At 43.6% G+C, this 144,179-nt stretch overlaps 2 long non-coding RNA genes across 4 annotated transcripts; both read left to right on the forward strand.

Annotated features, from left to right (window-relative positions):
• Positions 1-5,730: 5,730 nt before the first annotated feature.
• LOC112987316 (uncharacterized) lies at positions 5,731-30,160 on the forward strand. 3 transcript variants are annotated; one of them, XR_003260241.2, is made up of 6 exons: positions 5,731-5,912; positions 9,786-9,947; positions 10,052-10,293; positions 12,567-12,644; positions 18,141-18,274; positions 21,073-22,222. It is a non-coding gene; the product is annotated as an uncharacterized LOC112987316 (long non-coding RNA). The 3 variants fall into 3 exon arrangements; XR_003260240.2 differs by lacking the exon at positions 21,073-22,222 and adding an exon at positions 29,738-30,160 and having other exon boundaries at positions 9,786-10,293; XR_003260239.2 differs by having other exon boundaries at positions 9,786-10,293.
• A 626-nt stretch (positions 30,161-30,786) lies between these two features.
• Positions 30,787-50,738, forward strand: LOC135330337 (uncharacterized). Its single transcript, XR_010392308.1, has 3 exons — positions 30,787-31,140; positions 42,639-42,784; positions 45,838-50,738. It is a non-coding gene; the product is annotated as an uncharacterized LOC135330337 (long non-coding RNA).
• The last annotated feature ends 93,441 nt before the right edge of the window (positions 50,739-144,179 follow it).

A 144,179-nucleotide genomic window follows, 5' to 3' on the forward strand; every position in this document is an offset into this window, starting at 1 on the left:
TTAAATCTTGGAGAGCTTGTGATATCTTATAGGATCTCATCGATAGTGCTAATGAACTAACATTAACTCATTTTATCATACAGACAGCAATATGTATAAGTATATAATGGAATAGATCCACACCAGAAACTTACTGTACCTAAAGTTCGTTCTTTATTTCTCTTCCCAGCACAGAAAGAGTAGGAGCAAATTTTACAAATTGCTAATAACTTTAGCAAGGCTTTTAACAGATTCCCATTTCTAGAAAGAGAAAGAAGCAAGTTTCCTAGCCTTCAGCTTCCTTAACTCTCCCCAAGGAGAGCTGTCCATAAACTAGACTGCTTGTGTTGTTGCTACTTACTTTATGATGGACCCCTCTGATGTCCAGTTATGACAGAGATCTGAATTTGAAAGACCTGAATGCTCTTTGCTGTGAAAATGCTGAGCCAACCTTTTCTAGCAGCCTTTGACATATAAGAAGGGCTGGTAATTGCCACTTTCATTCCTAAACCTTGCAAATGATATAGCAAATGATTACTTGATAGGATCTACTTTTGGATCTCACTGTAAGAGTCGGACAATTTTAGAGAACCAATTTTCTCCTCTATTTGTGGCTTACACACCCCCAGATGTCTAATTACATAAGATAGATGTGTGTAAACATGAGCCTTATCCTCCATAATCCAACTTCTACCTTACTTGTTTATACAGAGGTTAATAAGCTCAGTGTATTTACCATACTGCTTAAAGTAATGATTTTAATGCTCTATGCAACTTCATGGTCTTTTACCAGGAGTAAGAAGGAATGGAATCAAGAAATGATCATCTTTGGTCTGGGTTCAATAACAGAGACTTTTAACTTATGAGTCTATGAGCAGAAATGGCAGTAAACAGATTTGCAGAAATATTTGATTTGTTTTCTAGGAGCATTAATTTTCATTTTTATTCTGTTTATCCTTCTGTGTAATAATTCCTCATTCCTGATTTGGAGAGTAGACTCATGCATTATCATTCTGAATGCCATAAAATTCAATTAAGGGCTGGCGGCAGCATCCCTTCTTGGTTTGTGAATGATTGACCTCCGTCGAAAAAACAGGAAGACTTCTTCCATCACAAGGCACAGTTGCTAATTTTAACAGAGCAGATAGCCTTAAGATATGCAACCCATCATTAAACAATACAGGAACATTTATAAAATGACTCAAGGGGTGCTATCCTTTAGCTTGGGGGAATTACTATGCCTTGAACTTTGTAGGGAGTAAGGTTGTAAAATAATGTAGCACCTCAGGTACTGCCCTGCTGAAATTAGTTCTCTGTCCTCCAGCAATCCTTTTACGTTATCAGTGTCCTTATCAGCACCAGCCCACAAGAAATATGGATACAACTGTTGTAGCACTGCCCCTAAAAAAGGAAGTGATTCTTGCAGTGAGCTTTAATCAATCAGCAACACAGGATTTGCTTCCCCATATTTTTAGGCTTCTTCCTAAGAGACTGCACAGCTTACAGCCTAGGTCCCCTGGGTCCCTGCAAGCCCTCCCCAGTCTCCTTGTATCTGCCAGGGTCCAGCCTGCGCAAGCTCCGCTCACGCTTCCAGCAGAGCCAGGCTGCCTACCAACTTGATCATCTTTTAGTCTGCTGTCAAGGTTTTAGCCATCCTTATCTCTGAGGTCCACAGGCACCTGTCAGTATGATGGAAGCAGTCTACATAGGAGGAACTGTTAATTCTGATCTTCTGTCTTTATTACTTTTCAAATATTTTCATTTATTTTTCAAGATGAGCAAAAGTTTCCAAGACAAGCATTCTTTTTTTTTTTTATTTAGAAAACTTAAGAGGTCTTTGAGCTTGCTAGAAAACACCCCACTCTTCCTGTCACCCAGAAAGTGTTTTATCAAGATTTTCAGACTTTTACCAGTGTAGCATATAGTCACGTTTTTCTTTGTTATGAGAGTGAGGCATGGATTAAGTGTTCTCTTTAAAAGCAGGCTAGGCTTTGACATGTTTTGTTGAAGCCAAGACAATTCTGCTGAAGTATTATCATGATTTACTTGAGGTAAATCAGCAAATAACTCATGTTGCCCCATAGGGCCACTCAGCCTAAGTGTGTGTGTTATATATACAGAGCCCTATAGTTTCTGCAGTTGGCGCATTTCTTTCAACTCGATGTAGAGATTAGACAATAAGGCAGAGATATTTAGAGAGATGCTGCTGGTGGTGTCTGAGCCCCCAGGCTTTGTTCAGGCAGCTCCAATCTGAACAGATCACTTCCATACCAAAAGGAAAAAGAAAAAAAATCATCTCTGGAGTGCAATGCAAACTGTTTTCTATTAATGGCAACATGAATGTTATTGCCGAGCTGTGTTATGCCAGATGATTGTATGCAGCAGAAGGTAATTTAACTCACCAGAATTCTGCTTTGCTTCTCTCCCCCAGGTTAAAAATCTGATCAGATGCCGGCTCTATACACAAAATCATCAAGTGACTGCAGAGAACGCCTCGCAGAACACAAAGCAATATCCTGGCAGACGACAGCTAAAACAAACCCTGCCGCCAGGGGAAGCAAGCAGCGGGGCTGTGGGTTCCCACTGATTTCCCCAGCCCTTAGTTGGCGGGGGGAGGGTTATTAAACCTTTCCACTTTGCTCAAGTGCTGCAAATAGTAACGGTAAGTCTAAATAATGAGGTGCACGCTGTTCCCTTCAATATGTGCTGCAGATGACAAGCAGGGACTAAAACCAAAAGGAAACTAAGTATAGCTAGAGGCTATTTGCACCCACCATGGAGCTGACTCCTGAAGCGCGTTGAGGTGTATACCATGTAGTTGTGTTGTACATCCTGCGGTTGTGACTGCCTCATGCTGTAAGTGAGGCTGTCCCAGGATACTTGTAGTGCCAGTGACCCCTCTTACAACACCCACTCAGAGAGAGCTGCAGAAGAGCGAAACTGTATCTTGAGATCAGACCAGCAGTGCTCAGACCTCTTCTTGTATCCACATGCTGACTTTCCCCCTCTGCTGCCTTCTGTTCCCCCAAGGAAGGTGGCAGGTACAATTGCACCAGGACCACTTTCCTGATAACAGCCCGTGTGGGTTTGTCAAGCCCAGCTTGTGCTGACCCTTGGCAACAGAGCCTGATGTGGAAGGTCTTCTGCAGGGGCCTGCTTCTCGTGCCTGCCCCAGATAAATCCTCCCTGCTCTGGTTTGAGAATGCCCATGTTAGAACGAGCCTGGTCTGAAAGCTCAGAGACCTGCCTGTGATCAGCGGCAAAGCTGACAGCAGCCAGCTTTCAACCGCCAGCAAGCGGAGAGGGTGCAGGGGTTACACCAAGACTGACGTTACTTTTCATTTCTCAGACTGCATCTGAGACAAGCTACTGCTTTGCTCATCTACTACAAACAGTTAAACCCCTAAAGTTGGGCTTCTAGGATCAGAAACCTCAAAAACAGGGTGTCTGCCTACAGAAACATGTTGAGAGAAGAAATCTAGGTACCAGCTCTATGACTGATCATAGTCATGTATAAGACAGCTGATGCCTCATCCAAATTTCTGTTTACATATTACGTGGTTAGTATGTTGGACAAGGTCATTCACCCGGATCTGGAATTAACCTTTTTAAGAGCAGATACAACTATTCATAAATAAAGGATATGTCTCCTATATGTTCTGATATTTTAGGCATTTGCAGCATGTCAAAGCCATTTACCAGTTGTGTTAGTTACTGGATCAGAATTAGAAGGTGAGGACTCTTTTCCTGCACCAACCAGGCATTGAAGTAGGAATTCATGGTTCAAAGTTGGTCCATTCACTAATTCACCATTCCACCATTCAAAAGCGGTCCAAGTCCTTCACCTTCCAGGTAGAACTAGATGAGGAAAAAGTATTTTCACCTATGAAAACTTTAGGGTTAAGATGCATCCCAATTCAACCTCAGGCTGAGATGGAGACCTTTAGCAATTTATACACACGCACATGCAAATCAGAGAGGCACTAAAGTAATCAGGATCCTCAGCTGAGAGTTCAAAGACAGCTTTCAAGGCTTCACTCTCCTGTTTGAGTGCCTAAAGCACCAGTCTGGGGTTTTGGGACGGTTAATCTCCCTCTTTTGAAGCTGACAAAACTTTTGTGATACAAAGCCAGTTTCAGATTTAGACTCAGCTCCCCTCTGCATTATTAAAAAAAAGAAATCCTGAGTGTCCTTCCACACTCCTGAAGTCTGTCATTTTTCAGTGAGATTCAGTGAATCTCATCAGTTATTAGCAGTTGGTGATCCTGTTAACAGTTAGCGCTACCCAGGGTACCACCGATGCTGATGGTCACAGGTCGTGATCTCAGCATGCCTGAGTCACTTCTGAGGGGGACCTGACATTTTCAGAAGGGTCACCAGCCACTTGCCATTTCTCTGGGCTAATTCCTAAATATGACCCGGCATGTCCAGGCTGAGGATATCTAATCTGGCTAATGCTTCCTAAAATGACAGATTTCAGAATGATGCTGTATTATATATTCAGAGAAGCATTTTACAAAATGTTTGTCTTCAAGAAGTGGTAGTGATAGGTAAAGAAGTTAATACTAGAGCAAAATGGGAACACTTGTCTAAATGAAGATTTCACTGCTCCGGGGCTCTGGTTTGGGAGCAGAGCTGATTGCCAAAGCTACTAAATAACAGAAATTCTCTTTCAATTCCTTTGCAATTTTGAAGCTAATAGAAACTCCAGTGAAAGTTCCTAATGCTATTTTTCTCTCAACCTAATTAACAAACTGAAAATTTATGTAGTCCTAAATGGAATTAATTTCTCCTGAGCACTGCAGAGGGAGTTATTTCTCATATACCTCTTAAAGGATGAGTATTGATGTTAATGCTTTGCTCCAGCTATGATACCTGAATTGTCTTTACAGGAATAGTACGTTTAAATTGCCCTGTCTGAGACCGCGCACCCTTCTGACACACGCTGCTGACGTTAACTCAGGACAGCATCACCCTGCTTCTGTTGTTAGTATATGAAATGGTGACCTGGAATTGTTAATTTTAGCAGATTTACTTGCTGAAAGTTAAGAAAACCCAGGGCATGGCTCAGGAAAGCTGTTGTTTTTAAGGATCATTCTTTTGTGGAAAACTTGGTTTTCATTTAAAAAAAAGCTTCAAAAACTCTTGATTAAATTTAGAAAATAAATTGCTTAAAGTCTCAGAGAGGAATCTTAGTATATTTCTTTTTCTTGAACATCATTTTTCAAAGATGACTTTTTCAATAGAGTTATGTTAAAAATTGATTATTGGTTAACAAGAGCTTGCCATCACTTTCAGAGTGATATTCTAAGGTATTACCAATACCCTGTTAATAGTTTCACATGTAGTTAGTTTCTCAAAAACAGATTTCACACTCTTCCAAACAGAAAGTGTGTATTATTTTGTGGCTTAACTCTGTTTTATCATGATACCACTTCCAAAATACTGAAGGCATAAAATGCTTTATGGTGCAAAGATAAACTAGCACAAGACACTATGTAGGAATATAGAGAAGGATCTGAGAAAGTGCTAAAAGCATTATTGCAGCTACAGAATGGACTCTTAAATCTTTTATGCAACTTGATCAGTTCCCACTGGAACCACACTGTACTGTTTTCATAAATAAACACTAAAAGTTGCTGTGCACAGTGTTTCTGGACTATAACAGATTGCTCTTGTGCCTTAACAGGTTTTGTGTTAAATTGTAAACTACAAATGATGCCATGAAAAATTCTGTTTTCCAGCAGGTTGCTTGTGAGTGGCAAGTCGTCATTCTTGATGCTCCACAAAGCAATCGTGTTTGTGTAGCGCTATACCACAGCCAGTCGCTTCAGCCTCCGTGGAAGGACTGCTGCTCGTGGAAAGGCTGGAAGGAGCAGCCCAGCACTCTGAGGCATGAGATGAGTTTCCTGAACTGGAATTTGCCCACGACAGTGAGTTTAAGGAGATGATTCTTCTCCCCACCTTGATTTTTTGAGAGGAGAAAAAGTGGTAGAGACTAACCCTCCATTTTTATCTGCTCCACAATTACAGCACTAAAAGCTTCCATACGTTGAACTGTCTTTTCCATGCAGAATAGATGTTCAAACCCCTGGCTCATTGCTCAGTATTGCCAACCAAATTTGGCAACTGAGTTTTGGTTTGTCCATTTTCAATAATACAGTTTAACCTTCCACTAGACCGTACCTGTCCCAGCTCATTTTTTAAATGGAGTCGTTTCCAGAGAGATCAGACTCTGGTAAAGATCTCCTGTCCTGCACTCGCTACAGCTCAGTGATTTGCAAGGCACTAAATTCTATGTCCTGCGGGCTCTAGTCCCCGAACTGCGCGCTCCACCCAAACTCTGCATGCTTGCAGGCAGTCAGCCTCCTCCCTTCTCCAGGAGTTTGCAAAAATATCTGTCAAAGAAAAGGCAGTTTGTCCAAACTACTGCAGCAATTTGGTTGAGGATCTGTGAGGGTGGTTTTGGATTTCTTGTTATTCTGTATGAGAAGCAGTGATACAATTAAGGGAGGAGAATGCACATTAAAAAAACCTTGTCTGTTAGGCAGCTGACTACAAAAAGAGGTCAAGAGGTACTTCCTTAACAGAAAGGTACAAGTAGAGGTGATAAAGAGCAGAAATGTTTTATTCAAATAGACCTTCATAAAGTACATCAAAGAATATTTTCTATATTCAGTGCTTAGCATCCAAGAAATGTGGGATAAGGAGGTTATTAAAAACCTCCTGAAAAATTTTCCTGGAATGCTTCCATGAGGAATTAAGTGATGTTGGAGAGTGGAAGCAACACATGCTGTGTGCTCCCAAGCAAAATATAAGTCATTATGGTCAAACTCTAAGCACCACTATTGATTAAAGAAGCGCAGGTGACTGTGTGAAGATGTACTCTGGAGAACAGAATGAAGGAGAAAAAATCCATAAATGTGCTTTCAGAAATAAGACTTTTGAAAGGAGGTTTGGGAGAATCTATAGTATTCCAAGACCCATTAAAGAGTCCGGACCATAAATACTGAATCAAAGCATTTGGTAAGTGAAAAAAATATTTTAAGTACTATATAAGAGAAGTTTAAGATCAAGTGCTGTATAATTCTGAATTAGTGACAGAAATGTGGAAGGGGAAAACTAGTGCAGTCATCATTTATGGGCACTGGTGTGATTTCACCTAGCCCTTAACGTAGACACACAAATAGGGCTTCTGTTAACGTTGTTCTAGGAGTCAGTATACTATCTCAAATTCCTCTACAGATAAGGCAAAAGCCTGCATTGTTCACCAGAAGAGGATTATGTAGAAAGTATTTTAGCCTAAACGATAGGACAATTGAGTCCATCAGTTTTTTCCTAAAGAGAATAAAATATGGCTGTATACTGTATTCCACTTAGTATGCAAATGCAGTTCCTTCAGAGAGCAGGAGGTGATAGGTGTAAAAGTCAGCAATTAAAAAAAAATAATTAAAAAGTAAAACAGCTGCATAAGCTATGAAGGAGTACACCCTTCCCACCATGTCTTGGCAATGATCTCAGTACGTTTGGTATAGCTATAATCACCACTGCTTGTGGAGACTGTCCAGCAGCAGAGTGGGATCCTCCTGCTTGAGACCACAGACTTTCTCATTGAGCTGAATTGGTAAGTACTTTGGGGGCAAGAAAACAGAGATGGATGAAGCACTTGCATGTGTGGAGGCACAAATTTGCTATTAACTGTAAGTGTTAGCAAAGGGTATTTACACAAAAGGGAACAACCCTCTCTAGGTTTGCTTGGGAAAACTTTCAAAATGCAAACTAACACTTGCCCATTCACATTCAAGATTAAAGACCAAGCTTGAAAGCGGACGAAGCATGTAAGCAAATCATTTGTCCCAGAGTGGGAAAGTTTCTTAGCCCGAAGCAAAAGTAACACTTTGAAGTATCCATTTCCGACCCTGAAATACCCCTGGGCTATCTTCTCTTGGCTGGAGTATGCAGACAGCTTGGAGGGAGAGAGACATGAAACAGAAATATCAACAGTCCAGTGCATGAGGATCAGTTAAGATTGAGGTCCCGTTGTGTTAGGATTTATATACACACACATAGTAACTGCTGTTCTTCTCTTGAGCATCCTGCTCTTTAAATAAAAAGGATTATTATCCCTATCTTGCAAAGGTATCAAGAGATTTGCATAAAAAAGTCTCGGATGAACCTGTGGCAGAGCCAGAAATTGAACCTGAAGGCAGGATTCAGTTGCTTAAAAGCAGGAGAGGTCCAGAACAGGTCAGTGGATGTAGCACAGGACTTGCAGAAGAGCTGCACTGATCTGAAGTGGCAGCTAGATGCTAGGGGAGATACCCTGCAGCATCTAGAGTGACATTTGGGTGGCTGAGTCCTAGACTTGCACCTCAGCCTGTCATTTTTTCCAAAACAGATGTACAGCAACAGGGAGTCGTTTTCAAAGCTAAGTTTCTGTGTATGTGGCACAGGTTACAGATACAACATCTATTCCTGCATGACTGAGCCAATTGTTCTGCACCTTCACTGAGTACAGCACAAGTCAGCAGGAATTTAGACACAAAACAGAACTGAGTCCTATCACACCTTTCTTTAAGCTGTTTCTGAGCACAAAGGAGGTAAGACAGAAAAAATGAGTGGTCATTTAAGGCATGCACTTCTGCTAATGCTTACTAGTTCCACTTCTCATATATCAATGTCACTTACGTGTCAGCTAACAAGCATAAACCATAAAGTGGACTTGAACAATACTTTCTTCCCCCTTTGCCCCCCCCCCCCCAAAAAAAAGTGAAGTTCATAAAGAGTTTTTAATTAAATGCCTCCAAAAAATGTATTGCTGCTGTCTCCTCACATACTTAGGAAGGATATCTTCATACAGAGATTAAAAAGAACTAAAACTTTTTGCCCTAAGGCCAAGAGGAATAACTGTACGGTTTTCTATATGAGTGGAAAGCAACCACTGAGGGAATAAGAGGGGATATTTCAGAGCTTTCATTGCATGCGTCTGTGCACACAGACAAGAGCGTGATCTAAAGTGCTATGGTACTGTTGACATCTTGAGAATCACTGTTATGTAACTTATACAGCACAGAAACATGTCCAAGATTTGTTGTTAGAGATGGTCCAACATCCTGTTCCCTCCTGCAGCAATCTCTAGGATGTATATGTAAGAAATGCTGTCTTTGATGCTGTAGAACTAGCAAACATCCCAAAATCATTTCTTAGTATAAAGTCAGCAGATACAAAACTGATGACTGAGCCTTCAGTCAGCATGACTTTCGCTCAGGACCAAATCAGACCTGAAACCGGAGTCTGCCTACACAAGAGGTGTCAGATCTACCACTTCTTAGTCAACATCACAGACAACAAACAAAAAGCTAAATGAGTGGGTATTTTGGTCAGCATACACTGGGGGCAGCTGACAATTTTTTATGCACACAGGTGTGCTGATTTAGGTTAGGTTTCAACTCCCTTCAGTTTGTGGTCTCAAAACCCAAAATGCTTCTAAGAAATTTCTCCTATATCTGTCCTGTTCCCCTCTTCTCTCTGCTGCAGAGACTTTTGGTATCACACATGGTCCAGCTTTCCTTATCTACAAACCTTTCTCTGGGCTATTACACACAACTGGCAGTTTCTCTGCTTCAGTTAAGTCCAACTCCTAATCTATTCACTCACTGTTTTACTCTGACTCATTCTCTTGTCCTGCCTGAAAAATTCAATCTGATTATGAATACGCACAGAACGCTGCCAGCCTTTTCAGAGAAATGCTTCTCCCTGAATACTCACTTTTTGGTGAATATTTACACATTCTCCATTCATTTTAGGAACTAATCTACCCTTCATATGCACAGCATGAGGTATCTTGAAAGACACCTGGGACTCTGACTTCTGGCTGTACCTTCTTGGAATATGGACCTGCATGGCAGCTATGGAAAATGTCATCTGGTCCCAAAGCCAAAGGAATTAAGGGGCTTTTCTTGGACACGGTACGTATTGAAAAAGTACTTTGCAAAGTCTTTGCTTCCCTTCAGGACCTTGCTTTCATTCAACTTTCCTCATGAACCTTTCATTGCTCCCCTACTACCTCCAGGATGTATCTTTACCTCCTCTTCACTGACTCCATCTACAAAGGTATAAGGGTGCCCTCACTCAGCGTCTCTCATCTTCCTTGACTGACAGTATTTTCACAGTGATGCCTTAAGTTTCCATCAGCAATCTACCTGTCAGAAGAAGTTTTGTCCGCAGCTGCGTGAATGTAACAGCTCCACTGGCTTTGAATCAGGCCTGAGAAGAGGAAGAGAAGTTACTAGCACCTTTTCATTAGCTTGTAAGGTAAGAAAGCTATTAAAAAAAATCCCCTTGCCTCCTGTTTGCATAGCTTCTATTGAGGAGGGGATGGGGGTGAGAGAAAGTTAGAGCTGATGGAAAGAAGCATGTTGCCTACAAAACCAGGAGGCTGTGCTGCATAGGAAATAGAGCATGAAAGGATTTGTGCTGTGATGTTAAGATTAGAGAGAACAAGCAACATGAATTAGCAAGTGGGAATGCAAATATTGTACATTCAAGTGTAACTTCAGCATAATTCTGGAGATGCGGGTGTATGAGGAATTGTACAGTCTCAGAAGTAATATTAAAACTGCTTCTCTCCAGTGACTGGAGCCCCTGTACAGTGTGTTAGGTGGCCCCAGCCTCTGTTGATCTGTGTCTAGAGCTGATGCTTTCCTCCCACTCTTTTTTAGTGGTTTTCATTGCATGAAATTGCAGATTTTATTCATGTGGTTACTTTGCATTTGGGATATGGAGCTGAGAAACACCTTCAGTCACCTGGCAGAGCCCGACTATTTAGCTGGTTCTAGGCCAGTCTGATTTAGTAGAGACTCTTGACTGCTTCCAGAGCAGTCTGGTGGCCAGCATGAAGGAAATGGTTTAATGACAACTGTGCTGTCATTAGACCCTTCTGCCTCACTGGCTTCTTTTTCAGTGCCCACTCATAAAGGTCTAAAACAAGAGGAGGAACCTCTAGAGCAAAAGAAAATTAAGAGGAGGCTGCTCAAAAACCTGCCCTGCTGCTGTGACTGTACCTATTGTACAGCTATACTGTTCTTTTCATCTGACTCTTCATAATAGCTGAAAATGAGCTACAGTTTGGAATGGCTGCACAACTACTTATTTTCATTAAAAAAAAAAAAAAAGCTTTTTTAGTATTAGAGGTTCTCTAGACAGTATGAGATTAGATATTTTCTCTACTAGCAATCAAATACCAAACCTGCTGAAATCAAAGTAATCATATATGAAGGGAGCTTAATAATAGAGAAAATGTATTAAATACTTCATTGTGCTCAATTTCACAAGAATTACTCTTCCAGTCCATAACACCATGAATTATACTGAGATCAGGTCTACCCCCAGAATGCCCCTCCCCCCTTCTACAACATGACTTTCCGCTTCCTTCAGCTTTTGCCCAGAATTAGCTAGCAAATATCGACACCAAAGAAATCAGGATTTTGTGGTTCCTAAGTGGCAAACTCATGTCCAATTGCATGACCGTTCTGCCTCTTCCTGGCCTGTTCTATATCTGGCGGCAGGATGGGCACTGCTCTTCCTCTAGAGAAGAGCCAGCATGCCAAAACTTGCTTCAGCCTCAGTGAATTAGACTGATATATTCATCATAAACCCATGCATAGAGGAGGGAAATGCAGATCATTTATGGGACCCACCAGTGCTAGGCCATGCAAATACTGATGATAACCATGCAATAGTAACTGCAGTGACCACTGCCGGCAGGAGCTGGTGTGAGGTAGCTGGGTGAAAGCCATGACAACAGGCAGCCACACTCAAGAGGCCACATCAGAAAGCTACAGATTATCCAAAAGCATCTATGAATATGCTTAGCTTTGAAATGAAATACTGGAAAATAGATGACACAGTCCTGAAGGAGGCATCAGTTAGGCACGCACCACTAGTGACTTGCTCTCAAGGGAGATTGTCACTCTTTGACTTTGAACAGAGACAAACTGTAGTAACTAACCAAAGATGACCCTCGGGTCCTTTAGAGAGGGGTGGAGGAAAGAAAAGCAGATTTGCAAGAAAGGGGAAGTACTAGTAAGCAAAACCTTGGTTGCTTTTTTGGTCAGGTGGGTCAGTAACCTACAGAGCAGTCTCAGCCTTCTGTTTCTCCCTTTGCACCTGCCTGGAAGGTGAGGGAACAGGGACAGAAGTTAAGAGATGAATTTTCTTCATGCACCTTTCTTCAGTTTCAAGGTCCTCTTCCCCCTGAACTTGAGGCTCAGAGTTGTTTGTGTTCACTATAATTCTTTAAAGCACCAAAACCAGAGCTTGATTTTTAAGTATGTAGAGTTTGTCACATTAGTGGGGCTCTGCTGCACTTACAGTAAAGTGACTAAATGCTTTGCTGAATCAGGGCTGTGGTGTACCAAAAGTCTTCTGCAGTTAGAAGGGTTGAACTAGGCACCTACTGAATATGCAGACTGGAAAAATTAACTTTTTTGCATAAAAAAAAATTTTTAAAGGCTTGCCTACTTTATGGGGTTGGACGTATTTCAAAATAAGAGCAATTGCTAAACCATTTTCCTTTAATTCTGCAGGAATGAAGCCTATGTTTTAAACGGAAAGAGTAGATCTAAGATTGTCTGTGCCTCTACAAGTCTACTGATATATTTAAGGTCAGTTGGATCATCATCATCATCACATTCATGTTTCCACAGTTCTCCACCTGTCTTGATCTGTGAGTACCACACTTGGATACAGAAATGACAGGTTTAGGGCTTCCTTTATATTCTCCCTTCGTTTACAGGTTCTAATGGCATAGAAACAGTCTTTTCTCACCTTAATTACCTGCCCTTCCCCCCTGAAACTGGTGTACTTGCATTGCAGTTACTATACTTGGCTTATAACAGAATTTTTATACTTCCTTAGGACAGCTTTTCTGTGTGTTGCTCTTCCCTACTTGCCCCCAAATTCATCTCACTACTTCATTTTTGGAGTATTTCATTGCTTTTCCTTAAGGAAATCAACTCCTTCATTGTACAAGAAAGCTGGGTTCTGTTTTCCACTTGAATACATTTTTAGGCAACAGAGAGGGGAGGAGGAATGAAGTGGGATGATTTGAGTTTTTAAAGGAATAAATTCAAACTCCCAAAATACCCTGCTAGTTCAATTGCAAAGGGGCAAGTATGTAATTTTCTCAGCAGCAAATATAGCTACATGTATCTAAATCCAAGACATTCATCAGCTCTTTTATAGGATAAGACAGGGCTCAGAAATGATTTTCTGTTTAAGTACATAAGATCAAACATGTTTGTCATTTTAGCCTTCTCTTTATTCTATCTGATTTCAAGATCTTCAGACAGACTCTCTTTAGATGTCATTGCTTCAAGCTTCTGCTTTTATCACATTAACCACTCTTCATGAGCTTTTACACATCAAAATGTCTTTAGATACATTGTTGAAGAGAGAGTACTTATGAAGACTTTTCAATAAGAAGTTAGAGAATCTGTGCCTGAAACTTTATACAAACACACTTAGAGGGGAAGAAAAAAACAACAAAACCAAAAACAAAATCAAACTCCAAACAAAAATCCACAATGCTGCATTCTCATTATATTCTTTCAAGAGGGAGAAAAAAAGACATTTTTGTTATGCTTGAATTCAGCTTTGTTAGTGTGCAAAAACCCATAAGAAATGATAAGCCATCTCCTGCCTATCGGATTCTTAAGAATGTTTATTCGAACATAAAAACTTAAGAATGTCTTTTTGAACTATTCCCTCCCTGCTGCATTTAGCGCGTGGCTATACCAAGGTGTGTTATTAGAAAGACTTTCATTTTCCAATGGATGACCTAGACTTTTGCTGAGCCACGTCTCCAGGTATTTGTAGGTCCTGCTTCTTTCTCAGTCTCTGCATACTGAAAATTAATTTTTCCTAGTTAGTCTAAGGGCCAGGCTTTGTTCTGAATTGTTTTAGCTGAGGGCAAAACTAGCCTTTGTAAGATTGGTTAGTGATTTCCCCAGCTGTTGCCATCCCTCTTGTCACTTGTGCTTCACCAGTACCTTGCAATTAAGACTAATGAACATCAGATGACAATAACAACATGTGCGTGCATTAAAGCGCTCTCATCCCTCATGCCAGTTTGGCAAGGCAAGTTCAGACTCCCCTCTGTCTGAAGGGGTGCATTTATACAGGGAAGGCAACCATTCACAGTGCACAGCTGCAGCGTGGGATCACAAGGAGCCTAGAGCAGTGGCAGGGTATTTCCACGCTAAGTCCTTCAAACTGGCTATTTTCTTATAAATTACAGATTTGCTTCTCTTTGGAATGAGTGTGCTAGTTTTGACACAATGGCTTGTAGTGGGACCACAGTGCAAGCAACGTGAGAAAGACTCTTCAAAAATGTTTTCAGTGTATTTTTGTGCATATGGACACAGGTACACTGATTTTGATGATAAACTAAAAGGCTGGGCTGTGTAGATGTCTGGAAGAGACGTGTAGTCCTAGGATTTGCTAGAAGATAAAAGGTAGCTACATTTTTTTCCATCAAAATAGATGGGGTGTTTGAATCACACTGAAGCATACGTCATAATACTGTGATGTATCATCGTGTTAAGTAAAAAAAGAAATAAATAAAAATAAAAAAAATATGCAGACGCCGCCTTTGCAATACCAGGTATAACAGTAGCTGCCCCAAAACCCATCCAGCCTTCTGAATGCAGTCTTCTGCATTTTCTCCTGAAATATTAAACATTGGGCCACATTTGAAAATAATCTGATTTAGATACTTGCGTTAACAAAAACAAACAAACAAAAAATCCCACACACAACACAGAGAAGCTTGCCATGGTCACCTCCATGTTCTAGCATGGAGGTGCTCACCTATGGGAGACCACTTGCAAGTCACTGACTCTGGAATTTCCTAGTGCATGAGTGAGCACTACAGTCACATACAAGAAGTAAAACCACAGCCTTATTGGGCTGGTGTGTGTTGTGGTGTGGGGATTTTTTTTTTTTTTTAATTTAGGCAAAAAGCTACACCTCGAGGAGCTTACACTGTGAGCAGATAACCAGAGTGGTAGCATTAAGTCCAGTTCGTAGAATAAACTGGTACATAGATGGTCAGTCACACAGGAAGCCTTCAAAGTTAGAAAAGAAGCATGCATCTCCTGTGTCTTCAGCACAGATTTTCTTCCCTATTTTATAGGTGCTTGGAGAGCACACAAGACTCCTTGCTTTCAGCTGAGCCTCTTGCACGCTGTTTTCAGAGTGTGTTGCCTGGAAGAAGTGTTGAGCAAAGGTGTTATTAATCACTACGAGCAGTTTTTGCCTAGCCATTCCAAATCTTCCAGTGCAGACTGTCTCGTAATGCCTGAGCCTGCCAGCAATGAAGTCCTGAAGTCATCAATTCACAATCATAATCAATTCTGAAATTGACCTAGGACTAATGATAAATAATTTTACTGTCTGAGACTGCATAAACATAGGATAGGGATAGGACTGTAGCTAGAGCCAAGCAGAAGGGCCATTCCTTGGCCTCACAGATAACAACACCTAGGCATGTACTTGAAAGACACAGAATTATTTTCTAGTAAGTTTTAAACCTTGATTTATCAAAACCAAGAATGTTCACACCAGAATGCTGTTAACTGTTAAAAAGGGGTTCTGTTTCTGATAGTTTGGTTCCTTACTGTTCAAATTGAGAAGGGATGTGTTCAGGGTGAAGGCTGCGAGGCAGAGGGGAGGAGTGCGAGATAACTAAATTAGAAGTGCAGGAAGATCATTGTATTGCTTTTTGTTCTATGTGTTTTGGTTTGCAAAGAGGTACTTTGAAAGTGTTTCTCTGGCTGCTGTGGTTGTGGCTTTTAGGGCTAAAGCATCAGAGATGTGGGCCCTGCTGAGATGTCTTTTGATAGTTGAAACTGTAGAAGTGTGGGAGCAGGACAGTTGTCACTGGAGAAAGTGAGCAGGACAGCAGCTATTACAATACACCCATTTTTACTTACATTACACCAATATTACTTGTGCAGCCATTGTTCAGTACCATTTCTCCTGTTTGTTTATTGCTGCAAACAAATAAAACGCCAAATTGCATCTGATAAAAAGCTTAGAACTGATCCCTGGGAGTTTAGCTAAAAAAGCTGAAGGAAAGACATGCATAAGCAAAGAAGGAGCAGCATTATTGTGAATGTGCTATGTTAATGCACGATGCTCAGTCCTCTCAGTAGGACAGCCCACCTCAAACAAGCCTGTGTCCTCTGCTCCTCCATTAGAGGCTTCTTGTTGGCTATCAGGTCTTTTCCCATGTCTTGATTTTCAAATTTAAATGTTCTTTAACTCTAAACTATCTGCCTCTGTGATCTGTCCTCCTAGTTAGGTTTCAAAGCAAGAGAGATTTGCTGTATGTATATATCGACCGATGGCTTTGTGCTGGTCCAGCAATTAGGTAACTTGTTTTTGGAGACATCAGAGCACACTGCAATACTTCTGTCTTCAGCTTGCCTCGCATGCTGTGCACGTGCACAGTGCTTCGAGCTGAAGGGCTGTGGAACAGAATGAAAAGCAATTAGTAGAAAGCCCGCTTAGCTACACCTATCTGACTTGGGTGCATATGCATGTCTTGCCAAGCCAGCTGGTCACCCACCTGCGTAATCTTTAACTAGCAGATCTGGACTGATTAGCACGAAGACCTGTCTGACAGATGACTCCAAAAACACAGCAATGTATAGCACGAGGCCCATCCAGATTTCAGTTTGAACAGTTGGTCTCTGGGAATCATTTCAGAAAATTGTTCATGGAGTAAGGAAAGGCCAGGGGATGGGTGGGTATCCAGTAGTTCTGGAAGCAGCCACTAGATAACCTGGAGGTATAAATTTCTTTTTTGGAAGCAGGTGAATTGTGCACTTCTGAGTTAAATCCCATAGTGCTTGCTAGTGGGGCATTTGTCATATGTAGATCTAATCCTACCTCAATTTCCATTCTGCATTTCCATTTATATCTTCTTATGAGATATCATATACCAGTTAAAAAAGGGGAGGAGGAAAATGAAAATGGAGAACAAATAACTTGCAATAATGTAAGATAAAATTGTTACCTTACGAAGGAAGCCTGTGACACCAACACATCAAAAGGCATTACTTCCTTAAATAAGGCTGGGCTCGAATATCATACCCTGAATGTTGTAGAAGATTAAATGCTAATAATCAGATCAAAAGTGGATATATGAGATGGGAGATGAGGCTGGGAAATTGCTTGCGAGACTGAACAAAGAGGAGGACAGGAGTAAAGTTATTAGCTCAATTAAGGAGAAAGATGGTTTGATGAAAAACTACACCTGCAGAAATAAATCAAGTATTCTGAACATTAAAAAAAAATAAGAGACTTAAATCCATGGACGGTTTTTATTTGACCCCCCCTATGCCAATGTAATCTAAAGGCTTCTCTGATTATGAAAGGGTATTAGAGCAAGTTATCTGAGAGAAATATAACAACATTTAGCAGCCATTCAGTATTTTACAAGGAGTTCCTCCCATGGATGTCACAGATGGGAAATGACTGTTATCCCTACGTTTTATGGACAGCAGGGGAGAGCTCTGGGGGTCACAGCTTGCTCTGTGCTAAGCCTCATGTCCGCGGCTCTGGGCAGCTCATTGCTCTCCTGGCGCGTGTCCCCTCGTGGGCCGGCCGTGAGCTCTGCTTTCAATAATGAAACATTAGAGAAGCATTTTAGGTTCCAGTGATCCCCAGTGTAAGATATCTGTGGATGCTTATGAAGCGTTTTCTTATATCCCAGCCTGTTAACTTTTCATTAATTCAGGGATAGTTCTAGAAACATAAACATATAACAGTGGATTGTCTTCACTATAACTAAAAATAAAAATAACTACCCTAAACCCCAAAGGCCCTTACTAATTGACCTGACATGCTAATTAAGCACTTTTGATCAGAAATAATTAACATAATCCAGCTAGACCAATTATAGCGCAGGAAAAAAAAAGAAATTACAACTTTTTAGGAGCTTTAATTTTAAGAGTATAATTTGCAATAGGAAAGAGCAGCTGATTCAGCAAAGCAAGCAGGAGTTCTGAGTCTCAGAAACAAGTTATAACCCACTGCACAATGAAAGAATAGATAAAGTGAAAAGCCATGACAAGACACTTTCTTTGCGGCAGGGAGAGGACGGGCAGAACCTTCAGAACAACTTCTCACCTCTAGAAGAGGCCGAAGCTGACCGTAGTCCAGCTGTCGCAGCAGCAGCGAGGGAATGATCCACGTGCTAGTCCCACATCACAGCCGCTGTGGCTAGGTGAGAAAAGCCTGTTTTTGAAATTTACCCTTGAAAGACATGCACTGATAATTATTTGTCACTCTCAGTGAAAAAGAATAAAAATCTCAAGTCCCGCTGTCCTAAATGCAAAGTAAGAGAGAAGAAAACCCTACTAATGACCTGACCAGTGAGTGATGGGATTACAAATACAGTGAGATGGCTGTGCACACTGTAAGATGTAAAGATGGCAGAAACAGTTGCTTAATTTTTTTGACTTAAAAAAAATAAAAAAGACTTCCCTGCTACTGAGAACTGAACCAACAGAGGATCAGTGAGATCCTCAGAGGATCTCAGTAGCTCTGCTGACCCTTTTTTGTCCCTGTTTCAGCTGCGAGATGGGTTGTCCATCCTAGATGGACCATTCTCAGGGTCTCGTTCCAGCGAGTCCCCAGTGACATAGCACTGCTGGACAGTGCGACAGCACACTCCTGTCCTAGGCGCACACCTTGACATGGGGTGGGCTACTTGGGAGGGCTAGACAGCACTTGGATATATTAACAGGAGGAGTATCAAGCTGCTACGATGATGCATTGTATAGTGGGTTGTTTTGTTTTCTTTTCTTTTTTCTTCTGGCAGAAAGTTATCTTGAGACTTTGGGCAGGTGCAAATATAGACAGGATTTTCCAGAATATACATTTTCGTCTTTAGATCTTAGCTAATGATTTGACCCCAGGGAGAATTTTTAGCAAAACACTAAACTGTTGTGATTGGAAGTTCCCTACCAGGGAATATTACATTTGTTAAATACCTAAATAGGCAGATAGTAGGTTGTTTGTTTGTTTGTTTGTTTGTTTTTTTCTCCTACTCATAGCTGTTTTCGCAAAGTACACTGTGCGTCTAATACAGGAAGATGTTCCATAGGGAACTAGCTGCAACTCTCAGCATCTCAAGATGCTCTCCTGGAACTTCACTTTCTCTCATTTTCTCATTCCTTGTAAATAAAATTAATAGCCTAAAATGCCCCAAGCTGATCTAAGATTTGGACCCCTTACATGAAAATCTTCAGGGCAGTGTTTCCCCTCTGAACCTTGACACACACTTTGCTTTCTTGCCCACCCCCAAAATTTCTGTCATCTCAGGGAATGTGGGTTTCAAGGCTCAGATTCAGTTGGACTAACTAATTACTTGTGTTGTAATGATCAACCTGCCTAATTTATCACTTCTTTGAACATTTAATTAGCCAACAGTGCAAGACAATTAGGTTCTGAATTAGGATAAATTAAAATGCTAGCTTTGCAGCTTTAAGGGTATGTAAGCCATCACCAATTGCTGCTGCAAAAATATTCCACAAAGCAGATAAGGATACAAAGAACTCAGTCAGGTTAATGATTCTGATGAAGTAACTCAGCCTTTGAAAAACTAACTGTGAAATGTGGATGTTTCATCACATGTCAATCTGTCTGTGCCGAAAGATAAAAACATGAAGCTGAAAATGGCAATTTGCTCCTCCATGTTCAGCTCCAGCTCCCTCTGGTGAGTGGGGCTCATCAAGCCGCCTACAAATCTCATCCTGCCCCGGATAACTGAGGTGCCAGTTCAATCCCAGTAGACATCCGTTCAGGGGTGTGCTTGCATTTCGTTTTCCTCTAGACAAAGCACTAATTCATATTTCTATGTATCCTAAAACTGCTTTGGAAGAGCCCTAGTATCAGGCAGTCAAAGGTTCTTGAACAGATACAGAATAATAAACCTGAATATAGACTTCTAATGGGAAAAAAAGAGCAGTGGAGATGGTTTAAGATTAGTAGTCAACGGTGACACTTTAATACAACTAGCAGAAGTGCTTTCATTATTATGTTCGCTGTCATTTGGTTTCCATGGCTAAGCCATTGTACTGAACTGAAAAGGACCTTGATAATACTTTCAAAGGTGCTAAAGAATCACAGGCCTAAATCTTACCGGCTTTCCAAGAAACTCATATTCTTAGTCCTGCATCTGCGGCACATATTTAGGTCCCTGATTTGTATTTTTTCCAGGATTACTGTGGAAGTGATGAGACTCTCACTTTTTGTTGCTGGGTCAAAGCCATGATGCAAAAAACCTGAAATCTGAGCGTCTGAATCCTTAGGCTGTTTTGTACTCTCTCAAAGTCTCTGTTTTTGAGGTATTTATTCAAATAGCGACCACATCGAAGGCATATGTTTGTAGTATAGGAATGAGGACCAGTAGATGCATTTCTTTTGTAATGCATACACTTCTACAAATGCAGCGTCCCAAGAGGCGCAAACGCATTCAGCATCTCTAGAAAGAGCCCTGAGATGTGCCCACACACACTCAGGATCAGGCACCTACTAATATAAAAAACAGCAGTTCCAAGCAGCAATGCTAGTTTACTTCCAAATAATTCTAACTACACTTTTCAGTGGTATATTTAGTGCTAATTAGTGCATTTTGAATTGTTTGCCTAAACTACACAATAATATCACTTCATTAAAAAGGCTTCAATTAAAGAAGAGAGAAAAAAAGTTCCCCATCAGAAAGCTATCTGCACACATTATACAAGCATTCTCAAATTAGAGATGAAATTACAGCTTTCCTGTTACCATGAGAACAGCAACATTTCTCACAGGCTGTTAAAATTATTAACTCAAGGAGCATATATCTTTTTAAACTTCACTATTATTTATCTAAGGTTGGACAAGCTTTGGCTGTGCCTGCAGTAACCACCATTAATCACATGCCTGGTGAACTACTGCCAGCATGGAGAGAGTCTCCACCATTTTTTGTCAACAGCTATAATTAGCTTTTATCTTTCTGTTGCCTTTTTCTTATACTAGCAATGCGTGGACATGATGACAGAGACTGTCAGCTTATGTCTGCAGGAATCTTACACTCTGTGCCCCACAACAGCTGGCAAGTTCGGTGGTGGTCCAGGTTCAGCGGTGTGGGCACAAGGAAGAGCAAGGAGGGCTTCAAAACACTTTACGCACAGCCCGTGCTACCTACAGGGTTCACTGATGGCATCAAGTCACCCAAGAGCTTGAGGTTGCCATAGCAATGCGTGCCGAGGCCGGCCTCGCTCCAGCAGGACAAGAGCTATGTGTTCTCCCTGCCAACAGCGATTTGATCCTCTGACGCACAGGCTGCCCCGTCCTCTGCCCTGTCCTCTCTTTCGCACCTCGGCAGTGATTGTAACTGTTTGCCTTCGACAGAGAGAGGGTGAAGAAAAGCCACCGTGGGCGCTTGGCTCGGTGCGAGACAGATTAACTGCAGGAGCGAGGACGTGAACCAGGGAGCCTGCTGTCGGCGTGTGCCGTCAGCAAAGCTGGCCTGAGCTGTGCTGTATTTCATGTGCTTTGCATGTCCTGATGGCTCAAAGGAGATGGAGGTGACATTTTGGAAATGAAGGATCCCGGCTGCCTAATCACCTGCCGACACTGGAGTCGCTGTGGCTACCGGGACAATCCATCACGGCGCCGGCTCCCACGCGGCTGCCAGCTTCCAGCATTACTGCAGCAGAGGGCAACTCATTTGCCCGGTCGTCAGTAGGAAATGCGAGGTGAATTCAGGTTTGGCAGGTGCGTGTCTTCCAGGCATTTCAATCTTTCCTCTTGACATGCTTACTACTAACCCCCCTGCTCCCACCCCAGGAGAGGACAAATAAACTCTCAGGATTTCACAAGTCATCATCAAATTCACAGTATGTCTTGACAATTCCAATTCTCTCCTTTTATTAAATTACTACCTAGGCACAGTTATAAAGACTTTGATGCCTTAAGATTAACTGCATTACTTCCTTCTCTTACCAGCCTGATCTATGAGGCCAATTCATCTCAAGCTGGTGGCAGAGCCCTGTGAATGAAAGTGTGAGTGCTGGCACACCTGGTGACAATGTTAACAGCTTCTGTGTACACATGGGCTCTCAGGTGGTCAGTGGGACACACTACGTGATCTGCTGTACTTCCCCGTCCTTCTGCAGGCAGGAAATGTTTGTCTGGGGTGTGCAAGTGCAATACAAGAAGAGGTAAAAATCATTCTTCATGTTTGAAGAAAACTTTCTGGGGATGAAAATCATCACTTTAAAAAGGCCCTTCTCTCCCATTATCATTCTTGTGTGCTGAAATGCCCTTTTCTAGGAAGTGAGTTGTAGTTCATGCTCATGTTTTCTTACTCTCAGAGCATTTCTCATGCTTGTAATTCACAGATATTAGTGGGAACCAGACAATACAGAGCAGCTCCGAGGTGTTTTCCCAACAAATCTTTTGCAATTGCATCATTTTAGTTTTGCTCATGTCTGTATAAAGTTCTGATCATTTTCAGAAAGAAAAGCAGCTTATGAATGGCAAGCATCCTTTAACCCTCAGTCAACCCCACTTTTAAACAGGCTCAGGCACGGGATAGTTTAGAGTCAGACTGACAGCACTGCAGTCAGATTACATTTCACCTGTCCCCTAACCATACAACATGGGATGCACACACTTGAGCTGCATTTTACCTCAGCTCATCATCTGCAGCATATGGAATATAGTAAATGAGGCTGACACTTATCAATACTACTGGAAATGCCCACTTAAGCTAATGCAAAGCATTTTATATCTAGCATATTTTAGGTTGCTTGTAGTTCCAGAGTTTCTCCTTTAGACTCATACCCTGTACTTTCATAGTCTTACATAGTCTTGCTGCCTGATCTTCTCAAAGACCCTAAAGCCTTTGTGATCAATAGCCACTTACTGTTTACAAAAATAGAAGTAGGATAATAAAGATATGTTGCTAGTAACTATGAGGATGGAGATAAGAAAAAGGAGTATCTCCACAGATGAAAATAGTTCTGAAGATAAGGAATGCCCATCCGTTCTGGGGAAAATAATAAGATTCCAGAGACAAAGTAAACCATAACAATCTTTATGATAATGGGCGAGGAGCACATTAAGAATTTTATTAGCAAGAACTACAAAAATTAGCTTTCTCCATTTTCATTTTAGAATCAGTGAACATTTTGTTTCCATAATAAAAACAGCAATGAAAAGAAAATTGGACACAGGGCATTACACTTTTTCCTCTGCAGGCAAAGATGATGTCTTTGCTCTTTGAGGACTAATATGGACAATCAAGGCTTCAGCTCAGGAGGGCATGGTGCATGTCACCAACGTGCCATGTAACCCACTGCTCCCTCCACTTCAGAGCGCAGCCTGAACTTGCTGACTACCACATTAGGAAAGAGTCCAGCCTTCTCAGCTAGTGACATTAGCTGAGGAACAGAAATAGAAATTATCTGTATACCGATCAATGGAGGGAGAAAGTTTTTCCTTTCTGCACCATGGCTACAAATGAACCCAGAGCAGGAGCCCGTATCCACGCGATGCTACAACACGGGACCTCCCGGCAGATGCTGACACCAGCCAACCTGAGCAGGCTAGGCAGCACCATATAATAATAGAGCTAGGGCACTGAGCTGAGGAAGAAAAGTATCTGAGTCATCATGAAACTGCAGTTAGAGGCCTTTTACGGCCTCTCCCCTGCCTGGCTTAATAAACAGATAAGGCCCTTTGGGGGTGCAGAGGGCCTGCTAGTGGCAGAAAGGCTTCCTGGATGGGGCTCAGGAGAGTGGAAATATCTACAGATGGAGCCAAAGGGAGACTGGCAGGGCACAGAAATCGGCTAGGAACAGCTTTATGTGACTATCGGATACACTCTTGAAGCAGACCAAAGATGCTCTATTCGACTTGCCTGAAGATAGATACAGTCTAAAGAACCAGCGTCTCCTGCTCTGTGGGTTGCCAGAGCCATTTTATTAACATCACCGGCAGCACAGTGTAAATTGTATGTAGCATTCGATGCAAGAACAGCTCCCTCAGTCAGCGGGTACTGAGCGAGAAGTTAGAAAATGACTGTCAGATCAACATTAACTTGAATTCAGACTCCTGAGATTCTGCAATGTTACAGCTATCTAAACCACCACTAACTGGAAGGCTGTGGCTGTGAAGTGCTTCAGGATTGGAGGAAAGCTGGTACTTCTGCACCTTCAACTTTTATAAAACGCTTTTCACCAATTTATCTCAGCTACATCATCCTTTCTTAGCAACATTCCTAGAAATAGGGGACTTCAAGTTCATGCAATGCCTCATTGCCAAAGCCCAAATTGGATTCGTGTCGGCTACCGAAGGGGATCCTTACTCCCGTCTCAATAAAATGTGCGTAGCAGTTCAAGAACAAAATACAACCCCATCCTGTAATGATCGTTATGCTGCAGTTGGAAGGCCATTTGTCATTTCTCAGGAACCATTTCTGATATCATAACTTTGCATGCTCACTAACTGTTTAAAAAAAAAAAAAAGAAATGTTCCCAACATCCAATCCTGATGAGTAGACTATGTTCAGTGATTGCTCCAATTGCATTGCCAATGAGTCGAAACACTTTTTGCTAGGGCCATTAAGCAGACTAGGGGAACATTCATGTATGTTTAATGCTCAGGAAATCAGTACAATTGAATTCCAAGGATCAGAGAGAAAACAAGTAAAATCAAAAAGGTTGATGAGCTGGGAGGGGAAATGCACACACGTTGCTAGAGAACATCAGTTTCAAAAACCTGGCTTTGGGATTTCTTGCAAGCTAGTGCTGTAGGAGTGTCACCCTGAATCACTTTGGCCACTTTAGTACTAGTGCTAAAACAGAAAACTGAAGCCCAGAGCCATTACAACCCCTGCAAGGACAGAAGCAACCATCCCACAGGTTTAAGACTTCACCCTAACTCCAGTCTCAGATTCACAACACTGAAAAGTTAACTGGACACTGTTACATCTTCACAGTGCAGAAGCCCTGTCTGAGACTATTCCATTTTTATCTTGCACTGTAAGACTAAACTTAAGGTTATAGCCTTCAGCAGATAATCCCTCTCTGGGCAGCTGAAAAATTAAGGGTTGCAAGCTTCAGTGTCCCAATTCAATTAGAATTTAGATGATTAGTTTAGATGTGGAAGCCACTTGGTGGTGTTAAAAATAGTCTCTGGGTCAGTACTGGGCTGACTAAACTCTGTTGATAAAGTCTGACTTAATGTTCATTAAGACCAAGTGCAAAGGTGGACATTGAATTGTGGGATCCTGCACAGTGTGGAATGAGACAAGCTGGGTGATTTCTAAGCCGCTACAGGGACCATCCTGCCAGAACTCCTTCCCTTTCATTGCTCTCCTTCCTCTCCAGGCAGAGGGGAAGACCTGACATCCATTTCTCTACTAACAGCAGCTGAGGTAACATATCCCAGGAGGGAGGTCTTCCCGCAAGTATTGCTGCCAATGTTGCATGCTGCTTCAGCACTTCGCATTGGGTAGAAGCCTGCGACTTTCTTTTCAGGCCAGTCTCTAAGCAGCAGAGTACACTTACCCCACTTCTGTGTCTCTGGACGCAACCCCCAGCACTGAATGCCAGCTCATGGAAACCAGGAAGCCTTATACCCGCTCTTCTCTTCGTTTTTGGAGCCTTCTCCATTTTCAAGAAGTGACAGGACTGACATAAAGAGCTCCCATCCCTCTGAACCATTAAACTGCTATGGATCTAGTTTATTGCCCTTGATTATGAGTCCTCTCTCTTCACTGAGCTGTAAATAAAGGCTTTTGACTTTAAACACAGCTCAGATATGTCATGATTGAAAACAGCCTGCTGCTCTCTCAACATGTTTATCTAATGTCTGCAGGAGTAAGAACAGGGAGCAGGAGAGCAGATGGTGCAGCTATCTCAGTGCAGGCAGTACAGTCTACGTATGCAATATGTAGACATCCACTGTTTTCTAATGCAACGCTATAATTATGGTGGAGAGGGGATTTTATTTTTAAACTGCAGCTTAAATAAAATGATTGCTTCAGACCACACAGGCCCAAGTACAGCTGAAACGATAGCAAGCCTTTTCCCGAGACAGGAGAGAGAAACACAAACATACAGGCCGAGGCAAGCAGGAACGTGGGACAAAGAAGCAGAGCAATAAGCTACTGAAGGGACAAGGGCTTTCCAGTCCAACCTGTGACCGAGGAGTCCTCTGAGGCAACATTTTCCTTCTCCTCTTTAGACACATATTGGGGCGTGGGTGAGGGCTCATGTGTTTTGAGAAAAATATCAGCCAAGACTGCCCAAGAAGGGGAAGGAAAGTATCATGGGAAACTGAAAAACTAATGAGGAGAACATCTAAAAATAAGAAGTAGGATCTGTCCTTGGGGAAGGGACCTGGTGCAAGTCAAGGTCGACATTTATTCTGCCCAGATGGAGAGCAACTAGTAACCAGATATTCTTCCGTCATCCAAATAATTGCCTCTTTCCCTCACATCACGTGCGCTATTCAGTAGGAGCAGAGTTACGAAGACCTAATTAATGCTTTCAATTAAGTTACCATTTTCAGTACTTAATTCTAAGTAAAGTGCAGTATTTTGGACTGGTTCGATAAATAGCCTGTGTCACTTATCCCCCCTCCCAATCTCTGAAAAACTAAATAGAGCATGCTGAAATTGGTTTAATGAAAAGGTTTCCTTCAGAAGTAGCACAAGGCAGCTTACATCCCTACAAAATGGGACGGTTATTAGCTATCTGGGTACAGAAGGGAGAGGGATGGGGAATAAGGGTAAAAGTTGTTTGGGCCACTCTTTAGTCAGGCCTTCTGGCGTAGAGCAGAGTCGAGGTGGCGGTGAGGGCCGGGCCGTGCAGGGCCCTGTAGAGGGGAAGAGGCAGCCCTTGGCTAAATGCCTCTGCTCTGAAAGCCATCGCTTGCCATCAGGAGGCCCATGGGCAGACGGTGCCCCACAGCACCCCATGCATTAGCAATCTGCCAAAGGGAATCGAGGGCCAGAGTCTGCATTTAGGCAAGAAGTGACCAAAATAGCAGCGTGAGTGATGGAATTTAAGAGCAGTGGCACACCAAAGGAGTCGCAGCGATGCCCTCCAGTAGTCGTTCCTGCCAGGCAATCAGAAAGCATTTTCCTTCTTTGGTGATCTGAAGCTTTTGAAATGAATATACACTTTCCATCTCCTCGTCCTCCCTGAGATAACAGCAACAGGATACTTAGTGATACGAGTACCATTGCTAATTTTGCACAGTTCTCCAGTAATTTACTTTCCCTGTGTCCTCATTTTCCCCATTTGTAAAGCACAGCTTGTACCTACATCATAAGAGCTTTAAAAAGGAAAAAGGGATTTATATTAAGCATGATTCTAATCTCTTTTACAGTGTATATAAATAACTTCTGTGCTGAAAATTCAGCCCTGTGTTCTGGCATATTTAGATGAAAAGATTTTTTCTAAATAAAAAAGTATTAAAAAATTACAGAACACTTGGAAATAAGTGACTGGCTAAAGCATTCTGTTTGCTAACAGAAAATATTTGTAAGTGCAAAATGACTTTACAATCACAGGCTGTACATAACACAGCAGAGATCTGTTGAAAAACAATCCTGAGGAGCTGCCAAGATTTTATTATTCTTTTATTCCTTGCATGTTCTTGTAAGGCTGGAAAGCCAACGCTTGAGGACAGGGAGCAGAAGGGCAGCTCTCCACAATGTCTGCCAGCAGACAGGGAGGGGAACAGCCCCATGGCTGACACCCAGCAGGGAAGGGAGGACGAGTGAGGAAGGGTGCTTGGCTGGATCAGTCAGGTCTCATCTGCATGAAAGAAGCTGTGATGTTTTTATTAAAATTATATGTTCTCTGCAACTTTAAAATAGTGTTTGCAACGGTGTTTGGGAATGTCTGGAAGGGACAACTAAGCTTACAGGACCTGGGTAGCGTGGCCACTCTGTCGGAGACTGCAAACTGCAGCAACACAACAACAACAGACCCCAAATGGACTAGTTTCCTTTGGTTATAAGGACTCACAGAGTAACTTGTAGGCTGCTGCTTCCTCTCCAAAAGAGCTAGGAGATCAGCAAAAGCTGCTGCAAGGAACATCCCCTCAGTCAGTGCAAGCTTGATGCTACTGTAGCTTCTGCAGCAGTAACGACTCCCAGCGAGCTGGGGCGGAGAGCGATGCCGCGGAACTCCCTACCCAGCACAAAGCCACAGCTACTTCTGGGGGAGGCAGTAGAGTAGTCAAGACTTCAAATCCCTTTAGAAGTAGTGGCTGACCTGCCCCCTTGTTTAACTTGCACAGTACAGTGAGTACTAGCTACCTCAGCAGCCCTTCACAGCTGTGGAGACTTGGACCAGGCACATTGTCCTCTAATCCTAAACTGCAAAAATCTTGTGTACACTTGATCGTTCAGTTATTCCAGACTACAACCTCCTGCAGTGCAGTACTCTTCTTTAAACCCCACACATTGTCATTGTATGACAGTGAGGAAGATTTATTCATCCTTGAACATCCCCAAAATATAATTTAAGTTCCCAAGATAATGAGTGGAGACTCGAGCCACCTAAATCCTGTGGCTCGATCTCCTGAAAAATCAGGAGAGTCACATTATGAATTCACATTGTGAATCTGTATCTACTATCTTTAAAAAAAAAACCACACACACTGAACTTGCTGGAACTTATGAACATGCTGGCCCATTTTTACAAAATTTTACAAAGGAACAGACGATTCAAAGATAATTACATTCCTATGAATTTTACAGAAATTAGTATCTAGCTAGAGTAGAGACCCAGTTGAGCATCTCTGCTGAGGAAAAGGCAAGCAGACCTCAGCCGGGAGGTGTTCTGCCTGGGGTCCCGGGTGGCTCTCACAAAGGACACCCAAGGAGGCTGCGGTTACCGTGTATGGAAAGAGAAGCGAACAAGGGAACAAAAAGCTCAACTTCATAGGAAGCTCAACTCCTATAGCTCTGTTGTTCAGGGAACAACTTGAGGTTTTTAGCTGAGACCACTGGAAATCAAAGTGTGCCTTTTTACTGTCGGAACAAATGGCTGAAGCAGTTGGAAATTTCTGAAAATATTAACGGTGGTAGTAACACAGCACAGACGGCTCACTCTGTGCGGCTGGTTCTCGTTCTAATGAATTTTGAGGAGCAAAGTATATTTTAATCGTGAAATATTTTTGAAGTAGTTCCTAGTGCTGTATTTTTTGTTATTATTATTTAAACCAATGATTCCTCTTCTCTAAACTCCTGAATCATTCAGGCAATAAAATTCCACCCAGTATTTCCTCCACTGACTCCAACAACCCAAGGCTGAACTAGCACATATTTTAGAACAACACTCAATCTATTTATTAAAAGCCTTTGTACGCAGTCAGCTGGCTAACCCCATCCGTCAGCGGAAAGCAGGCTCCTGCAGCCAGAGCTCCTCGTGACACCGAAGGAAGAAGTCCAAGTCACGTGTGGGTGATCTCGGTCACCCCAATTAACAGCAACGTGCTCGTTAAAGTTCATAGGTTTGACTGAGCTAAAACTAATGATACTTTGCTCCGAGAAATACTGAAGATTCCAGTCGTTTCGAGTTTTCTACACACTTGTAAAAATGAAATGACCTTTTCCTGACTCTTTACGGCAAAAATAGAAATTAATCAAGTGTTTTTGCTGTCCTTGACACAGACAGAAGTACGCGTCCCCTCCACGTCACAGAAGAGTCTCGAGCTCCCTCCATCCCCCCGGACCGCGGAGCGACCCGCCTCAGCAGGGCTGGAAGCCGCGCACAAAACCGCCCTCCTCCAAGTACGTCTACACGGCGCCAGCCGGGCCAGGCACGTGCGGCCTGCTCCGACACCACTGACCCCTGAACCTCCTGGCCAGCTCGTTTTCGGCGATTTTTTTGTCACTTCCATAGCGAGCAGTAGAAGGGGCACAGTTGTGAGCCTGGAGAGCAGCTCTCTGTGTATTACTGCTACAGCAAACAAGCGGTTTCATTTCTCACACTAAAGAGAAGGAAAAAAGTAATCTAGACAAGGTGATGGATGATTGCGCTCACCGTTTGTAACAAGTTTTAATAAAATTGTAGGAGGATTTTTTTGCTCCCTACCACATTCCAACAGCAGGTAATTTTTTCTTAAAACCTCTTCCAGAGTCACAGATGTTACACCCTTCTCTTCAGGTTAGAGATACTCCTTTTTTAAGACTTAAAAGGCACAGAGGTTATTTCCGTACCCCTTTCGGGTGATGAGGCTGATGCACCATGCACACATCGCTGCGAACTGACTTGTTATGAAATACAAGAAACCTTGTTTTTCCCCAGACCGCGTCACCACGCGCTGCGTGGGCACATCTCAGCAGCTCGCCCCGTGCTTGGGGGATTTGGGGCTCGCGGCTGCCGGCTTGCAGGCGTTTTTGTGACTTGCGCTGGGATGACCCTCCGCGCTGGAGCAGCGAGGCCTGTGGGACACGTCTGCTTCCCCGGGCGCTACCAGGGCACCCGCACGCGGGCGCTGGGACAGCTGCAGGGCAGGCCTAACCACAGGGCCCGCAGTTACATAGCGTGAGTGCAAATCAGTGTATGGGCTGCACTCGCCGACGCCGGGGCCGCGCTGGCACATATCGCCCCCCCGCACCCGCACCCGCAGCTCGGTTCCCGTTATTAAACTGCGTCAGCAGGAGGAAGCGAGGCCTCGCGGCCGCCCCGGGCCGCTCGCGCGCCGCCGCCTCCCTGAGGGCGCGGCCGCCCCCCCCGCGGCTCGTCCGTCGCCTCCAAGCGCGCGCTGCGGGCGGAGGCCGCGGCATGTGGGGGCGGGCTGCCATGAGCGACCCACAGACAGAGGGTTTGGAAACAGCCGGCAGCTGCGCCTCACCTCGGCGCGGCTTTAAAAAGCTGCGAGAAGCTGCTGCCGGGGGGTTGCGCCCCCCGCGCCGGCGCCGCGGGGCTTTCCGCTTTCCTCAGGAGCCGGCGGAGCCGGGCAGCGCGACCCGGCCTCGGTGGCCGCCGGGCGGGCAGAGCCAGGGCGAAGTGAGGTCCTTCGGGCCCCGAGGGGTGGCTTTTCCGCCCAGGCAGCCGCGCCCCGCTTCAGGTAACGGCCCCCCGGGAGGCGGCCTCCTCGGCGGCGGGTGGGCGCCCCCGCCGCGTGTCCTTGGGTAAAGCAAAGTGGCTGTTGGAGGCTGCTTTGCTTTGGTTTCCTCTCTTTTAGTGCTCTTCTATGTCCCGCGGCTGTTTCTGAGGTGAAACACAGGGGAATTGGGGAGCGCTTGGTTGCTGTGGTGTTAGCTGTTTATGATAGAAAAAGAGTAAGCATGGGCAGAGGGAGGACACTTATAAAACCTATAAATGTATTTGTAACCCCCCCCCTCCTCTAAATTCAAGAAACACTGTGATATAATGTGTCAGAAATTTAACTGAGGCCGGGGCTTCGTGCGAGCCGCCCTCTCGGCGCTGCAGTGCGGAGGGGCCTGCGAAGCGCGGTGCAGCGGCCGGCTGCCTCTCCTCAGCGTGCGGTGTTAAAACTCCCCTCTGGTAAGACGTATTTTTATTGCGTGTTAGTCACGATTGGGTTCAAACAGAGCCCCGAGAGCCAAAAGTGCCGGGCCAGTCCGTTGCGCCGCGAGCGCCAGGCTGGCGGGAGGCGAGCCCGCGTGTGGGCCCCGCGCCGGCGGTGCGCGCCGTCTCGAGTGCAGCGCCAGGTGTAGGAGGTGCCGTCAGCCAAGAGTAAAACACTAACGAGACCATGCCAAGGTATTTCCTAGAGAAAAGACAGCGATTCTAATTATGTGAAACAACCTTCTCAAACTTCCCGGTAAGGATAAGAGAATAAATTAGGCAGTTCGTACAGGAGAGGGAGAGAAGGGCGGGGGGGGAAAGGAGCTTTACAAATTCTGTAGCACCGCTGACTAAGTGCTGATTTACAGTAATTCCTTTCATTTCTTTTCTAATTAAACATCTCCTGAAGGATCAGTCCTGTCAATGTGATCTGAGGCCTATAGCCTGAAGTGTAAAGTGAGGCAAATTGCCTGACTTACTTGCAATGATAGAGTCATTTTGGAAGGAGATTGAAAATCAATACTTGTCATCCCTGCACAGTGCTCTTTATTCAGAGGGGCAATTTGTAAGTGTAATCTGTGTGAGTGTAGTGGGAGCATACAAAGTTACAGTACTAGTCATGTAGAGTGAAATGACAGAATATAAAATACAGGCTTATTGCCATTTTATTCATATTAATGTCAGGGAAGCTTATGAATAAGCACAACATTTTAATTCAGTGCTGCGCAGCCAGGCCACTTGCTGCAGTTTTTGGCTTAAGCTGCAATCAGCATTAAGGGTACCGATGTTTGACATAATTTCCCTATTGACAATGTCAGGCAGTATCTCCGTGCATCTGCGTTCAGCCGTGGCAAGGCAAACAAGGGCTAAAAAAAGAAGAGGATCAACCCCACATACGCTGCGAAAATAGCAAACAAGCTCTCAGTGATCATGGGGCTTAGTCAAACTCGAAGAGGATGGCAGCACTAGAGTGCAGATGCAATCACGGAGGACAAGAGGCACTCAAGAGCTTGTGCTTTTCTCAAATGAGAGTACTCAGGAGTGGAAGACTGACAGCTCCGGCTTACTCCAAGCATAATACAGTCAGGTGCCGTGTTAGCTTCTCTTTGTAAGTCTGGCAGTTCGCTTTAATCTGCACTGGTAGCTATGAACAGTTTCCCTCCTGAGCCTCCCCTGAACTGAATTTGCCAGTAATGACAATTACCGGGACAAATTAGTTAGGACAAAATGCAGAAGGACAAATGTGCCTCCGTTACTGCAGGGAGACTGTCTGGTTCACTTTGCCTATTCACCTAATTAGAGCTAGAGAAGGGAGTTGTAGTGCTGGTCAGCACTGCGATCTCTATGCCATTATTCAACTAAGGTATTTTCTCATGCTAGAGCGTATGCTGAGAGAAAGTGTGAAGTCAGAAAGGAAAATATGACATTTCCTTCTCTGGAAAAAAAGAATATGACATCCAAATTATTCAGAAAAAGCAGTGTTACTTTGAAGAGAGCACACCTCAAAGCACTACTTCCCTCCCAAGATAAAGAGGGGAAATTGTAAAATTGGCCTAAATCCTTCCTGCGGGCCTGTGTCCAAAAATTCTCCTCTGCAGAGTATGGCTCTCCTGTGGGTGAGCCACACAGGGAAAAATAGAGTCTATTTTTCTATTCAGCTCATCTCTTACTGGGTTTTAATATTACTTGTTTTTTGTCTTAGAGTGAATTTTAAATAGCTTTGTCTGAACTTTTTTCCTGAGTTTGGTGCCAGTTACCCTGGCTTAAGAGGTAGAGTAGGCAGGTGGAAAACAGAAATATGCCCCACAACAACTCCTGCTGGAATGCCTTAATGCTTTTGTAATTTCCTTAAATAATGAAAAGGTTTTATTGACACTCTCTGGTCCTGAGGCACCCATGGCTCTTTTCCATTATTTTGGGGAAACAGACTTAAGTTATGCAGAAAAGATTTTACATTAAAATTAGAAGGGAAGGCTAATTTCAGACATCTTTTCCCATGTAGAGAATGCTACTTTGGTACCCAGACCTGTTGACAAAAGCAGGTTTTGGAAACACATTTATTGCCAAAGTTATTCTAAAGCATGGTTGTCCAGGACTCCCAAACCTTAGCCCCTTGGGTGGGAGGAACAGGAAAGCGCAATGACGTGCTTCTTTCCAGTGCTGCTCCCCCCTCCCAGCCCACCCGAGAGCAGTTGGCATGCCATGTTTCCTGCAGATGGAGCACAAATGGCACATGTACAGCTGATGCGCTCTGGCACTCGGGCAACGAGATTGCATTTGCCAGCTAGCTCACCAGCCAGCCAGAAGCCAGATTTAATTTGGAAAAGAATGGTCCACAGTTGTTGCAGAAATAGCAGAGAGCAGATTTTTAATCATCCTCTGTTCCTCCCTGTTCAGTCTCATCCTGTAATTGGTAAATGAGAGGGCCAATCAGCTCAAATCAGGGGAAAAATGTTTCAGAAGCAGCCAGTGGGACATAAAACAGAGTTACCCACTCCTTGATAGCATGGTCTTGCAGCTGTTTACAAGTCAGATTTGGCTAATTGGAGGGTCCCAGGGAGTGATTATTTCTCTTTCTCAATTCCATGTATAAATTCTAGTAGAAAAGAGCTTTCACTTGCCGCCTTCAATTTTTTTTTGTGCTGTTAGCCATTTGCCATTTTATCGACCAGCAGGAACCTATGTCATTGTATATATTTGTAGATAAACATAGACTGATCAGAAATTAAAACATTTTTAACTGAGTGTAGTAAAGGGCTTGAAGAATTAAATTTCATATATTATTTTCTGTGTTTATCACAGTGATTTACCCTCCCTGTATGTCTTCATTGGTAGCGTGCTTTACTTCAATCTGAATTATTTTCTTAAGTCTTCAAGCCATGACCTGTAAAAATGAATGAGGACTACCTCTGTCTCTGGACTGCTAGACACTTCAGGCAGGGCCTGTTTTCAGCTGACAGCAGCACAGCAATTGGCCTTTCAAGATACCTCAATCTAGGAATCTTGAAGTTACTTTTCACTTTAGGAATGATTGGCTTGATTGTGCGTCATTGCCCTTCTTAAGGAGAACATCTTCTTTAGATCTTGCCCTTCCTTTCATGGGACAGGATATAGCTGTTCTGGGAGAGGATGGATGGCAGAATATAGCCCTGCATTTGAAACAGAATTTTCACCTTCTTGAGAATGAGCGTTGAGCCATTTCTTGTAGACTGATCTGCAGAATGTCTTGCTTTCCATCCCATAATTCAGTCCCAGGAGGGCTGCATATGTTGAACCATGATGCCCTGCTGCCTGTGCCTTATTTAAAAGACTTGGTTCTTTTCAAGTTTAGTCTCTAATGCATCGTCTTCCGCATCTCTGCTGCACAGAGCTCTATCCCATGGACCTGAAGAGCCTCCTTGGCCATTCCCATTAGTACAGCATTATCCGTGGGTCTGGGTAGTGGAAAAATGTGTGTTAGATCTGTAATCTCAGCTGGTCCGAGCTATTGTTGTCTGTACCTATTATGCTATTATCTGCCAGTTTTATTTACAAAACTCCTATTTGTTGCTCACGTTTCTTTTTGCTTCTTGTTAAGTGGGTTTTTGTTGGCTGTAATCCATCAAGCTCTCTATAGCTTTAGCAAAAGTACAGTTATGCCCCCCAATGGCTTTTGAGCCTGTAGAATCCAGCACTAGAAAGCCACCAAGCTGGTCCTGTGACCAGCCTAATGTTTTCAATTTGGAAAATGCTACATTTACGAAGGCCATCAGTAAATACGTCCCATTTGAAAGCTGATTCAGCCACCGACTACGTCTCATTGACTCCAGCCTGGCCAGGTTTAGGCTTGAGCTCCTGACCTAAAATCTGCAAAAACCCGTGTAAGTCCTGTTGAATTGAACAGCAAGAGCTATCACGACCCACACCTCAGAAGGGGGCAGCTGAACACCTCACCGAAAGGCACACTTGGGACATCCTCTAGCCCCTCCGGGATGCTGCCCAGGAGGGTTATACCTGCCATCCCTGGAATACACCTACAAATCTGCAGGGGGAAGATTCCTCAATGACAGCTACCTGGAGCAAATTTTGACAGAGGTTACTTCAATCGCACTTTGGGGATGCAGTAACCATGGAAACCTGAGAGAGAAACTGCTTCTCAACTTTCTGTCAATGCCAACATGACAGTTTAAAAAAAATCTTCATTAATACGTCCATATATTAGAGGTTGAACACTCTACACAAGCTCTTTTGGAGGTAAACAAAGGCCTAGAGTTTTAATAATAGAGGAAAGGTAGACGAGTGGATTTTACATCAGCAGAGCTGGGCCCATTGATTCCAGTGGAGCAGTGCCAATTTACTCATGCTGCTTTTCCAAGCCAGCATTTCTTAGACAGTAAAACACATATATATATATTTTTCTGGGCTGGTCTCTGTATTGGCTTGTGCCTTGCTACATATTTCAGTTTAAAACCCGTATGCTAGTATGCAGTTTAGCTAGTGTAGCCCTCAAGTACAGATGCAGTTGCACTGGGCATAAAAATGCTTGGTCTTTTTAAAGCTACAATGGTGTGCTAGTAACCATATTAAGAAGTCAGACTGTGTATTTCTGAATTGTTATAGCTATACAAAAAATGTGTTCCACAGGAGGTTAGGGCGTACTGAAATTCCATGAAAATATTGCCTTAATACTCTAAAGCTACCAGAAAAGCAAATAAAAGAAAGAGTTATTAGGAAAGGAATAGACAAAGTAAAACTAAGCCATTTTGTAAAAGCATGGTTGACCCACATCCTGATACCCTGAGCAGTTTTGCTCCCTTTATCCATTGTATTAGAGCTGGAGAAGATTCAGAGAAGGGTAACGAGGGTGGTCAGAAGTGAGGCATGGCTTCTTTGAGAGAGGTGACCGAATAGGTCAGGACTTCACAGACTCACAACACAACAGAGCTCTACAAAACTATGAATGGTCCAGAGGGAGTGGATGGGGATAGTGTGTTCACCATCACTTCCAGTACAAAAATCGGGAGGTATGAACAGGACTAGCAGCTGTGTTCAGGACAGACAGAAGAAGAGTTAGTAGATCTGTGAAGGGTGTTGTATTTGCAGAAAATGCGTGTGGGTTCCAGAGAGTCTGCACAGTATTTGGAAAGGACATCTATTGAGTGTTCCTAGATGGCAAATAGTGCTAGGTTCAGGAAATCCCTTGAGCTGAAAATCGACAGAGATTGGGAGAGCGCTCAGGGAAAGCGCCATGTACATTTGCTGTGTTCTTGCTCTCCTCTGCCTGTCAACTTACTGCCCTTGTTGAAGATGGGGTACGCAGCTAGATGAATCCAGGTAGAGCTGCTCTTATGTTCTTAGCTGGCTAAATCAGAATATTAATGCATAAGCAAACATGCCAGATAAAAGTGGTGGTTAATACTTGCCAATGTATACCTTATGCACTTATCTTACAAGTGGAGTTCAGTTTTAAATGCTTATAATAATGCTCACTCTAGAACGTGGTGTCAACTCTTTACTGAGAATTAGAAAGACACTAGCTTTTTGTTTGCACAAATAATACAATGTTTGAAAAGTGCAGGGTTGTGTAGTAGTTATTTTTTCATAAAATAGCTTGACTTTTCAAAGAGATTGAGAAGAAGATAAATATAATGACTCCACAGACTGTGAATATATTTTAGTATTAATTCTTTGCTGTAAACTGCAACTAATTTCTTTCTGCTTAATTTTTCCTAAATTCCTGGCTGCTAGTTCCTGCTATTAGTACTATCATGATTATTTCTTAGACAGTTAATTCAGTGTAAGGGTGGTCAGAAATTGCCACCTGTGATCTGATTCAGGGTTTCTTGCACCATGGCACGATATCTCTAATGCAGCCACAGTTAGCAGCCCGGAGTGGGTGAACCGTGGGCTTGGCGGCGGTCTCACGGGAGCGCGGAGGAGCGCTCTGAGCATCGCGTGTCTGCTGGGACGGCAGCAGTGCAGAGGAAGAGCACGGGAAGGTGGATGGTCCTTCCAGGGTCCCAGTGGAGTTGCAGTGCATCCGAGTGTGGGTGTAGCTAGGCTTGATGTGCCGGGGGATATCGTTCGTCACTGGCCATGCCAGATCGGGGTTTTACTTCTACCATGAAAGTTTCGTATATGGCTGTTTAAGGAACAAAGCCAGCAGCTGGTTCAAGCTCTCTGGGCCTGAAGCAGCAAAAGCAAAGACCAAGGTGTCTGCAGTGGCCCACACATGCAGTCCAGCTAGCACAGACAGCAGCAGCAGGGTTGTCCCAGAAGCAGGGGCTTCAGCACCGACTAGCAGTAAGGGGGGAAATGCCAGGGCCGCGCTTTCCCATTTGACTTCTGCTGTTACACTGTGGTTGTAGAGATATGCCACCCCCCCCCCCCCCATTCAGCCACACCGTCTTTTTGGGGTGTGGATCTCTCCACAAGCACAGGCCAATGCTAATTAAATAGGATGCTTAGTTTCATAACAAATTTATTGTTAAAGGTGAATTATCCCAAATGCAGTACAGCACCTAATGTGTTTGATATTTTAGAGTCAGTTTAAATAAACAAACACTGAAGCTAATGCTCCCAGCAATCTGGAGGGAATTAACATCACACTGCAAAGGGTGTTTAAATTACTTTTAAAATTCTAATTAGCCCGTGAACAGCAGTGAGTGTGGGACAAATTGCCTGGCTTCAAAACAAGACAATCAAAAAACGACCACAAAGGAAAACAAAGGGTGGAGGATGGCTGCCATGAAATAAATGAAAACGACCCCATCCGTTTATTTAAGTAATAGCCCATTTTGTGGCTTATGTTACATTGTCCCAGGTTTACAATACTCTGGGAGACCAGGAGGCAAAGGAGAAGCTTCAGTGGGATGGAAAGAGAGTGTTTGACTGCTAAAAATGATGGCAATAAAATCCCAGATGCTTAGCTGCAATGAAATTAACTGGAAACTAGTTTGGGGTGGTTTTAATTGCAATAATCACAACAATTGTTCTGCCTTAGACTCCACCTTTCCCGCCATTTCTCCGCTTCCCCATTCATAAATAAACCAATAGGAATTTGACTGAAAGCATTCATGGCTTTATAAAACAGACTGTCCAGAAAAAAAATTGGGACTCCAAAGGCATTTTGCACTCCTGATGTTTTTCTTTATTGTAGATATACCAGCATGCAGCAGAATATAACGCTCCACCCTGCAACATGGTCCAGCACTTTGGAGTTGTGCCTGGTGCTGAGATCTGGTTAGGAAAAAGTTTCAATGGGCAGATTTTGTCTGTCAAAATTTATTTCTCTTGCCCTTTTAGAGATTGGCTGCTTCTATTATAGATAATTGAACCGAAATAATGTCAGACTCGTGCCATAAAACTGAATAGGATGTTGTTTTTTCAGCCTTTGCAATGCTATGCATTTTTCCCTGGTATGAGATCAGTTTGGCTTATTTCAGCTTCACACTGTTTTGTAACTCTGAGTCTCCCGTGATGAGCAATGGACAAGCAACAGGATTGCTTTGAGTTTTGTGGGTTCGTTTTCCTATGCTAATCTGAGTCCTTCTCATAAATCGGGAGAACTAGAAGTACTACGTTCTCCGTTTTTTCTAATCGGAAGTTTTTACAGTTGCCTCTCAATCCTCTGATCATAAGGAAGCATCAGAAAATGCTAAAGATATAAAGAACTGTAATTTACTTTTTACACAGCAAACTCTATTTACTGAATAGAAGCCATCACTTTATTGGATCTGGCTCATGGAATCACTTTGCTAAGTTGAGTTCAGAAGTTCTGCCCCTTGAAGTGGAAAAAGGCAAATTAAGTGGGAATGGCTGTGATTCCTGTCCCCTTCCCATTTGCTCCTCAAATCTGTGAGCATTTTATTCCACTTTGGAGTCTGCTTCTTCTGGAAGTGCAGCTTATTTTTCTTGCAGACTGTTCAAATCTAAGAAGGCAGAAAAATGTCACAAACAGAATGACGATGTTTCTCTGGCTCCTGCGAGACCACATAGTGCATAGAGATAATACCTTTGTGATAAAACACTGAATTATGATCTAAGTTAGAGAAGGACTCACTCTTTTTCCAAAAGTTGTCTTTGTTTCAGCCTATTAGATTTGAGCCCCACAAATCTCAGGCTGGGAAACATGTGAGTCCCCTGGCTGTGATTCCCAGGTGTTGGCATTCAGGTCCTCACTGATGGAAGTACTCACAGGACCTGAGTCCAGACTGAAAATTGCCATTCCTGTCTCAGGGCACCTGAGAGCCTCCCTTTACGTGGCTCTACGGAGAGATATTAAATGTCCCTTTCCTTCCTCTGCCAAAACCGTATGTTTACATTTTTTGATTCAGATGTTTCAAAACTCTTCCAATATTTTTTAAACAAATGCTGAAGAAGCAAGTGGTCCTTTAGCTGTTCCACTGCATGAGGCAGCATTTTTCTTCTTAAAGAAGCGATTAAAATGTTCAGCATATTGAGTGATTGGATTGGCTGAACATTTCTAGGTGTCCTGTAATAGTCATTAATGTGAATTAGTTATGTATTTCATTAGCTGAGCCAAAACTTATACTCTGGCTGAATGCTGAAAATGGGAAAACCTCTCTGGATTAGATCAAAGAAATTAAAATAAGAACCATTCAATGGTAGCAGTTAATGTACTGTAACTAACTGAAGAAAAAAGTCTCCTTCCAGTAGCAAAACAGTAAGTGTAAGAGAGGATCAGTTTGTTTTGTAAATGTTCTGAACACAGCATTTGCATTACCTGTCACCAGTGAATTGTATAAACATCCCTAAGGGGGTTGCTGGTATGTTGTGACAGGCTACACAGCCAGACTGCGTTTCAGCTGTGTCCTTGACTCTCTGATTTCCAGGGTCCTTGAGACATTATAAGGAAAGCCACAAGGGGGAAGACCTCATATATGGCTGTATAGACCCCTGTGCTCTATTTTAGTTATGTGAATGTCTATAGTTTTATTGCATTCGTGCTACCAGGCCTTGCCATTTCCTCCGTTCCTCTGCATGTCACCAAAAGGCATCACTCTACGGATTCTTCCCTTTGAGTCCTCTGATTTGATTGAGCCATTGCAGGAGCACCTCAGGCTGTAGCTAAGGACGAACAACACACTCTGTAGGCAAAACCACAGAGGTCGACACACTGGTTGGCCTTCAAACTGTGTTCAAAGTTTATAGATCCCACATTCAATTTGCAGTATTACCAGTCAGGCTTATCCGCACATCTAACCAGAGTACACCTTCTTATGCTGAGTGCCGTATGTTCCCCAGAAACAAAGAATGTCAAGCTAAGGATCTTAAAATTTTAATATAGAAGACAAGGTAGAGATAGATGCATTATTATCTCTCCTTCACAGATGGAGAAAGGAGGTAGGAAGTGATATATCAAAAATGATTTAGGATATCTGAAGTCCAGCTAGGAACTACACCCAGCTGAACTGGGCCCTGATTGAGTGCCTTGACCAGAAAAGGCTCTCCAGCTTCAGCTGAGGAGTCCAGATCAAATCCAGGCTGAACATTCAACCCATCACTTGAGAGAATGCTCAAAGCTTTGCTTATCCCCTTGCAAATCATAGAACATTTTTTCACGTTAAGAACAAAATGTTCTTAAATTTCCAATTTGTTTTGTCATGTGCCATTATTTCTAAAGGATAAACTTCCTTCTAAAATTCTTTTTTCACCATTTATTATCCTGAAAAGGTGTTTATTTTTTGGTAGTTGCAAGAATGCATTAATTTATAAGCAAATAGACAGTAACTCGTCACCAGTAGGTCTGGCAAGTAATTTTTTATGAACTGTTTTCATTTCCTGAAAATACCACTATGAAACTATTCTGAAGAGAATTTAAGTCCCATAACTCTCTAAAACAGTGACTGAAAAACTTTTTTCAAAATCTTCAATATATTTATTAACTCAAACTGCAACTTGGTTGAGTACATGTAAGAAAAACTACATATATATATATATATATAATGTATAAATACTGCTTTTCTGTGGTTTGGGATAAGATTAAAAAAAAACGCAGAAAATTCTTACAAGCTGGAAAAACAAATTCCTTCTCAGCCCTGGTAATAATAATACTTCTATAGTATTTGTTGTCTTCAAAATAAGCCACTTAGCAAAGCCAAGGCAGAGTATCCTATTCTGAATTAAATCTATCACATTGGTGTGGGAATAAAAGTGAAAAGACTCACCAAAGATTGCGATGAGTCTTTCGAAGCACTGGAACTAGAGTTCCGGTCCTTTCTTCCTACCTGCCTTGTGCTCAGTCGTCAGCATCCACTGTCTCAAACTGACAAGAGGCAATTTAGAAAATATTATTTGGCAAGCAGTATAAATTTCTAATTTCTGGTATGGAAAATGCAAAGGGTTTCTATAGTTAACAGGCTGACTATTCAGTTTGAGTTAACTCAGTCCAGTATAGTTAATCTTCAATAGAGACTAGTTTTAAAAACTTGTGGGGGAAGAGGAAATAAGGAAATTATCTTCAGAAAACATACTTTACTATGCCTTTCATTCTTCTAGTTCCTACATACTGACTGGATTTCTCTTCAAACTGATATGCATTAAAAGCATGTATTTAGCATTTCTGTGATTTGATACTATCAAAATCATTAGGTTTTTCTCTGCTTAGGACAAAGTGTTAAACACACTCAAAGACGCACTTAAAAACGAGCTATAAGCAGAAAGTTTCATGATGTGGCCATAATGTCATAGCTAGCCGAACCCTCTTTGAACTATATCAGAATTCAGGATCGTATCAAATTCTTCCCTTTTCCTCCCCACAAATGTTGATTTCATCCTATTTTCTGACTTAGCTTATTTCCGTCGCTTTCTTGTGGTATCTTTCCTCTTTCAACACAACATCAATGGTAAAACAATTGAAACTGTATTTCTCATACAAGAACAGACTCCCAAAATCTTGGGGAGTTCAGAGCCGTGTAGAGATTGAGTCTGAAAGCCTTTGAATGTGGATTTCCCAAGAGGCTGTTGGGTTTTATTTACATTTCCTATTTCCTGGCAGAGATGTCAGTTGGTATTTTCTGATTTTCTCTTCAGGAACAAAACAGGGATGTAAGATGTGAACAAAAAGGTACAAGAAATTGTCAGCTGCTGCCAGGAGGCACCCTTTCTCTGATCCGCTGTACCCGTACTCCAGGTTTCTCCTGCTGTTGTGTTATACCTGAAAACACTCAGCTACCCAAGTAAGTGGAGTTTCTTTAAAATTAGATCATTGCCCAACATGCGCCATTCCTAGAACTCTTTTACAAATCCCTCTTCTCTACTTGCAAACATAAGAACAAGGCCTTTGAGACGGATGGGTCGTCAACATGCCACAATATTATCTAATTCAAAATAAAACACACCGCAAGTTGTGCAGACCACAGGAGTACAGGCCAGTGGGGATCTGTGAAAGCTGTCCTTGCAAAAAGCTTACTCACTCCCACTGTCTCCTTCTCTAGAACTGTGCACCAGCTTGCAGAAAAAAGCATGGAGAGGCACTTTCATCCTGCTTTATCCTTTTAATGTCAATATCCAGAATCATTTCCATCTTTAGATCTTTCCTCTCCCCCTACAGAAGAGTAGAGAAGAGGGAGAAGCCCTAAGCAAACCCAAAGCCTAGCAATTTGACTTTGCATCATTACAGCAATCTCAGTGGGAGCCATCTGATAAAAAATTTAACAGCCTCATGTTCCTATTTCCAACACAGGTACTGGAAAGACATTGTTAAATAATGGGCCTGCATTTCATATGGTTTCTTCTGCAGCCTTTAATCAATAAAATGTTCTTTAGATCAATACAGATGTTATTTCGCTGCTTGGAACCATTTATAAGTATATGATGGAGGTAGTCACAGCATAGTAAGTGCATAGTACGGATTGCTCTTGGGCACAGCACAGTTACAGCTCCACGCATACACAGCAGGTATCAATATAAAATTGGATACACCAGCATAAAATCACAACATCCTCTCTACCAAGCGGCTGCAGATAAGCTGCACTGAGGGAATGAGGGCTGAGTGTGTTTAACACTGTGGTTTGTTCCCTATCAGAAATGTCAGCAAAAGAGTTTTGCAGATTTATGTTGATTATTGTATCAGTAAACCGACGTATTCCCTTGCTGAAAGGATGTTTGTAAAATGTGTGTCTGGTGCCTTGGTAGTGGAAAATATAGAGGATAATTCTAATTTCTGCCAGCTCAGTTCAAGTAGATGAGTTTTATGCTGCATGTTGTGGGTGGAAAGTTTGGACTTTGCTGATGATCTAGCGTGAGAGGCTATTGTCACAATAATGTTGGTGCAGATAACATCAAAAGTGCTGCTGAGTGAGGTCTGTAAAATATCAGAACCCTGTTCGTAGTAATACTTTAACACTGGGATACAGCTTGCATTTTCAAAGCATTATAAAAACCCTGAATAATTAAGCATCTGGATTGGCAAGGTAGATACTCTATGAATTGAGCTGCAGAGAAATCAAACCCCAAGGTTACAGACAGATTTACAGCTTTGTCTTTCCTCCTGTATCAGGTGCAGGACTTTGACAGTCTGTTGGAAGAAACCTGACTTTTCAAAGAGGCCTGTGTTAGTATTGAGCAATGTAGGTATTTTTGATCTCTGCAATGCAAGCCATACTGTAAAATCTCTTCATTCATCAGCAGAGAACAGCAAGAAGGGGGACTACCCCGGCACAACCTCTCCAAAGTTCTCAAATTTGCCTGCTGCACAGTGAGCACGTAGCGGGGAGTGGGGAGCACTGTCTCCAGACACAAGCGCCAGACTGGGGACTGCAGCAGGGAAGAAGGGTCTGGGGCTGGGTCAGGCCAAGCTGTCCATGTCTGCAATGCACACGTTGTTGCCCAGGTTTTGTTACGACAATAATTAAGCATGCCGGAGTTACGTAGAAACAGTGACTCTCCTCCGAGTACTTAATTTTGCTATCAATTTTAATTTTCATATAAACTGCCATTAGTTAAATTGATGTAATGAGCCGAGAGTGATAGATAAAAAATGACAGTAGGGTGAGCATGGCTTCTGATTCCAACCAGTAAAAGTAACCAGCTTGTTAGTGGAGGTCTATAGGGGATATCTGGGAACTCACAGGTAAGCCTCAGTTTCAGCCTCTTCCTGTCATGTTTCGAAACCACCAAATCCCTCAGACAAGTAATTGTTCATTTTGGTGCAAACTCTGTGCGTTCAGATTCAAATCTCCTGTTTTCAAACCCAATTAGGAGATGGTAATTACCTGTGGGACATGGGGATTTTGTTTGTCTGCAGGGGCAATGCAGATATTCTGCTTGTATCTCCCCTTCCAGTCATCACTAAAACACTAGAGCAAAACAATGTTTTCCTCTTGCTGTTCTCAGGCAGTGCTATGCCAAATGAAGGCAATATTATGAGACTGCCTGTGTTTGGGAATAATCATGCAAGCTATTAATAATCATGTCTCACTGTTCTACAGCAGTGCTTACCCCCAGCTTTTGTGCGTTTGACACACAAGTAGCTATTCGATTATTCTCATCACCACCCTATGGACAGTGAGGCTGAGGTCATCTGGTAAGTCAGTCAGAAGATGAACCCAAATCTCTTGAGTCCCAGCGCAGTCATGTACTTCTTTTAGGATCTCAGCATTTCTGAAAATCGTGTCTATAATGTATTCTCTATCCCACTGTAAAACAATCCCTCCACACTCAAGGACAAGCTGAGCAGAGGAAGCATATTGCTAAGCAGCTGTTCAGTAAAGGAGACCTGCTGAACATGGAGAACACTGATTTCTTTTGAAAGGTGCACAAAAGAATGGCTTGGGAACCTTTTATGATACAGATGCCGCTCATTTGCCAGCCACTCTAGTAGGTGAGAAGACATATTCCCAACTTTAAATATAATTCCCAATAGCATAGAAAAGGCAGCCAGCAGCTCTCTCATTTCTGGATGGGGATTTCTTCCTCATCTTCCCCTTCATCCTGGTCCAAGGCCTGGTGAGGCTGAGTGTGTTAAGGCAGAGAATTTCATCAGATGTACCGGTTTCCTTAAAAAATAGGATGCTAGCCATCTGGCTCTGAATCCATCTTAAAATAATCTCTTCCATGTTATGCTGAGACCATTGAGTTCGTCAGAAACTCTGGTGGTCATTTTCCTAGAAAGCAAATTCAGCATAAGTTGGAGCTAGTGCAAACTGTCAAGGAGTTTATAAAATTCCTTACTGATGAACCCCATCCAGACTCTTAAATTCTGTTCTCTTCCTTCTCCTTGACTTGCTAGGAGCCTGGGACCAAAGGAATCACTACTGGGACCAGAATGTGAATTGAGCAAGAAAAATCACACCACCAGCCCCTGAAGCATGCATAAGTGTTTGAATGCCGCTTTGTTGTTGTTGAGACTGGAGTGAAAGAACATAAGGAAAAACAAACAGCAAAAACTAGATTCCCTGAGGAGTTAATTCAGCTGTGAGATTTCCTGTTGCCCCGGCTCTCAAGCGTGCTGGAAATGAGAGCAGCTGTTCTTGTTGAGGTCCTGCTATTAGTCCTGCTAAAAGTCAGATCCTGACCATTATTTCAGAGTTTTGGAACACTTGGCATGATGGCTGAGCAAAGATCCATGATGCAGAAAAGTGCCCTTGCATCCATTTTCTCGGGACCTGTCTTGCCTATATTTACAGGCCGATATAGAAACGGCACCTATGCTTTTGGGACGCTACTGCTCAGAGCTGGTATCAAAAGAAATTGGGATTGGAGGGGTACTGCGCTGGAAAGAATTGGGATCCCTGTGACTCCTCTCCCTCCCTTCACACTTTTTGCAGCATCAGCTACATAGCTCAGAAGTACTGAAGGACGAAGTCATTCTTTGCCCTTTACCTTCTCCCTCCTGCACATAGCTCCAAGAGGAAAGGCAGTCAGATGGCATCTTGTACTTCAGAATAGTGCCCTACTGGTCCAGAAGACAGCTTCTTACCCCATTTTCTCTTCATGCCTAAGGTCAGCCATAACCTGATCTACAGTATACTGAGGTGCCATTGTACTGAAAGACTAATTCTGATTTGGCAGGTGAGATAAGGAGATGCTATGAATAATAAAGAACCCTAGACCTGATCTCATAATAAAGTAGCTGACAAATATACGTAGAGAAAAATCACAAGATTTGCAGCAAAAAATGAAGAAGGAGGATGTCTTGATATTTCTCCTAAATAGAAAAGAGATTTGAGAATCACTGCATCAGATCCCTGAAATCTTAGGTCCTGTGTGCCATGATGGCCGACAACAAGGAGAACAAACTTCACGTATGGTACGCAGCTGCAGAAACATGATACAGATCCACAGAGGTGGTCCTGGGATTGCCTTAGGCACCGCTTAGCAAAATACATACACTCTTGTCCCCTATTTTACAAGAAACATACTGCTCTTGACGTACCGAGCAGAACAACTCAACAGCCAGGTTTGCAAGGGGATCCAGCTGCGTGAAGATGAAGAGTTTTTGTTTTTAATGCATAGAAAATGCTGATGGGGACATTAGCATAGGGTAGGAAGGCCCAAGGATGAAGAATGGTGGGGAAAGAAAAGCAAATTCACAGTAAAAATTAGGCAGTTTAAAAAAAGTTATTAGAAGAAACTGCTAAGGTGGATGGTGGGTTCTCCACTTCTTCAAGTCCTCAAGTCAGCACCAGATGTGTTTGCTGTGGTCAAGTGCAAGTTACTGAGCTCAGGAATGGAGTAAATGGATTAAATGTTGCTGACAGTGCCACAAGGAAACTCGGACTAGAAAATCTCTTTTGGACTGAAATCTACAGAATAAGAATTGCATGGAGATATTATTGATCCAATAACTGTAAACAAAGAATAATATTAGCATATTCTTGAACAACCGCCAACTGAACATAAGATGAATTCATCATGTCTTATTTGCTACTTAGACATTAGAAATAATAAATAACAAAAGGCAGTAATATTTTAGCTTCTGATTATCATTTACTCAAGGACCTAAGAGTACATTCACATACCAGTGGTTCCATGAATACTGTTGGGTGGTTTTGATCCAAAGCCCAGTGAAGTCAATGGGAAGATTCTCCTTTTTTGAAGAATTTCACGTCCAATTTTCATGTCTAATATGAGTAAATACAAAAAGTCACAGAACAAGTAGCAGAGCCAGAAACTGTATGACAGTCCTTGGTGTAGTGGTTGAACCATTAGATATATTGCATTAATCTGGGACGTCTTGTTCCTGGAACAGCCTAACTGAGTGCAGTAAGTAACAAGGCAGGAATCAGTTCATTTTTTGGGTGGCCCTTTATGCTAACTGGAGACAGTGTTCAGAAGAAGCCTAGTCTCAAACAGAAACAATGTCGGATTCATATGCTCAAATGTAAATGCGAAAGATTTTTGCTTTTGCCATGAAGTGACTGCTGAACTGTTCAGTGCTCTGTTAGTCTGCTCCTACTTGTCTCTGGCTTTTCCCTACAGGGAAATTTCCTGACGGTTGGCTTGACTGGCAGCTGCCAAATGCCACAGTACAGTGAGGAGCAAACCAACATGGCACAGATATTTCCGCTGGACCTTACATTGTAAAAAAAAAAAAAAAAAAAAAAAAAAAAAAAAAGTGGAATCCTGAAATCTCGAAGCATGCAAACAGAATGTGATTTCCAGTGCATTTAGAGCTGTCATGCCTTTGGGGCTATGTCTGCTCCTTCTTCCCAGTGGTACATGTTTTGAAGGGTGGGATTCATCCTATGTAACTTCTGACATATGAACCCAAAGTATCTACCTGACTTAGAGATGTCTGAAGTTATATATGTAGGTGTCCGTAGATGAGATGAATTGTCCCTGTATTCCATCAGCTGAGCGGAAGGTGGCCAGCTCGTATGGAGCCATGTACAACATAGGTTTCAACATTTCATCTGATCATGCTCACCCTTCGTGTTGCCAGTGATTAAGGAGCAATGTGATTTCAAGACTATGTTCACACTGAAGCTTTCCTTGTGATGGCTGTTGTTTTCACATGTTCTGTCAGGCCACTAATAGAAATGCTGCCCAGGATTTCATTGCAAACCATCAACTCACAGCTGCATTTCAGCAATACATTTCTGTGCAAGAAGTTCACTTCTGAACACCTGCAAATAAAAAGTGACATTGTTTGTCTCTTGTAAAATTGGGATGATTTTAAAACACTCCAAAGGATTTCTTAGTTGCCAGCTGGAAATGTTAGTTACATATTGAAGCAGGGCAGATCTGAGCATAGATCAGAGGTCAGAGCATTTGTTGTACCTTGACAGCCTTGTAGTCAAGAATCATGTCCACCTTGTATGTCTCAATTTTTCAATTTGTGAAATAGGAATCAGCCTTTTCCTCTCAGTTAAGTGCTTTGACTTTTACAAGTGAGAAATGTTAAACAAACAGATTCAATCGGCTGCAGTCATGGGAATATTTCCTTTAACTTCAGGGAGATTTGGCTTATGGCCTATGTCATATTGTATTGTACTGGTTCAATTAGAAAAAGAATAATGAATTAAAAGGTCATAGCTCTTTAAATTAAAGTGCAGGTAAAGGATGGTAAAATGTGGCGGGCTTTTCCTCCTTCACTGCCCTGAGCATTTACTATTAAGTACCAATGGGAGCTCTTCATCCAGCAAGTTCACTAATCTCCTTTTAATCTCATTGAGTCCTGAACATTTTCTGGAAAACATTTTTCAGAACTAATCTGCCCAGGCAGGGCGGGGGAAATGTTAAAACACACAAAAATCTGCGCAACAGGAAATAATGTTAGAAAGCTGTGAAAATCATTTATCCTTTTGAAGCGTAATGGTTTTTAATTTTCTCATGCCCTGATCTCCCTGGCAACAATTTAAAAGTGCATAAGCATTCATGAATCAAAGCTGTTCACGTCTGCATTTTTAATTATGTGTCATTGGATTGAAACTTTCCCTTTGATCTTTGCATTTAAAGGGATTTACAATTTAATGATTACAATCCCCTTCCCTCTCAAAGTCTATGCTTGTTATTGAGCAGTGTCACAAAGGAGTCCCTGTTGGACAGGGGGAAGATAGTTCTGTGGAGGACGTTATAAGCAGGTCTGAAACCTGCCTTATGCTCTGACTCATGGAGAAGATTCTTACGTAGTGGGGCTTCCCCATGCTGGTGACTCTAGGCCTTCTGCTGCTCTAGGCAAAACATCTAAAAACAAAGGAAGATAAAAATAAAGAACAAAAATAACCTGGTTGCCCATTAAACAGTGCGATGCTCTAGGCAGCTGCCTCTTGTGCCGAAGGTAATGACTTCAGAGCCACATAGCATGGACAGCGTGACAAATGGAGATAAAAATGCTCCTAGGTTGTAGCCATGAGGGTAGCTGGAAGCGGTTGATGGTTTTGAGGTGTATGGAGCAGTTTGTCCTTGCCAGCAGAAATCAAGCAAACAGAAGCACTTGAACACTTCAAAGTGCACACAAGCTATTTCATGGCGCCAGCTGGGAGGATGAGCTCCGGGGAGGCTGGTTTCAGCGAGGCAGAAAGAAGGCCTGGTGGTAAAGTGCAGGTTGAGGGTAGGGCTGTCAGACTGCCTCCGTTTCGTTTTTAGTCCTGAAGAGAGAGCTGAGTGCTGCTGGTTTGAAGCGGGGTACAAGTGAGGAAGCCTGGGTAGGGTGAAAGCTGTGGTAGCTTTTCTGTGTAACACAGAGCTGCAGAGAAACAGGGAATGAAATCCCTAAACAAATACAAGGTACAGAGACACTGTAGCTGTGAATGCCATATACACAGTTACGAAGAGTGCATGACTTTGGCGAAGTCACTTGACCTCTTCGTTTTCTCATGGGGGATCACAAATGCCCAACTACATCCTGTACGTGCACGGCAAGTTAACCCCTTCGCCACAAAAAGCACTGCGATGCTCGCCGCTGGCACTAAAAGTTGTCAGCAGTTTCCCATTAGATGGGTGTATATGTGTGTGATGATGCAACGCATAGCACATGCTAGGTACTCTCTAATGAGTCGCTCTTTTCAAAGCTTTTTGCTAGATATTTAATTTTCTTGCTGAATAACAGTTTAAAGGTCATGCGGATCAGTGACACATGCAAAACAAATGCATGTTACTTTTGATGTGCCTGTGGAAAATTAAGGCCTTGCACGGACTGCTTTATATGCACAATGTTATTGTATTTTCTTACAAAAAAATCAATAAAAAAGTATTAAACTAAAAATCCTGAGCAGAATATTTTATGTCTTATTAAGCTACTTACAGGTTCAGCTAGGATAGTAAGGGTCCTATTAATCAATGCTTTAAGTTGACTCCATGGTGAGTTGATGAATTGAAAAATTTGTTAAAATCTCTTTTTGTCTCTCTTTAGAGGGTCTTAGTGTGGCGGATTTTGTGAAGTGAGCATACGTTTGTGCTATTAGCAATAAGTTAACATTGCATGATTTAACATTAGACACATCTTTTATTGAGCCTATACTTAAAAAAAAGCCTGTATTTTCACTGAAATGTGCTCTATGATGATCCAGTTTTAGAATCATTTTCTCAGATGAAAAAATTCGTGGTTACACTATTGACAGCTGCTGTTAAATTGCTGCAGATGGGATTATTCTTAGAGGTAGACTACTCACATCCAAGTAAAGGCTATGGGAAAAGATCCTAACATTTGTAGCCACATTACTCAGAAAACAGTCATGCTTTTTACAGCACAGGTGCCATCAATAGTCTAAAGAAAGGCTGTAGATCAAGGATAAACGTGAATCAGGCTTTGGGAATCAGCAGTGATAGCAAACAGGTGAGAAGTGGGGAGGCAGAGAACTTGCAGAAGAGGAGAAAGATTGGGGTTGAGCCCTGCCTTCATTTTTTTTTTTTAAAATGATTTAATGAAAATATTCATAAAGGATGTGAGGGTGGCAGGAGCAGCAGTTGAATTTTCAAAGCAGCAAGTAATCTGTAAACTGTTTCTGCCCATAAGATAATTAGTACCACAGTATAATGAGAGGGGAAAGAATAAAAGGATAAGGATTGCTGGGAGCCTCAGTTTAATTTAAAAGAAGATCCAGGTAAGCAGCTAAATGTAATGTACTCCTCTTAAAACATTATCGACTGGTATTAGATTTTAGAGAGCATATATCATGGTTTTGTAAGTGTTGGAACAATGTGGCTGAGAAGAAGTTTCATACCTTTTTAAATCTTTCCTTTAGATTCAATTTCCTTTCATTGAAATGAATTTTACTTAAATACCCCATGATTTTCCTAGTGAACTATAAATTAAGTCAGTATTCTGAATAGGGTGCTGAAAGTCTTAATTAAGTGATAGCTAGGAAGATGAGTCTGTTGCAGCTCAGTCCCTCATCCGAGCTCGGCACCACTGCAGTTGCTGGTGCCTGGTAGGTGGTCTGCAGCAAAGTGGCAGCTTCAGGGTCTTTCATCATGTCTAAACTTGTGTTTTCCAGCACAGTTGCCAGCAACCTTCCAGAATATCCATTATCCCCAGAAGAGATACCCTGTGCAAATTTTGCCTAGTTTGAATAGGTTTGGCTTAAGGGGAAAGTCCTTGATAAATGTTGAGCAAAGTAGGAGTGCCTTTGTAATCAAAAGAATTGTAGAGGTCTCTAGAAGGGTGGAGGAAGCTATTCTGGTCTCACTGTTGTAGAGAGCAGCATCTGTAACTTTTTTCTAAGGCATGATCCTCAGCACAGCGGTGGGTTATTTGCAAACTGCACAGGAACAACTGATAAAGTATGTGAACTTGTAACTGTGCCACAGCAAACGTACATACTTGGAAGGAAAGATAAGGTACCTTTCCCATTTTCTTCTGCCCTTGCAGAACTGTGGTCAAGCCATCTCTTACAACAAGGGTTGAAGGTGAGGTAGGAAGATGTTGCAGGGCTGGGCTGACAATGAAGGCTAGACTGGAGCTGGGGCAGGAGTGAACTTGGTACTAAAAGCAGGACAGTCTTTGGCAGTGTTAGTAGATGGATTAAGAAAGCAATGGACTTGGTGCCCTGATTTTCCTCTTGTCTGCAGAAGTGGTTCTTCTGCGCGTAGCAGTACAACGTGAGGCTGCTCTCAATTTTGTTGAGTACCTGCTGTGTTGGTAAACAGGCAGCTTTGCCTGAGCAACAGGAACCCGGCCCCTTTCTCCAGCCCTGAGCTCACCTATGAGGATTAACAAGCCAACGGCAATCTCAACAGGCAGAAGAGTAGCTGAGAAAATACTTTGCCTGAGTGTTACAGTGCACTGTGGCATGCTCAGAATCGGCATACTCCAAAGCCTGATCATACTGGAGCTTCAATAAGCTTTTGCCAGATTTTCAAATTCTTTGTCAACACGTTTGTGACTCTGTCTGCTCCACATTGCTTTGTCCTTTGATATATTAGTATGACATCGTGTTTTCCAGGCTGAAGATCTGAAACATACCACAAGAAAGCTCAAAACTCGCACACTTGAGGCTTGGTGTATCCAGTGCATGTAACTGTGCTGAACTCCTTACTGCTGTGATTCCTGTAAAACTCCCAAGAACTCCAGGTAAGCCATGATCAAGCAATGGTTACTGGTGTCTCTGTAACAGCTTTCTTTCCCATTTGCACTTGTCAGCTTCCCTGTTTACTGCCCTCTGCTTGCCTCAGTCTTTTGTTGTATTTTTCTATAATCTTATGGGCTACAGCAGCCTGTGGTTTTCTCTCCGCCTAGCACCTGTTGGAATGATGCTGTGTGTTGATAGGAATACAAAGAATGGTTACAACTGGCTTAAACAAGTCACTTCCAACTATTTAAAAAAAAACCAAAAAACAAAAAAACCACATACTGAAAATTAGTCATAAAAGTTATTCAGCAAATGATTTTAAATAGCACATTTGGGGAAAGGTGAAATGGATGTACACTCTTTGGAAAAAGAAAATGCTGTATTAATAGAAAAATGCTCAGCTCAGAGCTGCGTTTTTATCTATTATGATTGGTGTTGTCATGGCTGAAAAGGTGGCATGTCAGAGCACCGGCTGTAACGAAGCATTCCAGGGTTATGCAAACCTAACAACAAGAGTCCGTTACTGTCCCAGAGCCAATAGTCTTCACTTCAGACTGAAAAAAAGAGCAAACAAAGTGGGTTTCAGATGCAGAGAGGGATACGGTCCTGGCCTGACCTGTACAACACTGCAAATGTGTCATGTGCTGGAACAGCAGATGTAGCCTTCAGGTGGTTTTGGAGGAGTAACCCCTGCACCCCCAGGATACTGTACATTGGCGTTTGTTTGGCCGTGTTTTCTTTTTCCACCTAGATTTGAAATATGTAGAACAGTTATTCAGGGTCATGAATGTCAGTGGGCTAGTCTGGAGGAATAGCTTGGTTTGCCAGACGTGGAAATCCCAGATATGTCCCCTGCACAAATCAACTGTACAGAACATGTTCAGTGAGTTCAGTGCTGCCAAAAACATGTTGAACTCATTATGGCTATGCTTTATAATGCCTGCACACACATACCTGTTTGGGAAGTCCTGACCACAGTTATAAAATGTCCCTGCCCCCTTCTCCTCCCTATAAATCCCTGACCACAAAAAAGGTAGCAGTCCCTGCTGCTAGTGACGTTGGGCCTGGATCATGCAGTGTGTTTGGCACAGACACTGTGCTGTGCTCACAGGGGAGGGTCGTCTTAGGCTGCAAACCTCTGAACAAGGGCAGTAGCATCGCCTGAGATCTGAATGCCCTCTACAGAGGTCTCGTCTAAGGTTTCCAGGTAGTTGAAGTCAAACATCGTGCCCCAGCCTTGGGTAGACTTAGATTGATGGAAGAAAATTAAAACTTTCAACTCCCTGCCCTAGAGGGAGAACATGATAATTGAGACCAAGCCCACTTACCTCTTTGAAAATATTGTTATCTTTTTAAAGGAAGTCAATGATGTATGAGATGTTTAGTGGGTAAAAACCTCTGCAGACACTGGGCTGGGTAGGTTATAAATGATCTGTACGCAACTTGGGATTTTTCTGGCAATTCATATACTGTCTGTTCATGACTAGTGCTGCTTTCTGAGTTGCAGAGCCTACAGGAATAAAAATGATTTGCTGTGCCTGGGTTTAGCTTAGGAAATGGTAATTACTGCATGGAAAGGTACCTCACTTAATCAGTGGGCTGATGCACAACTCATCTGAGGTTTCCTCAGTACTCTAGTGTAAAAGAGAGAAAACAGAAACGGAGGAAACAAAACCAGCCACAAGGAAAAACATTCAAACTTGTGACTGAAAACTGTGTACTACAAGCTATACAAATAGAGAAATACAAGGGGGACGGGGGAAGTGGGGGGCATGGAAGGCAGCGGCAGGAAAGGATGGTCCAGAACTTGGATATTCTTTAATACAAAAAAAGGCAGGATGTGCAAAGAAAAAATGCAACACTAAAATCGGTGTAATAATAGGCTTACCTAGTTACAAGCAGGACTGAGGTACAAAACAATGTGCTGTAGAACAAGCAAGGAAGCAACAAAATTTGCAAAGCTAAAGCACTTTCCAGGGGAAGCAGAAGGTGGCTTAATGCCTAGCATGAAATGGGACTTGGATTTTCTTTAGTGCTTCTAGAGGCTATATGCATGATCAGGATTGTACCATGAACTTAGGCTCTTTACCTACTCCTTGTGGAAAGGGCCCTTTCCCAAATCTGGCAAAGGCAGGAGGAAGCACCCATAGAAATGAAGCAATTTGGCCAAAGACTTAGCCCTAAGTTCAGCACTGCTAGGCTCCCCTGCTCTGTCTTTTGCACATTCTTCCAGGCTGCACGTTTCTCAAACAAGTTCTTAACTGCTGATATCATCATCCATGAATTCATGTCTTTGGCTTCAAGCTTTTGAGGTACTTGGTCTGCACCCATCAAATAATCAAGTTCTCTGTATTGCTCCTGACCTGTTTATGTACGCTCTGCTAAGGTTATAGCAGACCTGTCTGTAGGAGCTTATGGAGTTAGGTTTCAAATTCTGCATATGCAGAAATGAATAGAAGTCATACAGCACATGCATTCATTTGTGGGGGGGGGGAAGGAGGGAAAGGAGACACAACGGCTGCTGGATTTTTTTGCTCTTCTGAAAATCAAGCTTCTGGTTAGTAAATCCAGATGTTCAAAATAAGTAGTCAGTGTGGGAAATGTGGCTGTGCTGGAGGTTGATCAAATTTTGAATGGTAGCGCTGTGACATTGAATAGCTTTTTGATGGCATGAATGAAAATGGTGAGCCCTGCTCCCACACACACCATGCGAGTGGATCAATCCAATATATACTTGCAAAATGTTTTGTGTTCTCTAAATGTGTCTGCAGGAGGACCCATGAAATTTTTCACTTAGAAGCTGTATTAATATACCGATATGCATTATATATCCTACCCTTGTAATGCTGAGGGATGAGATTCCACAGATGCTAAATGCATGTTTCCTTTTGTGATTATCCAAATGAAACTGAACACAAATGTATTTGGAAGCTGAAAAGACTTGGGCAGCATCATGACAGTCATGTAGGAATACTGTTGAAGGATATAAAAGAGACTAGGTTGGCAGGGAGAAGTAATATGTTTTATTGGTCTAATATAGCTGGGGAAAAACAGTTTTTTTTTTCAGGCTCTGGGATGGACATTTCTAGCAATAGTTTGGGCATCATACTAACTGAGTCTGGCTGTTGGATGATGTCCTGTGGAGGATGCAACAGGGACGTGCCCTCCTTCCCTCTCCCACTGTGGAATACATGAAATAGCCAAAATGAAGTGTTTTGTGGGTCAGGATTTTGCTTTTCCAGGATCATCAGATAAGGATGTTTGGGTTTAGAATTGACCATATTTAGCAACTTAATGTGCAGCCACATCACATAGAGAATACCCTGATCTGCATCATGTTGAATGAAGGGTCAAACTCAAGCTGACATGGCTTTTCTGGGAGTTTGTTCTTTGTGCAAAAACCCATGACAGCATTAAACCTCATCACGGGGTACCTGAGCTACAGAAATCTGATTGCCTCCTTGTCTGAGCTTACAACTCCATGAACCAGTGCGTGCACAGTACAACCGTGAAAATGAGAGATCCCTCTGAGGCTTTCAGGGACACAGGTACAGCGTTTCAGCAATGTGCTGTGAACCAGGAAGGTTTGGCTTGCAGCAGCCACAGGGGAATTGTGTGGAAATCTAGGAATTTTCTTTGCTCTTTGCTTATCCCCCTGAAAATTTGTTCCTTTGGGGCCTCAACACATGTTGAAGGTATCTAGCCATAGAGGCTCTGAACTGGAATAATTAACCTGCAAGCCATGAGCACTGAAACATGAGATATCTATAACATAACACAACATAAATGAAACTGGTCTTGTAAAAAGCTTGTCTGTCTTGAGAATGTATGTTTTCTTTTTTCTGAATACCCTATTTCTAAAGTCTGTCTACAAGGGGAAGGACAGGACTAGCACCTCATCTGTGATCTGTTCCCTAATGAAATGAGAACTGGCATCAGAAAAGGAGGAAAAAGACCTGGGGAAACAAAAGGCGAGATAAATGGCTTTCTTTCTGAAAAGCGTGCAGTGAAACAATGGGACTAAATGAGATACATTCCTGACAAAGATCTTTTCTGTTCTCTAAAGGCTTTTATTGTACCTGGAGTTATGTTTTATCTTTAAAAAAGTGGTGTTCTTTATTTCATGTTAGCTCTCTCCCCCTCACCCCCTTTCCTACTTGCTGAGATTTAAGTAAGCTCTTGTAGTGCTCTATCTCTGATCCGGCTTAAAGATTTGGAAAGCCCTGAGTTTGCAAGGATAAAAAAGGCCTTAGTATCTAGACACTGACAGATCTGATTCATCACCTCAGGAGGACAGTACCACACAGCCAGTGCCACAGATTGTCTCGATAACAAGCTTTGGATTTTTCTTGGCATACACCTTCATTTAAAGGTCAAAGCTCTTCCAAAGAAAGAGGAATTGCTGCATTAAAGGGGGGGATGGGGTGCTTACATTAGCTTGACAAAGCCATGCTCTTCACTGAGGCCAGGGGATTTAGGTTGAGAAGAGCCAGCCTGATGCTAGCTGAATTTAAAAAAAAGGTGCTTGTGAGATGCCCTGAGCGCCGCGGAGCTGGAGTGTGCCTGCGCTGGGTGGCTGCCCAGCCTGGGCGGGGGCAAGGCCCTGCCTAGCACAGACTGGCCTCCTGCTCCTTTCCCGCTTGGGAACAACCAAAGGGCAAAACTGGGGTGTCCCAACCCCAGTCCCTGCAAGACCCAGTCCTGATGCATGAGGAGAGGAAGACTCCCCAGTACAGTGGATCCCTAGCCCAGCATGAGCTCTGGTTTTTATTTAGCAAAATTGAATGCCCCCCAGCTTTAGACCAGACTGATTCTTATTTCTGCTTTTCCTTTTCTCCCCCTGCCACTCTTTCATATCTAAGCAATAACCCACTGCATAAGATGTGCTAAACTTCCTCTGCTCTTAATCAGGATACCTCCCTGGGTAGCAATTAAGCGATGATGGCTGCCACTTAATGGGGATGGTAATTTTTGCTTAATTGGGGTGTTTTCCAGTGCCTTAGAGTTGTGTGGGTCTCTGTGTGTTGTCTGTCTCTGGCTGTATTTGGCTCTGTAGCACTGAGACACACAACCGGTGTTTTCCCCAGCACCTTATCCTCTCAGCTCACTTGACCTTTCCAGAAGAGGCAAAGGCAATCGGTATCGACTGCTCTTCAAATTCCAGTGGTCAGCTAATGCCTTGCTCTCGTTAGGTGTTTCTCAGCCTAGGCATACGATCTCCCCTCCCCGCCTTTTTGGCATTAAATTCACTATGAGCAATTGTTTATTTTTAGTTCATCCCTCTTAAAACAAAACAAAGCCCCTCTTAGGAATTCAAATCACTGATTGCACTGCGTGCCAGAATTGAATGTTGCCAGCCAGCAGCACCAATGAAGGCCAGCAACAGGACCCCAGCTAGAGGGGAATGGCATTAGGAGTAGATCTAATTCTTTTCTTTGGTCTGCCCTGTAATCTGCTCTCTGACACCAGCCTAATCTCTTTATCACTCTGCACTGCAATTTCATGATCTGGAAAATGATTCCACTGTGAAGCAAGCTGTGAGTGAATAACTGAATTCACCCCCTTTCCTCCCTGGTTGTGAGAGTGGATCAAAAGGAAGCCAGCTTCGCCATCTGACAGAGAATCAAAAAGCTAAAAAGCAGTTTGCCATGTCACAAAGCATTAAAAGTGTTGTAAACACTGCTTTAGAAATAAATAAACCTGAAGATGTAATACACGGTTTGGAGTTGGGGGGGAGGGGGAGGAGGAAAAAATAATCCCAAATGTCACATGTTGATACTTTTAGAATTCTTAAATTTAGATTACTGAAGTGACAATATTCAAAATGCATTGCTTGCCTCAGCATTGCCTACTAGCCTGTCTGATTTAATTTTAAAGAGGAGAAAAGTACCAACAAATGAAAAACAATGATCTTTTCCCATGTGTTGATTGAATGAAAAGCCTAGAAGGCAGCCCCTCAACGGAAAAAGGGGCAAGTGTGTTTCCTTAATTGACATAATCATCTCCTGTTAGAGGTATTATGTGCTCAGTATGTTTGACGACACACAACATAGATTTTAAGTGCTGGAGAGCCTTTTGGAGATGATAGTTTTCATAAGTAGATTCCATCACGGTGTCTAGATATTTTCCATTTTAATCCTATCTGTACAACATTGACTTTTCTAATCAATTGTGAAGGTAAATCCTCGGGATTTGCCAGATTACGTGTGAAATGCAATAGGGAGTACTTAAATATATCAGTAAATAAACAAACACATAAATCGAAAACTAGAGGGAGAGAAGCAGCACTCAGTATCCTGGCTACAATCCATGTTTATTATTTAACTTTAAAATGACAAATCAATGGCAAAATGGAATTAAGTAGCTGTGTAAGCACAGAGGTAATTTTATCAGTATATGAGATGCTCATGTTTTACATTATACAGAACACTGTTTACTGAGCAGATGCAGAGACATCAGTGAGTTGGAAGTGGAGCCAAGGCTGAAGGGAACAGGGATGCCATCTCAGAGATGAGACCCTGGGGATAAGTTTCCGATGGTAACAGCATGGACAATAATGGGAAAGTGATGCATTCAGGTTCTTCAGAGAAGATAAACCTGCTTTATGATTTGAAGGTAGAACTGAGCAGGAGGAGGAAAGACCTTGTTTAGAGGTCAAAGCTGACAGTCTCAACTAGTTGGATGTTTAAGCACAACCGATCTGGTAGTGGATATAGATGTAACCCTAGGACTGACCTTGATTAGCTGATGTATATGTAAAAATGCATTAGTACTTACTCTTGTAAGAGGGAGAGACTGCTCAAGCAGAGAGCTAGAACACAAGCACCATGTAAATCCATACAAGTGGATCTTGTGCTGTCCTCTTGGAAAGGAAGTGTCCTGTTTTGGAATATCTCTTAGTTGATGCCTGTTTCAGCCATTACAGGTTGACTTTGCAGGGGGAAGAAGGGGTGAAATTCCCAACCTTGTTGTGGTCTAACCGCATTATATGCTTCATACAAAATCCACTTTTTCAGGAAAATCTGTGGAACTAAAATGTCATCTGTGTGAATATTCAGGGCAACTGGTATTAGGACCAAAACCAAAGAATTACTCAAGGAAGAAAATAAACATGTTTTGTGATTGGGAAAGAATTCCTTGAGGGTAGAAGGTAACGTAGGCGTATTAAATCACTAGTCACAAGTCCAGACCAATACTCTGTGACTGAAAGGCCAGCATACTGCTTCGGTGAAGGACTAAGAATATGTGAAAATCAAAAGCAAACATCTGCCGACTTTGCCAACCCCAAGCTGTGCATTCTCATCAGTCACTCATTACAGTGGTGTTTTCTGCAGAATAAGGTTTAATTCAGCTTGAGTAATAGTAGGAAAAATCTTGCTGGATGTGAACATTTCCTATGAAACAGTCCAAAGCAGTCAATGGAAGCTATTCATAGTTTGCCCAGTTGTCCCAGTTGGGTTGCCTGAAGCCCAGCTCAGGTTTGTTTAAACTAACTCTCAGCTTGGAGAGGTCTGTGGACTGTTAACATATAACACACATTCAGAGTCTCACTGGGCCTGCCTCTACCAGAAAACGGAATCAAATTTCAGTCACACAGGTAGACTCAGGTGAAAACACAAATACCAGGGGTGTTTTTACTGCTTGTGTCTGCCCCTGTGTCAGGCCGAGCCGAAATTGTGTTCTACCTGTGTGTCAGGAGTCTCAGCAGTTCGCAGTAAGGGGAAAAATACAATGGGAAAAAGTATGTGGAAGCCACTGAAAGCAATGGCAAATCAGGGAATGCATATTCCATCCTGAACAGGGGAATTTCTGGGGTCTGTCTTGTAGAAAGCATTGAGCGTTTTGAATAACCCCGGAAAATGTAACTGGAGATCGGGATGGCAAGACTGCTGAGGGAGTGTTGCCCTCTCCTCACTGTACCGCCTAAGCGCTGCTGCTGATTGCTTTGGCTACCTACTTCCTCTTTCACAGCCCCTACCCCCCCCCCCCCCCCCCAATACCAAAGTCAAACTCTACTTGTGACCGAAATTTTGCCCTCTCCAAATCTGGACAGCCAGTGCATCATGCTTGTGCCCACTTCTACATGGGCTGCTGTGAAGGGAAGAGCGTACTGAGGCAGGAAGGCAGTACAAAATCCCAACAGTAAAGGGCGCAAAGGGCAAATCTGTTTTAAAGGAAGTAGAAAGGGAAAAAGAATAATGAATTATTTCCCTAAATCAGTGAAAGAATCTTAAAACTACAAAATATCCCATGTCATAGATTTTAGGGCTGCTTAGAGCTCTATTGACTTAGTATTGACGTAGACTCTAGAGATTGGCTTTGTATAAGAAAAAAAAAAGCTGGAGAGTAATTCAGCATTGACTACTAAGTCAACATACAGAGACTTTCAAATGTTAGGGGCCGACAAATCACAAGACAAGCGACTGCTTATTCTTGTGTTGTTATGAGCTGTGGTTGTATTTTATACCTTAGTAGCACCTGGAGGCTTCCACTGAGACAAGAACCATTTTGGGCTGTATTTTTAGGTATGAATTTTGGGGGGTTTTCTCTTCACCTTCTGGGGTTTCTTGTTTTACTGCCCTGAGTTTGTGTTTTGGGATCTTGCTCCACAGTCATGAGGACTAGAAAATTTTTTTTTTTTATTTCCTTGGCCACAAATCCAAGTAGCTGGAGCTGTAGAGGAAACATGAAGTATCAAAGAACCTTCCATGGAATCATGAGAGCTGGCAAGGCTGACATCCTTTCCTCTGTGTTTTTACCTCAATTTGGTATTCTTTACTTCCTCTATTCAGCAGTCATTTTGGTTGCTGAAGTTCTTGGGGATGTGGTTCATCAGGTTCTTACCTTGGTTCAAGGGAGCTGAATTTTACTGAGAGAGAACTTGGACATGGAAGTAGTAGCAATGGTATTGTAGTTGCAGTAATTTAAGGATGCGAGTCTCCAGACAGATCAAGTGTCTTTTATTAGCTGGTCTGATACAATTGGAAAAAGCAGCTTTGGGTCCACCAGCCTTTTGTCAACTCGCATTGTTCAGCCTGGAGAAGAAAGGCGGATTTAGGGAGCCGTGTCCCTAGTCCTTGCTGTGTCACTGTCTGCTCTAGGACCTTGGGCAAGTTGCTTCCCCCTCTTCTGGGGCTCAGTTTCCCATCTGTAAGACATATAACACAGCTGAGTGTTTGCAGAGTGGCAGGTGAGCAGTGCTCCGTGTGATCTAAGGCATGTCACCTCGGTAAGTCCTTGGTACAAAAGCTGAAATATTCTTTCTATACTTCATACAGTCCTGCTCCGTGGGACAAATGCTCTGTTAGGAGGTTTCTGTTAGGAGTATCAGTGGTATTATGCTTTCCTAAGTATTTCCCTATGTCTTGTTATGTTCCTGGTGTAACTGATTTCTAAGGGACGAGCTAAAAGCCAGAAGGGTTTGTTCCTTTGCTGTGGACTCTAGTTGCCTTTGGCTCCAATATCAGTGCTTGCACAGTTGTTAAATGCAGCTGGTTGTACCTGCAGGTGAATCTACTGCTGTGCAGATCGGGGCTTGAGCTCGTATCGCACCGAAGTCCATTCCACACAATGGCTGTGCGGCATGTCTGGATGCCCTGTTCATTAATCATCTCTGCTGAAAAGCCCTTTTAATTACATTATGTTCAGAATCCATAAAATATAATTAAAATATGTAAATCTATTATATTATTTAACGAGTACGCTGAGACCTGAAAGTTTAAATTAGATGTAAAACTGATATGAACCTACTGCTATTGATTACTTATATTTATAAATCATTGCAGCCTTGGACAGATATTTTTCCCCTATCAGGTAGCAATATATCTTTTTTTATTTCATCCATCAATTGTTAGATTTATGCAGTCTTTTAAAACTACTATGGAATAGTAATGAAAAACTCTGTACCTTTTCTGCAACTGATATCCATTCTTTACTATGGTATTTTAAGTTCTGTTCGCTTCTTTTGCTCTTTCTTGAAGGCACAGCAGATTGCTACAGTATAATTGAAGTTCCACAAATAAAACGCAACCCAACAATCTCTTCCCCCAGCACCTTTTTAGTTACAGGTATTACATTGGACACATTTTCAGATTAATACCTTTTCCTGGGAGTGGGGGATGCAGCTACTGTGGAGTCAGACCACTGAAACCTGAGGACAGGGGAGTTTTGAAAGTTAATCCAGCTTTGAGTCTCTTAGGCTGTGGGAGGAAAACTTAGAAATATTGGTGCTGTTGGCCCTGGGCTGAGGAACAAAGGCTTCTTTACTAGCTACTTTCATGTAGGTTGCTGGGTGTTATTAAACAGCTATTATGGTGTATAGCCATGCAGAAAATAAGTTTTATTGAAGATATTATCTTATTATTGGCTGCTTCCCCCCCTCCCCTGCCCCGACCTTTCAGCCATCCCAGTTAAATATGTTTTGCATCAAATGTGCATTGTATTTGTTTCATGGTAGAGGCTTTGCTAACTGGGGTTGAAAATAAGGATGCTTCTTTCCCAGGGAGGCCCGGCCTGGGCCCCGGCGGCTGTGCCGGGCAGGCTCTGCGGGGCGGCTGGCTGAGGCGGGCTGACCGTACTCGTGCATCCTCCTCCTCCCGCTCAGCCGCACACCCCGCATCTCCACAGCGCCGCCGGCACTGAAATCCAAAGGATATTTCACAACAGATTATAACTATTTGAAACCAGAGCAAACGTCAGGCTGTTTGACGGCCAAAGATAGCCCTTTAGTGCAATAACCTGTATTGCTTTCCCTTTTCCTGATCTGACGAGGTCACAGGCTTCACCTTCGTTCTGTACCCCTTCTCTGCGTTTCCGTCCTGTAGGATAGACGCGTGGCTGCTCTGCCCGCGCCTGCGCGGCACGGCTCGCCAGCTGCGCTCCGGAGCTTCCAAGGGAAAAATTCCGGAGGCGAGAAGTCGTCAGCAGCAAAGCGCCCGGGCAGTGTGTCAGTCATCTGAGACAGAACAGCCCTTTCACCTGTTTGAAACCTTGACGCCTGCTAGATATTCAGGATCAGCACTTGGGGCAGGTTTTGTGTTTTTGGACGCTAAAGTCATACACTTGGAAGTAGGCATTTAAATGGCATACAAAAATATGCAGGCAAGGGTGCAAAGAGGTAATTGTGCGTATGAAATATGCAGTCGCAACCGCCCCCCGGGTAATCGTGCGCTCACAAGCGTTCGGCTGCACCTGCAATTTCCCACTTTCCTTTTGGAACGGCTCGTCTGTGCCCGGGTGTGCGCGTTTGGCATGTTTCATCTCCGCGTTTGAAACTGTGGCCCAAAGCACCGTGTTGCTGTTTAGCACAGATTTAAGCTTCTGATTTCAAAGCTGCTTTAATTAGTAACTTGCAGTTAGTGTACTCTCCCAACTCTTAGCCCACTGGGATATTAGCAGCCTTTATTGTTTCTCTCTGTCTTTGTGGAACTTCTGTAAATCTTTTCTTTGATAGCAGCTAGGGTTTCAAAGCTGCCCATGTTTGAGCCATAAGAGACTAATAATGATCTAATTAATGGGAGATATTTTTCCCAGCATTGCTGTATTTTATCTCTTCCCCGAAGACTTGTTGGTGCAAGCCAACCTCAGGCACCAGCTAGATCCCTTTTTTTCCTCGTATATTTGAGAAATACACATATATATCTGTATACATCCCATGTTGTTCTCAGTTGAGTGTGTAAATCTTGAAAAATCTTCCCAAGTGTAACTTAGATTTAGGAAGCAGCTTTGTTATTCCCAGCAGGTTTTTCTTCCAGCTAAGATTTGTTTCTCTAGCTCAAACCACAAAGCCACTTTAACTCTCCCTAAAAGACTTCAGTCTGTGTAAGCTGCAGTGTAGGACATACTTATTATCCCCCAGCGGGTATTTGTTGCCCCTCTCCTCCTGCTTTTTCAATTTCATTTTCTTTTTATTAATTAATGAGCTCCCTTAATTATTCATGGCAGCCTTAAAATGCATCATGGTTGGATTCCACAGCCTCTTCCTTGCCACGTTGCGCTGTTCTGCCACAGCAAGGGCACGAACGCCTTCCCAAGGGTGCCGAGAGTGGCAGTGTCTTTAGTTGGGTGTGTCATCACACGGGATTACGCACTGGGTGCAAAGCGAGCTCCCAGTGTACCCCGAAGTCACTGAATCTGGCTTTACAGTTCTGCAGGGCCAAGTAGGACTGGGCAGGGGCTTGACCAGCATATTGCTTATTTTGGGCAGGTGCAGGACAAGTTTTGTGGATTATGGGGCTGTTCTTTGTGCTTTCCAGAAACAGATGAAGTAATAAATGCCTCCAGAGAAAGGTAGGGACCTGTGGAAGCAGGGATGAAATACAAGAGCTGTTGAGTTTAGGAGGCACAAGGAGCATGAGAGAAACAGAGGAGAAGGGAGCGCTTCAGTGGCAGAGATTCAAGCTGGCAGGCAAGTTGTGTCACTTCACGGTGCTTTATGACCTTGAGACGCTGTCTCAATAAATCATGCCAAGTAATTAAAAACATAATTTAGAACTTAACTAGCATATCACAGTACTGGGTATACACCAGCGATGCCTTTCTGTTTTTCCTTCCCTCTCCCCCCCATGATGCTGGGCTCCAGTGGAGTGAAACCACCTACTGAAGGCAAAAACTCCGACACGATTAATGGCTTGCTGCCAGCTGCTTAAATACAGAGAAGTTTCTCCAGCCCAGCTCGCTATCTGCAGGTGCCCTGGAGTCTCCTGCTGTGCATTGAATGGCCTCCTCTGACACTGCGAGCAAAACCACAAGTTCTCTTGCAGCATAAATATTTCCTCACTGGTTTAAATAGAAAGCAGATGTGTCTCATTCGCTTGTGACCCTGAACGCTGAGACAAGTAGCAAGGCAGGAATATGATGGCAAGATGAGGTGCTTTGGAAAAAGTTAAATGACGGAAGTCAGAAATTGCCAGGTCAGGGACATTATTTCCCCCTTTTTTTAGATTTTAAAAAGTAGATTTTTAGTGGTGGTGAGAAGTGTGGAATAGCCAGTTTTCAGCCTGCCATCTGTCCCCATCCTCTGGCCCAGCCCAAGGTGCGACAGAGCTGAGTGAGTTGCCTTGCCAACGTGTGGGAGTCCCAGCTCTCTTGTTGGTCTTTTTATCAGTGCTGTGGTGGTGGTTATTGAGATCAGGGGATGAAAAACAGCAAAATGGGACTTGCTGTCCCCAAGAGAGGTATTCTTAGTAAGAAGAGCAAAAGGAAGAGGAGAAAGCAGGAGTTGCTTCATTTGACATTGAGGTGCAAACAGACTAGAGAGTGACATAATATGGGGCAGCGCTGGAGTATCCTTGTGTTTTTGATGGACTCAGTCCAGAAGATCCTTTTACCACAAAAGACAAAACCAATCCAGGAACCAAATAACCCAGCTGCTAGATCCCTGGTCCGGATTCGAGCTGTTTGGCAAGCGGGCAGTTGGTTAGCACCAGTCTGCCCGATCCCTGGGCAGCAGGACAAAGCAGAGCACGGTCACCAGCGATACCAGAGCTGTGGGAGCAGGCGAAAGACCAAAAAAGCTTTGAGCAGGGCTTTATTGACAGCATGGGACCTGTATGTCTGCACAAGGGAAGGAAGACAAACTAAGCTGTGCTGCTCACTGGGGCAGTGTCTAGTGGAGGATGATGCTCATTGTATTTCTCTTGCACTCATGTAGAAGAGAAAAGGGTACAGAACATAGTACCTCTCTCGCACAGTTCAGTTACTTTGGCAGAAGGTGTCACGTCACCGTTTTTCTTTTGCAAATGAAGCAGATCGAGGAGGATGTTCTCACCTTTCTCCGAGCTGTCCTGGAGAGTCTTGCTGCCAGCTGTTTCGGTGGTGTTGTGCACACCTGCCATTTCATGGGGTTGCGGCATGGCTGGATTCTGCTGGTGGCCACCCTGCTGACAGTTAATCGCCTGAGCACAAAAACAGTCACATAACAAAAAACCCAAAGAGGTAATTAATTTTTAATTTGTGTCATTTAAAGATCTGTTGCATCTTCTTTCGGTGTGAATTCTGAAGCGTGTCATTTCCTCAGGTAGGGGGGCAGCCGTCCCCGTTTTGGGCAGAAGACCCAGCGCTCTTATCAAACCAGTGCCATGCTGGGTAAAACCTGGGGCAGCCCATCTGGATCAGATTAAGTTTGACTTAATTCTTTTTTCCTTTTTTTTGGCAAGAGCTTTGGTACTTCATTTATTAAAACACAAACTTGACTCCATGCTGTAATTGCCCAGCTTGACAATAATAAATCTTATAAGCAGGTTTGCTGTTTGCATGCTTGAAGTAATAATTTATGTTCATTTACACAAAACTTTAGGGCTATAGTTAGTTTTTACAGCAATGGTTTTGGACATCAATGCAACAACTGATGAAGTCTGGTGTTCCCCTCTGATGCCTGTGCCGATGGGAGAAAACAGCCTTTACCGCGTGCCGGTGAACGGGGTTGCCTTTTTGGTTGAGAAGCAGAGGTCTGTGCTGCATTACTGGAGTCGGCTGGAGGCAGGAGGTGTTGCAGGAATGCTCGAGGGAAGGCTGCGGTAGAGTTTTCTTTAGAGCGTTCTATGACCATAAATTTCATGAACATTTACAGTTTGAGCTGATATTTTTCCTGCCTGGTTGATGATCAATGAGTTGTTAGTTGGAAAATTTAGAGCGGTAGCTATTCAGATTACGTTGCAAGCAAATAATTGCCTGCGCTCTCAGAAGCAAAATGGGGTCCTTATTTTGGATGGGACTTACACTGGCAAAGTGCACAGGAATATTAACATACTTTTTTTTAGCTGCCTGTAAAGATTACAATTAGGCTATGGCTACCTTACCTTTGTTACCTGTGTCTGAATGTAGTTTGCTGCACTATGCAATAATTCCTGTAGTATTGAGCTCAAATTCAAGCTTCTTCCCGCAGCTGGGCCCAGGCTTCCCTGCCTGCTGAGACAGCTTGCTGGGCTCCAGGGCTATCCTGGCAGCAGGGAGCCTCAAGCTACCATGCTTATATGGACATTCTCGTAGGGCCTGGCTGTGACACAGAATCAGTAAGAAAATGGACCTCACTGAGCACTAGCTGCTTAGCCTAACTTGGGGAAAAAAATAAATGCCTTTGTGCCGCTAGGAGCAATAAATATTTGCTCCAGGTGGACAGAGGTACCTTCTAAATTTGGAACTCCCTCTTTCATTTTGCCATTTCTGCCTGTTCTGGGACCCTCTTTTCTGCAGGGTCACAAACAAGGGGATTGGGGAGCCCAAATGGGAGAAGATACAGAGCTGTGGGAGCACTGGGAATGCCCTGAATTCATTCCTCTCTGCTCGTACAAGCAAAGGAGCTATAGATCAGTTCCTTGGATTTCCTTCTGCTTGTTACAAAGCTATAATAACCACAGTGAAGATGATAAGGATCCCAAACAGAGGCTCCATTCACAAGTTGCTGGGGCTTCTCAGTGACACAGCGGGGCTGCTAGTCCACCGTCGTGCCTGATAACCAGCCGCAAACTCCGTACTGTCTGCTGCAGCTGGGCGAGATCATTAGGGATGCACTTCGAGCGTTCATGAGCACGGAGCTGCCGCTGTGGGGAAGCCTTGAGCCTGAGAGCTGCAGATCTGCTATTGTGTGTGCCTGACGACTGTCTCACCCGCTCCCTCACTGCTGCATTCTTGATGCTACATGTGAAAAATTAGCAAGGATCCCATCACGCGAGCAGTGGGAGGAAGGCTGCCCCTCCTGATTTATGCAACGCGAGGAGCAAAGGCAGATTGTCAGATTATCAACAGGATAGTTTTTCCTTGTGTTTTGCTGCCTGACTCCATGCGTTTCACTAGTGTCACAGATAAATATCGGAGAGAGTTTGATCTGTTTGGGTTTGCATTATAGGTCAGATGGATCCTCCAGTCATACTTCCAAGGTGAAGTACTGAGTGACATGTCTCTGGGTGTTATTGAACCTACCTCCCTTAGATGATTTTTTTCTATAGTGTTGATTCAGGCTAGTGAAGTCCTAGGGATGGTAGGGGCTCAGGACAAATCAGTATTTGGCTCTTCACTGTCAAAATCCTGGCCAAATGCATGCTGGATTCAGCGTATGGCAGAGGGGGGTTTGCTGGCTGTTCCCCAGCCCTGCCTGGAGGTGGCCAAGCCTGGAGCAGCACTTTACAGCTGACGTCCCTTGTTCAGGAAGACAGGATATTTGTTTAAAGAGGAGCAACCACGATAACACTTCAAACTGAAGTGATTTATTTCAGTGGGGAGCAGGACTCTGATGGCATCAGTGTGAGGTTCCCAAGCAACTACGGCAATATGCCTCAAAATCTGAGCACCTGACATCCATCTCCTATGGGCTGAAAGAAGGAGTTGCCCAAACCCTCCCTCTCCAGCCTTTCTTTCCCCTCTGCCGACTGCAGACCTCAGAGATGCTGGTTACATTTCCTACAGAGCTTTAGTTACCACCCAAATCTTCAAATGAAACTGGAAAAAAAAAATCATACTTCACAGAGCCAAGGGAGAGAGCAAAATATGAGATATTCAGAAATACTGAATACAAATATTGGCTTGTCCCCTTCCCCCACAGCACTGGTTAAAACTTAAAAATCAAGGAAGTTTGAAATGCACTTTGCACACAGACTTGGCATAAATAACACTACTTTGCATTTCATCAGCCTTATTTTCCCCATGGGTTCACTGTCATCTTTCATTTAGGCACCACAGGGATGATCAGCTTCAGAAAAGAGTTGAGATGAAAGGCATCAAAATGTAAGCGGGTATTAAAAAAAAAAAACAAGAAAAACCCCATCCAAACTCCTGGCACTCAGGAGCAATCCAGAAAACTTTCCACTCCACAGGTGCATGAGCAGTAGGTGATTGAGTCTCTTTCTTTCTTTTTTTTTTTTTTAAAAAGGAAAACTTTTTCTGTACCAATAGTATAAACATTTCATGAAGTCGTATTTTGCTTTTCAGGTATGTATCAACAGTAATTGTTATTTTCTGTGACACTAGATGCAGCACTCTTGCAACCACTGTGAAACTAGGAATTCCTTTGCACTGGGGGGGATGCAGGCAGTATAATCAATTGTTATTTCAAAGCATATCTAATGCTATCAAATAATTACATCTGTAATCTACAAGGCAAACAAAAAGGTAGAGATAATGGCATTCAGATTAAAAGAGATGCAGTAAAGCAGAAGGATGTTTCTGTAGCTGCACTGTCTCGGGTTGTATTCAAATCTGGATTCACCTTCCATCTTCCTCTTTGACCTAGTACAAATCCCTCTCTTTGTGCTCGAGTTTCCCACCTGCTAAACATAGGTTGAAATATTTCTTTCTCTCTGGCTTTGCCTGTAGTGACCAACTAGATGCTGAACTCTTCTGCACGGTACGTACCACCCTGTGATGTGCTTTGTAAGTCCTGTCTGAGAGAAAAGGAGGAGATGGAAAGGCACCTAGGTGTAGAACATGGTTCAGTGAAAGGTCACTATACTGGATTCTCTAGAGATCTATATCCCTCAATATATGTGCATTTTTCCTCATATTTGAATATGTCTGTTTATTCTTTGGGAGAACATTGCGCTATTGGTCAGTAGTGGAAATTTAGAAATTTCTAGGTGTAAAGAATTACACTGGCTGCCTCTAGCAGCTTTTGATACAGCATAGCTTGCTTCTGTTTTGCACGTCTGAGAAGCAGCTTCCAGACACCCATCGTGCATGATGCTTTCAAACAGATCATCCAGGCTGTGTTTGGCACCCACTTTTATATATAGATGGTGCTTAGGCAATTTGCACAAGGTCATGAAGTTAAGTGGCTGGGTGATCATCTTCAGACCGGCGTCCTTGTTAGTTCCCAGCCCTGCCTCAAACTCGCAGGGCTGCAAAGGGTCAGGTTTTCCCAGCTGCACCCAGCAGATCCTACTGAGATCTGTGGTAGGTTCCCTTCCCTCCCTTCGTCCGTGTTCTCCGGTTGCAGCAGGGCACTCTGGAGTATCTGCATCCTCCACGGTGCTCGGGAGGGAGCTGCACCCTTTTGCACAGCTTTCAGGGCTTAGCCTTCAGAAGGGCTGAGCTTCCAAAGCAGCATTAGCCAAAGTCAAACAGAAACCCCTGGTTCTCCAGAGCTCTGCAAATCAGGCCTTTAAGATCTCATAAAACCCCCTCTAAAGCATCCTCTATAGGGTTGTCTGTTTAAATGTTTAATTTAGGGACTAGCTAAGAATAATTTAGCAGCTGATTAAGACAGATGCCAGTTCTGCTGTTCCAGGATTGATAATCCATAGTGTACACTTGTTATTGCTCTTGTAGCAGTGTTTCGTGGGTATGAAGTAGCAGCATCATTGTCTGGCAGACTTGGGCTGTCTGTCACCTTGCTTTTGTCAGCCTAATGATAAAAGTAAATAATATTTTAAGGACCTTGCTGGTGAGTGTCTTTCTGTCAGAATGAAACTGCCTTATGCTAAAGATATTCCAGGGACATAGAAGTTGTAGCCCTGATTGTGACTAACCGATATAAATGTGCAGACGTCACAAAGAGAGCATCAGATTAATTTTTTAGCCACGAAAAATAATTGTTGCCCTGCTGTTCACCTGGAGGAGTTTGTTCCATTGCTGAAGCACAAGGGAAATTATGAGACATGCTAGGAACTGTTATCGTAGCGTAAAACAACATTGTGCCTGCTTTTTAGAACAGTTTCCCTTGTGTGTGATCAAGGTGTGATACAGCCTGTGTGTGCTCCAACTGTGAACTTTATTTCCTGATCCTGACATGACTCAGGGTTACAGAAGCAAATACTCCTGTCACCAAATGTGGCCAGCATCCATCGACTCCGGCAGTTTTGTTCCATGGCTTTTCACAAGCATCTCTTTGAATTAGGATGGTGCTATTTACAAGGTAATCCTTTGCTGACGTGAGTTTCTTCCCCTGTATCAGGCAAAATCTTTGTCCTCAAAGCCGCTGAGGTCTGAGCTTTCACATCTTAGAAGATCTTGTTCTTTCTCATCTACTGTCTGAATGACGACTTTTGATCAGCCATTAGAAATCATTGATCTCAAATCTCATTCTGCTTTTCGTGCTCATTACATTACTACTACTACTACTAACCCCTTGATCTCGCAGACAGAGAGATTCTTAAATCAGACACCAGTTTCAGTATCTTTATCCCCATTTTGTATTGGGTAAAGTGAGGTATAAAGAGGCAACTTGTGTAAGGTGTTAATGGGCATCCATGGTATAGAAGCCTTTTGAAAGAGCTGAAATGTCTGGGTGCCTTTCTGGCAGGCTCTCCAGTATGTACCTATTACGGAAATTTTGAGCTGGCGGGGGGCAGGAAGCCCAGATACAAATATACACCAGATCTAAATTGGATCCGTGTTATTTCTACAGTCTAATGAATAAAGGAAAATATTGGGGAAAAAGAATTAATCAGCCCAAAATTATGCTTACAACTTTGGCATCTTCATGTGAATCAACTGTCTAAACTCCCTTTGAAAGAAGCAGAGAGAAACAGATACTTTCATGATATGATTCCTCGCATCCTAAAGTGGGCCTTGAAGAGAAAGGCCAGATCCACTGTGCTGCTCTGGGACTCCATATACTTCCCCTTTGAGTGAAAAACAGTTGAGGGTAAAATATAGACAACTGCGCAGGAGATGTAGTTAGGAGAGGAGAGAGCCACCCTCTCCCCAGCCTGAGGGGAGGTTCGGTGCTCTTCTTCAGGCACAGTTAACGTGGAGCTATGAGTATGGCTCCCTCCGCAGTTCTCCCCCTTCTCTGGTCCCCTTAATCTCCTTCAAATGTACAGCAGCAAACAATTACTGGAACCCAAACAGCCCGAGAGAAAACACATAGCTGGATCTTTTTTGTTTAGCCAAGTATATGATTTGAAAACAAACAAATGCTTGCTTTAAAACAAATCCAGTGCAGCAATTTATTTGCAAAATTCCTGGAGTGGAGCAGAAGCCACATAAAAGCTTTGAGGCTGGGGACCGAATCAAGGGTATGTTGTATTTAGCAGATGTGAACAGATAAGTCACAGAGAGAATGTAAGGGACGGGCAGAATACATTTCCCTGATTGGGAAGCTAGCACGTGTTTATATCCAGGATGTTTCACTGACTCCTCCTTTTCTAAACATATCAGTGATTGAACCCATTAGCAAAGGATGCGTCGCATTTACTGATTATTTCATTAATCAAATGTAGGACTCTATTGAATTCCTTCCATCAGTGGCCCCTTACTCAGAAAAACAAACAACCCTAAGGTATGGAACGGAGGCCACGGGATAGGTGTGCTCGCTTGGTTTTGCTGTGTTGAGATAACTGTTGTCACCAGAATCAAACTGCCGCTGTCTGTACATTTCTTCCTGCTGTTTGTAGAGCTATCGTTATTAAATTATTCTTTCAGGAATATCACCAGAGCCATGGTATGGACCAAGCCTCCACTGTGCTAGACCCTGTACAGAAAAGGTTGTACCAGTCGTTCTGAGGTTGCAGTTTGCACTGCAGTTTGGTTAATAACATACTTGGAGTAAGAAGACGTTTTTTTTAACCACCTCAAAAGCATTTCCTGCCACTGGGAAGCATGGGTTCTGTGAGGAATCCTTGTCTGAAGCAGCTGGAAGGGTAGAGAGCTCGACTTTGGAAAAATCAGTCCTGAGGCCATGATTCTGAAGTTTTATAAACCGATACAGCAATGATCTTTCATGTCAGCTGCAATTTTGGCGCTGAATATTTAACCTTGGAAACCCATGACTGAATGCCATAAATGAAGGAAAATTTTCTTTGTAAAAAGGGGATGAGAAATTAGCAAACTCTTTATGCCAACTCTTCTGCTGAGATTCTTCCCCATGCTTGGATATAATTGCCATCTTCTTTGGATGGACGTCAATTTTTGATAATGTTCCTGGCATGCTCCCAGGGCAGCTAACTAATGCAGTCCAGTCCGGCTGCTAATGGACTGAGCAGATGATCAGGATCTGTCCACTCGCTCACATAAAACCTCTGTCTTCCTTTTCAGGAAAATACCTACCACAGAGGTAGTTAGATTTATTAGTAGAAGATTTATTAGTCTCAGTTTGCTGTCATGTTGTTCGAGGAGGGTGAAGGGTGTGTGAAGATGAATTCAGGTGGTGCATTGTTTTATCTGATAGAGTCTGCTGTTGCAATCAGGGAATGAGATTCTCTCTCTGTCCTCCAAAGTTTGTTTATGGATTTGAGAGATGAGAACAGAGTCTGGTGGAGGAAGTGCGACACGATCTGAGAGCACCTGGGTAAGACCAGCTCTCAGAGGGTGCTTGCTTTCTGGTTTAGTTATTTCTCTTTTGGTTGGTGCCTCATGCATTTTAACTCAATTCTAACTATTCACATCAAGAGAAATGCATACATGAAAAAAACCCTTCCTGAGATCAGTCATCATCATAAGCACTTTATACTTCCCTGGACTCTCAGAGCTCTTTAACAATATAAATGTGATGGGAATCTTTTCCTTGTTGCTGACATGTGGGTTTTTCTATCATGGCACTGAGCAGCTGTTCAGTGATCACAGTCTTTTATGACAATATTTCTCCTTAGAAACAGAAGTGATGATGAATCCCTGGCTCTAAGTAAATAGGGAACATGGAGAGAGGCTGATAATTGCAGTGGGCTATATTCTGTGCCATTTTAGCATGCGTTCATCATGATATTTCTAAACTGATATGCTCAAATCACTGGGGTGGAAGAGGGTCTTGCATCTATATGGTAGATAACACTCATGTTTCAAAAGAAATGTAGGCACCTGAATATCAGCAAGACTCATAGTTTGCTATTAGTCCAGATATGTTTGTTGTTAACAAAAGCCAGTTGACTGAGTGAGAAAGGACGTTCATCAAGAAATGGTACTGACTATAAATTGAAGCTCCTGCTTCATAGGTGTCTGTTTGGTTTCATTTTTTTTAAGAAGGAACAAGTAGGAGTAAGAGAACTTGTATTAAAATTTATTTTAAAAATTATTAGAGCCTACCTCACAGACTTCAGGTATTAATATCTGGACCATGGTAGCAGATAATCTCCCAGAAGGGAGTGGTGTTTGAACCATGAAATGTCAATGTTCAGTTTTAGGAAGAATGAACTTAGGGCTTTATAGATCTGTGTTGGAAAGTTTAAGTTCTTAGTTGCGAACAAATACAAAATATTAATTATTGAAGGGTATTTTTGAAGGGATGTAGTCTGCCAGTGGAAGGTTGTAAAGCAGCTGCCCCATATATTCAGGAGGCAACACAATTATAAAGGAATTGTAGTGGGTAAAAAAAAAAAAAAACTATCTAATATATTTTGAAATAAAACTAAACCCTTAGATATTAGATATGGCTGTCAATACTCTGAGAAAATCTCTAACCAAATTAATGCTATGATAAGTATATTTGTTGTGGGTTTAGTGGATTTTGCTAGGGAGGCATGCCTAAGAATTTGTAAATGCTATTTATTACATCTGATGGAGGGGAAAATTTAACCATATGGTGGTAAAGCTGGGAGTGAACATGCTCTTGCTTGCTAAGTGTTTCATTATCAAAGTTACTACTCTTCAAAACACGCTCACCTCCAGAACTGACCTTAGGGAGAAAGCAATTCCTCTGGTAGATGGCTCGATGAAGTTTGAGAACCAGGGCAGTAACTTGGATGGAGGAGGCGATGGTAAGGAAAGCCCCGCTGCCAGGACGGCGCGCGCTGGGCCTCGGCCCTTGCTGTCCGTGGTGCGGGACGCCTGGCCCCGCTCGGCAGCCCTCGCTCAGCCCAGGCCCCGCCGGTGCCGAGCCCCAGCCATGCACCAAGTGTCGTGGACCAACGCGGGGTAATGTTATGCTGTTGATCAGTAAAGCGCTTCTGTGTGTGCTGTCTCACTGGTGTTGCTCTGAAGAAGGTGGATAGCTTTGAGAGGATAAGTGAAAACGAGCTAAATCCCCCCCTCCTTATGCCCTCGGGAGGATGTCTTGGCTTGAGCCACATCCAGCAGTGTTTATACTCGCGTATCAAACCTTGTAAGGAACCTTCTCAAGACAAGAAACTTCTAAATTTTTTCTCAACGGATTTACACATCTCCTGTAAGCATTTTCTTTCTCCTGCATTTACAAAATGCTGCAAAAACAAAACACTTTTCCAACTATGCCATAGACATATGTAGTGCTAAGAAGTGTGTGAGGCCCTTCTGTGGATATAAAAGGAAGAAAGAATGAATGCGGTGGAGATGGTTCCCTGAAGACATACCTGTGTATACACACTCTGTTACTGCTTAATGCTTCTGTTTCCTCCAGTATTCAGCCTCTGGTTCATCCCCTTTCTAATGTTTTATTTAACCTCTGCTTAACCTTCCTCTTTAACCATCTGTTTGTTTACTGGCTTCTAGCTTTCCCCCCACAGTATTCCTCTCAGCAATCACTGCTGTTTATTAAACCTTTCTTGTTCTTGCACCAGAACCCCATTCCTTTCCGAAAGCAACAAGCAGCTCACGTAGAATACGTTTTGAGATCGCGTAAGGATAGGTTTCTAGAGCTATTGCTGTGATTCGTAAGACCGATGTCCAACTAGTTTCCAGTCTATTCCTAACTGTGGCAGCCTTTATGAACATAAGGTACTCTCTCCAAGACACACTTGAATTGTATTAGCTGAGTTACCTGAGGAAGCTTGCAGCACTATATCTGAATTTTTGCTGCATGTGTGGAGGTAATTGCAGCATTTCTAATGACTGATATTATTAAACTTCTGTTAGTAGTTTAATACACCACAAAATCAAGGTCCTGAATCTTACTTGTAAGAAAGTCTTTGGAGAAGGCCATGGTGACCTAAATGATCTATGAGCAATGACTAAAAAGGAATCTGACTACAGGATATTTTTTTATAGTTATGTTTTCTCCTGAGTTCTCTGGGCCTGTAACTAGATGATAGAACAAAGGTATGTTTCTTTAATTGCACTCTGTAGTTTTGAGTTCACAGTTTAAATGGTGAAGGTAAAAGAGAAAATGGAGAGGAGCACGGCTTTGCCTAAGGCAGGATACTAAGTATGAGAAAGGATTAGGCACTGAATAAGAGAAAATAAAAATTGCAGGTATTAGTAAATTGGCCAGTCAAGAGGTCTTGAATTCCACTTCTGAAAGAAAGCTAAGATCTTTCATTCTTTCCTAGTTTTAGTCCCTGCAGACGAACTCTGTGTATTATAGTATATTATCAAGTTTGAACAGTAATTCTACATGATTGTTCCTTAAAAATTGCTATTGATGCTTTTGGTTAACTCGCCTTTTCACAGCTGTCCTGTTACGTAGTGTCTGGCTGTGAGGAGAATGTAAATCATTCACAGGATGTCTAGTGATTTAAAAACTGTCTCTGCAAATCTGAAGAGATGACCCTTCCTTGAAATATGTTGTAGAGAACCAGGAAATGCATTAAAAGTTGTAATACAATTCCTAAAAAGAGGAATAAGATGTAAGAATCTCAGAGTAGGTTGTTTCTCTTTTTAACACTAGAGAAGAGCTTTTGGGATTTTTCTGACTGCCTAGGACGCTCTGCAGCAGGCACTAATTTAAAATGAGAAGGGAGGCTTCCTTGGTATGCTGGGTAGGATGAATGGGCTCAAAGTTATTGCTGGCATCAGAAGGAGAAGAGAACATCTGGTTGCCTACTGGAAATGAGAATTTGGTTATGAGGAATAGTTTTTCTTCCCCCCAGCAGGTCACAGCCAACCTTTACTTAGGGAAGGGCTATGCTGTTCCTGCCAGTTTCCACACTTCTGAGATTTTTGGGAGCTTATACCTTTAATGTGAAAATGTCCGAGCACAGTCTGGCCATATAAAACATGATTATATCCTTTCAGATTCAGATTGGGGAAGTATGAAGTGCTTAATCTCATACTTTCTTCATTAATTGCAAATTTAATTTATAAACAGCTGCATGAGTTAGAAATTCCATCTCCTGTGATGAATACAGACCAATTAAGGTTATAAGTAGAAATAATTTATGGGATGTGTCAAAAGCAAAAATAGATTTACATAGAGCTGTATTGATTGAAATGCAATCTCATCAATCTGGAGGATGTTCTGGACAGTATTCAAGGAACTTGGAGATGAAAAAGATGGGAAGACAACACAATAAACTGAACATCTTCATTTGTAAGGCAAGTAAAACGTATCACTGAATCCCAGCTGCTATAATAATTCCCTCCCTTCTCACACAGTTCCGCAATACTGACAAATCTAAATATGAAGAAGAAAAACGTCTCTAGAAGGCTGTTATTTTGCTGCCTGAATTGTGTCAAGGAAGTGTAAATATAATCACATTTTATCCTCCGATCTGAAATGGATTTCAGTGGCACAGATCACAATGTAGCGTGCCTTGATTGATAATAACTCCCTTGTTACCGTCGGTAATATGGTGAGGTGGAGAGGAAGGAGGAAGCAGTTCAGTTCATGACAGAATTACTAGGCAATTCAATCAAAATTCTGTATCTTTATTTGTGTCGGGAAGGAAAGGTAAACCCCACAGGTTTCCTATGAGAAACAAACCATCCTTAGGAAGTCCTTTCTACAGTTACTTGGACCAAGAGACCCAAGGGATATCATTTGACAAACTGCCACATTTTCTGTCTTTAAATTACCTGTAAGAAGCTTACAGTTTTCCTGGATTTGTTATGCGTGAAGGAATGCTGGCTGGTACTTCTTGGTATGAAGTGCTTTCACAGGTTGGTAGAGATTCAAAACACAAGCTGCCTTTGTCAGTTCAGGTGGGGATCTGTACTTCTGGTCCTTAGCTGCCTATAAAGAATCCAAGCTCTTCTTCCCTTGTCTACTGCAATCCTCCAGCAACAGCTGGGCTCCTCTAGTGGAAGTGACTCAGATGTCCTCTCTTGAATCTGGTTGTGGCAGTTGGCTATTTTATTGCTCCCAGCTGCTCATCCTGGCTCTCCGGTTGGAGAAGGTCAGCCCTGTTCCTCCCAAACGCACATCTTTGCCAGTAGCCCTTGTGTGTGGGCACTTCCCAGGCTGCCGCAGGCAAAGGCAGCCCAGCCCTGCTGGCTCTCCAGGCTCCCTGGCTCCGCTGGGGCGCAGGCGAGGGAGTGCTGCCGAGGTCTGTTTTGCTAGCTCCGAGGGCAGGACTTCCAGTGGAGGGGAACCAGCAAGCTCCTGAGGGAGCAGTGAAGGCTCCCACCAGCACAGCAGCGTGCCACGCGAAGAGCTGCCTGTGGTCTTGGTGCTCAAGACCTTGGGCAAGTGCCCACTGCAGAAAGGCTGCTGTTCCCTAAGCTAGTCCTCTCTTCTAGCAATCATTGCCCTTGCAGTCCTGACTATGGAGCAGGACGTGTGGACACTTCTGTGGCTGTGCAGAACCAGCCCACTGGTGAGAGGAAACAAGGTTGGCTTTGACCTTCTTTGGTCCCTTAGTTGATTTATTTGGCAGCTGTGAACAATGTGATTGAAAGCTTAGGAAAATGGTGGAGGGAAAATAGGCAGAGAAATGGCTGCTGATGCCTCTACTCTTGTCTCGGAGTATGGCCATATCCCTTCCTTCCTGTGTGCTTGGTTTCCTGTGTAACAGCAGAATTGGCTTTTCCAAAGAAGAGTTGCACATTAGCCGTGCAGGGATGTAGGAGGAAAAAAGAAGGAAAGTGATAATACCATGTCTGTGTCCTCTTAGCTGTTCTGTGTCACCTGGCTGGATAAGGGTTACAAGCTGTACTGGCAAGGCGCGCTTCCCAAGGCACAGGCCATCCATGGTGAGGAAGGATGAGTTGGAGAAACCCCCCGAGGAACGGCAGGAGAGCAGACGAGTAGGTTCCCTTCCCTCCATGATGCAATGCCACACATCAGGAAGGGTCAGCATTTGATGAAAGAAGGGCTGACATTTTGATACATTAGCAGCTTTAGAGACTTATGTGAGTACATATAGTGCTTTTGGGATTATAAATGAAATCCCAAACCTCAGCTTTCTCCCAGTTTTCTCTCATCCCAGTTCTTCAGCAAATAAATTCCTAACCTGTTCACCTGGCCAAGCAAGTTAATTTTGTCTTGAATTTAACGCTCACACAGCTCCATCCGTTTTCTCTCCTCTCCCCAAGCGTGACCATGCAGTAGCTGGCAGAGCTGTACGAGGGAGCACAGTGTGTCTGAGGCTCTGCTAGCTTGGTAGCCAGCCAAAAATGACGCATGTGGAGACCCCCCTCCACAGCTGTATCCTTTTCAAAGTGATGTTTGTAGCAGAGAGCTACAAAAGTGCTATTATGTTGTCTTGAGTGGCTGTGCCGGTTGCATTCTAAGCAGAGCAGGGATTAAATTTTGCCATCACTGCCCATGAGCAATTTGCCATTGTGCAGCAAGCAGCTTTCAGAGCAGGCTATTATTGCTGTCTGTGCTGTACCATTCTTATTATATGAAACCTGAAACAGGACTCCCAACCTTGGAAGAAAAAAGATAATCCCTTTCCTTCTATTGTTGGCAATACTGTCTTAGAAGCCAGAGAAATGCAGCCCCCCTTCTCTTCCCTTAATGATTCTGTGCTTTTCTACTCAGTGTTATTTCTATGTTTCCTTCTGCTGCATTTGAAATAACGCTGGGACTAATATGGCTGTTTCCGTTGAACAGTTCCAGCTGATGTAAGGCCGTGTCTTTCCCAAAGATCTCTCTCTGTGCACAAATCAGCAGTGACAGCCCACTTCTGGGGACAAGAAGGTAACTGTCAGGTTACACTGAACAAAGGAAGTGGCAAAAAACTGTTGAGGTATATTTATTTTTATTATATTGTAGGTCATACTTATTAGTGATGAAGAATGGCTTTTTGGAATGGAGATTTCTAAAGAAAAGAGATACTTGTAGCTAAGGGGTGTTTCTGCCATTATCATTACTAAGGCAGAGCTAAAATCTAACAGCTTAAGATGCTTTGAATTAAAGCAAAACCCCTCTCCTTTCCTTTTCTCATCCTGCTCCATTTGTCCCCCTAAAGAAGAATCCACATCACAGAAATGCCCACTACTGCCTATCAGACTAGTTTTCTTTCTCTAGTTAAGCAGAAAAGTGTCACAGTTGAATGCATACTATGTTGAAGAGATACAACCATCCATATGCTTTTTTCTATTTTTCCATTTTTCTCTAACTGTAGTTAATACTCCTAATTTGCCCCGAAATTTCAATCCTTTTACATATTATACAAAGAATCCATTTTGTATTCAATTGATTCCCACAGAATAACTCCATATCTATCCTAAAGACCAGCTTGTTACCGAAAATAAATGTAGCTTTTGCCAAAAGTAAATTTGTCTGGAGTCCCGGATATTTCTTCTTTGCCTCAGCTCCATAGTGAAGGAGGACCTGACTCTTTGCAAAACAACTGCTGATGTAAGTCAGGAGTGGCTGCTGTAAATCTCCTATATTATCTCAGATGAAGCCTGTCCTTTCTGGTTTCCAGTATGAAGATCAAGACCCAGAAAACCAGAGAAGTTCCTGTGAAGATCTGGAGAAGGCCACCTGTGTGAATTAAATTGCCCTGGGAATCACAGTGGCTTTTCTTTACTTTTCCTCAGGATCTGTATTCATTCTACCTTGCTAAAGTCCTCTATGAGAGAAACACTAATATCCCTTTTTACCCTATGGGCCCATACCAATCTCCTTTTCAAAGGAAAAGACTAAAAAAATTGAAGCCCAGGATCAAAATCATCTCCTTAAAAGAAAATGCCCAGACTCAGAATGAAGCCCAGTGAAGACCTTTCTAACACTCTTGATTTTATGTGCATTGAATCCTATGGTGCCAGGAGCAATACAAAAACCAACATAGTGATCGTATCTGTGAGCATCGCAGGTGTTGGGATTCAAGGCGTAACTCTGACAGAGGAAAAGCCGAAGTTTCTGGATCGGGGTCCTGCGTCTGGACTTGGCTTGCCTCAGATGGTGGAAGGCCCTTTGCTAACTTATTCTATGTTCCACTGGTCTTTAAATGATCTGTTTGATGAGCACCAGAATGTCCCAAGCCCAGTCGCTTCCAGATACATCTCTCTGTCGACTGTCCAAGAAAGTGTGAGCTTTGGCTGAAGCCTTTCAGTGGCTGAGGTGTTTCTTGCCTGTATTGCCCGATGAACTTGCACAGCAGCCTTTCCCTTTTGTACCCTGAAGTGATGTTGGTTCTCTGCTCAGCATCAAAAAAAAGATTGAGGAGGTTCATTTTCCCTTGGGATTCTGCCTCTCTTTCAAATCTGCTTTAAATAGGCCAGTGGTTCTGGTGCATTTTAGCGGGCGAGCATGCAGATGCACACCCGGACAGCCAGCACGGTCACCTCTGCTTCATTTCTATAGAAAACAAAGCTACAGCAATGTCAGATTGGAGTGACCTAGTGTTTGAGGAGGTTGTGAAATTTAATTAGCACTCAAAGAAGCGCTTGCTGATCTCGGGACAAAAAAGTGCGATTGAAGTATCTTTGTTTCTGTGCTAGTAAAACCTGCCAGAAAATGAAATAACCACATGGCTTTTCAAGTCAACATTTGTTGGAGCAGAATGATAACGGGTGGAGGAGGGAAATGCATTTGCGCTGTTCCCTTTCTGCTCGGGCTCTGGGCTGTCAGTCCGGTGCTGTGCCCTGTCAGCTTCACAGTGGGGAAGCGGTACCAACCCGACAGCCGGGGTCATTCGCATCAGGCACGGCGTTCACACTGCACGTGCTTAGGAAGGAGCTTTGTGTTGCAGTTTCGCATGTAGGAACAGAGGAACCAGCCTCCCCTCGCTCCCTCGTGCCCCCTCATTTCCGACAGGCTTGGAGACTCTAATTGCAGCATTGCTCAGCTCCTGGCAATTGCGAGGGCTTTTAATGCTACTGCCTGCTTTGGAGGAGAGAGGCTGGAATAATCTGCTTTGTGTAGTGTCCCTTGCTGGAGATAAGAGACAGAAGTGAGTTGCAGGGAATATAAATTGAATGAACATATTGCAGTTGCTGGACACAGCTCTGGTAGGTCTGCTCTGGCTCCGCTTCTGATTGACCCAGCCCGTCCTGGCCAGTGCCACCGCGCCACGTCTCCCTGCAGCCTGGTGCAGAGCACAGCCGAGGAGCGGGCTGTGGCTCCACGGTATGGCACAGGGGCTTTGTGTTATTTTTTTTCATTGTAATTTTTCCTTTCTTTACCTTTTTCCCCTCTTTCCTTCCTGTGAGCAGATGAAACATGCACTTAATTTTCAGGAAAGTGACTGCTGTGGTAGCAGCTGTGGGAAATCAAATGCACAGCAGGCCCCCATAATTCACAATAATTTTGTGTAGCAGTTTCTGATGATGTGATATCAGGTGAAAATTATCCCTGCTACTTTCTCATGTGCCACATCTTTTGAACTCCAGCCTGCTTTTCCATTGGCATGTGTGCCTAGGGCTACCAGATTATTGGCAGGGGAGAAGAAGTAATATCGTAGATTTAGTTTTAAAATCTTCCTTGTAAATGTATTGCTGAGGATGTACGCAGGGTGCTGCTGAAGCCTCAGCAGCAAGGACCATTGTTTTTAGCCCCTTCATCTCCTCTGTTTGTATTTATACAGATTCCTTTGCTAAGGAGCATCCATTTTGATCTATTATATTTACCCACACATGCGATATTTACTTCTGATAAGATAAAAATGATAATGATATCTCTGTGTCACAGGCTTTTATTTCAAATGAAATATCTAACAGAGCATATCGTGTTTTATTATTGCTGAAAGTTCAGTTACCAGTATCTGCGGAGAGGCATCCTTCTCTTTGCTGTCTCCGTCTGAGCTGCAGGACTGGTGCTGGGCTCTGGTTGAATGTGCCATCCAGCACAGGTGGTGTGGCCCCCGCTTTGGAAGATTAGGGAAAGCCTGCTTGGAAAAGTGGCTCCAGGATGCCCATTCCCTGTCAGCTAATGTACAGCTTGGAAGACACCGGACCCAAGGCTTCACGTCTCCTCCAGCAGGGAGGAGAGGGTCTCTGGGATGCACGTAGCTCAGGAGGGGCTTTTGATAGAAGCAGCTTGTTGTCACCAGCACAAGATAAAAACGGAGAAGCCCTAAGGCAAGGGGCCAAAAGCGAGTGTAGTTCCTTGACATCAGGTCAAAGGGTCACTTGTCTTCTACTAGTGGCGTGGCCACTCTCTAGGATTAGAGTAGCTATGTGGACTACACTGCTGGATTACTTACTGAGGTGGGCTCAAGAAGAGAAAGAAAATAGAGAGGTAGTCACAGAAGATGTTGGCAAAAGGGTAAAGCCTATTGCAACCTGATAATCATTGCTATTTCTACATCAAATAGTGCTGTTAGCAGCTTGATATGAAAGAACCTTTAAATATTGATGATGAGAGTCTGCTCAGTGGAGCGTTGCATATAGTGAGAGGACCCAGTGAATCTGGAATATTTAATGTAATCAGCTGGAATGTAAAGCACAATATGTACAGACTTGTTCAATCTGTACATTTAATCACTGCTCTTGAAAGGCTATTACCTGCAATAATGCAATGCAAAGTCAAAAGCAGGGAACAAAAACACCTTTCCGCAAGTGAATGGTATAGAAGCTCCTCTGACGATTTTGGTTCCCTGTTCTCAGAGAACACCTTAAGAGGTATCATCAGAAGTGAAGCTAGCCTAATAGTACAGACTAATTTGCAAATAAAAGTACTGAATATTGTTCTCTAGGTTTTGTGGGGTCATCACATGTATTAACATAGGAATTAACCAAAAAGGTCACCAATCTGGAGAAATTTGGGAATTTTTGCTGAAATTACAATTCATTCAAGAAATCTATCAGTCAAAAATTAATATACTAATCATCACTTGCTGTTTTCCTGTTAAGAAAACTTCTTTCCTACCAGGAAGCTCAGACAACCTCACATGATCACATAATATTGTCATGAGTAGAGTTAATAGCAAAAAATAGGCCAGATAAGAGAAAATAGTTCATTTGAAGTTTTCAGCTCGAGATCAATGATTAATGGATTCAAGAAGAAAGCCAGCATCAGTGTACTAATGATCCGTTACTCAAAAAGAGAGGTATGTTTCTGACATATGTTGGATGTGTCAATAGACTCTACAGTGATGGGTTTATAGCTGTTGATGTGCCTTCCTAGTAAAGGCAGTGATAAAATAGTATTAATGCATAATTAGTGCAACCTGCACGAGTAAAATTAGCACAGTCTGAATACATAAAAATCTTGGAAGTTGTGAAATGTCTGTCTGCAGATGACAACAGAAATAATTCCAATGTTCAGGCCAGTCTGTTTTGAATATCCCATGGGCCTTGTCACGTTCATCCTGGGATAGTCGCACTCAGTCAGTGCAAGGCAGAGGAATAAGCCCCAGGAGCAGGCAGAAGCTGAAGTGAGCTTATAGTCCGTTTATAGAGTAGAGATAGACACATTAGAGGTCATCTCTGTTCCAGCAGTGGCATTTGAGTTGGTATATGAATAAAAGTGACTTCTGGCACTGTCTTTCCCAAGGGTGGGTTCTTGACAGTAGGATTTTTTTTCCTTTTGCCACAACGAGGCCTTGAGCGTTTTCGAGGCACGCTTCACCCCTCTTTTCTCCCAGGCTTTTTGAGGGAAGTTAGACTGAGTGTTGAAGGGTCGTGGTGAATATTACTGGATTTAAACAAAGATGATTTAAGGTTTGCTATGTGTTTTACCTGAACTTACTGTCTGGCACTTCATTCGCCAACACCTGAGTTGCCTTATGAGAAATGGACTAGCTGAGCTCTCAGAGAGGTTTTTAGGCATTTTCAGTATTGTTACCCCTGAATCCCATATTTGAGGAAGACTCCTTAAGTTTAGATTACACCTACCAGAGCAGATAAGTGAACAACACAGACACAGCAGCCATGTGGGCTGCTGCTTCATGGGAAGGGAGGGGAGAGATGCAAAGGAGACCGGCAGTAATATTTTGTTCTTCTATTAAAAAAACAGCCTGTATCAGCTGACAAAGAAGATGTAATGGCTAAGTAGCCCCCACCAGCCCTCTGTCACATATCTTCTGGCCTCCTTCATCAGAGGGCGTGACCCAGAGCCTGCTTTTTTGTACTTACTACGTTTATGGTTAATAGAGACAAGAATGAGGAGGGAAGTGGCCATACTCTTATAATGAAAACTCAGAGATCCCCACAGAGCTGCACCAATTGCATTTTTATTTCCAGTGGTGCTGCTAAACACCCCATAGTGGAAGAAACACAGACATCCACAAAACTGCAGCACCGTCCTTTTGAAAAGGAGGCCTGTCACATAATGCAGAGCACGCCTGCAGTTAGCTGCCGCGGCCCTAGTTACTCAGATGTGGGCAGACACCATAAAGCATGGCTCAGCACTGACTCATTACTTCAGACTCCTCATACCCGGCAAGGACTTTAAATGAAAGTGAAAATCCATTCATTTTTTATTTCTGTTAGGAGCATGGTAATGGGCGCACACAGGTTTATAACCAGCCCCTGGACTGGAACTGCTCTCTAAAGAAAGGAGTTTTGAAGAGCTGAGCCAATATCTTCATTCAGAACAAAATGCAAATAATACCTCTACTGCACAAAGAAGTGAGTTCACAGGGAGGTAAGGCTGCTCCCCCACAAACTGCTGATCACCAATCCCTCTTTCCAGGTTAGCCAGAATTAGTATCTCTCACTCGTAGGGAGAAAACCAACAATAGCAAGAAAGGATGTTCTGAAAGCAACTCATTTTTACGTGTATTTTAGGCCTCGTGATTTCTGAGTGCTTGAACCTGGCTCTGTTATAGAAATGCTTGTGCTGGTAACTGTGCTGTTCAGCTCCTGCTAGACAGTTGTTTTGTTTTCAATCCTGTTAACTCCCACCTGTAGACCTTTAGCTAAGAAAACTTGCCTCGAACACTATGCAGAAGTATAAGCCCTTGTAGAAAGCTATTTTACTCCCTCAGATAACTCCCCCCTTTCTCCAGCGAAAGGAAGGAAGCCCTCCTTCCCGTAAGAAAGCCTAAAAATCCCCAAACCACAAAGACCCATCACAGAACCATCCCTTGGGCTGTCAAAGCCCCTACTGATAGGGGTGGTGCTGGGGCAGTGGGAGGGAAGTCACCCTGCCCACACCTGGGGACATGCTATAAGGGTAGGAGTGAAAGAAGCTTTTGTTTCTTCCTGGCAAAATTAAGCAGCTAGATCCAGGGAGAAGAGGCTATAGGGTAGAAAAGCAAACAGTCCAGAAATTGAGGAAGGGATAACCATACTATACTCTGTTTTTAATCAAGAAAAGCAATTTAGTTGTAGTTTTCTGCATAATTCTGTTGAAGAAATAAATTATGTGGAAGAATGTGCTTTTCTCCTGAGGCTAAAAATGAACAAGTGAGGCTCAGGGAAATGCGTAGGACTTGCATGTGTTTGCTGTTTAGCTGCATTAGACAGCTCCTCATAGGTCGAATGGTTTATTCCATAAGCTTCAGCTCTGGGCCCTTAACACGAGTGTGCAGCAGGAGTGTCCTTGCATGGGGGAGAAGTTAGTTTTCTCTTCTGTGGCCTGAGACTATCTCAGAAAGGGCTTTCCATGTCTTCCTGGGCCTGTCAGAGCCCCTCATGTCCTGGGCTGGACATGGGGCCCCGCTTGTGTGCCCCACCGAGGCCGGACGCTGGGCCAGCCATGTCTCAATGGACCTGCTTGCTTTGACTGTTCCTTGGGACTGGCTTGCAGGCTGTTTTTCCATTGCTACACCAAAGAGAAATGCAGTTTCTATTCCTTTAATGTTTTGCGCAGCAGTTCCCAAACCCGTGAACTGAAGCAGTGCTGTTCTCAGAAAAAGAAAAAATCCAGACTTGGGAGACTGAAATTCTGGACTCCTTAATGGGAAGAACCTCATTTTTAAATTATTTCTTTTCCACTGAAATGCTTAGGTTTGGGACTTGGGAGCTCAAAGCACTTAGATATATTGGAAAGCTTTTATTCTAAGCTTTAAAATATTAATTTTAAAAAAACCTTGAGTGCAAGAGAATTGGCATGAGCCATCCTAGCAAACTTTCATCAATTTTTGTTTTAGATGATTGAACACAGGTACAAAGCTCGTCTTGTGCATATGATGGGCTTTACAGGAAATAAAAACATATTGAAAGGCACAACGCGGTCTTTATCCTCCAAACTTTGGCTTTCGTCAGTATAGATCCAGCTTCAGGCAATTACCGAGTCTCTCCTGCTTAGGCTCAAGTGGTCTTTAGGAATCTGAAACAGCATCTGCTAATTTTTAGCAATGGACTCTTAAGTGGCTTGGCTGGGGCTTCTCAGGCAGCTCCAGCACAGCATAAACTGTGGCTTTAGAGGAGAGGAGGATTGGTGACTTGGGGACAAGAGGTATTGAGGAGGACAGGAGGACACAAACAGAGATGAGTCCTGAGGCTCTGGTGTGCAAAGGTGGCTACCTGAGAAAAAAAACAGTGTTCCTGTAAAGCATTTCTTCCCCTCTGTCATTCCTGCCCTGGAGCTTGTCTGGGAGTCTGAAAACCTCTCTGGGACTCTGTTCAGTCTCCCCGCAGAGGATGTGTGCTCCCGCCCTGTTCATTCCCCTCCTCATCCTTTTTGTTACCGTCACGCTGGTAGCTCTTTGCGCTGGAATTGCTTTGGCGTTTGGTGAGGAAAGGGATAGGCGTCACCTTCAGCACACCAAAGAGGAGAAACGCACGTGAGTCTGGAAACTTAAACCCTAGCCAAAGTCTTCAGAAATAAGTAGGAATTTCCCCGTGAGAGGTTTCCGGCTGACGTTTCATGCAGTGAGCGAGGGAGAGTGAAGGTGAGGGAGGGATGTCTGCCTTCATGGCTAGCAGAGGTTGGATGTTGCAGTTCAGGATGGGTGGCAAGGAGTTCAGATCCCGTTTCCACCCTTGCATTCGAAGCTTTGGGCAGGTCTCTCCATTTCTGTGAAGACCATAGTATTTCCCTGAAATAGTGCTACCCACAAGGAGGTGGCATTAACTGGCATTTATAACACATGAAAGTCCTTAAGGCTCATATGCTATGGAAGCTTTTAAATCTTGTTTTATGTTTGTGGCCGTGCTGGTGATGCACACAGTGAATCAGGGCTTATTTAAATGACTCTGTGATCTTGATAAGATATATAATTTAACTTAATCCCCTGTTTACAGCGAGTTTTGGTTCGATGATGCCTTACAACTACCTGATGACGAAGATGATGTATACAATTACAGTTCATAAACATGTCACAGCTGGAGAAGAGAATGCTTTTTCTTAGTGATATTACTGTGGAAACTATAACATGCAGAGGTGCCTTCCTGCCCTGATGGCTGTAGTTTTGCAAATAACTGTGTTCTGCTGTAAAACCCCACTATTGTTAGCCAGGGGAAGATCTGTATTTTCTATAGGAGAGGACTCTATTTTTTTTCTTTTCTATTCTGCATCAGGGTGTGGTGACTGACCCTGAAACACCTGTAGGTGCAGCCAGGATGAATGGTAATGCATTGGAGATTGGTCACTCCTTGAAATAACGTTCTTTTTTTTTTTTAAGTGCTGAGACTTAAAATGTCAAATCAAACCCTTTCTGCCCCGAAGAGATTGTTCTGTTTCTTGGGAAACTCTGTTTTGCGGGCTAGTGCGTCTTTAGTTCAAATAATGAAGATCACTTTTATACATCATTTACAGCACGGAAAGGAGTTCCCTGACAGGTGAACACGCAAAAAGTCATTTGCTTTGTCGGAGTAACGAAGGCAGTTGCTGTTAGCCAAGCCCAGCTTTGCAGACCCGACAGAAAACCGCATTTCAAGCCGTGGTCCAGGGCGACGCGTCGGAGGGTGTGAGTGAACTGGTTTTACAGGACAGGGCCTCAGTTAAGTAATTTTTGATAGCGCACACACATATCTACACACACAGAGACACATTATTGGTGCTAAATTAGCTTGCTTTTAGGGCAGTCTTCCCCTTCTCCTTCCCCCACCGCCAGCCTAGTTGATTTGCCTAATGGAAGCTGACAGTAAACCTCAGCCCTGATTGTCAGATTTCTCTAGAAACCTCATGGGAAGGAGAGGAAGGCAGACATTTGAGGAACAAAAATAGCACACATAATGAGCTCCCTTTTTTAGCCAAACTGCTTTTTTAATAACCTTCCTTTTCCTTCTCGCTCTTGCACACGCAGACACACCAAACGTGCAGCGTCTTCAAACAATAGGAGCGGCTTTGGGCATTGGGGTTGGGATGGATGCATCTGCTGTCCCCCTGGGTTATTGCTTGGTCCCACCACGGGGATACAGCTTCCTCCTTTGCACTAACGTTGCGTCCCTTCTGCATCTGCTGAGGCTGGCACTGTGATGGTGAGTCTTGGAGGATGGTGACAGTTCATGATAATCTGTACTTTTTAGCTTCTGCCCAGGAAAATATTTTTCCGAACTAAGCTTGAAAACCATCCTTACAATGGGAGAAAGGGAGCTAGACAAAGGCACATCAGGGAAGTTATCCTCCACAGGCTCTTCAGGAGTTGGGGGATATGACAATCTTTTGCTTTCGCGCCGTGGATCATCTGGATGAGGTCATATTTTAAAGTTATGCCAGATTCAAGGAAAGATGCCTCCCAAGTCCTTAGCGGGGGCAGAACTTTTACAGATAACCCAGCATTCGTGATGACAAGCAGCACTTTTAGCATCAACCCCCCTATTAAGGAGGCTTTCTTTACCTTACTCCTCGCTTGCTCTGGGGTCCTATTTTATGGTAACCAGTTGACAGTGAGATGGATTACTGAGGACAAGACGTGGCACATCTTTTATAGCACTGTTTGTCCAGAGAGGTCTCAAAACTATAAAGTACTTGAAGAGTACATTATCTTACCCAGTAGAGAAATGCAGCTTCTGGGGAGGCGCAGAGCAGCTGTCCAGCAGAAGTAACTGGCACCAGGCAATTATTTAGGCCTACGCTTAGATAAGAAGTATGGCAACTAAAATGCACCAAGGGTATGGAACAGTATTTGTAGCTGTTATTTTGTTATTACTACAAGCAGGCTTAATTTTATTGGCAGTGTTTTACTCACAACTAAAAAGAACTTAAAAAGAGGAGTAAACCCATCTATTAATTATCTAAATACTTTTAAATGAGACTGATCTTCAGAAGCAGCTTGGCTTTTATCCCGTGGTTGTTCAGCTCCTAAATAATATGGCCGACTTTGGCTGTGCGTCCGGAGATAAATGATGTCTGAATGTCATCAAAATGTCAGACAGCTGCAAATAAATCCCAATAAGTTGTCTGGGTAAAGGGAACGCAGAGGTGAGGTATAGTACATTTTATGTTGCCTCAGAAATTCAAACCCATTTACAGTATATGTCTTATATTTATCTATATTCCAGAACTGTATTATCTTTATCTTTGTGGATTCCTATTGCTTTCCGGTGCTTTTAGTCTGTAAATTCAACACCAGATGGATGTTTTGTCTTAGATATATCAAATCAACTCCTTCTGAATCAGAACTGGAGCCTGAGTTTCTCTTTAGGCACACATCTAGGGTAATATAAACAGCACAAAACCAATCTGGGGTGAAACTAAATGCCAATTTGGAGGTATTTATATGCTTGTATTAGAGAGACTGATTTACCAATTTCACGAGTGGTGTTATTATTCGTTAGAAAGTAGCCACTGTGGGCAGATGCTGCGGAATTTTCCACTGCGCTGGGCCTCTGCTGCCGTGCGCAACGGGAAATTTGTCTCTCTCATCCGTTCGCCAGCCCTGGGAAGGATGTCCGAGAAAGTAGAGCATGGCAAGCTCTTCACCGCCTATTTTTATATCTCACTCCTTTTCAAGTGAAGAAGTTTTTGCAAGCTGTTTTCTCCCATCTCTCTTCCTTTCTGTATTTCTCTTCCCTGCCCCGTCCACCATCTTCCCCTGCGCTCAGTCCTGCGCGTGAGCCAAAACCCGCAGAAAAAATCAGAGAGCAGAGTTCACAGTATATCTTCTCCTCATTTTGCACTGCTCTGGTACCTGCTGTTTTTGACTGGCAAGCCTTATGAGTTTGTTACTGAAAGTGGGAGAATACAGGTCCTATTCACCTAGCTGAAATGAAGAGGTGCTCCGTTTCATCTTCTTAGCTTCTGCTAGCTGCTGTCATCCTCTTAGCCTGGGTGTTGTTTCAATCCTTGTTAAATACATTAAGCCCTCCGAGATGTCCATTTTAAAGCTCTGAATGTATAGCTCTCTGCTGATCTAGGAGGTATAATTACTAGAACAAATATCACTCATGCAATTTTCTTTAAAGAGCAGAGATCTATCTGTAAGTCACTAATGTGGCATGATAGAGATGATATTGCTGCAGTGTTAAGAGGAAAAAGCCCTCTTTGATATCAAAAAAATAAATAACTATTGAAGTTTATTGTTAAATCCTTTCAGAAGTTGACACAAAGATTGATGGTTAATGAGCATGTGTTCTTAATTTGCATTGCAAAATTTTCAATGGAAACTACAGGCAGCCATCCAGATAGTCAGTTCATTATTTTGTTAGACTTCCTTTTTTTCTATCGTCTACCCATGGGTAAGAGATTATATATCAATAAAAGAACACCGAGAAACTCTGCTGAAGACAAGCAAGATAACAGATTGCAGCAGGTACTCTTGGTTCCCTGGATTCGTGCCAGGCGTCGTGCATCACACTAGCTCAGAAAGTCAATGGACAACTTATCCTTTACCAGAAATATTTTCCATCATTCATTTATTCTTTAGCAGTATATATACACATACACAAAGTGAATTTCAAATTCAACAGTAGAATAAGATTGTAAAGAAAAGACAAGCTGCTAAAGAAAGCAAGAAAGCTGTTGTCTTTGATTTATGGATTTGTTCCAGTCTGAGAGGCTCAGAGCTTTCTTCGATAAGGGCCATAAGTGATTAGAAAGTAATGAACTATGGAAAAGGGTCGGAAGATGCTGAGATTAGATCTTCTTGACTGAACAGGAGTTAGTGATCAACCAATCTGCATGAAATGTTGCCTTAGTGTCAGCTTCTCAAAACTGTTGATTTATTCCTGTTATCTTTACATTTTGCCTCTGAAGAGCAAGATATGAGGAATTAAGTAGCTAAAGATAGGGGCATTTTCATTTAATGTTCCATTAGCTTCTGTATGCTGCTAGTTTACTTAAAGCCAATGCAGATGACTGTAGTTTTCATGTTCACCTTCTCAGAGATTCATGTGTAAAAGAAGATTCAGAAAACATTTCCATGTGGGGGAAAAAAAAATTGTGGTTAAATTCAAAGTCTCTTTTGATCTCCATGAATTTAATCACTGAAAACTCTTTCACCATGGAATGGAAAACCTTTATACTGACATTAGACTAAAGAAATAGTATTGCAGGTCTAAGAAGTCTTCCCTTTTCTTTTTTCCCCTGTCACGTGTAGAAGATCTAATATTAAAATCTGTTTCTGTTTATTTCTGTATCCGCACTGTTGAAAGCTTCTCATTCCACTTGTAGTTCTATCAAGGGGGTTTCATGCAAAGGTAATTTATAGTAGCAGTGATGTTCATATCATTGTGATGATCTTGGAATTTAAGTGAGGCAAGATTTGGAAGTGGAAGCGGTGCCTTTCACTTAATCAGCCACTACATTGGTCTAACAGAAGAAAATGCCAAGCAGTCTGTGGTGGCTCAAGTTGTAATTCTCTACTGTTAATATTTGGAAACACTAACAGCATCCATAGGATAGGGTGTTAAGTGTTATATATTGACGTTGTAAGCCCCCATATGTTTCTTTTATTTTCAATTAAGAATGGAGGAAGAAAAAACTATTATCCCTGTTTTATACTGGGGACACAGTTACACTGCAGCGTGCTTACTGTGCACTCAGGAAATATGTACCGGAGAGAGCAATTACATCCAGATTGCCTGAATGTCAGTGCTGTTGCTACAAGGCCATCTTTTGATGTTTTTCTTTCTGGTATTATTTTGAGCACTATTTACTAAGATAGTTAGGACATCAGAACACCTAATTTCAATAACTTCGGTGCACCTAGGTTGCCAAATTCTGTAGGCAACTTTGACAATTGCAGCATGTCTGCAGCACCACATGTTAACATAACCATTTTTGTAAGAGTTGGGTGGACAGTATAGAATATTAATGAATATTTCACAGATCCTTTGTAATACCTAATCATCTTGTAGCTCTGTAAAATTCTTAGACCAGTAAAACTTTGAAGTTCTTCCATGTCATTTAGTCAAATACCAATACCTATTAAATGATACACTCATTCACTCCATGTCAAATACATATATTCAGTGAGTCATTTAGAAGGTTTCCAGGCTGAACAGCAAGACCACATCTTGATGGATATTCTAGAGATAATGTGTTTCTTATATTGGTAGACCTTGAAAGTGGTAGACCTTGAAATGTTTCATAGGAACAAGCCTTACCCTCTTCCTCCTCTTCCAGATCCAAAGCCAGGGCTCTCAAAACTTACTTACCCTTCTTTCTTTGCCTCATTATATTTTGAGCTTAGCAAATCTTATTTGATCCATTCAACTTTACTCTGACCCGGCTACAAAGGGCACTAAATTTTCTTTCCAAGCGTGGTATCCATCTGTTTAAATAACAAAAGAATATCCATGTTCTTTATTGAAAAAAAAAAACCCAACAATGGGAGAGTTTATGGTTTTCTTGTCTGTACACTTCAAAAGTGAAACTGTTGAATTCTTTTTTTAAAAAAAAAGGAAAAAAGAAAGGATAGCTAGCTCCTAACTCATATCCAGCCGCGTAGATGTGATTTAACTCTATGTCATGCAATCATTCAGATCAGCAGAATACAAACAAGGGTTGTGCTGTTTGCCATTCCAGTTTATGGTCTCAAAAGACAGCCATCTGGATGGAAGATGCGTTTTGATGCCCACTCAGGTGTCACAGGACCTATCTGTGTTTGTTCTTCCCGTAGGCAGCTTTGTTCCATCAGATTAAGCTGGGATTCTTTCCAGTTGAGGAACCTTGGTGCAAGCAGCTATTATTATTATTTGTCTAATGCTAGCTATGTGCTGTGGACTTTAACTCAGAGCAGAGTTCTTATGTTCTTATGTTCTTCTCATATGGATGTAAAATGATCATGCAGTTTTATGGGCTGTTTTTGCTTACCAGATTTCACTAGTGCTCGTGCAGAAGGAACTACTTAGAAGGAAGAGCGCTGGATATTGGCCAATGGAGGAAACAGGACATTGGGCTTGACACATAAAACTTAGCCAAATTCTTGGCCAAATATCTATTGTACACTTCATGATTTCAGGTTGACGTTCAAGCTCAGACTATCAGAAAACTTGTAGGAAATTGAGCAACCAAAATTTATTAAATCTCGATGGATTGATCCTGGCTTCCTTGTTTGTAACAAATCTTTGAAGACACAAAAATAGCTTCAGGTATGAGTTTCAGATGGGTTTACAAAGAAATAGAAAGAGGTCAGTTAGCATATTAATGATCAAGGTACTTCAAGCCCAAAGCAAAAAGCTCAGCACCTCCCTTCCGAAAAAGAAAAATATTCCTGTCTGTGGTCTACTGTCTAGACAGATTCATAACCGCATTAAAACATGAACATTGTTTGGAATCAGGATTCTAATTTCCACCCTTATAGGAGGAGCTAGCCAGATTTGGGGTTGAATTTGACTTCCGTGAAATATCTGGGCATATTTGGATTTGGTCTCTGGTAACCAAAAACTGGTGTATGATGGAATTTTTCTGCATGAAACACTTGGCTGTCAGGACACCAGAAGTCTTACTGTGAGCTGCTTATCTGCGACACTGAAGAATTAAAATAGTTGAAAATTTACACATTTTATGCAATGCAAAGAAAACATCCCAAAATTTAAGGCGACCGAAGAGAAAAATCTGTAAGGAAATAACATGCACTTTGAAGTACTGTATGTGTTCTGCTTTCACTTCTTTTTCTGGGCTTCACCTTTGTGTGAAATAAATGAATGATATTTATTCACATATCTGAATCCATTTGATAATCATATGACACTACAGTTTAACAGCAACTTCCTTTTGAGCATTGCAATGTAATTCCCTGTTTTTGAGAAGCTGAGATTTGCTAGCTGAAGATGCAAGAGTACCTTCAAATATTTACCCCGGTCTGGATTCCTATGACTCTGGAGCCAGTGAGCTTCTATGTGGAAGTAAAAGTTTTGTACTTTTATTTCCGCTGTCAGTAATGTAGTGACTCTGTTGGTCATTACTCTCACCTCCTCTGGTGCTGTTCTGAGTGGCTGAATTAAATCCTGATTTGTGTGAGCAAGTGCACTGGTATTTATATGGTAAAGGAGGAGCCTGATCTAACTTTGAAGTGGTTTCCAACTTCAAGGCTTGCCTGCTTTGAGAAGGGGTTTGAGGCAGATGACTTCCAGTGGTCCCTTTCAACATACATTATTCTGTGATTCTGTAATATTTTTTTTTTTAAGCAGTCTTACTGGTCAGTGTTTACGCTTGAGAGAGCCAAGATGGAGCAACATTCGGGCTGTAGCGTTACATCACATACATTATCATCTCCTGTCAAGCACTTCTTGAAAGTGGTGATCTTTCAGCTTCTGGCCTGGCTGATTGAGCATCATGGTGACAACCTTGTAATTAACATCTGTTCCCTTTCAAGTAGGTAGGGCCCAGTCTGCTGCCAGGAGAAACCACTGCCGTAAAGTGCTGAGCAGCCTTCACATCTGGCTAACTCAGAAGGCCTCAGGGGTGTTAAGCGGGACAGTGGGACACTGGGTGCAGTGTCATTAGATCGAGCAGGGCCTCCAAAATGCCCTAAGAGCTTCTGTCACGCGGTGTCTATGGGGAGGGCATGGATGTCATTACTTCTTGGTATTTGGTTTACTTCAGGCTCCAATGAGACAAATTAACAACATCACAGTACCAAATCAGCCATCTTTAATCTTTTAAGGTTACCCTTCCCTCAGTGACACTATGCAAAAAGCCTTTGTAATTATGCAGCAGCCCATCTTTGACTGCACAACTCTGCCTCCCCAACCAGGGCTGCCAGGCTTTCTCCTCCCTTGTTACCTAGCCAAGCTCCCTTTATAAGTCCTCTTAATTGGCTCGTTAGTGTAACCTGAGGCTACCTGTCCTGCTTGGCTGATTCACTAATGAGGCTCAGCTGCCTTTTCTGAGACCCAGACAGGCTGGAGAGGGATCTGTAAAACCTGGTCATGGGGATTTCAGAGCTATTCCCTCCAGTCCCCTGGTAACTGGGCCTATCTGGCAGCAATGTCACTGATGGGTTTTGCACATGCAGATACCTCATGTGCTCTCAGCGGGAACTGCTCCCATGTTCAGACACGGACTTTCTGTCTCTAAAAGTGCATCTCTTGTTAGTACATCGTAATATATGGAGCACTCCAAATGGTTACTTCTGCTGTGCCAATAAAGCCAAAGAAATGATATTTGTGTTAACTCAAAGGATGTAAATATTACTTACAAAATGTTTCCTTGGATATCAGCAAGAACAGAAGTAGGATCAACATAATTTTATATTGGGGTTTCTATTACTAAGTTATCAAGATCTGGATTAGACCCATCAAACTTGTGATACCTGGGGTGGCTGTCTTGTGAATGCTGTTGCTCCTTGCCTTCTGTATGTTGGTAGAGATCAGCACCTCCAGTGTGTATTCAGGTGGCACTGATTATCGAGGAAGACTTTAAGAGACTGGACTAAGTAAGCTTATTTCCCAGGAAAGTAGGAATCGTGATGTCAGAAACAGCAATACTTTCCAGAACTATTTGCTAGCTAGTTACGCTCAGCTGTACTAACAGGACAAAGGTTTGCCCTTTCCCTTCACGGACCACATGCAAAATGGGCTCAGTCGTTCTATTACTGTATTTTATGTGCTCCCCAAAGTTTTGAGGGCTATGCAGAGAGGAGCTTACTTGAGAAGGGCCAAGCCAAGACTCCGTGTCTCTTTCTCTCCTACTGCAGATCTTGGAGAAGAGCTTTGTGTTCATTCACGACCAAGGATGAAGAGGTTGGCAGAGTCCTTGCTGCTAGCAGCTATGTAAGCCACACCTGTAGGAAGAATTTGAGCAAGCATTTGCTCAACTAGGCTCATAGCAGTTATAAGAAACTTTGTTTTGTTGGCGAAAGTGGCCGGTGTTACACTGATATGGTCTTAAATAGCTTGATCTCTTATGTTGCTTACAGACTTTAATAAATTCTGGCTTTGCTTGTTTGACTGTTGGTCCAGGTGAGCTGTGCTGCTCTGGCTCATGCCAAGGACTATGTTTTGCATTAACGCTACCTTGCAAAGGATAGATTTGGAAGTAAAGGGAAGGGTAGGCTGCCTTTATGCAGTTCAGTCCAGTAGCTAAGAATGCAGTCTTAAATTACCAGCTGCTTGGACTTGAGGCCTGACTTCTGTTTGTCCGTATGTCATATGACAGATTGTTAGTGAGGCTGGAGTGGATGAAGGCCAGCAGAAGAACTGCAGAACTAGTAAGGAGTATTAAGGGGAGAGAATAGCTAGCACTGAAAGTGGAGAGATCAGAATACAGGGAGGCTATTAAAGGAGTTCCCCAAGCACCAGAGGTAAGGAAGTATTAGTACCACTGCAAAAGCACTGATGAGATTTCATCTGGAGTATTGTGTACATAGCTGGTCACCCATCTGTAACATCCTCGTTAATGAACTGGTACAAAAAGCAGCAGTTTGCAGATGAAATTTGCCAGTCGAACAAATTAAGAGGCACCATCTTTACAAGGGAAGATTAGAATAGCAGATGAACTGTATAGCCTTGAAGTCTAGTATAATAGAAAAGAGATGAAATTTTGTAGAGATCTGTAATAGAATAGACCGGTATGAATGGGGTAAGATTGGGAAGGTCTGCATGCAGAAGTACCTGAAGAAACAGCTGAAGAAGAAGTAGAAGAATGGCATGTGCTGATGCCACTAGATGAGGTCACCCAAATGGCAGTACACCTATGGACAGCTTCTCAGGACACCCAGATCCAGAAAGAACAGCACACAAACAGAAACAAAGCAGGTTGTACAGACTGAAGCCATGAAGAAATGATGGCAGGAAGATAGAGAACAGAACTGGAGCCATTAAACACCCAGATAAGGAGACAAAAGACAGAGGCAGGACAGGAAGGAGAGAGAATCACTGTCAGCTCCTAAAAGGTACAAAAGACACATCCAAAACCAGCTCAGGGTCACTAGCAGGAGAAGGACCCAGAAGACGAGATGAGGGCTAGATAGCTGGTGTCCCTTGTGCTCTGTATCACTGCAAGCAACTCACGGGGTCAGTCTGGACACACATACACCTTGGTGCTTGTCAGTGTGTGGGCACGAACAGCAGCGAAAAAGCGAAATCAGTTTTGTTTTGAAATGAAATCACCTTTCCCTCTTTGGCAGCCTGCATTGAGCTTTGCTACACGGCTGCTCCAATCTTACAAACTTAATTGCTACAATTTGAAAATACTAAGTGAGAGGTCATAGACTTGCAAGAATTTTTCCTGTTAGATTAACAAGCATCAATCAGCTAGAAACAAATGAGGTGAGCTGCCTTTTGTGCTAGTGGATCATGGGAGGAGCATCAGTGTGCTGCAGCTATGGAAATGACAATGTGATGCTGAATTTTCTTAGATGAGCACCTTCCCTGAAGGAAAAGGATATATCCATGCCATCATACAGGATACAAAGCAAGCTGTCCATGTCTGAAACAGGCTGAGTACAGTTCCAGTGGGTCGTATCCAGGAAAGGTGAACTTCAATGGAATAATCAAGGGAAAGTAGAACCTGTTGTAAGAGGGGAGATCTGAGAAGTTTGGCTTTAGACTAGCAAACCACGGGCCAAGAAACGATCTGGTTGCTGTCTAAAAATATTGCATGGTACTAAAGAGCAGAGAGAGAGGAACATACTGCCAAAGAGCAAACGTATTTAAACTAACCAGGAATTAACTTAGGCAGGAAATAAGATAGTTCTTGACCACTGAGATTCTGGAGCAGAGCAGCATTCACATTAGAAAAACAGGAGCAAAAATACTCTCTGCTTAAAGATGCAACTCAAAACATTTATGAAGGAGATTATGGGATGTAGTGGTCTGTGCTATCAGGGCACGGGACTTGATGACCCATCCAGTTTCTATCAGCCCTGTGATCTTATGTTTCCACGTAACCATCACTATCATCACCCAAGAGAAACTGTGCATTAGTTAGAAAGTTGTTTCTCTTAAGATACCCTCAGTGGTTACTCACTGAGCTGTGACCACGTGCACCTTTGAACCAGAGGGCAAAGAGCACTTGCCAGAGAAAGGAAGTTGTTTCAATGCCTTGATGTGTCTGTAATATCAATTGGCAGTTCCTACAAAGGGCAAGAATTTAGGGAGGTGCAAAGAAGCATTGAATGTTTCAATGCAGAATTATACTACTTAGTAAAGAGGCTTGGAAGGGATATAAATTCTCATGCTCAAGTGTCTGGGTGAAACCCAGCTAATGGGATTAGGCTAAAACCTTCAGAGGGTTTTGTGGGGTAACATTATCCCTTGTTTACCTCCTGTAAGGCTTACTGCACCTCCGCTGAAGTACCCGATACAGGGCATTGGCAGAGACAAGATTTTGGATTAAACGTCTTGAACTGAATGGAAGTCCCCAGAGTCCTGTTATTTTCAACTCTTACAACCCTGTAGCAACCTGGAAGCCTGGAAGTTATACAGGGCAGGAATTTCATCTGCTTTGGAGTTTCAAAAGCTGATTTTGTGTTGTTTTTAAGGAAGTTAGAGTCTATCATATGCAAAAAAAGTATTTCTTTCTTTTCCTGCTAGCCCTCTGAGGCAGAGACTTTGGTTCTCAGCATAACAAATGTGCCCCAACCACATCGGACTGAGTTAACAAGGCTGTCCAGACAGAAGACCCTTCATGCCACGGCTCAAAGAAAGGGAAGGAGGGTCAGCCTGGATATCGACACCAGAAATGCTCTGACCATGGCCTTCAAACGTATACCTAATAAAAGCCAGACCCTGTGCTCCCTGAAGTAAGTAACAACCCCCCACTGACATCAGTGGGGTGGGGGCAAGCTCACGCATGCTCTCAGCACGGCTCTTGCAGTGCTGCTGCTGATCCTGGCCTGCTCGGTGAGGTGGGGGTGCTGCTGGGGCCCCCGCCTGCAACGGGCACCCGCCACCCGAGGCGCAAAGCAGCGACCTGCCACGCGTCCTCTGGAAGAGCCGTTCTGCTCGGTAGCAGGCAGAGCTGGGCTGACGGCAAGTTCCTGTCCCTTAGATTTTATTTTTTGGAATTTCGGAGCAGATCCGGTGCCCCAAAGGCTATAAACTTGCTTCTGCCTTTTGGGAAACCCCAGTGAAAAGTAATATCTCGTTTCCAGGAGAAGACGACCATCGCACAGTACAGCGCATCAAGCGCTGGTTTTCATCAGTTCGGCAAACACCACTAAATCACACAGCACATCATTTAAAACAAACACTGTATAAGGGCTTGTAAAATAACAATACAAAGCAGCTCTTAAATTTCCCCAGTGTCAAACCAAGCCGCTTGTGCTGGCAGGACTCCAGGTTTTAAGGTGCACGCAGCGTGAAAGCGTTTCACTGCAGACGAGCCGGGAACTGCAGCCCTGGCGCGTGAGTCCTCCCACATCATAAGGGGACTCATTTCCACGGACGAGAGGGACTGCTGTAGACAAGAGTCGGACTAAGCTCATGAAACAATTAAGTGTCTGGGCAAATCCCCGTTTCAAGGTAAACGACGTGGTCTTCACCTCTATCAATCTGTGCTCAATTTTCTGAGGAGTCCGTGTAACAGGGACGGTGAAAATCCATCCGGAAATTGCGTGACTGATTCAGAGCGGTTGGTGTTGCCTTTTCTTTTCAGGAAGTATTGAACTCCAATATCACTGTTTAGCTGTAGAGAAAAGAGCTGAAAATTGGCTGAAAATGCCATGTTTTGGATATAAACCCTTCTGTCTCACACAGATTCTAATGCAGATTAATTACAGTCATTTTCAGATGGATAAAATATCCTACATTCCTGTCTGGATCTGTTCTCTATTCTGGTTCTTAGATCTTATGTGACTGACACCTTTTCTCTGATCGATGAAGTGTTTAATCCACACATACAAATCACTCCACCCGTCCCCTGAAAGTAAAGGAACGATGGCATTATTAAATTGCAACAAATATGCTGCCCTTGAGAATAGACGGGTAATATATTAATTAAGATCTGTAAGCATGTGAACTGCTCAGAGTGCTTCTTTCGGAGCAAACACGTCTGTAGTTACTTGGTCAGATTTGGTGGCTTGCATTTATTACTATTAGAAAGTTCCTCTTTCTGAAGAGATGCTGAGCAGCTAAGCAACAGAGTTACTGTTCCAAAGCAGTCCTGTTTTCTGGTGAACTCTCTCTAGTGCTCTTCCAGTTTCGAAATGGGTTTTGCCATTGATGTGCTGGGATATGAGGTGGGCGCAGGCTGCTTGGGAATAGCAGCACGTGAAAAATCCTCGTGTACCTGTGTTACGTGGTGGTAGTTTGGATTCGTGCCTGTTCTTTGTACGTAGTGGAGTGGTGCCGAGTAGCCTTAGGGTGAGGGGTCTATTGGAGCAGATCCTGGAAAAACTGAATGAAAAAGCAGCTCTATCCAAAACAGCGTGGCTTGGGAATTCCACTTTTCATGACGAGCTCTGGTACTGGGTCAGAGAAAGAGTAAATATGCCATTTCTAGGTTGTTCACTTGCAGCAATTAATCCTATATTGATGTAAGATTAGTCACTTCTTTTTCCTGACTCTTCAGGAAGTTTTGATATTTTCCCATACAGTTTGATGGGTGAAATGGACTTATCCCATGTTAATCAGAGGAGGAGAACGATCACGGTGCAGTCACTGATAAGCAATTATAATGTAAAATAACAGCAATGAACTTAAATTGCCCCTCACTGCCCATCACTGCTCTGCTTTTTATAGTAATAATATAGTCCATTAAAACCTACAATCACTGTAATGTTTATGCATTATTGGGGAGATAAATTGCATAATTCTCATTTTGCAATTTAAATGTAATTATGAGCTTACTAATGACTAAAACCTGAATTTGCTAGACTATCAGTTTTTCTAACACTTGCCAAAATTGTAGGTAATTACTTAGAGCTTACAATAATTATAAGTCCATCTTTTAAATAATTAATGTGCACTTTCATGGTGCAAAACAGCTAGTAATCAAACGACCTCTGGCTTTTACAGCAAGCCCATGCAATTAGTCTTATTGTGTAGGTCTATAGAAATGTACCCGCTACAAGAGTCTGTTAAGTTGGCAGGCCTGATATTGATGGCTGTTGCATTTTATGGTACCAGACAATGATTAACACACAGCAGCCTTTAGAAGTGTGCGCACAGACAAAATCTTAGTGCGTTCTGTGAGCCGCTGGATGCAAATATGGAAAAGTAATTACAGGTGAGAGGAGTTTAAAGTTACTTTCTATTGGCTTGCCCAGGCCTTTTGGACACGCAGATATTCTGCCAAGAGGATTTCTCAGCTCCATTCGTCTTTGGAGTGCTGCGACTCAGATTGTTAGCGCAAGAAAGAGCAAGCAGCCTGTTCTGGAGATCTGTGTTGTGTTAGAGCAATTAGTTTTATTGTGGTTGCGCCTACCAGCTTGCCCCACAGCTGCCCCATAGCACGTGCTGCAGCACAGAATAAATGTTTCTTTCCCTGGAGTCTCGAACTTCAGTGGGATGTCTGTGGGAAATAGATGCCTGACCTACGAGGCCCGTTAATGTTGCTTGACAGATACATCCAGCCCAAATTGCCTAGATTTCTGTGCTTGGTGTTACCTCGTGGTGGAGCTTTGCTGGGAGCCTGGAGTGTGTGTACAGAAGTCATGAGACACAGGACTGACCGAGTGGTCCTAGTCTGAGCCCGTGTGCCAAAATCTTTCATAAATGCAGCCCTGTTTCCCAGCAGTGGACCGTATCCTTGTACTTTACATTTGTAAAGTCCAAATAAAAGGTCTTTATTAGATAAAGCTATAGCTGATAACAGTGCTGATTCTGATATTTGCTGTTTTCTTTGCAAACCTGTCTCCTAGTGAACTCAATATGAGAGAATTTTCTTGGAAGCAACAAAACAAAAGAACAAGATACAACACTGTAGCCTTAAAATGAAGCCTTAAAATCAGCGTGAGAACTCTGGGGGTCGGTCTGTGGATCCTGGCCCCGGAAATACTGCCGTGTAGTGCACTGTAGCACTGTCCTTACAGCATAGGCGAAGTGTTTTTCTCAGACCCTCATTCCTCAGCTCAAGGATCTGTACTTCACCCTGCACCATTTCTATATGCAGCACCTCTCTCCTCCCTTACCTGTAGCACTTGTACCAGGCAGGACTGCGTAGTAGCTGTACTGTGATGAGACAACGTCACCATCCGTTCTGTTCCCACCTGCCTCACCAAAATAGGATGGTAAACAAGGCATTTAACCTCTTTGAACCTCAGTTTACCTGTCTTTAAAATGAGAATTATGGTAACTGTTACCTAGCTCACCAGGGTGATGGGAGGATTAATTAATGTTTATAAAGACTTTGAGGTCCTCAGATGAAAATTGCTACAGTATATAAGTGCAAAGTAATTATGATTATCATTACTTTCATTTGCATGTATAGACTGTAATTAGCTGTGGATTGTATTGCATCGACTGTGAATAATTTAAAAGCTGTCTTCATGAAGGTGTCACTTTAAATGTTTTTACATTTTGCATTTAATAATACCCAGGTTTAGCTTCATTTTCCCTTCCCTTCTCCTCTGATAGTGTTATATCCTACAGTGCTGGTTTATTGGAGCACCGAATGTAAAGTAGTTTATTTCTCATCCTGTTTCCATTCATTTTGTTGATTCTGCTCTGGCAAATGCTGATAAAGGGGTTTGTTGAACACTGCAAGATGTCCCACCGGCGGGTCCCTCCTGTGGACCCCCCAGTGAGGGAGCTGCGGGCTCAGGGCCCCCCTGGTTCTCACACGTGATTCTTACAGCACCTCCAAACTGCCCCAGGCGCTGCCACAGCGTTCCCAAGGGAAGCCTTGGGGGTGGTGTGTAATCCATAGCCCCTGTGACAACCCTGTGGATGACCCACTCCCGGTGGCTTCTCCAGATGTCCTTTATGACTCCACTCTCTAATCAACACACGAAGATTCTCATTTTCTCCTCTCCGTGACTTGCAGCATGAAGGAGTAGCGAAGAAGGAACCATGGCTAGATACTCATTCTCTGGGCTAGTGTCCTTTCAGATGCTTGCCAAGGGTCTCTTTAAGCCTTGTTTTGCAAACCCATGTACGACACATGACAGCTACTCAACTTTTCTAGACAGATTCTCACGCTGAGTGCAGGAGATAGTCCTTGTAGTAGTTCCTATCCCCTTGGAACTGAATGGGTGCTGGGAGAAGGGACACATCCCACAGGTTGTTTTGATCCAAGACTGTGCTACATTTAGGACCAAATTCACCCTACTCAGAAGTGGAGCACTTAAATTAGGAACATAGCTGCTGCACAGATCCCTCTATAGTCCTGGGAAGGAACCAACTGCTTCCAAAGGATGGGAAGTGCTTGGGAAGTGCTACTTGGTCTCCATAGGTTATATGGGGAGCCACGTTGTCCTAATTAGAAGTACCTCACTTAAATGCCTAAAAATATATGTATGTCTACTTCCTTGGTCTGTGCCTTCTGCAAACATGGACATCTAACTTGCTTAAATGTCTAAAAACTCAGCTTGGTCTGATCTGTGCGTACATCAACTTATCATTGGAGGTAGGAACAGAAGCTAAACTGCTGTTTAACAGATTGTCCCCTGAGCCTTGAGAATTTGTGTTGTAAGAACATTATAAGCAGTAGGTTTTTATGATCTCTGGATCCCAGGATGCCAAAGCCTGTTTGTTTGTTTAGTGACCCTAAACCCAAGGCCCCGTCTTTGGAGCTTAATTGAGATTTTTATTTTGTGCCATGAAAGCAGAAGTAATTGTACTTCTTAAGCAAACATTGAAAACCACACTTAAATGAACATCTCCTAATTAGGCAAAAGAGAAATTGTTGTTTGTATTGCATGTCAAAATGCTTAATGTGTCGATGAAAGGCAGGAGCCGTAGCCCCGCTGTTGCTTGTGCCTGATTCAGCGTGCGCACTAGGCTGTCCAGGCAGGGGGGTCCCCCCAGGCCCCTTTCATGGTGAAGGTCGTGTCTGTATCCAGTCCTGCCTCACGCGTAAGGCATGTCTGCTGCTTAATCCGATCAGTGTAGCAGCTGAGAACCGTTAGAGTAAGTCCAATCGAGTGGCATATTCTCACAAAACTTTCCTATTATTTGGTTTCATAGTCTGGCTTCCCAGCTTTAGCTGAATATCCCAGGGCGCTGTAGTATTCACTTAACAGCACACTGCCTGGTTGACTTTCTGTGATGACTTGGGGGTAATACACAAGGCCACTTGAATTTGTTGCGAGGGAAGTGCTCTTGTTTTCCAATGCTTGAGCTGAGTTTATAGTTGACAGTGTTATCCATCACTTCAAAGTACCTTGACAAACCTCATTCTGCCTACAGTAGTATCTGAATGTCGTAATCTTCTAAATGTGTTTGTCCCTGTGAGGAAGGAAGGCACGGTGCTGTTGTCCCATTGTGGAGAGCGAAAGCCCAAGGAGCCTTGGTTCTGACAGAGCAGCATATGACGGAGCAGGACTGAGGGGAGACGAAGAGTCTTTAAAACGCGCATAAAGGGGAAGAGAATAATTTGTCCTCGTTATCCATGGGAGATGAGACAAGGAATCTTAGGCTTTAAATTGCAGCTACGGAGATTCAGGTTGCCTGCTAAGAAAAGCCTTTCATGGAATAGATGGTGCAGGACAAGAACAGACTGCCTGCGGACGCCCCACAGCCAGGGCGAGCGAGCAGCTGTGAGGCATGATGCTAGGATGGGACTTACCCTTTTCACATGTGTAAAAACTGTATAGTTTATATATCAAGGTCTAGGCAGAGATTTATCTTAGGGTGATTCATATAGGCTAAATTCAGGCATCTATACAACGGGAGCATGGAGCACAGTGGCTTGGACCAGATAGCTCAAAAGTGTTTGAAAAAGTTTTCTTTGTATGTTTTGGATAGCCATTCTTGGACTGGGATTCTCTGTCTGGTCCTGCTGCCATCAATGTGACTCACCACTGACCACAGCAGCGAGCACCCCAATACCAAGATGAGTTGGGGTCAAAATGGATATTGTCTCTTCCTCCATTATAGCAGCAGTCTAGGTACCCCTCATCTTTGCCCTCTGATGAAAGAGAGCATCCACAATGAAAAGCATTTCTGCTTCCTTAGGCTTTTCCTGGAGCAACGTAGCTGTGAGTCAGCTTTACAAAATGGTAACTGAAGCCTGAATCTTGTTCACTTATTTGGAGTGATTGCAGGAAATCAAGTTATTCTGCAGGTCTGGTCACACCAATATGCTCTTAGTTTCTCTTTCTCTGCAGCAAAGTGCCCAAGGATGACCTTGTAGGAAATGTTTGGACCTCTTCAGTAATAAGGTGGGCTTATGTCCAGCATGCAAATTTGGCTACTGTTCTAAATCTATTTAGCACGCTTAAGTGTAGGGATTGAAAGAAATTAAGAGTTGTTTACTGTATCTAAAAATGTGAATCAACGGCTTGTTAGTCCATGCCAACCTCATTAAAATTAACTGTATCTGAAAGAATGAACGATTTTATGGTGATGGATAATCCACCTAGAGTATGAAGCTATTAGAGAAGATGAAGAACCTGGGAATGCAGTGAAAATAGTTCATTTGAGAAGACAAGACTGCAGGTAATTGTGCACATAGAATTAGTGTAGGGTGGAGAGAAAGGGCAGGAGCATCACCTGGCCTAACCTGGCGTAGTTCTAGTGAATTCAGTGGTGATACAAGGATTTAGATCTGCTGAGGGTCTGGTGTGCAGGGTCTGATCCAAAGCCAGGGATGAAGTCCATGGAGAGTCTGTTGATTTCAGTGAGTCCTGAATAAGATTATTAGTACCTAAATTCACGTTGCTCAGCCATCTAAGTAATATCCTCACCACACAAACAAGATTGCCTTAGCATAAACATTACTCTTCTGAACAGTTGAGGCTGTCCTTAGAAGCAGACAGCTTAGAACAGCTGAGCACCTCATCCTCCTGGATGTGCTATTACTGGTTTATTCAATACATGCTCTGTTTTATTCCTACTAAATGCTGAATCTACATTTAGATCAATCAGGGATAAAATGAATTAGGACAAAAGTGAGTCCAAGGAGAAAGATTTTCCTACATTCCCTCTATTACAGAGTTCCAGACTGGCTCATCCCATGGAGAAATCAAGATTCTCCCTAGAAAGCTAATAATGTAAGAATGGCCATACCAGATCAGATATTCTGCTCTCCAGAAAGGTGAAATGATTTGGTGGTGAGACATGTTTGCATTTGGATTTTGTTTTGCTCCTTTATCGGGGGGCTTTCAGGATGCTGGTTTGGGCTGTGACTGGGGAAGCATTGCGGTGCAATTCCTGACCAGTCCCATTTCTCTGTGCTACAGCAGGAGATGTGTTTCTCCACTGCATTTTGTAAAGGGAGCCTGGAAGCCATCTCTCTGGGTTCCTGGCTTTAGATACGAGAAAAGAAGAGTATACAGGGAGTCAATTTTTCAGTTGCACTCCTTATTCTTTAGCTAGCCAGGCTGAATGACAGCAGTGCTTTGGGGCATCACATATTCAGATCACATCTTTTTGCAAAGAGGTCTGTTGTTGCTGTAATTAGGTTTAGTTTACAAAATCCTTCACTGGCATTTTACAAAATGGCTGGAGATTTTTAAGTGCTCAGCTACCCTGAAAACAAGATTATTGCAGTTTTCCATGTTAGAGGCCAGAGCAATTGTAACTAAAAAATCTAATGTCAGAATGGTTACCTTGGGTCATACCCAAAATCCATCTAATCAGACAGATGGATGCGATTTATCATCAGACAGATAGTAAAGGATGCTTAGGAAGGAACATAGGAGAGAAGTCAATATGGGGTGATCCTTTGCTTGGTACATCCTCCCACCTCCGGGCCATCAGTGGTTTAAGGACATCCTGGCTGTTGGAATGGGCCCTGCAGCCTGAACAGCCTGAACTAGTTCATGCAGACAAGAGGGTTCAATGTGATGTCTCCATCAGTATGGCTGTCCTGCTCCTTTGACACAAATTAGTATCTCCGCTCACCAGTTGCAGTCTGTGAAAATATATAGGTGCAAATGTGGTTTGTAATTAGAAGTGACAACCTATGGTTTTCCAGGCCACCTCCAGAACCTGCTGCCACCCCTTCACCAAATGCCACTGGAACAGTAGAACTGTCCCTTTAATTAGAAGTGTATTAATAAATCCATCTTGTTCTCTAATCCCCACACACATAGTACAGTGATTCATTAGCACAGGAAGAGGCAATTTAGAGTTCCTCAGATAATAGCAGCTGTCACTAATCAAATTAAAGGAGGAAGTCCAAATCTAAAGTTGGGGAAACTGGTCTGGCAGGGAGAGAGAGGGAGCGACAGTCTGGTTTGAAAGGCCTCTCTGCAAGAACGAAGAGGTGGGCACAGGGCTGCTGCCGGAGTTAATTCCCATGGGCATTAGCACCTTCTTGCCAATCAAATCGCCCTTGGTGCAGGGACAGAGTAGGACCTCTCTGCAGTCCCCAGGGCCAGGGCCTGGGCCAGTGCTCTTGCTGGTTCTCCCAACTGCACCAGGGCTTTGAAATGAGTGACAGCAGAAATAGCTAGCGGAGGCAGGGTTTTGTGCAAAACCTCCTCTGGTAATGTGGAGATATTGTTTTTTTTTTAAAGCATGGATATATTTTTCAGAAATGATCTGAGTTCACTTGCCAAGGGGTTCTGTGGGCTTATGTCCTCAGCGGAAGCCCTGCAGGGATGCTGCACTACCTGGGCCACCAGAAGAAAAGAGAAAAAAAAGGTCTCATATGTAACTTTTCTACGTGAAGAATGCAACCATTTATTGAATACCTTGATGGCACAGCTGATGCTTGTGCGCAGCAGCATGAGCTCACTTGGTGGCATCTATGCTCATCAGGAATACAGGGACATCCCAGGCTGGAGCACCTGCAGTTCATCTAGCTCAGGATCTTCCCTCTGAGGGGGGTCAGAAGCAGATACCTCGGACTGTAGTACTGAAACTCCGCACCAGACAGATGTGGAACACACATCTCGCAGGAGAGTGGCACTCAAAGAGAACATGAAGATCCCGTCCCCCTTTTTCACAGCCTTAACTTCAGACACTCATCATAGCAGTATGCATTTCCAGTGCCTTTTTGAATCTTTTTTTTCCCTTGGGAATATCCTGTGGCACGGAGTGCCATAGGCTCATCACAATATAAAATATTGTCTTTTGCTGGCTCTGAATTTATTTCCTTCTTTGAAAGTTCCTCACTTCTGTGTGTGCTGCGGCAAGCACAAAAGGTCTCATAGCCCCTTCTCCAGCCTGTCTGTGATGTTTCTCCATTTATCACAGCCATTCTTGTTTGTCGCCTTTGCGAAGCGCTGGCTTACTGTCTTGTCTTCTCTGTGCACGAAGTCTTGTTTTGTTGGTCGGTTTGTCGTTCGTCACGTACAGCTCAACATGAGCGGTAGTGGACTCGGGGAGAGCCGACTGTGGCAGGGACAGGGAGGGGTCAGGTTGTGTCACGGTGACTCTGGGGTGGACATTTGCAAGCTTGCTGCAAAAAATATTTGTATATTCATTCGCATATATTTTTGCATATATTTGGTATTCTTCGAATATCTTCCTGGTTCAAATTTTGATAAAATTGTTAAAGTCTCTGTTGTTTTGGCAGTGGTGTAAGCAATTAAACACATGGGATAGCATGGCCAGTGTTAGGTGACCTGACCCTGGGCCTTGCTTCCACTCCTGCTGTGTAATTTCGGCCATTCCACACTTTTTCCGCTTGCCGTCCCCCAAAGCAGAGCGATTTTGAAGGTCTGCCTAACGTCCAACCTTGCCTGCGAATAGTGAAAGCAGGAGATCAGAGGAATGAAAGTGCTCCCCTCGCTAGCACTTCAATCAGTGATATGAGCAATTAAAATATGAATTAATCTAAGGAAGATGAAAATGCAGATTTTGAATAGGAGCCGTCGGAGTCACCTTGAACTCGCGCTTAGTGCTGTTTAGCCTGTGTGATTAAAGACACTTACACTCCATTAAAAATCTTGCTGTTCTAACGTTAAAAACACCTTGTCAGCTGGGAGTCCTGAATGCCTGCCACGAGGAGTAACCTTTCTGTTGGCTGGCTCCTGTAGTAATTCAGAATAACTTAATAGTGTCACTGCGAAGAAAAACAAACAGCCCGGTTTTTATAGGGCAAGGAGAGGCAGCATGTGCCGGTTTCTTCCCAGAGCAGCAGTATTTTGGTGGTGTAGAAGACAGGAGCAATTATCACTCTTGTGTGACGGCTCGGCTACCGCAGTTTGCGCTTTAGGAGGGAGGGAGGTGAACGTAGCAGGTGGGAACGGCTGTCTTGGGGGTCATTGCCTCTTTGCAGAGCCCTGCGGGGTGCTCGGATGGGAAACCGTGGTGGGAAGCCCAGGCGGAGCGGCTCGGTGTCCCCCCGTCCTGCACAGCGGCTCTGCCCTGCGGCCCCGCACCGGGGACCCTTCCTCTCAGGCAGGAGCAGTCCCTTATCAGTAAGGCAGTTGGTGAACTAATCTCAGCTCTATCTGGAGACATGTATTCCATACGTATCCCCGAGGTGGTATCACCAAACCAAGCTCTGCTTCCATTTGCAGACCCCAAACCAGTACAGACTGGAGGAAATTCCTGCTGCTTTTTTCCTCTCTGAAAGTCAAGACCTATTCCTGGGTCAAACTCACAGGAGTAGCAACTCCTTGAGTTAACTGAAGAAAGCAAAAAGAATGGTAGGAAAAGGCAAATGCATGATTATGGTGGATGGAGCTTATACTTCCGTGACCGTAATAATCTGCCTTTAAGAAGGGAGCTGCTGGGTCAGGTCCAAGCCTTGCAGGGAAGGGAGGTTGCTCCTTCTCAGAGGGTGCTGGGGGTGCTTGCGAGAGCTCTGGACTTCAGGCAGGGGAAGATGTGCAAGCGGAGAGCCCAGAGCACAGCAGGGAGCTGGTGCCCGCTGGATTTGAAAAAAACCCAGGCCTTGGAAGTGGCACGCGAAAAAACTTCCTAGCTGTCCATGTGGACTGCACAGAGCCCTCTGCAAGCCAGCAAGCTGCTGAGCTCTGCACCGAGAGCAAGCCTTACGGAGAGGGTCTGTCCTTCAGGAGCACCGTGGGGACCTGTATCTTGCCCAAACAGTTCTGAGTATTGAAAAAAAGAAAAGCTGTTATTTCTAGTTCCTGGGTTTTGGTTGTTAAAGCCCCCGGCCTTCCATGCGGTGCCGAGGAGAGCAGGACTGGGCAAATCTACCAGAACCCGTCCAACCCAGCTTCTGTCCTAGCAGTGTTTCCCAGCTAGCTTAAAATATATATATATTTAGAAACTTTCCTTAGAAAAACTTATTTCCAAAAATTTTATCCAATATTGATCATTTTAAATATAGTACTCAAAGCATAAATAGCTTAGTAATATAGTCTGTATTTATTGACATATGGTTGTCAGCTTTACCATGCACCAGATCCTCAATCTCTTTTTTCTTAGCCAGAGAGTCTCAGGCATATTAGCTGATCTAAAACATTTTCTCTATTAACTGTTACTGCTTTCTGATTCAGCCACTACCAGTATGAAGGGCAAGGCTTGGGGAGATGGTATGTCCTCTCCACTGGAGGGCAGCAGAATTGATGAGTGCTCCATAGGAGAGTGAAAGATAAAACAGAATAATCTGTAAATTGAGTTTGTCATATTTGGTTTTAAATTTGAGAATGCTGTAAGGATGTGGAAACACTATAAACTTTCATCTTTTTTTTACCTTCACAAAATTAGGCTGACTTCTAGGTGAAAATGTTTCTAGTTGCTGTTGAAAACTCCAGATTCTGGAAATTCCAAAATATGACACTTCTGTCAGAAGGAAACACATTCACTCAGCAGCCATGGAGGTGTGGTATTTCCTACTTATCCTAGTAAGAAAACTTATTAGTAACAGTAATGCACTAGATGAGGCAACACAATTTATGCTGATAAACTCCAAGTAAAAATGTTTAATCACTTTCCCTCAGCTGTTACTGCAATAATTATTTTTAACTGTAACAGCCAGTAAAGATCCATTGCAGTTCCCACTAACATGTGAAAGCTTCTTTTTAACCTCAGTTGCTGCTGAATTAGTTCCTAAATAAACCTCTAGTCATCACTTGAAAGGACTGTGTAAGTATATTATAATGGGACTCATAATAAACACGTCTCCCTGAACCTAATGCTATAGGATAAAATACATCAGTTTTCTGTATTAACCGCTTAGCCAAGAGAAGTAAATGGAATTAATACACTGCTCCTGTCATTTATACATGGGAGCGAGAGAAACACTTTCTCATTACAGGTACTACAGGGCTATGTTTAAATAAAATACCTTCTGTTGGCTTGCCCTTGAACTCTGTCCCTTTCCTCCAATTAAGCGGAGCTCGGGGAAAGAGGAGCGTAGCTCAGCGCTCACCCTGCAAACTGCAGGGCTCTGTGAAGACTCAGATCTAATCCTACCATCATGAGGGGCTTGAAAAGTTTAAATCAATTGTCTGTGGAAAATCAATTATGAAGCAGACTGCTTTGCTTTCGTGGCGAATGGAAGGGGTTCATTTGTGGAGTGCTTCTCTGTTCAGAAAGAATTATATTTGAGGTCTACGGCAGCAAATATTGGGAGAGAAATTGAATGACTTCCTACTTAATGATAAGCAAAGTACTAGCTGGAGCTGCCTGCAGACCACTGAGCTCAATACGTCAACTGGTGATAGCCCTTCTTTTACTGTCCTATCTCTTGTGCTGACATGCTGGAGGCTTTCTAGTAAATTCACTGATCCTTCTTCTTCGCCTTGTTATTTTTGCAAAAGTATGAATTTGGTTGACAGTGCAAGTTACTGCAGCGTATGCAGTAGCCCAGCAAAATCCTACATAGGTCTGATTTCACTTGAGTCCTCATTTAATAATTTTAGAATGTTGTTGAACATTCACAAATTGTCACTGACATCAAGGGATGTTAGGTATCACTAAAGGGAAAACTCTCATTAACTTTAGTAGCTTCAGAGTTAGACCTTGGATCCTCGTAAGAGTTTACACATCTCTTGGTACAAGCACAGGAGCTGGTTATTAAAGGATGTTGCAAAATACTGATGCTGACGAAGAGGTTTCCACACAGCTTGGGTCTAGCTTTATCTGTGTTAGGAAAAGAGGCAACAGACACACGGTGCAGTGCAATAAATTCCAATAACATGAGGAAAAAAGAAGGAAACCTTTCCAGATATATGACCTTTCTAGATACAACTTTCCAGACATAAGGAAAAAAACCTTCATAATAAAGGTGGTCAGGCACCAGAAGAGGGGCCCAGAGATCCTGTGGGATCCCCACCCATGGAGTTATTTAAAAGTTGACTGGTCAAGACCCTGAGCAACCCGATCTAGTTGGGACAGCTTTGAGCAGGAGGGTGGACTAAAGACCTCCAGAGGTCCCTTCCGATCTGAATTATTTTATGACTCTATTGCTTGCCAGGACCTACATCCACCCTGCAGATATCTGGTGGTGAGAGAATATATGGCAAGTAAATACCTTTATAAGCATTTCCTGGTGGGTGGTGTACATTTTACACACTCCAGTTCTTGAGGATCATTCAGAACAAATAAGAATCTACACTGGAACAAGTTAATGTCAACGTTAAGTAATTTGGTTCTCTTATACCTAAGTTTTCGGCCGATATTTCACTGGGAGCAGAGGAAATGCAGCACTTCAAAGTATTAAATCACAGGTTTGAACTGTGTACTTTTTCTCTGAATACCCGGCAGTGACTCAGTGTTGACAGTAGCTGAGTGTCTTGGCATGAAAAATATCGGATGGAAACGTGAATTGCTGTGAAAGATCAGCTTCACCATGAGCATCTACCAACCTCATCATCAGCTGCATTAAGCTATGCCATTGCGAGAGAAGAGGCAGACAATGTAAACACAACAGTTGAAAGCATATTCTGATCTCTCTCATTATTTTTGCTTCCTTGCTCGTTCTTTCTTTTTTTTTCCTCCCTCCTTCTGGAGATGTTTTTTAGAATTGTGTGATGCCTGATGTGACTCAAGTGAGCAATAAAGCAAAAATTGTTGCAAAGTCGTTTTAGTTATGGAGTGCCATTAAAGTTGTCATTTATTTGCTGTCATTTAATTGACAGGGCTTGAATTAGAGAGGCAAAATTGGTAGTGTCTTTCTACTGCTGGAGATGGGGTATGGAATTCAGCATCACGGAGTTATAGGAAACATTTTAGCTGGTCTCCACTGCACAAGAAGCATTGTCGTGCCATAACGTTGTGCTGAGGCTGTAAGAACCGCCTTGTTGTACCTGGGGCCAAGACAGGGAAGAAAACAGCCTGATTTGTTGGGCTAAATCAGGCATGGACCCTGCATGCTGAGGTGCTGGTCAAACAGCAGCAGGATAGCTCTTCAGGGAGAAGACTAATCTTTTCCATAAAGAATCAGTTCAGAAGGGAGGATGGTCAGGGAGGCGGAACTGAAGCACTCGATTGTATTTCTGGCAAGGGCTACAGCCTGAATAGTGATGGAGGAGGAGGGAAGGCAGAAGAGGGTGAAACTCGACCTTAGGATGGTCACGCAGGAGCTTGAGATGTGCCTATAAAAACACCTAGCACAGGTAAATGACCAATTGGACTGAAAAACAGAGAGGGGCACCTCATCATGTAAGAAGCCTGGTCAGATGGCAGGAGGACTGGAATGAGTGTAGATTCATAGTGAGTATTAAGGTTTTTACCTTCCCATATCTTCTGTTTTTGTTGTAGAAAATATTATTCAGAGGATTTAAAAACAATGCATTTCTCACACTAAAACTTAGGACAAGTGATTTGCTCTTAGATTTTTCAGGGCAACACCAAAAAAATCCCACTGAAGCCCTTCCTCCCTTGCCATCTTTATTTATAGAGCAAATATTGTAATTACAAGTTGGTACAAATTAAATTCATTGTCCAGTGGTCTGTTTTTAATTAGAGTCAGGCAAGCTTGGAAAAATTCTAGCATGACTAAGAAAGCTGGATGAGTGTGTAAATGCACCCATGCATTTTATTGATTTGAATTAAAAAGTCTACTGGCCCCTGAAATGAAACCCATAAAAGCAAAGACACATTCTGGGATCTGAGATTCTCTTTTGCACATGGAGTACCAATATTTCTAAACTTCTTGTCCTCTGAATGCAGAAGAAGTTAGAGGGTAATGTTTCCAGCATGCTGAAGGACAAGAATATCTAACAGTTAATTCCAGGAATTTTAGAGAAACAATAGAGAACAGAGCAAGAGACAAGACTTTAGAATTGCGTATTTAGTACTAGGGATGTAACAGTCACCACTGTGAAAGCATCTTTGAGACCTAGAGGGTGAAATCCATCCCTGTCTCAGCTCTGAATACAATCTGTCCCATTGATTCTGAGGCCCAGTGCAGGAATAAATGTCACCTAGTGACTTCAGTGGCATTTGCAATACATCTGGCATTTCAGTCATAGTTATTGGAAAATATCAAGGTGTCTCAGATATCCTGGCATAGCATTGGATGGAAAATGCAGGAGGAAGGTTGAGTTTAAAGGCAAGCAGTGTATGTCAAAGAAGTTGCTGATGGTTATAGCTCATGCTGATAGTGTGGAAGGGGCACATGCAGGGCGCAGCCTCGGAGGAGATAACTCTCAGCCTCCTTTTCAAGAGCTGAGATGCAGCCAAAGAATTAGAGAGATGGTGCAAGAGTTTCCATTAATGCATGCTTTAAACTAGCTCCAGTCTGGGCTTGAGTCTGACCTCTCTCTGGAGGATGCTGTGGAGGATGTCAGGCAAGGTTAGGCCTGACTCACATGTGGGTAAATGAGATCACAGCTATCAGGAGTGTCAAGTCATATCTGGCTTTAAGTTCCTGAGAGTCAAGCTTTCCACTGTTATGTCCTAAAATACTTCATTGAAACATTTAAGTGCCTAAATATGGATTTAGATGCTTATTTTTTAAGTACCGAAAATCAAAAATTGGGCTGAGGATCTGATTCACCTGTGACTTATGTTTCTTCTCTGCTGTGGTGACTGCTGGCTGGTGAGGCCTGGCAATGTATGATGAGTAAAGTACCTCTCTGTGGCTGCCTCAGTCCTTGGAGGAGAGGCTGTCCTCTTTATCTCTTAAACTCATTTGTAGTAGGGTCAAACCTGGCCAGTGGCACAGTGCCCAAGTTTTTGTGGGGTCAAGTCTGTAGTGAGAGATAAGAAATATGAAGTTCAGGCTGACATGGGCACCTCATTCACCTGGTTCTTCTGAGATGTCAGGATCCCCAACAGCATTTCGCCTTGGTCCTCAGGGTTGAGGACAGATTGCTGACAGCATCGAGATGTGATAGGATAAAGGAGGGAAGGGGAGAGCAGTTCTTAGAGGGCAAAGTTTGAGGGCTGTTGACGTTTTTCTACTGCCTCCCTGTCAGAAAGGTCAGGGAAGGCCTTTTTGCAGTGTGCAGAGCCCCAGAACAAGCCCTCTGCTCCGTAATCCTAGCACTGTGCTTCCCTGTGGCTGCACTGTGAAGTCCGGTCACAGCACCGGTGCCGTTTTCAGAATATAAAGTGATGCTCCATTAGCCGTTACTGCTGATCTCTCCTTCCCCAGCTTCGGAGAAAAACCTAACACGATCTCCCCTGTATCTCCATCGTCTTCCCAATGCCTAGCAAAGGATTTCCTCTGTCTCTGTGTCCTAGCCGCTTAGAAGAAGCGTTGTCTTCTTGCCCACTCTCTTGTACCTTCTTGTAACGGCACTTCCCGCTTTGCTCTACCACAGTGCTGGGTTGGTCTCCTCCTTCCCTTTTTGTACTGGAAAACAGGATCGCACCCACGTGAACCTCCTGGTTGGTAAAATAAGATCCACAGCATAGGGAGGCTTCTATGAATATGACTTATTATCCAAGGCTGGGATAACAAGTGTTTCTATGGGATTAGACTGTAGTAAGAAGCATGAAGGACACGCTCCAGTTGACCCTATAAATGGCCCAGTCCTCGTGCTCTCCTTCTGCTGTTAATTCTTCATTCTCCTGAGCTCCACAGTCGTGATGGCAGTGTGGTTTGGGGAGGATGGGGCTACGCTGTCTTAAAAAAGGTAAAGGTTTTAATAAACAGATCTGTATAGGCAGTGTTGGAGTGCAGCAGAGACAGGCAGACAGTCGTGTTGGGACAAAGGGTTGCAGCTCTGTTCCATCTGCAAGCCAAAATCCCTGTTGCTCAGGTATCTCCTCTTGCCTAATTAAATTGTCTCCGTGCTTAGGTGGAGGAGAGAGATGCAAAGTGCAGAAACAGTGTACAGTGCTTACATAACCTAAGTGATTTCTGCAGCAATCATTGTAGGAGTTAGCTAATGGCAGGGTACGGGGCCTCCTGCTGAGTTTCCATTACCTTGTAATTTTCAGCTTGTTCACTGTTGCAAGAAAGCCCCTCGGTCTTGTAATTCCTCCAGCATTCATGTTGCATCTTCTCCAGACTTGAAGTACATAAGATGCTTTCTGCTGGGGGATTTATTGAGATAAGTTATTGAAGTCAAGCAGTGAGGCAAGCATCCAATATTATGCTATTCATCTCTGAATTTATGTTCCCACTTTCTTTTGAAGGTCTAATGTAATCACAAACAATTTGTTTTGTATATGTTTAAAAATTCATAATTTTCTTGTACAATGGAAAAAAACAGCACTTGTAGCTCATTAGTGGTGGGATTCACAAAACATCTGGCTTTTCCTTTTGATGTAATTTCTGTGTGACTAAAATTCTGCCTTCATTTTGAGCAGTTCAAATGAGGAGGTACAGTCACTCTGCCAGAAACCCATTAAATGTGCCCGTGAGTCAGCCTGTATAATCTTCCAAGTGTGTTTGAGGGAATTAGAATCTTTTTTTTCCTCTGACATGTTCTGATCAATTTTTCTAGGGTTTGGGAGAACCTTTTACTGCTGAGCCTTGCATAAGGGAGGTGTCTCTGCTCTTTGACTCTTACTTTTTGCTTCCCTGTTAAACCCACTTGAGCTCCCGTGTGCGAGGTGCGGTACAAGCACTTCAGGAAAGAGTGCCTCTCAATGGGCTTCCAGCTCGGACAAGGCAAGTGCAAGGTAATACCCTTGTCTCTGCCCTACAGCTGTTGATGGCAACAGAGATGTCAGCAGAGATGTGAAGGGCCTGATTTCCAAGTGTGCCGAGCACATAAAACCTCAGTGGATAGCAGCTTAGTCTAGGGAAGCTTAGTTCTTCTGGAATAAACCAGGCCTTAAGCAATTGGGCCAGTCTCACTTGGGATGTATGTGGCAGAGCAGAGAATTAACTGTCTTCTACATTGCACTCCTTAACCACAGGCCGACCATTTATTTTTGAGCAGCTGACGTTTGACTGTAGCCTGAATGTTCAGAAAAAGTAAAAAGACCCCAGGAACCCCAGCAGACTGAAGAGTCAAGCCCTGATCAGAAGCAGCACTAGTGGTGTAAAGCATGGGCAAGGTCTTTAGGGCTTACTCCAAAGTGCACTGGAGTCAGAGAGAGTCTCTTCCAAATGTCAGGTCAGGAGCTTACCACTGCTGTGTCAGATGTTAGCGCTGTTGCTGCTGTGCGCAGCTAACGTAATAGGGATTTTCTTCCAGGGCAACAAATCACACTGCCCAGGCTGATAGAGAGGAGAATGTGACCATGCGGCAAAATTGCCAAATTTACAGAAAGACTGAAACATCCTGGGTCTGCAAAATTATATGTAAAGCGGGACTCATTTTCTACACACAGTTAACAAAATTCTTGGGCTATTCTATTGCTCCTGAGAAGAACGGTGAGAAGGCAGCTCAGCAAAGCCCCACATAAAACTTCGAAGGAGGGTTGTCTGCTTAAGCGACTCAATAGCAGCGGATAGCCGCTGCTTCTGCCTCCTGCTACGTCAGTCAGCCTACGCAGTTTTGTGTGTTTATCGAGCTTAATCCGCTTCCTGCCTAGCTGGAAGCTTCAGACATTTGATGCAGATCTGCACCTGCCTGGCCTGGTGGTTGCAAAGCTAAAGCTGAAACTGAGCTCTTTCCGTAAAAGTTTCATTTTACCAATAGAAGTACAGAGCATTTGGGGGCCTAGGGGATGCTCACACTCTCCTTGAAATTAGCTTCATGCTGCAACCATGTTGCTTTGACTTGCATTACCATTCCTGTTTCTCTGGGTGTCTAAATTTACCACCACCAAGGCACAACCGTATGCTGTTTGTGGCAGGTGGGTCCCCTCTGCCTCCAGTTTCCACCTGTTTCTCTCGCTGCTCGCTGGCCTCCTGCGTATGTCCTGCTAGCCTGGGGGGACGCAGTTTACACTCCCGGGGGAAAACCTCGTTTCCAAGGTGCAGCCACAGTATTGGCCAGACCACAGTGAGATCATTTGGGAAATCCTCGTTTGGCGGCTTGACACAGAAGAGGTCATCTGCACTCCTAAGTCCTCCGATTGAAACGTAGCCAGTACGTCCATCAGCCTGTTTATTTCTATCACACTGGAGTGCTAGCTAGTCTTTGCTGCAAATACCTGCAGAGTTGACAACCCAGGCACATTAAGAATCCTAAGAACTCCACTGCGTTATCGACTGCAAACCGTGCTTCCTCGGCCTGGTGTCACGGGTACAGGAGCATGACAGATTGCGCGCACAGTCCCACGCGCACGTCCTTCAGGGAAGCGGAGCGGGGAGGGAGCTCCATGCAGCGCGTGGTACGGCCATTGCTTCGTGTATGGCTGGAGAAGGCGTACTACAGTTAGCTGTCGAATATAAGAATCTTAAACGAGGAGAATAGTAAACTACTAGCACACTACATGCTACGTCTGTGGTATGCCTCAGATACCACTGCTAAGTACTGAGGTCTTCATTAGTTTGCTGCAACATCTAATAAGCATTCATATGCCCTCTTGTAGGCAAAAGACTCCCAGGACACACAGAACGATTAGACTGAAGCCTCCAGAAGTGCTGTGCAGTATATATTGCATCTGTGTAATGCTTACAACATATGTTCTACGTGAAGTCAGCCTGGATGATCACCATCCCCTCTTCTGGCCCTGAGGCCTATCAGTCCCTGTCCACTCACTGCGTGGAGCAATTGCAGTAGCCTTGGCACAGCTCTCGTGGCAGCCGCGGGAGGCGGGGGCTGGCTTCGCCGCTGAACCGGCGGTTTCGCTGTTCCCATGGTGTTTTGCACGGCCAGCTTTCCTGAGCCTCAGTTTATCAGTAAATACAATGGTCAGCGTTTCCCTGTGAGGACATTGTGCCGTGCAATTCATGGGAACAGGAAGAGTTTGGAGCTACGTTTTGTTCTTCTAGGGACAAGCCTGGAGGAGAGACTTTTGGTAGGGTCATGCCGTTCAGTGCTGCATTTCCATATGTGCACTTATTTATTTATCCATTTATTTTTTGCACTTTCCTATAAGCCATGGCTTAAGTGGCCATAGCCACTATTAGGCACGCTGCCGTTTGAACCACTACCCGGGTAAAACATGACAGTCCCTGTCTTCCCCCAGTGCTTGAGAGCTTCAGATGGAAGAAGATGGAGAATTAAAAAGTGATTTCATTATCCTCTATTGTGCAGTAACAAAACCTTGGCACTGACACAGCGAATACAGATGGACACGAAAATAATTGCTTGGTACGAGTTGGATTTGGATTTTTCCTCTCATTTTATTATCTGGATGCCGAGGGAAATATTAGTGAATTACAGCATGGGAAAGTAGGTCAACATCAAGCTGGGCATGAAGGGGAAATGTAGTTGAAAACTAAACACTGACCCACTTGTGGAGGGGCAGTTGAAAGAGGTACTGCAATTGCCGCGCGAGTGAACCAGCATCTCCTCTTACTCTGCTTGCGCTTTTGAAGAGCTTGGCAGTGAAACAGTTGTGTAGGCCTATGTCCTTTAAAAAAGAAAAAAAAAAAGAAACCCAGTATTGATTTAGACAGAAAAGTCAAATGTTTCTGTTGCTGCAACTGTGCCAATAAATTCAAAAATAATTCAGGAGCTTCTGGCTCTCAACATGACAGGCCAAGGGGACACGGCTCCCGGAGCAGAGCCTCCCCCAGGGGTGGCGGGGAGCGGTGGGAGAGGATTAATGACTGCGCTGCTGAACCATGCACAGTGCGCGACATCGGGAGGGCTTTGCTCTAATGAAACCTTCAGCCTTCAGCTGCCTCGCAGACTCGCTGAATAGCAGCTGCCAGCACCGGGGAGCAGCTCAGCACAATAGAAAAAGGGTCAGACCAAAAAAGCGGAGCTGGAGTTAAAAAGTAATAAGAGATAAGGAAAGAAATACGTGTTAAAGAGGAAGAGAGTTTTTTGTGGGGGGAAGAGCTGATTGCAGCGTTCCCTGATGGGCAAACCATCACTCTGAGGGATGAGGTTTGCGCGCTGGGATCCCGGTGATTTCTCATGGGGACTGGCCAGCCAATTCTACAAGCTGCTTTTTGAGTCTGCGGGGAAGTGCCACAGCTCATCCGTCTTACTCTGCATCTTGTCTTTATTTCTGGGCCTGCAGGGACAGGGAGCCTGGCAGTGCTAGGCGCTATATGGACACAGGCTCTTCCCGCCCCAGGTTGCTTGCAATCCCAGTGTCAGAGAAGAGGCAACGGGTACCTAAGGCGAAGGAGAGCGTGTGGAAGACACGAAGTGAGGTGGTACTGTCTCACTTGTCCTCCCTAATGTTGGGAGCTATGAGAAAGCAAGTCTTAAAACACATCAAACTCCACACTTTCTCTAAACTCTACTCTCCAGTGAAAAAGGATAATAAAAGGGAAAGAAAAACGTCATTTCTTCTTGCAAGTGACATAAGGCGTGTTGACTCAGTCTTGCAATTTGGGACAGGGTTAGTCTGATTTAGCTCTGGAGAACAAATAGATACCTGTGCAGCCCTAGGTGGGCTAGTGTCTCTGGCGTGTGAGAGGGTAATTTTGGACTATGCCGTTATGAAACACTTAAAACCCAGTCAGGAAACTGGAAGGGAATTTTTCCATGACAAAGCTGATGAAAAATGTGATGCTCAGATAGTGCCGTAGTCTTTGAGAACGAAAGTCTGTTTCATTATAGGTGCATTGAGGTGCAAAAGCCCCAGGGAGATTAGGATTTTTGAACGAAAGAAAACCCGGGAATTAAGGGTACATGTTAGGAGATGTAGCTGTTACATTTGTCTATCACATCTTGTTTACTTTTTAACTCTTGTCACAGCTCTCTCCAGCCATTATGGCAAGGATGTTGCATAATTAACAAAACCCTGGGGAAACCGTTGCACACAGATTTCTCCAAAGAGGTGAGGTCTGGAGAGCCTGTGGCCCCACGGCTTGATGCAATCAGGGAGCAGACAAATTTGCCTGACCTTAAATGCAATGGCTTTCATTGGTCTGATATTTAAGGGAACAACCTTTAGCTCAATGAGCCTGCTGCTGTGCTTAGACAGTATATCTACCTGCAGCATCTCCAGTTTCATTAGGTCTGGCATACATTTCGCTATGTAAGAGTCACAGATCAGTCTACCTTTTAAATACCCGTCTGTGCTCCCCCCAAGGTAAGTGCTGTGGTGGTGCCTCTGACCCAAAGTCTCTCCGTGACCATGAGTGCATCTCTTCTCTTCATCACCACCCTATTCCTTGTGCTGTGCGTTGAGAATCCCGCCACCCATCCAGCGAGTTTTTGTTGTACTCGATGGATTTAGCTCCAAAGAGCTTGCTGTGAAGCTTGGTAAACGTGCAGGTTATGAGGGTGCTGCTGATATTGATGAGCATGTTGTAACTTTAATGTTACTGCTTTTTTCTTCATATGGATAATGGATGTTGAAATAAGCTCTGATCTGAAATAAAGTGGTATAAATCTGGTATAGTTTCCTGGACAGCAGTGATACTGCTTCAGATTTACCCGTATACAACTGAGATCAAAACTTTACTTGTTCCGTGCTGCAGAGAGGAGTATGGGCAATACGAAGGGGAGGTTGGATTGGATTGGGTTGGGTTAGCTGGGTATGGTTTGGTCTGGTTTGGTTTTCCCCCGAGCTGTTTCTCAGAAAGGCGGCTCTATTCGGTTACATCGCATGGTAAGTAGGAATTTGATTTTATGGACTTGAGATTCAACACACGGATTTGCATAAAATGGCTAATGGTTTATGCTGCAATAATATAAAAGCCAATAGCAATGTCGGGGAAAAAAAAAGGACAGATCCGTGTGGAATGAGAATGACAACCCCAGGAATCTCACGGCGTACAGACGAGGCTGAGAAAGCCCATGTGTGCAAACAAAGGAGGAGCGCGTTGCCAGCGCACAACACAACTCCAAATAAGACAGGAAAAGGAACTACCTGCAAAGTGAACAGCCGCTACATGCTGCCCAGAGGAAAGGGCATGACACGTGGGCAGATGGGAAAGCATTTAGAAAAGAAAAGGAAGATGTTGTATCTGAATAATAAGGCAGAAAGCTTCAGCTTATTTATCTGCTTTTGAATTTTAATGATCAGTTCGAGTGATAATTACAGAATTTCTATATTTATATAAAACCAGCACATAAAATAGCACAATTTGATATTTATGAAGTGCCAGTTTTCCATAAATACAGAGATTTGTTAATGAGCGCTGGGAACTATTCATTAAAATTCAGAAGTAGATAAATAATGAATAGGAATTGCTGTTTATTCATTAAAATTCTCCAAAAAAAAAAAAAAAGAAAAATATCTCCTCACTTATTGTTGATGAATCCAGCCTGTTTTATAAGCGATTTGTTTTAATTAATGCCATTTGACACTATTAGTGCCAGAATAGCAGAGAGTCATTCGCACATTGTAGGCTGTATGTAGGCCTTCATTAACGCTATCCAAGGCCATAGTATTAAAGTAATTTGGGCCCAGCTGGAGCCCTCTGCCTGCCCCAGCGGTAGGTGCATCCCCACTCGGGTGGGAAGGGTCACTCAGTCAACACGTGCATGATGCTGGGTCCCGTGTAGACCTGCTGCCTCTTCCCAGGGCTTCTGCACTGTCTCCGAAGGAGAATGTATCCTCCTCCAAAAGGAGCCTTTGCTAGTGACATTTCAGCAGTGCAACAGCCCTCGAGAGCTGTGGATGTCTGAGGAAAGGCACGGTTTGAGTTGATTACAGGTTATTACAGAATTGCAGAATGGTTGAGGTTGGAAGGGACCTCTGGAGATCACCTAGTGCAACTCCCAGCCCAAGCAGGGTCAGGCTATCTGCCAGCTCAGGCACAGATAACTATTGATTATGGTCGGGTCCATCCTTTTCACACTTTACTTCTGCACTTTTTAACTGACAGCTGGTGGTGTCACAAGATAAGAGCTTGGCCCAGATTTGAAATCGTAGACATGGCATTGCTGTTTGGACCTCCTGCCCTGGTTTATGAAGAGTGGGGAGCAGCTCTGCTGTGAATCCATTGACTTACAGTTGGGCAAGGGTGTGGTACTGCGGCCAGGAGGTTCAGCACCTCTTCAGGTTGAGCCCTGAGTACCTCAGGGCTGTCCAGGGACATGTCCATCACCCCTTCCCACCCATCCTTCCTTCCCCTCTACCCTGGGACTGTGGAAATGCCTCCACGGTAGTTAGATGGGTCCAGAAAGGCTCTGAGACTTGAGCCCTTTCTTCTAAGGACTCTCTGCAGCATCAGCTCTGAACACACTCATCACATTCATCGAATTTCAGCAGTTTCAGACCAATGTGTCCCGGTGTAAAGCCTGAGATGCTGTTGGTAAGAAAAGGGACAGTTGTGTGAAATCCTCCCGCACCACACGCGCAGCTCTGGAGCTGCTGGGCATCAGTGCGGTTAACCTCCATTTAGCCTATTTGCCAGATTAGAATAGTGTGCACTATGTCTGCAAACCCGGGTATTTATACTGAATACCTGACCACCTGCTTAACACTCAGACGCCTGAAAAATTTGGAGCAACACCCTATTGCAGGCTGGGCATGGGCTTACGGGAAGGAAACTTTCAGACAGAGCCCTCCAGGTGATAGCATTGCCCTTTTCTCCCTCCGACCTGGCACTGCCTTCTTTGTTCCTTTTCATTGCTTTGTTTCTTAGACACTTTTGCTTTTATGTTCTTTTAAGTGTCCTCCATGCCACGGAAGCGGCTGCTCTGAATGCTGATGAGGCTCTCTGAAAGCCTGGCAGAGTTTTGTTGGCTCGGGGCTGCTCGGGAGAGCTCACCTGAGAGCTCGGCGCAGGCCGGGAGCCAGCTGGGATCCTCCCTTTGGCTTCGGGGGACTTTGGATCAGGCCCTGAAGTGAGCCTAGCTCCTTCCTCGCTCCCCACGGTAGCGCGCGATAGGAAAAGTAATGCCGTCAGTCATGTAGCTGTCAAGAACACAAGGTAAAGGATTGTCAGGAAGGACGTGGAATCGAAAATGAGGATTCAGGGGCCCCTTTAAAAGCGTTCTTGTCTTTTTTGAAATGAAGACGGACAAAATGGAGCTTAGTATATTAAGCAGGATCTTAACGGCGTTTGGGTTGTAGAAAGTCCTCTCTCTACCTTTCATTCCTTCTGTCTCCCCTTGCCCTCTTGCCTTTCCCTGGAAGTTGGATTTAAAACAATAAAATGGGGGGGTTTATGTAGAATACCAAATCGGCTCCTGTGGGGAACAGAATTAATTCTACTCAGGAGCAGAAAACGAAACCCAGAAGCATCAAAGCGTAGACATAAATTCAATATCCCACTGAGCCCATCACTTAGGATACTTCACCCTTTCCTGCATGTCTATCTTTCAATCAAACGTAGATGTAGGGAAAGGGTTTATTTTAGTTTAGCCTAAAGAGGAAGGGAAAGAGCAGCAGCACTTGCTGTCTGTTTGCTGTGTGAGGTTTATAATTTCACAAATGCCAAATGCATTAATCCAACCTGTCATGTTGCAGCTCTGTTTGTAGATCAAATGGGATTAAAAGATTTAGTTGAAGCTTTCCTGATACATTTAAATAATATGACTAGAAATGTAACATTCAGGAGAATGAATATTTTAGAGGTACAATTTGAAACACCTGATATATTAGCACCTGCTATATCAAAAAGGAACAGAAAAGGTACGGTCCCAATCCTGCAACATATGTCAGTAATGCGCTCAGTTTTAAGCACCAGGAAACTGGCCTGGCTCCTGCTTTAGCATCACTGGGTTTACTTACCTACGGAGATTTAAACAAGGGGCTTCAGGGGAATTACTCATGTGCAGGGCTTAACGTTAAGCATATGCTTATATGCTTTGCTGGTTGGGGCCTTTAAAAATTGCTACAATACTAAGCCTGTTTTTTCCTTTCTTTTTCTCTGCATACCCATTGTTTGATTGTACAGTAGCTGGGAGAACTGACCTAATCTATTGTCCTTTTGTAGGGTGTCTGATTAAAAAGATGTCTGATTAAAAAGAAACCAAAAAGTCTCTTTTTCGGTGGTGTAATTTCCCAGAGATAAGTAGTCTGATGCCCAGGTTTTGTTGAAGAGCAGTGGTAGGGGCTACGCGACTGGATAAAGAGCCATTATACAGCACCTCGTCAGGACTGTTTGTTCTGCACCTGGGAGATCTGGTTGCAGCGTGCACAGGCGTAACCGTGCCTGCTCCAGCGCTGGTTTGGGCGGGTGAGTTGGACAGCAGCGACTGAACTTCAGCTCAGCCTGTGCCGTTCCTCCGCGGATTGCAGGCAGCCCACGATGGTTCGTTGCAATGAATTACTCCATCTTGTGAGGCTGAAGCTAAAATGGAGGCAAAATAATTGAGGATTTGGAGTATGTTTTGAAGGAAATAACAATTAATGATATGGAGAGGTGACAGAGCTGGTGACACAGCTCTACCTATCTATGATCATACTGGCTTTCAGTAGCATTTTTTTTTGGTCAGGCAGCTGCTTCTCAGTAGATCTATCCTGCCTGAGCTTCAGTAAAGGATTTAATATAGCATTGCAAGAAATTACAAACTCTTGCTGGAATGTTAAGGAAATACAGGGAGAGAAGAGGCTGCAAATTAACTCCTTTCAAAGGCTGATATTGGGACTTATGTTTTAGCTTTTGACTCTTGCCCAAAAAGTAGACGTTAACCTTACTTGCAATACAAAGTTAGGAGAGGCATCAGGAATCCAAAGGCAGACTGGAGCATCATGCGGAATAATATCCTGGGCGCTGGAAGATAGTATCATACAGGAGAACCAGGTGAACTTGGAGATGAGAGAGGAAAAAACTGGGTAAAATTTAATAACATGAAGGGCCAGGTCATATTGATGGCAAGAGTTTATTCTCTAAAGTAGGCACTTTTCTGTTAGACAGAGCAGGAGAGGAGAGAGGGTCGAGTGCATTAGGCCACGACCGGACTGTGAAGCTACAAAGCGTGGTGGGAAGTGTGATCCAAGGATGTTTGAGGCAGAAGAGATAGGGAGGCTCCAGCACCACAACACAGGGCCAGGCTGTGACTTTGTGGAAAGCCTGTTCTGGTCCAGGCACCCACGCTGCAGACGTCTGAACCCCTGCTGGAACAGCCACAGAGAAGGGCTGCTAGGGAGCATCAAGAAGATGAAGAGCGTCTCTCACAGCCGAAGGCTTTGGTAGCTTGGCTGAGCGGAGATGCGGTTGCTCTCTCTAAGTGCACAGGCAAGGAGGGAGTTTTGGCTGCATTGGAAAAGAGCTATTGAAGAGAACAAATAGGTGTAGACCGGCCGTCAAATAACCAGAAACCTCCAGCTGTCACGGAAAGGAGATTCGGGACGGGGCTGCTTCCTGCGGCGGCAGAGCCTGGACTCCCAGCACAGCTGGGCACGCGGCAATCAGTGAGGCTGAAGTTAATTATCCCAAGTCCAGGCAGCTCCACCTCTGCCCAGCTGCAGGTTGGCTCTGTTGCCTGGGGCACCGGTTCGCTGGGAGCTGCTGGAGGGTGCGTGGAGACAGGCTGTAGGATGGAGGAGGTTTCTACAGCGAGAAGCACCCGCTGGGAAAGGGGGATGAAACGAGGGATTTGTGAAGTGCTTCTGGATATTGCATGAGCAACATTTAGATACTGTGCTGAAAAAAGAACATTTAGCGCCTTCGTATTCACAGTTACGTGCTATTCTCCAGCCTCGTTAGAAACTAAAAAGCATCAGCATGGCCCTAATCAGGGACTGGGTGCAAATGATGCCAATTTAATGTTAGTTTTGTTTTTGAAAGAACCTTCATTTCTTGGCTATTCGCCCTGGCAATCCGGTCATCTGAGACAGTCCAGTAGAGAATGAAACAGGACAAAAACACTTGCTGGTTACTTTTAATTGAAGAAACAACATGTGATGCTTTGGACAGGAAGTCATTGCCATTTTAACTTCTCTTTTTTTCTTTTTCAAAATGCAATGCAATAGTTGATAGAAATATTTCATTTACGTTTTTCAAATCAGATTAGCAGGGGCCTTGTTCCTGGGTCATTTTGAGGTTTGGGAGATCTTTTGTTCTCTTTCCCAAACTGTCCCAACCTCTCTCCTGAAACACACGCGTTCATTATGCCATTTTACATCTCACTGCGCTGGCTAGCAGTGAGATGTGTCAAGCATATGCAATGGAAATTCCCTTTTAGCTTCTGGTTTTAACAAAACCAAGAAAACAAATCAGAAGCAAATGTGTAGGCACCACCTCTTGCATGGCACAAAACAGTTCCATGCCGTGTCTTCTGCTTTTTTCCCACCTCTCTCAAATTCTCTTACCTACTGACATAGTGAGAACTACCTGCTGTGAAAAATCACAGTGTCTGTGTTATGTATTTCTGACAAGCCCTAGTATTATCCAGAGAACAGTCCCTTACTTATATATCTAGAGGTGAGAGCATGTACCTCTAACTCATGCTATCTCACCCTCATTTCAAACATAAACACTTCTCGGATGTGGGTGAATACGAAATTGGAGGCATTAAGATTCAGTTATGTCTGGTTACAGTCAACCTTCACATTGTAGCTCACTTCTGAAAATCAGAAACAATGGGGTGTTTTGATCCGTTCCTTTTTGGCTGAGTTAGCAGATGTTTTGTTGTTATTGAAATGTTTCAAAGCAATGGTTTCTTTGCAAAATATTTCCCAGGAGTGAAATATCCTTCCAGATCTTTTAAGAAACCACGAGGTCTTAAACTAGTTCTGGTTACAATAGTAGCTGGGTACCTGGAGCCAGGTTCAGGTAAGTATTTAGGACTAAAGCTGTGCGAGCCTAGATGGATTTCCAGACACACATAGGAAGCTAATTCTCTGATGAAACCAGAGCCGGTATTCTCAGAGACGCTGATGGGAGATACACTGGGATTTGCATGGCTTCCTTTCAGGCACCAAAGTTAGCAAGACTGGCGTCAGCCCTGCTGTGACAGGAGTATTGAGTCTCACACCGTTCCTTCCCCTGCCTGAGCCCGGCTGCACCTGGGGTGTCCCCTCCTGCGACAGCCCGGCCGGGGCAGGGCTGCCAGCTCCCGGCTGCGACGTCTTCCCAGCCATGAGCGTTAGCCGCTCCCGTATCCCTCCTTTGCAGCGCTTTAATAGCCTGTTGGCAGTGCAGCGGGGGGGGGGGGGGGGGTGAGGACATGCACTGATGGGACCCCATTAGACCTCATAAAACACCCAGGTCATGTTTGGAAGGCTGATCACCCCGAACTCTCCTTTCAGTGAACAGAGATAATTGCAAACTGAAACACCCTCCACTGTGAACAAAGCAGTCCTAGGGCAAGTGGTCTCTTAAGCCCAGCATTTCAGTTAGGTGTCAAAAGCAAAGAGGATGGACCTTCTCCCCCGTCACCAATGTACATCTGCGGACGTGGGCCAAAGCACCTTCACTGGTTTGGAAATCCATCTGGTATCTAAATGCCTTTATATCTGTGATCCCAGAAATGCTATTTCAGGAGAAAATGAGTGCTTTGGGCCAGCAAGGCCTGGACCTGCCTGTCTGTGCTCAGGAGTCCTGCAGGGTCTGATGCGCTGCTCACGTGGAGGAAATTTCTGATGTGCATGTGTGCTTGCAGGAGTGAGACCCAAAGCAAATCAAGTTATGCATGACATCAAGACACACTTGCAAAAACGATTTTAATCAATTACAACTACAATTGCATGCTGTACAAACCGCAACTGGATTGTCTTATGTACCAGTCGATCATATTGGGCATGTAAGATTAAATTAAAGTTTTCTAATTGCGTTTAGGAACATACAAAATACTACAGTCTAAAGTGCAGCAAATTAATTCTTCGGGCATAGCCTAATTGGATGGAAATTGATTTATCATGTTTGGACCAAATGAGCCAGTAAGGCATGACTAGGAACAGTGAGGTAAGGAGAGCAACACGTATGTGTCAGGAACATATAGAAAAGAGAATATCTCTGAAAGAAATGCAGGGTGTTATGTTGGAAAGTCTCTCTGAAGAGGGAAGAAGTGATACCTTCAGCGTCTCCATAGTTCTTACATACAAAGTGACTGAAAAGCCTTTGATTACTTCTGAAACTCCAGGATATAGTCAGCTCAGTGAGGGAGGAAGGAAATTAATTTTTTAGGCTCAGTAAATATTATTATGCTGTAAAGGGAGGATTTCAGCCGATCTAGCCATCATACTAATGCACGACAGAAATGGATATTAAAATTGCTCTTTTGTAAGAATCTGGCAGAATTTTGAGCTACCCAAGCCTTAGGGCTAGTGTCGAAGGTATTCACAGAAAAGGTCTCATTCTCTATGCAAGACCACCTACCTTAGAATAGTTTCCATATCTGTTTAAATTCTCTATAGACCTGATTGAACGCTATAGCACTTCTCTATAATAGTAACACAGAAAACTTTGAGTTTATCTCCTTGATAAACAAATTAAATCCCTTTTGGATGAGGCGAAGATTCCCTTTTCTTAGCAGAGGCTCAGCTTCACTGTGGCTGCAGGCCCAGGGGATGCCCCAGGGGATGGTGTCCAGGTGTGGCAGGCCGCCCAGCAGGTATGTGCCGGGGCGGAATGGGCTGGCGACTCCGGGGAGGTAGCAGGTGTCCGTCGCGGGAGGTTAGCTGGGCAGAGCAGTGCTGGAGACGTGGTGGCTGTCGCTTGGCGATGTGCTGTTTTGCACCTCTCTCGCTTAGTCCCATGCCTTACTGATCACTTTGCAGTGTGCAGAAGCACAAAATAGTGCGACTTAACAGCCGATGCCTCACTCGGTGAAGGCCAGTAGTGCAGTGGTCTGTTGGGAAAGGAAATGTGTTGCAACCCAACCCTGGAGCCCAACCTTGGGAGGGTGGACGGGTGGGCTTCGTGCTGTCCACCTCCTCTGAGCTTGGAGAGGGGCAGACCAGAGTGCTGGAAAGAGTCGTTGTGAATTCAGGACAGCAGCCACTATCTCTTCTCTCACTCAGCCGTTGCCTTCTTGGAGAAAAGGGGCTATCAGGCCTATTCTTAGAGACAAATGGGCCTGGTATTGGCCCCTCCAAGGGTCAGTGTTGCCTGCTGTGCAGACCTTTACTCTGTCTTCACACCCATCTGTGAGAGCCTGGCAGTTTTCTGTTTACCCCAGTGTTGCATCAGAAAACAGGATTTTACTACTGACCGAATTGTTGCAGATTGCCTGCTATACATGTTAAAGAGATGCCTAATATTATTAATAATATCAGTAAAATTATATTTGCTTATCACAATGAGAGGAAGAAGAACAAAGTTTATTAAATCTCCCTGCCAAAAATGCTGACTCACTGAAAATCACAGGTCTTCATTAAGAAGAAGCTAATTTACCATAAAGAATTGCTTTCCTTATGTAAAGGGACCAATTGCTCTAATTGTGGGCAGCGTACAAAACGTCTCCCGGAGAACAGAAGAGCTGAGCGGTCTTGAATTTTAACTGAGCATGTTCTTGGAGTTCTGCTTTCCCCAAAGTGAAATGAAAGCTTTAACCATCTAGAAAATTAGATGATGGCATTTGGGGTATAAGCGCAAAACTGAAGGGAGATGCTTCTAGCTTCCCATGGAGAATCCAGCCTTCGTGTTAACTAAAGGGGATTCTCTCGTGACTTACAGGATGAATCTGCTTAAAAACCCGCAGCTGATGGCTATCTCTAAAGGTTAATTCTGAGGCCAAACAACTTTGAGACAAGAAAATTCTCAGTCTATTAAAGGAGGCATCCAGCCCTTCGCAGAGCCTCGCAGTTTGTCACGGCTGGGCAGCCCCTCCGAAAGCCCGTGCGGGAGTGGATGGTCTGACGGCTTTCTGTTCGCTCCTGCTCTTCTAAAGGGGACACAGCAGATCCGAGGCAAGGAACTCATTTCCTGGGCAGGTTGCTCTCAGCACGTATATTAAACACCTGTGGCAAATTCACCTCCTCCCAAAGCTTGCTCTGATCTTGCAGCTCACACTAGCTTCACCTTGTGAACATCTCAAAGAGGAGAGCAAAGCAGAGGAAGGGGATGGGCTGGTTTAGCTTTCATTTGGTGTTTTTTCCCGTATCAGTTTTTTTCCAGAGGAATTTTTGGCATAGCAAGTCTTTTCTTGTGGCTTTGTGGAGCACCACAGTGGAGGGTTTTTATGAGGGGAAAGCAGAAGGCAGTAAGATCTGGTGTGTCTTACGTGAAATACCTTCCCAGAGCGATAGCACCCATGTTCTGATGTCCTTTGAGTCTGGTTATCAAGAGTGTGGACATCCCAGACTGGGCACAACTACACACAGAGGGAAAGGTGGCATGTTCCCTCCTCTAACTTCATCACCCACCTCCCCTCCATAGGGATCACGTTTTCTCGTTGACTGCGGAGAGAACCTGGCTGCTCAGTGTCGCCGGATAAAACAGGGGCCAGATAAACTAGGGCACGTGGCAGTACTGGTGCTGGCATATGCAGTGACTTATTCTGTCACAAAATCACAGCAACTGCATGCTGTTTCACACCCGGTTTTAAAAACCTGGTCTTCAGTATTCAATGCATCATTTTCCTCAGCCATAAAATATGATAACAACATTTAGCTGCATTATGGAGTTGAACAAGTGAACACTTACAGGAAATGCATTGAAAATTTTCAGTCAGTACTTTCAAACACATACTATCTGTTGGTAGCATTGATTCATATTTTAGCCCTATACACCTAGAACCCAAAATAGGGCTAAACCACGTGATGACATGGCTTGGAAATAGGCCCAGGAATTCTGAGGCCGAGTGTTAAAGCTTTCACCATGCTGGACATCTCCTGCCCAGGGTGAGCTGGACTTTGAGCCCTTGGTAGAGCACTGTAAGTGCAACTTTGTGAAGTGAAGATCCATGTAGGTGCGACTGTGCGTGGCTTTATTGAAGCCAGGTCTGCTCTGCATTTTATCAGTGGTGGATCAGTCTCACAGCCTGAAGACGCTCCTCTGAGTGACTTGAAGCACATTTGCTCCTCAGGTGGATGCAGCCCAGAGTGGAAATTTAGAAGAGGGAGGAAAAGGCTGGAGACAGACGCACTCCTGAGCAATCCAATGCCATAAAAGTAAATCCCTGCGGAGGCTTCTGGGATTATTTAAAGGAGGTGGTAAATGACTCAGAATGAAAACACAACGCAGCCCAGAATCACCAGCTGTGTTTTCCTTTGTGCAGTTTAACGACGATCGTGTGCTGTGTCTGACAGTGACAGCAGAGGAAAACTCTTCTGCGGGAGCTCGCAGGCTGCCGGATCGCTGGGCGATGAGGCACTGTCCCAAAAGACCCGCAGCCCGAAGGGGAGACCCCTTCCCTGATTTCTTCTGAGCGTCCTGTGTTGCGATCGCAGGGTCAGTGAGTCCCAGTCTCATGGGTTACCTGACTTGGTGAGGAGATTCACATTAGTGATTTTTCTGGAGTTAATAATCACTACTAAGGATGTGATTAATGTGTGTTATATTGAACAGTTTTATGCGTATCAGTAGTCAATACTGCAAGGTGTTCATATTGATCTGATGGTCTCATAATAATCTGTAAGAATTGATTATCTACTTATCCAAACAGCCTTTAATTAACCCTTCTGAAGCTATTTATCAATATACCTCTAATACAGAGCACATCACATCTCACTCAGCTGTTTCCCTGACCCTGGACACAATGCAGGAGGAATCAAGAACATTAATTCCTCTGAAGTCCAGCTAATGATAACCGTAAGATTGCATTGACATGTGGCACATGATTCAGTACAGTTTCCCCGGGACCAGGAGCTGGCTGCGTGTGTGACTGCTCCCGGCCCACGCGCACCAGTGCACACAGCCACGGGGCTGCTCCGGTGCAGAAAATAGGGCAGGATGCTCCCAGCAGCAAAACGTTCCCCCGGGAGCTTCAACGCGCCTATGCTGCGCTGTGGGGGGATGTCTGGCTGCTTGTGCTCTGGACTTGCTTCACGCAGGCCACTTCCAAAGCACCAGGATTGGAAATCAAGACATCTGAGAAGGAAAAATCCATGCGCTGTGATGCACTGACCCTTCTGCCAATTTTCCTTGTGCTGCAACGCAGTAACGTGCTTGCTGCACGAGCCAGGTCCCCCCCATTACCCTCACCCCATTTCTGGGGTGTCCCCTGCTCGCTCCTGACCATCAGCCTCTTTTCTCTGCTCTCTTATCAGCCCCTCAAGCAGGCTTCAGCCATATTCGCCTTCATTTCATCCCCCCCAGCCCAACCCTGCCTATGCTACAGCCCTGAGTGGTAGCTACCATGTCCAGACCAATGCAGTGGCACCGGTGATGAAGATGAAGGTAGAATTTAGGCAAGCCATAGCTGCAGCAGCCCGTACTCACGTCTCACTGAGAGGCCAGCGTCACCTCCCCATGCACGTTGTCGGAAATGGTGCCTTTAGCTCTTATCTGTATTTTACAGTGACCTGTTTTATTATCCGATTGTAGCTGAATGGGAGCAAGCCTGGGGCATGTGCATTTAACAGTGAAGGGTGCGTATGTAGGGTAAATCTTCCACATGTGTAAATCAGTCTAGCTCGACTGCTCCCCTTGAGTCATGGGAACTCCCAGCATTGACATCAGCTAAAAATCTGTTCCAGCAGCTCAGCTGAAGGCTCTTCAAGGTGTGCTTTCTACTCACGGTTTTCTTTTCTCTTTGCGGAGGCAACTGCATGTGGCACTTTTCAGTAAGACGATGTTCATGCCTGGTGGAGACACTGATGAACAGGCTCTGTTGAGGGCTTAGAGCTTGTTTCTTTTAGACACCATAAATCGAGCGATTGCAATGGTTAGAATGTGCCAAAATGTGCAGCGTACATATGGTGACTGTATTTTCAGAAAAGTGCAACTTGGAAGAAAAAAGGAAGAAGGAGTGTTTTCGTTATAAAGTATGCTGTTTTTAAAGAAAAACTGTAATTAAAAAAAGACAACCCATAAATTTCAGCTATCTCTATTTATTGCTGCTTGTGAAGCAGCAGGAGGATTTCACTCACAACGAATGATTTTCATCAAAGACATGCCGAATTTTTATCATTTCAAGTTTTTAATAGCTCTACTGATGCAGGTGGTTCATTTAAAAACAGACTAGAGCAAAGCTGTTTTTAAAAAGTTTTAAAATATTTATTACTGATCAGTGCAAGAAATCGAATTTGCTAGTCACTTAAGCTCTTCAGAAGTCTGTCCATGTTTTCTGGTGAGAGGCTTCATCAGTGTGAACAGAATGGTGTCCATGAGGTCAGTTGTAGATCTTGCCCATGAAGGATAATTCTGCCTCACTTCTATATTTCCTCTCACACGGTATCTGAAACCAGGCCCTAGTCACTTATTGATTTCTTCTTATTGCTCTCAGGTCTTAACTAAATAATCCAGGTTTGTCTGGACTCCTTGACATCTGTTTCCCCTCTTGCAAGAATATCCACACAGTGGCAAACCATCTATGATCGGGCAAGATGTATTGTTTCACTGATTCCTGGAACTGAAAATATTAATGATGTAAAATATTGATCTGAAAAAACAAACCTCAGTGTTGTTCAATGAGCCTCTCGTTCAGGCACAATACTGAGATGTCCATCCATTTTCCATTTTCATATTTATTGGTAAGTGAAAAATCAGGCATGTCAAGCCGCTCAATTTCTAAAGTGAAGTACTTCTCTCCCTCAGATGCACATGAATAATTCTCATTAACCTTCAAGGGATTAATGCAGTTTCTTGCAAATGGCTGCAATATACAGTATTTAATATTTATGCTTTCCATATGGCTAGTGCTGTCATACATTCTTGTCAAACATGCTGCACAGTTAATGATATTTTAGCTAAATGTGGTCCAGAAGACCTGGATATTTGAGGGACACTTGTGCCCATCTCCATTTTTATTGATGCTATTTGAGCCTCATAACAAAATTCCTGAAGGGATTAAATCAGCCACTCTACTGAAACGTGATGTTAAGCTGCCCTTAAAGCAGAGTTAAATGTAAGGTTGTCAAATGACACTATCAGACCTAGCTATATACTATCTATACAGACCTCAAAGTGCCTAAAAGGCATAGAATAGAAAATGAGTTGGGAACAGTTTCCAGGCTGGAAATCAGAATAATAGAGGGGAAAAGTAGCTTGATCAAGGGCCCAGCAAATCAGTGCTGGAGAGCGGAAGAAAACAGTGGCGTTCTGACGGTCTGCACAGCGATCTGTCCCCGATTTACTCCATGCTGTCCAAAGCATACCTGTGCAGTATGTTGTGTCTCCTTGACCCACATGAACTGATTAAGGGCTGAAGGTTGCCATAGGGCCATATCCATCATTGCGACTAAGCGAGAAGATTGCTCCGCACTGGTACTGAACCCGCGGGGTAAGGCTGTGTCAGTCTGTATGCAGCACGTTAGATCAGTCTGAGGGATGCCAAAAGCCGTGTATATATATCACAGGTGAAGCAGTCTTTAGCATTTTTGCAATATTTTTTTCCAAAAATTAAGTTTGATAATTGATGAGTTGATTTAAAAAAGGAAGATACAAATTTTATCTGAACAAGTTTTTTGAATGATTCAAAATAAAATGGGAATATTCTTGCAGTCTTCCCATTTCAAATTTCCCTATAATCTCCTGCTTACTCTCTTGTTGAGACATATCTCACCTCCGTTCCCTTCCCCCAGAAATGGACATATACAGATTTTCTGTTCTGCACCAAATGTCAAGGTTTTCACTGTTGATTTTGACTAGTTCTGCTCATGAACTTTGCACCTCAGTATCTCACTGACGAAACCAGGCACAGCTGGGCAATATTCCTTGGCTACTCGTTTTATTTACACACACATGCGTTGCTGCAGAAAGAGAGATGGTCCCAGGCTGCAGGCAGGAAACCTCCTCCTCCTGGGAGCTCAGCCCAAACACTCCTGCCCCGTTCCCATGGAACAGTTCTGCCCCGACAAGTGACTGGTCAAGTGATTAAAATACAAAGCAAATTGTTTGCTACAGCTTCCTACTTAATGAATTAAAAATCCTCTCCCAACAAGAACTGTAGCATTTGTTCTGAGAGTCAAACCTTGCTCTCACGCTCGAGGGAAAGGACGTTAAAGCGTTGTGTGGTGCTCCTGCCACGGCAGAAGTCTGCGGAGCTGGGTCGTGGATTGCAGTGGCGCGTTACAGCACAGATAAAGAGGATTGCCTGCTGCAGAGAGATAAGTGCAAACTGGCACAACATAATCGTCATAGCAAGTGAGGATGTCTCCTGTTCTATGATAACTAAACCATTCATCTTTCAAGTCTAAAGCAGCAGGAGAAAACGAATAGATAGGACTAGGAAGAAGGTAAAGAGATATCTTGAGATGGGATCTCTAAAAAAAGGCTGAAGGCTGAGTGAGATTCAGAGCTGTGGAGTTGTATTGCTGCCACAATTGGATGCTGATGATTTCTGGCCCACTCAAAGCATCTGAAGTGTTATTTTTTCTTAGTTGTAATTATAGACATACTTATATTTTAGGTCATTCAGTGCCAAGCAGGGTCATCACAGCTCATTAAAGCAAAATTAGCTTCCCCATATTTGCCCTTCTTGCACCAAACAAAAAACCCGCCTGTAATGGTACAGTATGTGGCCTACGAGTGTGCCCGTAATTAAAAGGTTGAGCTACTCTTGTAAACAAATTACCATGAACAAAGGGGTTTACAAATGCCAGCTAATTAGTTTGGATTCCCTAAAGCTTTTAGCTGTTTTTTAATTCAATAACACAGTGTAAATTCTCTAGCCTGAAAAGTCTAATAGGAATTGGCAGAAAACTAAATAATTGATATTGTCAGCGATTGCAGCGGCAAGCCCTCGAATGTTATTGTCTGCCAGTAAGCAGGACTGCCGTGATTTCCTGCGAGGATAAAGAACTGGTTTTAATGAATTAACAGTATAAATGGCAGACAGCTGGCTTTCAACAGCAGCTCAGGAGGCAACTTTTCAAGCTGACACTGTGGACCAGTGAAAAAGCCCTCAGACAGAGACTTGACAAGAAACGTGCTGGTCACCTGTCGCGCCAGGGGCCAAATCCCTTTTGCTTTATTCTCTGTAGAAGCTCCATTGAAGTCAGCAGACTCATTTCCAGGCTTAGAGGGAACAGGAGCCAGCTCAGCACCTGAAAAGATACCAGAAGGGATGGAGGAAGGAAGCTTCAACCCCACATGAGCTGCAGCTGCCAAGACTGTGTCAGCAGAGCAGATTTAATGCGGAGCGGTGGGGCACTAACAAGCAGTCTAGCACATTGTGGCTGTGTAATGAGGGGTGCCCCAGGCTGATGCATCGTGAAGGCTGCAGAAACGTGTTTGGAGGAGCCTGTGCTTGTCACATCGTGCCACTGACTGGATAAACTGGTCTGTGCAAAGGAGCTGGGCTGTCCCTCGGCTGGTGTAAGGGCTTCCAGGATCTGTTCCTGACCCTGCTGCTCTCCTTTCAGGTATTTCTCCTGGTTGCTTGTACTTATTTTCAACTGGACATCTTCCTGGTTAGTCTGCAGATGGTTTGTGAGGACAGGAGGTTAATGCAAGCAGCCAGGGAAAACCAAGAGTAGCCTGGAAGTATATGCTGGAAGGCAGCACTTAAGCACAGTTTGCTGTGGGTGTTTTTTACACTGTCAAATGTGGAGGTTTTGTGCTGCAGTTGGTGTTAGAACACCCCCAAGAGCCTAAATCTTTGGTTTGCCTGACCTTTCTGGGCAAACCCTGTGGGTTAAACTGATAGCTTTCCATTGACTCCTGAGGGGTGCTGCAAAGGAAAATGGTTGGAGGTGGCCCATAGATCACATCTGACAGCACCAGAGATCATGGGAACAGGTTCTTCTGCCTAATGCTGGGAGTAAATACTTCTTTCATATATATATATATGTGTGTGTGTATGTATATATACACACATGGGTGTAACCTTTCTTCTTCCCTCACTTGGGGTCTCATTCATAGCAGCGCTGTGTCTACCACTGAAAGCAGCCTATGCAGCCTGAAAATCCAGGTGAGGAGAGTGGGTATCAAGTGATTTCCCCATTTCTAACTTTCTTAACCACTGTAACGATCCTTTTGGAATTGAGTGTGAAGTGATTTCACAGCCCTCAAAGAGACTCTCACAAAACTTTGTAGCTTGTTTTGTTACAAGGCTCTCCAGTCAAACATAATATTTAAGTTATAAGCAATATATGCTGGTGTAGGTTGGCTCTGGTGTCTGTTATTGAAGTGAACCAAAGGATAGTTTCTAGCAGTTCTGGATGATTGGAAAGAGCAGGCTAGTTCCTGGAGAGTATAACACTTCCATGTGATATATTTATTTGTGATTCAATCCACATCTCCCAGCTATATCCTGATCATACTGAAAACCAGGAATCTCTAGGACTCTGCAGAGCACCTTGTGGTCTCCCAGCCTTGCCAGGTTTTCTGAGGCTGCATCCGTTTGCAGAATCTCATAAAAGTACCAAAATACAGCATTGTGGCAGTGGCTACATCATATATAGGTTTTTGTTTGTTTGTTTGTTTTAAAAAAAGGGTTTTTTTCCTCGCAAAAGTGACAGAGTGTTTAGTCTCTGAAGAAGTGTTCATATGGCATCAGTTGCTGTTGTGGCAAGTAGTGGGTTGCCCGTGTGCTCTCTGATCAGCCCCACAGTCTCTCTTACCAAGCAGTCTCCTCTCTGTCACAGTTTGTCACCAAAGCAGTCTGCCTGCTTTGAGTGGAAGATGTGAAGCCCCTTTGTCTGCTCAGCCCGGTCCTCCCCTCCGCCCCCAAAGAAGGGCTCACAACAGATGAGGTTGGTCTCCACCACAAGCTATTGTTTTAAAACTATCGTGTAGTAGCAGCTGGGTCTTGACCTTGCTGCTTACTTAGATGTGAAGGAAGCTATTGTCTCTCAAGGAGGCAAACTATTATTTTCTCTTCCAGAGAAGGTCAGAGAGATGAAACATCTAGAAAGATCAGAGCAAACAATGATATGGGCCACAGCTTAGCAGAGTTAATAGCAAGCGAGCGTGTGACAGAAGTGAAGTGTTCTTGAATATATAGAGGCAAATCATAAGCTAGTTGTGCTTTGTGGAAGGCAGTGAAATGACTCCTGTGCACAGTGTCTGAGGACCCAACCTGGAGCAAGGAGACAACATTGTTGGAGACAATCCCCAACATTGTCGGAGAGCTGGCAATCCTTGTCATTGCTAGCAATAATGGCAGAAAAAAAACCTGTTTTTCCTTCTTTTCTTTACTTGTTGAAAAGGCATTGATTTCCTCTGAAGAAAACTAAAGCAACTTCATACAACGAATTTGGCAGCCTGGAATGTATCACTTAATGGCCAGTGTAAAGCACAACAGAAGAGTATCTGATTTGCTACAGAGCGTAATGCACAGCAATGCCTCTCGGAGAGCAATTTAACAAAAGTAATGAGGTTCACAACCTTCTAACCACTTAAGCCATTATGTTTTCATAACCCTTTCTCTCCAGTGCTCCCATCTTGTACGTGCTCCGAGACCGGTCCCTCTCTGGCCCTTAGTTAGGTATTTTTCCTGACATCTCTGGGAGAGGAGGACAGTAACTCCTCTTCTCTGCATGTCTCTTCTCAGTATCCTGCTTTCCTATTCTGACCCCAGACTGACTTTCTACCAAAGGGCTGGGATGAGTGGGAAGAGAAGGTACAAATCCATGTAGGTTGCTCAGCTTGCAGGTCTTGGTTCTGGTGGTGATGCATTTCCCTTACCAGCCCTTTTCCTTTGAAACCCTAAAAAGTGACCAAACTAACTAGTCGATTTGTTAGCAATATGAACACCTAAAATGTACCTAGATTCTGCAGGATACTGAAATCATTGTGTCATTGCTGTTATCTAGTGTCGTTGCTGCTGCTACTGCTCTGAAGGACGTGTGGCCTAGTCCAGGAGCTGTTTTTATGAATATGACATCATGTTAACTTAGTGGCAAGGTACAATTAGGACAAAAGTAACTATCACCAAGAAAGCTCAGCAGATAAATCCTTAATCTGAGGTTATGAATGTTTGCGCTTCTAGTGTAGAAGGGAGGAGAAGCAGGGAAGAGGATTTGGAAGAGGATTTGAAAGCATGGTTGATCATGGTTGAACACGGCTGATCAAAGAGGAGAGCGGGGAAGATTTAGAGCTGGACATGGGTAGAAACCTTGAATGTCAGTAGTGCTGAAACCTGAATCTCCTGTGGCCGTCCCACTCCCTTTGAGCCCCTTATCACTGCAGCCTGCAGGTTTAACACAGAGCAGAGACAGTATGGCACTTGGACTAAATTTATGATGGAAATGGGGCAAATTGTTAGGCAGAATGAAGGCTCAAGAGCTGATTTCTAAAGGTTCTTTTAATCAGGGGGAAAAAATGGCTTCTCGATTAGGAAGCTCAGCTTACAGTCAGATGAGGTTTGCACAGAACACTGCATTTTTGTTAATTCATGCAAAAGTACAGCTTTGGGGCCTGCTGAATACCCTCTGCTCCCATTGCAAGAATTCTCCACACTTTGCAGAATTGCAGCCTAGTGGAACAAAGGTTATGTTGAACTTTATTCATTCAGAAGACAAACAAGCCTTTTTTCCTTACCAGCTTGACAATCTGCAGATTTATTCACCTTGTCTAGACTCATGGGCCTCAGTTCCCCAGCAGCGCTGCTGAGAAACTCCCCCCAGATCCTGAGGAGCAGAAATACCTTCTCTGCCACAGGAAGCGTGGAAGCTGCTTTCGAGGTTTTAGTGACCTGAGCTTTTTATGTTCCTGTTGTAAGGTCCTATCCTCATGTTGTGAGTTTAAGGCAGAAAAATATGGATCTGATTGCCCTGTTCATTTGAACAAGTAAATATTCTTCACTAATTTACATGGTATTGCGGATCACTGTATTGGCAGCACTGTCGTGAATGGTCAGACTCCTATTTAGACAGGGCAGGTTCTTGTCTGTGCTTTAACCTGAGTGTTTGCGTTGTCTGGGGGAGAGAGGGCTCACTGATACAGCAAGTGGCTACTCCTTATTTAAAGACGTGGCAGAACCAGACTCTTCAGTGTAACCTTCTTTCACCTTGCCTCAAGTCATGCTGGTTATTCACTGAAAGTCTGGTGCTTCTCGGTGTCTTGCTGTGCAGGTGGGGGTGAGCAAGGGTCAGACTCTCAGCTGATGTAAGCTGGAGTAACTCCACTGTCTTCAGTGTCTGCAGCTGCAGGTCTGACCAGGGGTGGGTCCTGCAACTTTCCCAGCTCACTTTGAGGGATCCTCGCATCCCATCCATCTTGTTTGGAATGAGCATCACCGGTTCAGCATGGCGTCAGTGGAGATGCCTCATGGTTTCACACAGAAATAATGTTTGCTGAGTATGGCGGAGTGACGATGGATGGCATAAGCAAGAGTGTTTCTTAACGTGCTTGTGGAGCTGAATCTGGCCTGGATGCACCTGATACTTTTACTGTGGACTTCTTTATCCTCCCTTATTTATCCTGTGTTATGGTTCTGAGCTTTCCCTGGTCAGATCTAGGATCTAGGTTTTGTGTGCATAACAGTTTTAATCAGGAGTGAATTGATTCAGCCAGGGTCAAAGGACCCAACCTCTAGGGCTAAAATGCCCTCCATTCCCCATGCAGCAAGCTTCCCTCTCACTCTGCTAATCAGCATGGGTGGATTAGCAGATGCTCCAGGCTGGAGCTCCACGTGACTGGCAGGCTGCAGATTCCCCAAAGGCCTAGTTACACTGCTAGGTGACCATAACTAATACTCTTGTTCTTGTAATAGGTCTCGCAGGGGACAGCGTGGCACAGGAGTCTTAGACATCAGAGGAAACAGTGGCACTGGGC

Source organism: Dromaius novaehollandiae, chromosome 19 (assembly GCF_036370855.1).
Source record: "Dromaius novaehollandiae isolate bDroNov1 chromosome 19, bDroNov1.hap1, whole genome shotgun sequence".
Lineage (NCBI taxonomy): Eukaryota > Metazoa > Chordata > Aves > Casuariiformes > Dromaiidae > Dromaius > Dromaius novaehollandiae.